Consider the following 138,112-nt stretch of genomic DNA (forward strand, 5'->3'; position numbering starts at 1 on the left):
ACATCAGTTTCGAGTGGTAACATTTGGCTGCCGTCCCTTCATAACCGTCTCCGATGTGGGTCAACATCAATTACATTCCGATTCGATTCGATCAACAAAAGCACCCAACCCGAAAGGATGCAACGTGTCGAAAAATGGTTTCCTTCCATAACAGTGGGTAGAGTGGAAAAAAATGGCGCCCTTTGGCGTCGCTTCCCTTGTCAGCCACTAAGCTCCAAGTCAGCGCCTCAAGGGGTCAGCATCGGTTCGTCGGAAAGAAATGAAAAGAAAAGTCTCGTCCCATCGCGCACAAATGTGACCGCTGCCACCGGCCGGCATTTTTTGGGGAAAAACTTTCAATTTATGATGCCCAAATCGATTCCCGTCCAACAGATGGTCCGATGATTGCCGAAATCGGAAAGTAAATTGTGTGGAAAATAATGTTGTTTCTTCTCGCAAGAGGAGCCTCGGGAGTTGGTGCGGTTTTTCCAGCTCTCGCGCGTGTGCGTGATCCAAACCACCCCGCCGGGGATATGCAACATTAAAGAAGAATAAAACGATCAAATGGCCAATGCAAACCTTAAGCATCCGACGAGCTAATCGCTGGATAGGCGCCAGGATGCCACGCTATTTAAGAAGAAGAAAGCCTGTTTGAAACTTCACTCCTTGCCGGGGAGAACTTATACTTTGCCCAATCGAAAAGTCACGTCGGTTGGACATTCAAGGCGCTACTCGGACCAAGCAAAGGAGCAAGCCGAAAAGCGCACCCATGCGTGAGAAATTAAAATTAAATAAAATTCAAACCATTTCCACTCGACGGACCAGCCAGAATCGGGGGATGGAGAGAAAGTGAAGCCGAGGAAAAACACGCCCCAAATTGTCGACAGGACGAAACGGCCAGCGGCCGCGATGCCGGTTCCGTTTGTTTCAAGCCGCACAAGCATGCAAATTTTAATCGCACTGCACGCCTCCCAGCCAGTTGGCATTATCTCTTGGCCATTATTTCGCCATCCTTCTTCTTCTAAACGATCGTGTGGGGCTGGGGTGCCCATTTTATGGCCACGTGTCTCACAATCCTCCGCGCCCGCGATCCCATCTATTTGGTGCATTTTAATTTCACTCACTATGGTTTTTTTTGTTATGCTTTGTTTGCAAAAGATGCCCAAACTTACGCGGGGAATTCATTTTTTCTTTCATTCCCGTTCCAGTCGCTCTACGCGGCCTGCCCCAAGCGCACCATGTTGACCCCGTGAAGATGTAACAAGCGCCAAGAACAACATCGTTGCACCACACGAAAGAACTTGCCGGGAAATGTGCACTCCCAAACGGTGCAGTGCGGAAAAAATCCTCCAACACAACCACGCGAAAGAAGAACGAGCGCCAGCGGAATGAAAATCGTTTTTAGCGGCTGCAACTCTTCGTTTCGCTGCCGTTCCCTTGGGGTGGATTAACATCGCAGCTCCAGGGAAGAAGAGAAAAGAACATTCGCTCAGGAAGCCATCGAAACGATCGAGAATGGTGGCCTTGGAGCCTTGGAGCTTGGGCAGCAAAGCAGAACACGCAAACACCGGATAAAAAACGTGCGAAAGTTAATGAACAGTAAATGGCATTGAAAACGAGAAAATGGTGAAGCTGCGTAACCGTTTTCTGGTACGCTTCTGTTACGAATGGAAAAGTAGTTTTATCAGTCTCTGCAGCACAATATTTCAAGGAAGAAAATGCATCGTTTAAAAAAACGATGACTTTCAAAAGAAATAGAATGCGCAATTTTTTGTTGTTTGTAGTGGGGTAGAAATGGACCGACCATATTACAGTTATCATACACGGCTCGTGGCGAAGCAGCAAGTGCGTTCATTACACAATCAATTTTCGCCTCGTTCACTCGCTTACCGGGTCGAGCCACGGAGTCACAAGGTTAGAAAAATAATAAAACCCCCCAAGAAAGGTGCGGTCTCCCTTCGGACGACCAGCCGGCTAACCGGCCAGAACAGACTCCGCAGGGTCCTTGGCGAGCACCGAGAGCTCCAGATTTTCCTTACAACTTTTCGCATCCCACCGCTCCACCCGCACGGGGTAAGTAAAACTTTTTAAATTAAGGTTACGACGCCGTAAAAATGGGCCTCTTTGATGGACGGTCCGGGACAAAGCGGGTAGCCATGAAACGCTGCGATGCTGCCCGAACGGCTGATAAGGAGTTCCGCGTGGAAAAAGAAAGAATTGCGATTACGAGATATCCAGCCTCCACGGTTCGAGCAAGCCCTTGGGTTGGTAAGAATCGACGGAGTAGGACATAGTTCCGTCCTTGCCGTGCGATGCAAAACGTCCAGGCACTCGCCGAGAAAAAGAAAAGCGCCTCGGCATGGGCTTGAATGCAAAGAATGGATTTAAGAAAATGACGCCGGAACGGAACGAAGAGATTTAGCCAACGAAGTGTAAAGTCGGCCGCGTACACGCCTTGCTTTCTTCATTCGTTTGTGTCCTTTTTTTTGCTTTTTTTGTTTTTCAATTATTTTTCTTCAACGCGCGAAGTGGAGTGCGTTATTCAAGTGATTAAAAGATTTCAACTCGCTACACGGCCGATGTTTATTCTTTCCTCGGCTAAGCTCTTACTTTTCCCTCCTCCGTGAGAGCTCTTAGCTGGGCGAATGTTTCCATGTTGCTTGCGCTTTGTTTCAAGAGACCTGCTCACAAAACAAACCGGATGAAAAACGCTGTGAAAATGGCAAATGACTAAGACGCGTTCCCCGCGCTCAGTCGCCCTTTCCGGGCACGTAGAGTGGAACTTTATTTTCCGTTTTACTTAGCAATGCAAGCGGCACGAGCCCATACGCTTGGCATAATTTCAAACACTGCCAAATCCGACACCATTCGTGTGATGATGAATTTATGAAAAATATGGCAAAAAAGTGGAGCGAGATCTTTCCGAAACGAAAAGGGAATGGTTGTAAACAATAACAGCTTTGACTACAACCTCTCTCGAGTTTCTTCATGCATTTATGCACTCTGATTGATTTCCTCTGAAATACGTAAAAAAAGCACATCAATCAACGGATTATAATTTAGTAGTAGATCGTAGAGAAACGAATTTTCCTCTTTACAATCACACCGTTGAACTGGTATTATGGAAATTTATATGAATGGATTTTTTGCTTCAAAGTTATACCAAAAACTCAAACAAAGCAACAATCAGAATTGGGTTCGCCGGTCATCAGTAATCGCGATCGATACCAAATCTGGCGACATAAACATGCGAAACGACCCATAAAGCATCATGGCACAGGCTTGTTTGTTTTGCAAAAAATACCCTCCATACAACATTCTGCTTCAAGCCGATTAAAACGCGAAATAATTCATTGTACGAGCATTTTGGCGCAAGAAATCCTCTCTGCCGTCGGTGCCTCATAAATATGAGCACACATAAATTCGCATTCGCGTGTGCCGTCACTTCCCAGCAAGAGGAAAGTGGTTGGAAAAATGGCGTAAAACAGAAATAGAGAGGAAGGAGCAGACATTTTGCCTCCCCATCATGCTTCGATCACTCATGCATGAATCATTACGGCTCATTCCAGCACCGGTGCGTTGCACCCGGTGACGGTCACTTCAGTCCCTAAATCACCGGAAAATTATGTTCCGCGCGGTTCGCTTCGTTCAATCACACGTGCAAATAGAGATTCCACCCTGGCCTGGTGCCCTGATGCCCGGAAAATCAAATTTCCATTCCTCCTTCGCGCAAAAGCGGCACGAACGAGGAAACTTTCACCAGATAAGAACTTTGTCATGTGTTTATGTTTGTCTGGCTTTGCACCAGAGTGCAGTGGTGGCTAGTGTCGCTGCAGACTGCAAGGACTCTCGCAAGTGGAAAAGACCCGAGGAGAAAGGTAAATAGCTTCAGATGTGCATGTTTTATTAGCTTTTCATTCACTGCCGTCGTACATGCGCTGGCTGTGACGTTCGTAGTGAAAGCCCTTTAAATATTGCTTCCCCGAGGGAACGTCTGGGTTGGATCGATTGAGTGGGCGCAAACGAGCCAACGAAAAGGAGGTGCAGAAAAACGGACACAAAACGGATATAAAATGACGACAGGCCAACTCTTAGTAGTCTGAAGACGAAGATTTCTAATGCGATTCAGCCAGTCACGAATAATTTAGAATGTCCTGAAACAATTGCAACAGTCAAATGCACAACTGACATAAAAATATTTCGACAAGTTTTTCCCTTTAAGTTTCGCTAGTGCAATGCTAGCGCCATCTATAGCACGATTCCGAAAGCAAGCGATATGATGATAATAATCACGGCATACTACGCAAGGATCGTTCGTGTTCAAGGGCAAAAGTAACATACAATAACATCCTACATTCGTGACAAAATCCAACCTCATTCAAGCCATTCACTTTTGTCCTTGGATAGCAAACTTTTGCCACTCAAAACTCATCACGCTTTCTCGTGCATATGGTCGGAAAACTAGCCATAAACGTCACCCGGATCGCTACCCCTTTCAACCCAACGATTGCCCATTACTTAAACGTTACGATAAATGTAACAATAGAAAATTATTTATTACTATTCTCCAGCAACTTCCCTCCACGCCAACGTCTGCTACCACTAGCGGTGTTTTCAAAGCGATTCATTACGAACGAATCGGCTCATTTGCATTCGCATCCAACGGAACCGGCCCTTTTCCAGAGGAAGTAGAAGGCCACAGCCCTTCCCAGGAAGGCACAATAAACGTGCCTGCGCCACAATTACTACTACTACTATTTTCAGGACCGAACTGCGTTCCGGCTCGTTTGGTCTCGGGAAATCGTTCGTAAAACTTCGCACCATGTCCTGCGGGGAAAATGGTTTAGTTTTTGATGATTTAAACTTTTCCCACCTTTTACCAACCCCTTGAACGATATCTTCCTCTCCCTCTTTTTGTCTTCTTGCTCCCTTTTGCATGGTGAGTTGCTGGGTCGATTCCGTTCAAGATGTCTTATCGCCTTCTGCTCCGAACGCGCCGCTTTCATGTCTGCCGAGGGTTCTGTTATCGTCTCCACGCCACTGCGGATTAGGTCCATCTCCGGGCGGAAACCACTCGAGTGTCGATCGCACTCGCACCGGCATCGGGATCGTAAGAGGACGATTTCTTGCTTCCCACAAGGGCTCCCGGGAAAATCCGCCGGTGGAAACCATGTTGAGACCGTCGGAAGTGAATCATTTCGAAAATCAACAAGACGGCAACGATATCGTTTAGCCATTCATTCAATTAGGCGCACATACACGCATGGGCGAGTGTGTTCATGTGTATGTGTGTGTTCGTCGAGGAGCGTTGGGCAGCAAGCGAAAAAAGGGACGGCGCCTTCTCACGATGGATGCCATTTGTCATTTCCTCGCAGCCGCTTCCGGCATGTGCTTGCTGCGTTCGCTCGTCGTCGTGGCAGGAAGAACGCAGGACGGCCATCCTGTCGCTGCAGCCGTACAAACGGAAGCAAATACAAGGGAACAGATTTGGTCTGTTTCCACATTGCGCCTGCCCTTGGGCTGAACCTCGAGCTTATGCCCCCCATGATTGAGAATTTGGACTTTTCAGTCCGGTAGGGAATTGAGACAAACAGATTGGAGGGGCGTGCGAGATTTGTGGCTGAAATATGATTCACATGAACCATCGGCTCACGGAGCTCAACCACCGTCCGGAGGCACTTTGTCAAAGCAGTTGCTATTGTTTCCATCCGTTTGCTTTGCGTTTGGAGAGCTTAGACTTGCTTGCCCCGGGATCTGGAACGCTCGACCAGGCGCCTCCATCGTCCGATCCGTCCGCTTGCCGTCGCTTCATCTTCTACCGACCCATCCGTAAGGGTTGTCCGCATTTCCGCTTCCGGAAACATGCTCTCTGCACAATCGCACTGTATGTTTGACGATTACAATGACTACATCACCCAGCGATGGTTCTGATGGACTCGTGGGGATTCATTCGTCTAAGGATGCGTGTTTATAGAATCCACTTCACTGAGTTAGGAAGGCAGCATGACAAACTAAACAGCACGATGTTGTGATTACGTGTACAGCACTCTCATCTGTCTCAGTGTTAATCCTTTTTTATACCTTTGAGTTTTAATATTTACCACATGTATGGCTTCTTGCTATAAGCGCCGGACTTCTTTGTATCATTCACATTATTCCAATGTAGTGCTCTAGGATTTTCTCGCCAATTAAAGTTCATTTAAAGCATGCCGAAAGACCGGCGTCAGTTCAATCCACTATCCTTCTGGCAAACAGCCCATCCTCGAATCGAAATTCAAAGGAAGACACTAGAAGAACGATCATCCTTCTAGCTTCCTATGTCTTACATGGCTGTTGCCTCCCGCCGTACAAACAATACGTGCTCCACCCGCGGGGAATGCAATCAAGCATTCTAGCTCGTTATTTATGAATCTGCCTCTCCGTGTGACTGAACCGTACGACTGCGTTTGACGAGAATTATGAACCGCATGAAGCCACACGATTTATCGCCACACTTAGAATTCATTATGATTGCCCCGAAAACACGGCTCCGACATGCTAATGTCTAATATTACCACATAAATAATTACACACGGATGGGGCGACCATTTCCCAAAATCGGAAATGCAGCCTGCGCCGAGCGCCCGAAGGTAGGCAATCTACAACCACTAGCTGGCTACGTGCTGCGGCTCATTCGTAATCCGACAAATTTCAATTTTCTCTCATGCTCATTTTTCAATTTAAACCCCCACTCCGACTGGTCAGAGCGTGGCTTTTGTTTTCTGCTTCCAAAGCGTTAAATGAGACTTTTCCAAAAAAGTATTGCACGATTTTTACACGATGTTTTTGTTTTCGGCAATGAGAGAAGAGAAGCCCCCTAGAATCTGGAAAGTGGTACAAGCAGGTGCGATAAACAGCTGGGAATGTGTTGAATTTTGACAGCCATCTTGTTCCTGGTGTACCCACCCTCGAAGCGAAGTGTGAAGAAATATTTGCTCTGGCAAAGAGAACGGTTGGCAGCAGGAATTAGTGAAGGAAAAGCTGGCGAGGACGTAAGAACCAGCAACGATGCCGCCATTTTTCACTACACACCGTGTCCACGGCTCCCTCTTCGCCCACTCCGAAACACAACGATTTATGCTTGCAAATAGTGACTGCGAAGTAGAACGAAATCGGTGCTACTTGCCAGAACGCAGCCACCGGATCCCAACTCGCTAGCTCGCACTATCGCCGAGCCATTATCCTCGGGAGTTGGTGTTATTTCGGGTAAACAATTCCGCGCTGGTATTTGCAGTTTGTTCGGGGTGACGGAGTTGGTTGCAAAGGGAGCGGACTCTGTCGTTAGCATTCGTCCTGCCGCCCTGTATGCACATGTACATGTGTGGGTGTGTGTGTTAAAAAGCGTTTTGTTTTATTCCTAGACACATAACTTATGATACGCTGCTGTCTAGCGTGCCGTAGTGCTTATGGATGAAATATTTTCCTCGTATTGCTTATCCGGCTTTGTAGGCCATTCGTTCTTTCGCCGCTTTCTATTTGTTCTGTGTAAGTATTTTGGCAATTTTGATTTTACATCCCCTGGAACGGGCGGCATTCTTTGGCTGTTTTGCAGTCGTTTTTATCCCACTCGCTTTTCCCTGCGGCAGCGCTCACGCGATTCAATGTGTTTGTCAGATTTTTTACACAATATGCATGTTGAATTCGTGCTATTCTTTTTTATATCACTTCTATCCAGTCTCTCTCTCTCTCCAGCGCTAGGCAAATAGGACACATCGGCACGGCATATGTTGACAAAGAATTTGATTTGTGAAAATAATTTAACTATGATAAATGGCTGACTGGAGCATCTGTATCAGCTGGAACAAAATATGCAGCCTCCATTACACAGCCTTATGAAGATATTTTAACACTCACAACAACTAGGCGTGAAATTGGGAGTGGCACTTTGTATAGATCCGTAGCTACAACTTTTATCTCACATTGTCCGTGATCAATCGTTCCATAATTCCTTCAACAATGTATACAGGAGGGAATCTAGAACCTTTGTAAATATCATTCAACAGCCAGCATATTTGCATATTTCTGGCCACGCTTCATTTTCCGCGTGTAGCATCGATCTCAATGCATCGAGCTGCCTGCTTTCGTCATTTGAGTCGCTCGGAGAGAAAATTAATTATGCAATAATTAACGCTCGTCAACAACCCTTCGGAGGCAACCGTGATTGAGAGGCTCGATGTCAGCCAGTCTGACGGTCGGAAGCTGCAAAAATCCGCCCATTGCAACGCTGGCGTAATTTAATTTCCATCTCACCGCTCCCCAAAGGTCGAGCCCTTTCCGGTTTCTTTGCCCGTTGCGAGACAATCTTCGAGCGATTGCCTTAATTAGTACGCTTCCGGGCTGTCCATTCAAGTCGCGCTCGCTTGGCCACGGAAGTAGCGAAGAAGCGCATACTCCGTACGTAACGGGAAGGTCCTGCCGAGAGGATGCGCTATCGTTGTGCAAAACCATCATTCATCGCGTCGCACACAAGGGAACAGGGAAAGTTCAGGAAACCCGTGAGGCGCCGGAACGAACGGAACTGCCGCTGACAGGCGTACACGGCAGGACATCGGGTTGACGACGCTGCACGGAACCCCGGGCCACGATAACGATCATGACTTTTTATGTAAATCGCCGTAGTAAATCTCTCTATTAGAGCTTGTAGTCGTTTGTAGTTCGCCAAGGAGACCACACGGAGGTCGAGCTGGGCCCAGCCGTCGGTGGAGATAACGCAAACAATCAGAGCGACCGGGAGGATGAGCTCGATTTGCATAGTTATGGTGATATTCACACCCGAAGGGCTTGCTTTCTCGACGTAGGGCTTTTTTCCCTCCCATTCGGTATCCCTCGCTAGGGGCTCGAAACGGGAACAATTTTCGGAACGAGAAAGCGACAGCGTTTAGGACAGGTCCCACGGCGCTAGGGCGCGCGAAAGGGGTTCTCGGACGCCTTCAAACGAGCCCGGCTTGTCGCTTCGTTACATGTAACGAGCAGCCGGATCTGCCCTTTCACGGCCTCGGATCGGCTCTTAAGTGTGTTAATCTGTGATTTTTACATGCAAATGTAGCCCGCCCCAAAAAGCGCCACCCGGTCACTCCTGGACGGGAGGAACATTTTTATCACCGCGCTCCCGTTCGTGCGCCGAATGCTTGCAGCACAGCTCTGCAGAATGTGTTTTATTACAAATTGCATGTCATAATTTATGGACGAACATCGAATCTCCACTGGGTGGGTGGGTGGGGGGGAGCAGGATGGAAAAGAATGGCCTGACGAGGGGGCGTTGATGCAGACATCGTCCGCTGGAAAGGATTAATCGGGTGTCGTTTATTTTTTGCTCCATTCATTCTTTTGATTTTCTTATCTCCAATTTGTATGCTGATTTTCTCCAAATCTCACACAAATCTCCAGCAAAATGTTAGAGTTTTTCCTCAGAAATAGCGCGCCATTTACATAAATAAGCGTGCTAGATATGCACAATTGCAAAGTTTGCTACTTTATTTGTTCAATCCAATAATCAACACATTTTGGCATAAGAACCCGTTTAGTGTTATAATGTTGTTCTCTTCGTTGCCTACTTGGAGTCGTATCGAAGGCTTCTTTGATAGCGATCAACAATAACACGCGTAGGAATAAATTTCAATTCGCAAAGGATTCAAAATTCCCAAATTGTACCTTTATCCATTTTTCACTCAACTGACTGTTTGCTTCACATCACGAGCCCCAAAATAGATCGAAGTGTATTGATGCATCGATAAATCCAGCATCTCCGGTTGCGAAATGAGAAACAATCTTGCCAACTCACGCGAACTCACCCGGCGCATCATTATTCACGACATGCGGTTAATAAGTCGGAAACAGCAATAATGACCACTGGGAAATACCAAAAAAAGAGCGCGAACTGAAGCCGTGCAACTGTTTAACGATTCATCAAGGCCAATCCTCCCAGCAGCACCGGTAGCGCAACTTTGCAACCGAAATCAACGCCAACCCGTATGGAAATGCCACCGAACGGACAACTTTCCAACCGTAGGCATTTCAGCTGGGGTTTCCCGTCCCATACTCCGAGCATTAAGGAGAGCATAAATATTTAGCATAATTAAACTACCCATTTGTATGTGCCGAACAGTCGCGTGCTACTTCAGTGGCCAACTTTCCTCGCCCATCATCCTTTCGACGGTCACGAAATTAAATTTCTGATTCCACATTTATGAGCCTCCCCACGCTTCCGCTCCGCTTGGCCGCGTGGCGTTTTATTTTATTGATTAACCAACTGACTGCTACCGGTGGGGCTCGTGTTGTGGTCGGAGTTGGGATTTAAATGGCCATTAATGCACAGGGCGTGCATCGGTACCTGCGGTCAACGGTACGCTGCAGTACAATAAAACCGATGTCCATCTGGTGGGGGTGTTACATTAAACTACATTTGAACTTTGCGGGGGAGCATGCTATAAGTAGGAGCACTTGTGTGAAATAATTTCTATTTTATAAATACGTGAACAATTCTCAAATATTAAAAGCGCGTGTTTTTGGGCACTCACTTTTTCTACTGAAGTTCAAGTATTTTTATATTTCGTTTTAGGTTCCAGTTCATGTGAACCTCCTCTTTTAAATTCCAGCTAACAAAGTAAATGTCACACCACAGCTGTTCTCTCACAAGGCCGTCGTTTTAGCTGCTTCCAAAACTATGTGTGCCGGGAAATGGCACAACCCGTGAGTACCAGGGGCGAAAGCAATCAAGGACCTTTCCGGAATCGATGCCGGTGCCTGTCAGGTCAGGATTACGGCTCGCCCGTACGCTGCGCTGTGGCACGAAATGCAAAACGTCATGCCCTTCAACTCCAACCAAACCACCCACCCCACCCACGACGGGGGAACAGTCTGCTGATGCGTTAACGCATAACGAGCCGAAATGTCAAGCGTGACTGGAGTGCCAAGTCCCGCAACGCAAGGCCTCTCATCCCGATGCGCCGGAGTGAATTTATTTGCGCTTTTTTTTATTAAGCACTGGACACAGGACACATTGGACGCGGTCCAACGTTTGTTTGCTTGTCGCCTGCTCGCTCTATCGGCAGCGGTAGGGTTGGGAGTAATTTCAATTTCCTAATTATTATTTAATATCACAATATGGATTAACGATAATCAGTTCGTGGCCTGATTTTTGGCGTCACGCCGACCGACAACCATATGGTGTATGATAAGCGCCCGACGGTGGAGCACGTGGTGTGGGTTTGAACACGTGGTTGTGAGGGTAACGGAACGAAATGAATTCACCGGGATTAGCATAGCCGTGGCGCCGGGTCTGGTGACTCGGATGGCTCCATTATCCCGATGCTGGGATTATTTGGCGCCAGTCCCACCAGGGTACCACCACGTAGGGTTCATTCGCATTGACCCTTCCGAGTGGCATGGATTGGCGAAATCGTGCAAACCTCGAGCACTACTAGGGCGTAGCTTAATTTTAATTGCTTTTTGTGAGTGCAACCATCGCGATCGCGCTTTACGCAGCCTTTCGTGCAAGTGGGACGCATTTTTCAAACAACCAAAATGTTCAGATGAGGTGTTTCCTCGAATTTCCACGATTTTCAATCGATCAGAATGATAGACAATCAAAAATAAATTCAATTTGAGCCAACCATTTCAAACAATGCACTTCGACATTTAAATTATTGCACTTGTTTCATTGTGGTTTTAAATGTAATTATAAAAACGCACCCATGTTCGCAAAAACCCACGAAAAACATTTGTCAAGGGCTTTTACTGCGAAAGCAAATTATTCAATTCCACGATGAAGCGTCGGTTTCATATGCTCTGGAGCGAAGGACGCTCTATAAATTTAGATAATGTACACGACTCCATTTTTACGCCATCACCAGCTAGTGAGAGCTCCTGACCACACAGTCTGTAGTTTCGCGGTAACCTCAAAAGCCACCCAATGTCCTTTGGAGGTTTCCGAGGGTTTGCACACACATACACACGTGAATGGGCCGACACCCGATGCTAGCGATTGGTTTTGTTTGCTATTCTGGTAGCGTTCACGTCGTTGCGGAACCACTGCTAACGAACTCCGGCTCGCGCGGGGTTTGTAAACGCTAAAACGGCCAGCAAAACCATCACACTCTACCGTGGCGCGGCCATTAATGCACGAGGTGGACACTTAATTTGTAGCGTAGCCCGCAAACGCCACGAACGTGACCGGTTTCGGGAAGTAGCAGAAAACGGCATACATACCACACGACTTGCCACTAGACAGCTCGTTTGGGCTTGCTACGTTTTAAGGCTCCGACGGCAAAGAACAATGCAAATACACCGGCTTCGGTAGGATGAGAACCAAAAGAAAAACTATTCATTCAAATCCCTGCAACGTATACGAAGCGTTTCAATCGTGTTCGTTTCACAGTAAGGTACCTGGAACCGTGATGCAGCAAGCACATCAATTGCTAATTCTATCGATACACCTATCGCTATAGAAATTCAAATTCTTCCCAATTATACAATTATCAGTGCAGTTGGCGCGGGATAAGTAAATGATAAAATTATTCGCATGCTCCCGATGGAAAATTCACACACCGTTACAATTTCCATCCGTGAATGAAGCACGCTAGACCAAGCTGTATGTCATAAATCAATAAACCGGCCAATCAAATAATTAATACCTGAGTCCTTCATTAGTGGCGCGTCCATTCACTAAATTGCACCACGTGCAATTCGAGCCCCAATGCAGCCACATAATCCACTCCAGCACTCGCACCGGTAAGTGAATGATAATAAGCCACCAGCTCGCAAGCAATTCCACAACAATCGCTCGACTGAACGGGCCTAATTCCGATAGCAAATAATCAAACTAAGCCCTCACGGTTGGGAGCGATGGGTGGGCATCGGTTTCGAGGGAGCCTGCAAAACTGCAACCACACGGCCAACATCGTAAACACGAGGTCGTGCACAAAAAGTAAGAAAAAAACACACGGCATTCAGAACGCAGCGTCATAAAATCCCCAACCAGCCTCTGGGGATAGCGGGGGCATATGAAATCGGTAGTCAGGATAGAGAGAAGTGAGAAAAAGGGAGCTCGTGAACGAGCAACAGCGCGTATAACACACCGAACTCAGCGACTCGTATGATTCGTGCTGTCAAATCTGACAGCAAATCGCTCGAAATCACGCCAACCCGGGCTACTGCGATCCCGTGCCGAGTTGTAATTTAAATAATGCCCGCGCAATGGTCGGGAAAACTGTTGAAGGGTGCAGAAAAAGTCAGCGCCAGCGATCAGGCAAAAACAACGAACAGGAATGCGAGAACGGGACTTTCCTTCTTTTTTTTTGTTAAATATCCTCTTGAATGTAAACGCACGAAATGCCCGCGAGCGAAACGCTGCAGTATGATTGTTTTTTTATTTTGTTTTCTCCGTCCAACCATGTACTGCTCCCTTCAAAGCTGCCGTAACATGCAGAAGCGGCAAACGTAGAAAATATCCACTGAAAAAGGCCTACCTCCCGGAAGCCGCCAGCAATGAAATGAGATCGAGCCCGAGACCTAACCCCGAGCAGCGTACAGCCGGAAATGCTGCCTGCCAGGCAAATGGCGTGTGAACATGGTTCAACATCGACGTTAAATCAATTTACTGAGTAAATATTTGCACTGGACGGCACAATGCTGATGTAAAGTTTTCCACGATATTTATTTATTTTTATCAACCATGTGAAAAAAACGAGCAATCGCTTGACACAGACGGCCAGGTCACGAGGCTTCCGGTGCTAGTTTTTCTTTCTGATTAATCTGATCAAGGGACATTCAGGCGTATAGTGTGCTTGTTTAAATTTAGCCCGACCAGGTTTGGAAAGAAATATACGATAGGAAGTTGCGCAGGAAGATTGTACTTCGAATATACCTTGTACTAACGCTCAGTTTAAATGGGTGCTACCAACGGATTTTCGGATCGTAATTCATCAAATCATTACTTAGACCGTTGGAAATAAAAGTAAAAGACAAAGAAAAAAACGCTCAGAAAACGAGTAAACACTAATTCCCCACCGCACGACCCTTTTCTCTTTTAACAGCACATTCACCAAACAATAACCCACCGATGGGGTGAGAAAATGGCTTCACCCTTCGCCACCATTTTCACCAACTCCTTCGGGGGAGAACTACCTTTTGGGGTCCGATCGCATGGGTAGGCCCAACCGTAGGCTTCCTACCAAGCGGTAAAATTCTCAATAAGCCGAAGTAGCTACCGTAAAAACCGGCAAGTGCGGGCCGAGATTTCGGTACAACACCCGAGCTTTCCCCCGAGGATACACCGGATGGAAGCCGGCACCTGAAATTATTCAAATGATACATCACTCCACCCGAACAAATCAACCCTCGTAGCAATTAGAGCAAAATTTGTGTTTTTAATTCCGACACTTTTGCCGGACCCACTGGTGCTTCAGAGCCTGGGAGTCCCTGCGAAGGTCGATAGCCTCGGCAACCTGATGCCTGTCATGGGACTGGGTGGCGGCCGCGTCCTTTTTGCTTCCTCTTCCTCACTCATTTTGGCTTTCGCTAGAGTTTCGAACTCCGAACGAGCTCACGGCACTTATGCAAATTGACAGTCGTCTCCGAGCGGACCGATGGGTCGAAGCTTTCGACAGGCCCCAACGGTAACCTTCGGACGCGATTCTGTTAGAGTGGGATTCTGGTGCTTGACTCAAGCTCGTCCCACACCAAGTTTTTAAAAAGCGAAAAACGGCAGAATCTGTGGCGACGGAGGCGCTGAATATTCTCAAAACCGCCGACTTGATCTGACAGAATTGACAGCGGATTGATGTGGTATAGGGGTTTGTTTGCTTGCGCTGGGGACATTCTAATACTAACAGAAATATTCCGAAACCTCCACCTTGACCATGATCCACGGCGCCCGGCGAAACAAAGCCTAGAAATTGTGCTTTAAGGCGCAATCAAGCGATTACGTTTCCATGGAAATTTTCCTGCACGGTTGTCTTGTAAATATTTCAAGCCTAATGAGTAAATATGTATCGAGCTAAATTTGTGGGAAAAATAAAAGCACACTTCGTTAGTACTCATAACTCTTTATAAATTAAGTAAGTTAGCTAGCTGATTGTGATTAAGTTTTTCAATTTAAAACATTGATTATTTTGTTTGAACAATCTATCGGATACCTCAGATATTTCACCAAAAGAGCTTAGACAACTCATCACGTATACTCTTTCAGCTTCATTTAGCAGCAAAATACACGTTAATGACACCCAGGGCATGAAAACAGACGCTCATCTGGTTGCTACGACGCTTACGTGTCTTATCCGCACCATTTCCGTACCACACATCACAAGCTTCTTACCGTAATGGATGGCCGCGTGTTTTTGCTCCAAAATATGCCACTTTTCTTTGTCCAAATACTAAACCTCGCAGAGCGCTCTGTTCCGGGTTAGCAGCACGATAGCATCTTGATCAAATCTCGGCCAGAAATCAAATCTACTTACTGACCACTCGGTCACCGGTGCAGCTACACACCAGCTGCTTCGGCGGTCGACTCCCATACACAGTGTAAGCTTTTGTTCCGAGCCCCAACCATTTTGACCAGCGCACCACAAAGTCCGCCGCTCTACTCGCCCGCTGAAGGGTGCCCTTTTCAGATCGAATCATTTCGTCAACCGTCTCGTTGGAGCGGTAAGCCTTCCCTTCCCGATGATCCACTCAAGCCAGGGTTCGAAAAGTTCTCCAGCGCCCCAGGCACCCTGTGTCAAAGCGGCCCGGGAAGTGTTTCCAAGAAAGTAAAGAAAATAAATTGAGTACGTGATACCATTCGGGTGCCATATATTATCCCGTGTGGAAGCTGCCGGCCTCCGGCAGGGTTCGAAGACTTGGCTGGATGTGACTGGCGATGCAAACCCTCGTGCTCGAGATTCGAAGTTGCCCAGAAAAAAAGCTATCCCGAGGAAAGGATCGGCTCGGTTGCGTGGTGTGAAAATGCACTGGATTTCCTGCGCCCAGCCACGGAAGCCCCGAGGACTCTCTCGAACAGAGCGTCGAATGCTAACAAAGCCCTCCGGCGATACAGCAACACGATCGGAATCTGTTTTCGATGGACCAAAGCCCTTTAGCTAATCCCGCTTGCTGCTCCACTTCCAGCACGGCGTGAAGGCGTCTCCGCCTGCCGAAAACATACATTATCCATATTCGATTATTCTACACTCGAAACCTTAGGCACGAACGATATTTATTTATCAGTGGAAGCGTTCCGGCGCAGCTAAATCCGGAGCCGCCGGGCGAATGCACGCCCCGAGCACGTCGGCTCAGTATCACCACGACCGGCAATCTCGATCTTCAGCAAACCCCGTCCTTTTCGCTGTACCAGCAGGAAAGGTGCAAATTCAAGCCATCGCACCAGGAACGGCCAACAATTCCCCGTAAAGGGCCACGAATCTGGTACGGTTTCTACTCAGCCATCGAACCGGTACCATTGGCGCACAGTAGAGGCACGTACTGATCGGAATGTGTGTGTGTGTGAGAGAGAGATAGAGAGAGAGAGAGAGAGAGAGAGAGAGAGACGTGGACTCGAGAGACTCACTGCTTACTCGTAATCGCAGGCGAGGAATCTTAAATCAATTTCGTGATTATTGACGAATGCCGCCGGAGCCTCACTGTGCTGATGCAGCGGTGGTACTCGAGCCTCAGATTCTCGAGCCCATCGCCCAACAAAAGGAAGCCAACGATTGCGTTCCGTGAAAGAATGCTCCAACGAGGATAGAAAAGCGATTTCCTCATGGAACGGATGTTGCCTTCGACAACGGTTCCAGCGTCACAACGGGTGACGCTGTAATTCTAGTGTGGAATGAATTTCAAATTCCCATTGTGCTCGTCCGTTCATCGAGAGCCCTTCGTTGGACCTTAAAATTACCTCCAATCGAGCTGGGTCCCACTTCCGGCCACCGGACGCACCGGAAAGCTGGAAGCTGATGGAATTAGCCCACCCCCGGACATGTAGCTTTCGAGCTAACCCCGGACGGTGTGCCAGTCGGCGAAAGCCATGGGTGCGGTTTTTGTCCTCACTAAACTGTCCTGCCAAGAGCGCATTCTTCCCTCTTTTTTGCATGCCAGATTGTGCCCTGGTGTTCCTCACGATTCCGATGGCAAGAGCTGCAGCAGTTTTCCCAATCTCAGTAGGACTTCGGATTTCATCCGGTCGATTCCACCGGATTTGAAGTTGTCCACCGTATGCAGGGAGGCTCGTGCTTCTTCGGAGGAAGCATGCCTGCAGACGGAAGGAAAAGGACCTCCCGGTGGAAAAGTTGGACCCGACCGGACCCGTTGTTTACGCCTGCCAGCGTTGAACGGCCCACATTACGTCTTACCCACGCATGCACACTGTTGACATTCATTAGCGAGTGCCCACTGATGGAGGGGCTGCATGCGCCCGGACGAACGAGACACGGTGCCATCTTTGCACAAATCCCATTAAGCATCCGATAATGACTTTTCAAACTTTCTAATTGTGTGGTAACGACGAAACCCTGTGGAAGCCTTCCTTCCTGCGATGGAGTGCCGAGGCTGAAACTTTATTTGACAATCGCGGGTGGGCCTCCGGGGAACTGCATCCTTTGGGACCGGGTTCGGGTGTGTGTGTAGTGGGCTCTGTTCGAAACCGGAAGGCTGTAACGCAAGCGGCCGAACGTCAGCATGAGTCCGCCGGAAAACGGTTCTCGGATAATCTGGCTTTGCAATGAATGCTACGAGCTTGAAAGACCAATCCAATAGATGAGTTCCATTTTTAAACTCTCTTCATCCAAAGCCTGTCACTTCCCGGTGTGGCATCATCAAACGGAGTGAATTTCGAGCACGTGGTGCACATGGAGGCGCCTGGTGTTTCACAACCTCGGGTCAGTGCTCTGGTTTTTCACTGCATTACATTCAACAAACTTTACCTATTTAAGGCTGACCCTTTGGAAGACTGCTCTGCATTTCGAAACGCACAGACTCTTGCTAATTTTTGCCGGGAAGAGAAAAATATTTCAACGCCATCAACCCAAAACCGGAACCCGTCATCTGGTCCAGACAAAGCGCCAAACGCCTCTGCTACCACACTAAACTAACCTAAAACAGAAAAAAAACAACAACTGATCCGTTTCTTTTTCCGGTGTTTTATTAATTAATCCCGTCTTTCGGATCATGAATGAACCCACCCTCATTAGCGCAGAACGAGCCGCCGAAAAAGCAATCCGGCTCGGTAAAAGGGAGTAAAAGCAAAATGGCGACTCGCGGACCAAATTATAAATTCATAGGACACCGCCGGTAGGCTGGAGGCTTATATTGAACCTTCATACCGATGAGATCCGAGAGACATTTCGGTGTCGCTGTTGTTCCGCTGTTGGTCGCCGCCATCAGAAAGGAGAAACACTTTTTTACACGCCTTTCCCAAACGTTCTGTTTGGTAAGCGATAAAAAATTCCATGCCTAAAATTCACCTAAAAAACTGTTATTCTTATGCCACCTCGACGTGCTCTTCATCCGCGTGAAAGTACACCGTTACGGGATGGTACGATGGCCACTAGCGGGCCGATTTCGGACGAAACCGAATGGCCCCTACGCGTTTGCCAACCGTTGATGCCCGTTGGCCGGTTTTGCTCGCGCCCAGGACACCCAGTTTTTTGCCCTAACGCGTGCGTTCATTATTAATCCGCACACCGCTCCGAAGTACGCGTAATTTTTCATGAATATTAAGCGACCACCGAAGCCCGGTGCCGGCCCCGTAAGTGGTCCCAATTTGTTCCATTCCCGAGAATATCATCCCCTTCACCGCAACGGGCCAGGATGCTTGCCGGCCGGAAATTCGAATCCGGATCCTTTCCCTTGCGGTCAACCCAAAGTGCGACACAGCTGGAGTGCGTTACGCAACGCAACCCTGCCGAATTCATGGCTCTGGCACCGAGGGAAACGAGGCGGCAATACGCCATTACGGGTCCTTCGCAGGCCCAGCCGAAGGAGCACCCGTACCGCCGCCCATTAGCACTAATGGCAATGATGGAACGGCAGGACTCAACCCGATGAGCTGCCCGAACACGGCACGCAGGTGAAGCGGAGTCACAAGGGGGCTCGCGGAGGATAATGGAAAATATGGCTCGGAAGGGATATGCATAAAAACGGATGCTCCATTTTCTAATCCATTCCGCTCCGCAGGATTCGCAGGATCAGGTGCCGGTCGAAAGATAGTTAATGCGTGCTTTTGTTTTTTTTTTCCTTTCCCATTTTTCGTTGCCTCGGGCTCGGCGTTATTATGCTTATGTTTCGATAAGCGAAAACGGCGCATCCTTCACCGGAACGGACCACCGGAGGCGTAATTATTCAATTACTATCTTTCACATGCGAGTGGACATTACTTTCCGCTAGTGGACGGGGCTTCGCTTTTGCAGCAAATGTACGAAATCGGGATCATAGCCACAATGTAAGCAGAGTGAGAAAGCAAACGAAGGCCAAGCAGCCGCGGCTTTGATACCAATTATTTGCAATCTGCTCCTCGCCTTTCATCCACTTCACAGAAAATCCCACCAAACGAAGCACCCTTGGTTGGCCCTCATTACTGAATCGCCAACCAGTTGCCGGTGATTGAAAAACTGACAAAGCTTACGTCGCCCAAACACGAACGATCTCAGGAACAGCTCCGTGCCCATGCCGCCATTGTGTTGAAAGAAAATTACAAACAAACACTATGTGCGCGGAAGGACGAAGAGCCTGGAATGTGCTTACTCACACACACACACACACACACACACATACACAAACCCAAAAACAAAGAAAACGAGTCCCAACAAACGTGCCGATGCTGCGGGCGAGGAAAATCTCCGCCATGTTTGCTGCGGTGCATGATTTCCCCGGCGACAAAACCGAATCAGCTCATTACGTCAGCCCGCCATCGATTACGGGGTAGCCTCGAAGGGATGTTGCAACAAAAGGGCAAGGAGTAAACAGACAGACACACCATGCACCAGGCCCTGGAATCGCAGGCGTCTCCTTCGAAGCGCGCTTCGGAAAACAACACACTTGTTTGTCCTTCGACTCTCGCGTTGCGGCGCGATTGAACACGTTCCAGTGGCGCACCACAATGCACCAGGATACGCGCTGCAAGAGCTGCCGCGGATCCAGGCATGATTTTACGGGACATCGTTTCCTTTTTTATTTTTTTGCTGCTATTTTTGCTATGCGCCATCGCCTTTTTCTTCGCGCCTTTGTTGACGAGGACATTCGTGGGATGGGGTTGGGAAATGCGCGGGGCAAAAGGATAATGATGCAAGGAACAAATCCCACAGTTAACGCGATGTGCATCGAATCAGCCGAGTACTGAGGACAAAGCAACAGCAACAGCAACAGCAGCAGCAGGTTGGATCGCGTTCGATGCGAGACTAGGCAGAAATAACCCATCGAAGCAGGCAGCGAGTTGATTGGCGCTTGGAATGGAACTCGCGCTCTCGGAATGTCACGTAGAAATAATGAAAACTGCTGTAGCGTTTTCGCCATTTGTCTTTTTGCAGGAGAAAAACAGATCTTTTGTTGCGTATCGTAGTTTTGCCCTATTCACATCAGTAATGTTCTTGCATTTCTTCAATCATGCAAAACACCAACATTGGCATTGTCTACTAATCAAAGTGGAATAAAAAATCAAGGAGAGATTAAAGGACAGAATAAACTTTTTACAATGAATGCTTTAAAGAAAACTTGCTCAATTTATGTCTATGTAAATAGCGATAGCAAATAGCAATTGAACTCAGTTTGTTGCTGCCATTTTACCTCTTTATTATATTCTGCGGTAAATGATAAAATTATTGAACACTAAAAAAACCACTTGAATTCAGCGAAATGTAACTTTTTGCCTCGCAACCGAACACCCCGTTCCAAACACTTTTCAATCACGCCGATACTAAGTAACTATATCAATTTTTATGACCCTGCGACAACCGAACCAAGGCCAGTTGCAGAGGAACCGGAACAGGAGCTAGATAACCCAAGGATCAGGATCGGACGAAAGCGGGGAAAACTTCAAAAACATGTCCCACAGGAACCGTGGACCTGATCCGGCGTTGTCCTTGGCCACCGCCAGGTAGCAACCGTGTGCAGCGGACTGCGGACAACGATAAGCTCGTACCATAAACGTTATTAGCTGTTTAATTCTTTAGCAGCAACATTTTCGCCAGCAGCTCGAGGCTTACGCTGCACGTGAACGTGCGGGTGGACGGAAAATCCCACCACAAAAAAAGGACTTCTCCCCACAGCCAAACCAACATGTCGCGCACGTGTTGTCGAAAGCTAGATGCGGCAAAAAAAACAAACAATTGCGCTCCACCATTCCGTTTCGGGCCCTATTCTAACGAATTTGCATCGGTATGGCGATCCGTACGCCACCGTGCAACGCACCAAGCACGGAACACGGACGGGGATTGTGGTTTCCCTTTTTTGGGCGTGTTAAAATTTTATTGGCAGATTTATTGAAAACAAGCACCGGCAGAGCAAAAAGCGCTCGAGCGACGGGACCAGGCATTTGTTGGCAGTTCCATTTAATTTAAACTACCCACCCGGTAAGCGCACTAATCACTTCAGCGAGGGAACGAACTTTTTCCATCGTATGTTCGCTCCCGACCGGTGGCTAATTGAAACCGGCACTCACTTAAAAGTGGCGATAGTGTCGTCTAACGGACACCACATATACTTATTCTACTCGTTCGGTGCACTGGTTTTCGTTTTTTTTTTCAGCAAATGACAAAGAATTTCAGTTCCGCGCTACAAACGTTTCGTTGCAAGCACGCCTCCCATTTGTCCCCGATGCAGCGCTTTTCTGCTCTGGTGCTTTTGCCTGCGCATAAAACGCAACCCCTGCCGGGTCGCTGCCATTGCAACCGTCGTGGTCGTGCACAATATTGTCCGGCTGCTGGCAACTGCACACTCACACGACCACAGGGCTCTTGGAACCCTGGAACCCTGAAAACCCTTGCAACGCTCGCACCCACCGGACCGTCGGCCAGTTCCGGCAGGTCGGGTGGCAGGGTTCTGGCGGTGATAATAAATTTGGTACAAATTTCCATCCAAGATGTAACCTTGTTTTGTTCCCCGGGAATGATTTCATGCCCGGCGTAGCGTGTTAGATTAACAACTTCTAACTTCTTGCTTCCCGTGTCGCCGGGTTTCCGTTTTTCGGCGTACCGAAGGGCTGGCAAAAGTTCGTCCTTGCCCCACCACGGGCGCGTTTCGTTCGACATTTCGTGTGCCACCGAGCTTGCTTCCGCTTCTTTCGGTAGGAGCTTGCGGGCGTGCCGGAGCCCCGAAGTTGTTCGAGAGTTTTCCCTTTGTCGGGGTGGACTCACCGGGCTAAACCGAGCTTCCATAATTTGGCCCATAATCCGCCAGTCCGACCGACCGAACCGAAGCGAATGGTGAATGTTTCGCTTCGCGGCCGACATTCACCGCACGGATGGCCGCCGAAATGCAAATCACTTCATTGCGAGGTGGGGTCACGATGTCAAATTTGTGATATCGCGGGGTGCCAGCGGGTGCCCGAAACTTGCCCCAATTTGTACGTGCTTGTGCGTGTGTGTATGCGCGCAAGCCCTTCTAAGAACCTCCGGACACTCGAGTCGAATAGTCCACCACCGAGTGGCACCATCATCTCTTGTGGCCGGATCGCATCGGCCGCTGAAGTTATCTTCCAAATAATTAAACCTTCACGGGGATGCTGCCGCATGGCGTTGGGCTTCGGCCTTTTTTAGCATCAGCGACTTCTACCAACAGTGATGGCTCCGTGTTACGCTCCGTGCTAACAAAGTCTCGGTTCCGCAACGTCGCCCGGGAAGCCACGAGCCGAGACAATCTAATCTGATCCGGTTTCGGCAAAAACACTCGACCACATAATGAGTGGTGCGATTAGAATGTAGTCGCACTATAAATCTCACGCTCGTTTTTGCCTACATTCAGAGTGACTAACGCGTAAGTCCTACATTTCGTCGGTAACGTTGTGTCCTTCCTCGCGAGTGAACTGAGAAACCCTGGATGCCCGATGCGCTGATACGTAATTACAGTGCCATGTTATCGTTGGGATTCCAAAACCGAAAACGTCGTAAGCCTTAGTAAATACTCATAATTAAATACCGACCGACGAACAAAACGTACGGATTCGCTCGACTCGTAGAGAAATTCAACAGGCTGGTTGCAATTATTTTCATACTGCAACATAAGCATCGGTGATGAAATATGTCGATGAAATTGAAAAAAATCAACGCACGCCATCGCAAAGGATAAACTCTGCTGCAGCCCGGATACGGCAGACTCATCGTCCCCAGTGGCATTCGCGCACGACGTTCCGTAGCTGGAAGCTGGAAATTAACATTTCAGCAAAAATATTTACCCTTAATTCGAAAATTCCATCCCCTCCCACGACGCGCACTACTTGTACCATGCGTGACGTCACATGCATCTGGTGCGAGTATGAGCATGGAAAGTGCTGCTCCATCTCGTCCTTTGAAAATATGTCAAAATTAAGGCTCTCCACCTGTCAAACAATGTGCACACAAAACACACCACGCTTTCGCACGTGGCTGCTTTGATGCTTCATGCTGCGAAGTAGCAATCGGAACAGTTGAACAGTCAATTGGAATCAATTGTGTGGTGGTAAAAATTATGATTTTTACTAGCAAAATGAACGAAAATGGGCTAGTGCCATTGATGGTAGATTTTTGTTTTCTAAAGCCCAGATGATATAGTTTTAGTAAACCTCCGCTCGGCTTATCATGCTTTCATTATCAGCTTATCTTCCAATTTGAAACCCACCAAAAACTGCCACCCCAAAATTTGATCGCTTTACCACGGACACACTTCCGACAGGACGAGCCTATTTGTAGCGCACTCGGTGGCCCTGCGATCGGAGGTTGTTTAACTAACGGCAGCAAACAGTTCGGTGGTGCAGGTGTGCCTGAGAATACTTCTCTCCAACCATTATTCCAAAAATGTACACCACCATCGGCATATGCGTCGCAGTTTGCCTAACGTTTCGTGCAATTTTTGTTTTCCTTTCGCACGGCAAAGAAAACATTCCGCTATTAAATACCGCGGATGGGATTAGCGGGGATTGGACGCTTGCATGGCCGTGCCGTTTCACGCGTTGGATGATAAATAATCAACCGCGAACGGGCGAAGCTAATCCCCATCAACAAAATGGCTAAACATCATCAGCATCGTACCCTCCACATTCGCATTCGTGTCCCCACGAACCACCATCGGGAGCCCGGCCTCATGTGGCGGGCGAGTGGGGAATGAATTTCATAATTTCCACTCCGAGGATAATCCCACAGGGACGAGGCCCCCTAAAACAAAGCAACCCCCTTTGCCGGGACTGCGTTTGCACAGCCGTGTACGGGATGCATTGTTAAACATAATCAATTATTCCATCACTTGTACCATCAGCGAACGAGCGGCTCTCGGTGGAGGGACCGAAAAGGGTTTAACCCGGTGTTGGAAAAGTTTTGCCAAAACAACTCAAAGCTAGTCACAAACCACACGTTCAACCACAGTAGTAGATGATAAATTCGCCGACAAATGCTCGAAACGCTATGGCAAGCATTCCTGATGAGTTTAGCCGCGCAAGTGACTAAGTGAATGGTACACAATGATTATTTCAGCCCTAAACTAATCGGAGATAAATTAAATATATAAACATTTTTTGAGCTTAAACAAAAACCACCACATATAAATTCTGCACTGTCATCCATCGTTTTCCCTCGAAAATACGTACTTTCCAGGAATTTGATGCATCTCGAGTGAGCATGTTATGACGAGCAGCTCGACGGGTGGCACCTGAAAAATGCTCCAAAAATGCAACTGCACAGCGTCGTGCAATCCAAAGGACTACTACACGGGCCTTGCGCAAATGCGTGCATAATTCCAGCACCCCAAATTGCAGTCGTATTGTTTTTGCCCCGTGTGGCATAATATTTGCAAAGCCTTCTTCACGTGCGTCACTATATGGCGCATACTAGCTGAGTGGCTTGTGTTGGGATTTTTCCATTAAATGCCACCCTTGAGCGGGCCTTTGTTTGGGGCCACAAACCCCCTTCACCCGCAGCGGAAACGATAAAACGGTATCGCGAGTCGGGCTGCACTAAGACCGGTCGGTATTTACGCTCAATAGCATTATTTTCACGATCACAATAAATACGCGAATAAAAACGCCATTACGGTGACTGCAAATCTGCCCACCATCGAGCTACGCCATGGTTCGCGGAAAACGCCCGAACTGGCCGAGGTTTGTAATAATTACAACCGTTTCGCTCGGCTCGAGCAAAACACAGCCAATAACTGTTCCGACGCGCCGTACCATAATTTTACATTAAACCACAACCGCACACCGCCGCGGAAAGTCTTCATTTTTTCCCTCATTCCATTTCGGACAAACTCGAAAGCGCTGGCTCGTAGGCCTAGAAAATGGCGTGGCCACGGGAAAACCTACGGCCGCTGCTTCTTGGAGGTTTTGTTTAATAGACTCATTAAAAACTAAAGCCTGGCCGCGGGAAAACTTCGCTCGTCCGGTGGCTGCTCGGGTTGCAAAACTTTGCCCAACCTCGACTGGACGGGTTGGCAGGGTCACGAAGGTCCTGCCGGGTTGGGGCGGGCACGTGGTTGTTATTATAATTTACGTCGAAACCAAGGGAAAGCGGCTCGAAAGTTGGGATCTCCCATGGACAGCCGGCGACAGTTTGGCACCGTATCGGAGGAACCGTCTCCTGAGGGCGCGCGGAGCCGTTGTTGGGTGAAACCCAAACAAAAAATATACAACCCTCCATAGGGATGCGCTTACCAACGTGCACCGACCAACCAAATTGACCCGAGACATCCACGAACCCAAAGGATGTCCTCTTGTACACTGCGCTTCCTTTTGGGCTGCTTTTTTCTTTTGCCTCCACAAACCACATAACGACCGCAAGACCGATTATGACGATGGTGATGCTGATGCTGATGATGATGATGATGATGATGTTGGGAAGCGCGCTAATGAATATAAACCTCCGAAAAGTACCGACGATCGTCCGAAAGGAAGCTGGTTTTGTTTTGAGAAATTCCCCCACCCATGTGCACCGAATGTCGGTCCGTTTGCTAATTATAATTTATGAATCTGATTTTTGGGACCAACAATCCCGCCCGGCGATTAACCTTTCGGCGGTTCCGGCGTACAGTTTGCGCGTTCTTTCTGCGCGTGTGTACGCACGGACAGTGCTCGTTCGCAAACTTGTCCTCGCAAAGGAAATCCGTTGTCCGGTGGCGAAACATGACCATGGAGGCGTCCTATCCCGAGAGATCTAATAAATGGGAGATCCCATCGGTTTGCGAAACTTTGCGTCGTTACACACCGGGTGAACAATATCCTATTAGCTGGGAGCATGTTGTACTCGAGCGTACGATTGCTTTTCCTTCGCGAAGTAAGCCGACCGTTTGCGATGGCAACCAGCCCCTGGATTGGTATCGGGAAACTGTTTGCTTTCTGGTTTTTTCTCTCACCCCCCTGCTTTGTAACTTTCAACACGACAACGGGTCGGTCACGTCCCGTGATAACCCCCAATGGCCGATGAGCGAGGCCCCTAGATACGACGGGATTACGCTTTTCTTTTGTGCCGCAGGAAAGTGGTCCCTTCCGATGACCGCGCGCGACTGCTCCGAAAGGGGGTAAGGTCTCTAAAACAGGATGTTTCCCGCTCGTGGGCGGGAAAGTCTCTCTGTATTATCGGCAAGCGGAAGTTTGCAACTTTTCCATGCACCGGCGGCCACTGGATGGCAATTAGGAGATTAGAAACCTGATGCTGTCTCGGAGCTAGAGGGACTTTATTTCTTTTTTTTGGCTCGCATTTTTTTTAATGTGTCTACTTCCGATCCAGTTTGTTTGTTCAAATGTCCTAAATTCCTGTTTCGCTTGCGACAAAATGTACTCGTCTTGTATGCTAGACAGGCTATTAGAATAAACAATGAAATAGTTTTCACTAAAATGGTATTTAAAGTCACAGTGTGAAATAGTTATGTAAGCGAAAATTACTGATCCCTAATATAGCTATTCGAATACACATCTCATCAAAATAAACCCCCTTTAGTCATTGCGATGAATTTGTACTTACGGTTTATTTTACTTTCAAAACGTTTGGATACAAATAAAACACTTATGAACTTTTAAAGCCGTTTTTTCTACTGTATTAACAGAAAGAACACATCGCCACTTACAATTTTAAAGTTCTTTCTTTCCATGAAATCAGAGAATTGCCCGTTGGAAATGGTTTGCATACATTTACCCCATCAAAGCGTGTAACTCAATTTCAAACCAGTCAAAGACCCAAAAGCTCCCCACGTAGCTCACCAGCGCCAGTACGCATTTTATGCCGCGATAAATGTTTATCACCTAAAACTTCAACTTGCAGATGTGCCACTCCGAAAAACGACGAAATGAAAGCTACCGGCAACCAATAAATGATGCTGCAATTAATGCACGCGAATAAAAATCAAACTCGAAGATTCTGTTAGATTTCCAGGCAACCCCACCAAGATAGCAGCACTTGCGGCCAGGCGTACTAAAGCTAGCAGAAGAAAACACCAGCGACAAAAAAATGCGCTCCAAAATGAAGGAGATAAATGTTTTACATGTTTGGTATGCTGTTGCAAATGAAGTTTATGGCTCTTTCGTCCCATTTCAGCTCACTGTGAGATCGTCTCCAGTGCGATCGATCAAACTGTGCACCACACACGTGCCATTTTTCGTCCGTAATCCCACAATGCAAAAGAATTAATGTGTGGCGATAATAAAAAAACAGCTGGAACACCAAACTACACACCAACAAGAGGGAATAAAACGCAAGCACGCGTTTCGTGTCGGTCGGTCAAACAGTTTTATTGCATTTTTGCATTTTTATTTAAAAATTCCTTACCTCATGATCAACACCGGTCGTTTCCTGCCCGTTGCTGATGATTCTCTTCCCTCTTTCGGTTCATAACGATTGCGCCAACAGAAGCTTAATGAAAACGAACAAAAAAATGCCACATTTGGCCCCATGACGTGCGCGCACACATGCACACTCGAGCGGGCATTTTGGGTATGCTTTAAAAATGCAGCAAGGATAATTTAACCTGCATGCTGCAGGCACCGGCACAGACACGGCGCGGCTGACAGAAATCGGGAAATAAAATAGAACTACTGAAAAAAGCAAACAAACAAGATAAACACAAAGCAACAGCAAGATGTTTTTTATTCGTTTCATTAAGTCGTCACGTTCGTACCCGAAATGAAATAGGACGAAAGAGAACAAGAATCCCGACTCGGCCTTAAAAAATTAGAGGAACTGTTAGTAAAGACTATATATCCCGGATGCTGATGTGTCGGGTTTGAAAGCCTAGTTCGTTTCTTTTTCAAATATTCGCTCTTTTTAGTACTCTTAAAGCACACTTGCGAAAGGAAACAAACAACCAGCCGTCTCCAGCCAAAGAGGCCAAGATGATGTGGGGATGAAAGTTGCTCCACAGTCTAGTGTCCCAGCTGGTTCTCGTGTCTGTCAAAACAGTCGCCAGCAAAAGTTTGGCATAATTTATTCACAGTATTGTTCCGTGGTTTCTTTTCTCTCATACTCACTTCCAACGTGGCCTGTGCGAGTGTTGGAGCTGGTATAGCTGCACATGAATGCAATGCTTTGGTAGGAAATGTGACGCCATTCTACCGTTCAGTAGGTTCTAGCGTTTAGTGGATACTAGATTTAAAAAACGAAGGCTTTTGTATTAACGAATTTCTTCTTAACTTCTGTAGCCTATGTAATGCATGTCCCCGACAATCACTCGAAAACTATGTGGCTATTTTACATACATAGTATTTTTAGTATTCTTCCATTACCATACCCCCTTTCATCTTTTCCTCTTTTTACAGCCTCACCCCTTCCCTTCCAACACGTTTCCCTCCGCAAACACAGTTATATTTTGTATTTTATTTATTACAATTTTTTAATTCGTTTACATTCATGACATTTCCGTAGCTAAAGAATGCAATATACATCTATGAACGAACGCATGCGAACACATCCCTACAATGCTTCTTATTCGCAAATTTTTGCAATCACATCTACCATGGCGCGCCTCAAATACACCACCGGCAGCATAAATAAGCTTACGATTATTCGCTCCCAGCTCTCGCATCTTCCACCATACGGGCCGGCTTCGAGAAGTGCCTGCAGCGTTAGGATCGTCTACCGACTCAACATGAGACGTCAAAGCTAGCCTTCTTCCACAACGCGCAATATTGCGGGTTGCCTGCCCAAACGCCCAAACGAAGTTTTAATCCACGTTTTATCTCGTGATGTTACCTTCAAAGCTCATCGTGGTAGGGAATATATACTATGGATTCGCATGCTCCACAGCGCCAACGACGTACTCATAACGGCACACCGAAGAAAGAGAAAGTCAATAATGACCGTTTTCATATTGCATTTCTCTAAATGAATTTGACTAAAGAAGAATGACTATATCAATCATCATCGGTCGACGGTATGCATCATAGCTCATTCATTCCTCGGCGAAAAAGATGCTCGTAGAAACCAGCAATTATATGGTGGCACGGGTTCGATAACATTGAATACAGTAATGATAATAAATGAGTAACGTATCTACTATACGTGTGCTGTACGCAAATAGTCTATCCCCAGGGTATTTGTTCGACGTCTGCCTTAAATGCCCTTTCCAAACTAGTAGTATGCTCGTCGAGGATTGTTCTAAAAATAATCACATCAAAGAAAGATGCATTGTGAGGCTCTATAGTATAATCGAGCTGGGTGAATTTTCACCGCTTTATACTCACCAGCGGATTCGGTCGAAAACGGTACGCCAACATCATGCGCTTCCGGTACGCATCGTACTCGTTATCGTTAACCTCCGGATTGTCCGGAGCTATAATGCCCAGCCCCTGATTATTGTCTCGTTGTGTTGCCCTGCAAAAACGAAACAAATCCATGTATTCAGCGTGCATGTGGTATAAATGCAAAGTACGATCGCTTACTTATTGATCGGATCGACGATTCCGCTGCCATCCGCACCGAGGCCCTGACCCTGCTTCCAGCCAAGCTTCTGCAGCATCTGAAACCCGACGTTGTCTTCGCGCAGCTTGTAGTCCTTGTAGTCGCTCAGGTTCGGTTGGCGGTTGTTCTTCTGGGCCTCATACTTCTCCATGAACTTGCGCAGCTCTTCTGGTGGCAGGAAATCACCGATGTGATGCTTGCCCTCCGACTGACGCGTAAGCTCGTTCGCCCACTTCTGTGTCGCCTCCATCTCCTGCATGCGCAGTTTGTGCTCCCAGGTGCCACCCGTCGTGTCCTCGTCCGAATCGTACTCGTACTTGAACCGACCGTTGTTAGCTAGCCGATCGATCTCCTGCCGTTTGCGCAGCATGTCCTGGTACAGCAGGTTGATCTTGTAGTGATCTTCGGCCTTTTTCCAATCGTCCTCCGACAGGTTGGTGCTGCCAAAGTTTTGCCTCGCGTACGCCAGCAGGGCCGGATCAGTGCGACTCACCATAGACAGCTTCGGTGCTCCACCCACCATCGGGAGTGGCAAAACAGGTGGAGGTCCTGGTGGGTGAGCCAGCGGTATCTGCTGGTTCCGGGAGCTAGTGGGCTGGTTCGTCGGGCCAGTAGCAAACTGTGGCCCACATTCTACTTGGCCGCCCCAGCGGCTCTTGCGTCGTTTTGCTGCCAACTGTTGTTGCTGCCGCTGCTCCACGCTTACCTCGACTGCCCGTTTTTCGCCACCCACCGAAGATGCCGGTTCCATCCGTTGTGTCTCCGATCGACCAGATCCCGTCTGTGCTCCGCTTTGTTGCTGCTGCGACTGCTGTGCGGGTGCCTGCGATTGGTGCTGCTCCCGATAAGAAATGAAATCCGAATCAGTCGAACTGTAGTCAGGCCGGCCTACTCCGGTGTTCCGCTGTGACGAGCCGGATCCGGCTTGGGCGAGCGTGCCGTTTGCTTCCCGCAGCCGAAACTCTTTGTAATCTTCAAAATTCGGCTGCCGATCCGAGGTTCGTCGGAACTGCTCCACAAAGCGCTCGTAATCATCGCGCATAAGAAAATCGCTCAAATGACCCGGTCGAACGCGTTCGTACAGGTGCGTGATTTCACTGATCCAACACATAATCGCCTCCAGCTTGGCCGTGTTCAACCGGCGCTCCTCGTCCGAATCAAGGCGAGCGTCACGATTATCACCCTCCGCTTCTAGGATACCGCGTACGAATTGGTCGTGCTTTTTCACCTTCATCGTCAGGTCGTCGTACAGCAGTTGCAAGCGGTAGTGTTCTTCCGCCTTGCTCCAACATTCTGGCGTAACGTCGGCCACTGTTCCGTAATGTCGGAACACGTACTGCAACAATCCCGAGTTGTTACGATCCATAGACCCTGAAGCTTGCGCTGGTACGGGTGGCGGCGGAGGCGGTGGGGCCACATTCATCTGTCCCGCAGTTGTGCTCCACGGAGCCACCACTCCAGCCTGCTGCCCTTGCGATGTTGTTCCCGTCGCGTCTTGACTACCAGCTGTTCCAGTGCCGTCATTGTTTTCACCCCAGCGAGATTTCTTACGAAATTTTAATCGATGACTACGCGATCCTCCTCCAGCGCCACCGCCGCCACCTCCACTACCTCCGGTAGCACTTCCACCCGCACCGGAACTGGCTCCATTCTTTTCATTCATTGACTCGTTTGCGCTGTCACCCAAGCCAGCGTGGTAGTCGTCGTCCGAATCGGTGGAACTACCGTCCTCTCGTCGGTTACCGGCATCGAACGTTTTTCGCTTGAGATTTTTCAAATTGCGTTCGCGCGCCTCCCGCACGTACTCGGTGTCCGAATCAGTCTCCGTTGTCGATTTGTCGTCGTAAAAGTGACGCTCGTCGCCATAGAAGTTCGGCATCATGTGAATGGGAATCTCGTTCGCTCCGGCCACTTGGGACGTGCGCTGTTTCTCGTCGTCCTCAGCCGCCTCGTCTATGATGGAATCGTCTAGCACATCGGCCGGATCATATTTGGCGTCCTCATCTTCATCTTCGCCTTCCTTCGTTTGTTCTTCGGGACCTGCTCCGTCCATGCTTTGGGCAGATGCCACACCTCCCGGACTGTCCACATGGGCAGATCGGCGGGCCATAATCATCCGCCGGAATCCGCTATACGCCTCAGATTGCTTCTCGAAGATGAACCTAGAGAGCAAATAAAAACACAAATATGCCACGACAAGGACCAGCCATGGTGGTGTGGAAAACCCAGAATAGGAAAGCGGAAAGGAGGAAAGAACAAAAATAGGGTAAACACAGGGGAACAGGAGCAAGGACAGAAACGTACAGAGAAAGAGAGAAGGAAAAAGAAAGAAAGAAAAACGAAACAAAAATCGCACGTAAAACATTGTCAGAAAATTGCAAACAGCGACCCAGACCTGGTCTCGGCGATCAGTAGGGATCATTATTGATAACCTATTCGAATTTACCCCACGACGAGCGGCTAACGGATGCGTGACAAACATGGATAAATATTGTGTTCATTAAGAAGATCGTTCTATAGCTCTGCTAAATATTGCTGCAACATTGGATCCTTGCAACCTTTCATTTTCTGCATATTGTATTTTTTCACCCTGTACCTTCGATTAGATTCAGTAATGTAAAGACTGAATGCATATCATCTCTCTTTGAAGCGGGAGTAACGACCCCGATTTGCATTGCACAGAAGTAAATATGAAATTATTATTTTTCTTGGGCCCATTATCCAGTACTACACCTCCTGAAGCGCTACTATAACCAGTATAAGCAGTTCCATGCCCTATTGTTAATTCTAATTCATCTCTGATATCTAAGAATGATACATCTGTGGTATCATTCGTTGCTTTTGAAGAGATGTCTCACATGGCTTATCCCGCAACCTCTTGTCTTGCCGTAAGGTAGCAGAACACATATGATATTTCACCCAATAAGGTGGACATATCATTCGTTTTTTAGCCAAAGATTCCATCCTTCCAAGGATTGCTGTCACTCGCATACCCAATTACAGATTTGCTCAAATTACAAAAGCCTAAAACAATGCAATGAGACAAGTTTTTTTGTATATCTTCCAAATCAGATTGACCATTGATCTCTTCGATAACCTTATGAAATGCCTGTTCAACGCTCAGCAAATTTTGCTCCACTAAATTCTACCTTTACCAGCAGATTTCTTAATCACGAGATCCTTAACGCATGTAGGAATATACGGGTTGTGCATATATAGATAATCGTATATGTTAAGTGTTATTATAATGTGTAGTTAAAAAGGAAAACAATTACCAAAGCGATGGATGTAAATCATTTTTACGTGAACATAATTTATCTTCATAAACATCACCGATATCGGCAACCAATTGAATTAATTCTTCAACAGTGGTTGGTAATTTATCATGTTCTGAAAATACTATACAAAAATTATAACTAAAAGACCAAACAAACGCAACCGGCAACCGGCACTCGAACCCACTCGGCATGCCGATGGAAACCCACCGTCCGCAGACCGTTCATGACGGTTTCCATCGCGAAGCCTTACGAATCGAGAGCCGGCTGTGGGAAGAACGGTACCAACCTTGGAAGCTCGGCTCTACCTCGTTAACGACGTCGTCTACAGTTCCGCCGTCATTAGGACCGGTGGCTCCTACCACCGGTGGTAAATCGTAGAATGGTTCGAAATGCACATCGTCCGCCATGGCCGGAAGTTGGGGTGGCGGTGGTGGTGGCGGCGGAGGAAGCGTGGGCAACAAAGATGGCGGTGGGATGTCAAATTTGAACATCTGTTCCCCGCTGGTGCTGCTTTGCAGAACAAAAATACATTGGCCAACATTGAATGAAACGTTGTGTCCGTACCATTTACCTATTAGCAACACTCGGGGTCGTTCCCGGTACGCTATCGACAGTCGCGTCCGGTTCCGGCTTCACCAAGTCCTCGGTCTGTTTCACAATCTTCTCACTCAACTGCTTGAATCGCTCCAGAAACGAGCCGTCGTTGCTGAACGGTAGTACAACCTTACCCGACGAGTCCGTAGTCTCCGGCGTTTCCGTGGCACTGCCGTATACAAGTGAAGAAATACCAAACATTACAAGACATTACATAAGACGAAAACAACTCCGCCCGACGGACAACACGGCATATGCTATGGCAGTGCTGCTGTCGTTCAACATTCAAATGCGATCGTGATTACCTCGTCGGTGTGTCCTTGGTCGCTTCGGCGGCGATCTGTTTGGCCAGTTCTAATGTGCGCTGCTTTTCCAGGATTTGCTGTCGTTTCTGGGCGATCAGTTGCTCCTGCTTCGACATCTGAGCGAATCGCTCAGTACGGCTGAAGTTGATACGAGGCATACCGACACAACGCCCTGTAAACACACCACCCAGGGGCCCGAGCAGGGGAGCGATGGAACTGGAAGGGTCCAACTGATGTTTCGCCCTTCCCGTTAACTAATCACGGTAGTACGAGCAGACAAGATTATCCTTGCAGACGATTCTGCTTTCCGCACACCCAACACGGACCGACGCTTCGCAAATTTATTGCAACACCTCGAAAATCGATAAAATTTTACCTCTTTTCGACCATTGTTTTCTTCTGCCTTTTTTGACAGCTGCACAACGGCAACGTCATGTTGTGTTCTATCCAAGTTGACACCACACGGGAATTCGTAAGATGGCTTGTACAACATTTGTAAAATAGTTCGTCAATCGATTTGGTTTACGAAACTCAGTTATCGCCGAGTATTTAGCTCTCTCTTCGGGAAGTTTTTCCATGACATGCAATAAACAAGAAGTGAAGAAAGATAAGGCCCATTCCCATATGGTACATTCAATAAGAAAATACATTCTATAAATAAGTTTAAAAATCTATTTTAGTTAAAAAATCGAAAATCAACTACAAGTTAGGCTTAACAAAAAATTAATCTTCATAATAACCAATTGCCACCTTTTATTATCAGTCGTGATTTGTAAATGCGTTCGTTTCGTTTGCTTGCATAGTCAGAGTGTACTTGTTCCGCAAGGCAATAGTCACACAGTTGACCGGTTCAACACAGGTCTCTTGATAACTGAAATTACTTACTTATCAGACGCTACAACCGCTTAGCGGTCTTGGCCTGCTTAAAGAGAAACCGGAACCGCTCGCGGTCGAGCGCCGTCGTCTACCAATCGTTAATCCCGGCCTTTTTGACGGACGCATCCACGCCATCATTCAATCTTAGTTTGGGCCTACCATGTTTCGTCTGTCTATGTGGACACCCTAAAAAGACTACGGGCTGAGTCGGCCGATGCCATTTTAATGACGTGACCAGTCCACCGGAGCCTGATGAGGCTATTGTCCTTCCACACACCATAGTATGGGGAATTCATATCTGGCTACGATATGTCTCATACCTAGTGTGAAGATTTTTGCTACATTTGAATTTGAATGCTACATTATTATTTTATTATGGTTCTTGATTTTCGTCAAGGGCACAAACAAGTTTTGGTAAAATAATTTTTTCTTGAGCTGGATAGTTACGTTTCTGAAATTAAAAATTGTCATGAATATACTAACTATCTACCATGTGAGATAATGGCCGGTTTGCCAAATTTGATACATTTCAACTTTTCACAGTTACATTATTACTTACATATTCTAAGCGTGTGGGGTAATTGCATCAAATATATTTTATTGGATAGAAATTTATTCAAATCGATATAATCCTTGATTTCCCATCGTATGAAATGAATTAATCCAATTTTCATTCAAAACTTTTTTTTTAAATAACATCCGGTCGATTTCTCGTTACCTGTAATTTACTTTTAATTAGTAGTATTTAAAATCATCGGTTTTAAATAATGTTTCTTAAATTCTAGAATCGTTGTTCAATTGGTCAGCAAGCTTTGGCGTTTTTTGAATCAAACAACTGGCTTCACGCGTATCAGATACGGTGAGATAATTATCTGATTCGTCACACGTCAATAGGTCGATATGAGGAAAAAATGAAATCAAAATCAACAAAATTGAAGCTTAGTCGCTAACATTTGAAACCTCGTTCGTCATGGCCACAATTCGGACGATACTTTTGAGGACCCCATTTCTCTCGACATCTGGTGTTATTGCTCGTTCAAAATCTACGCTTCCAGTTGTGGAAACAGACAAACCGGTAAAACGCGGATACTCGCCATTTGGTGTAAAACAAGCTGGCACAGCCGAATGGACGGTCGCACGCCTGGACGACTTACTGAATTGGGGCCGCAAAGGATCCATGTGGCCGACAATGTTTGGGTTGGCCTGTTGCGCCGTGGAAATGATGCAAGTCGCCGCACCCCGATATGACGTGGATCGATTTGGAGTACTTTTTCGGGCGTCCCCAAGACAAACGGATTTCATCATTGTGGCCGGTACAGTGACGAATAAAATGGCTCCAGCGTTACGAAAAATATACGACCAAATGCCAGAACCTAGATGGGTCATCTCAATGGGCAGCTGCGCAAACGGCGGTGGATACTACCACTATTCATACTCTGTAGTACGTGGTTGCGATCGAATTATACCGGTGGATATCTATGTGCCTGGATGTCCACCGACTGCTGAAGCCCTAATTTATGGTATTTTACAACTGCAAAAGAAGGTCAAACGTATGAAAACGGTGCAGATGTGGTATCGTAAATGAACAAGTGCTTTTCGTTCTTTATTCGTCGATCGTTGTTGATCAAACGCATTTTAAACGTCTAACGTGCTTTAATTAGTTGTAAGCATACGGATATTAACTTGGTGGTAAACGGGTATAAAAGTGAACGGTATTAAACAAATAATATATTTTTATTATTAGTAATACGCTATAGAACAGTATTTCAAAGTTGGATTCCTTCTAAATTTCCCTTACGTGACTTCGTTGCTATAAATAGATTTCGAAAATCCATAAAGAAGCTTCAAAATCAGCGCCAGGGTTTGTTTACTCAGCTATTGCTTTTCATAAAATTCGTTCCATGTGGGGTGTATGACGCGGTTTGCGTATCAAAGAAAGAAATAAACGTTTATTTGGAATTTTCTGCAATCATTTGTACGTCTCTTTGAGATTGCGTTAATACCATAAATTATTATGTTCATGTGTGCGAATGGATAAGATAATATATAGCTATAAAAATAGTCGCCCTACCTCAAAACATTCTTCAAATGGGAAGAACACGAACATAGCATAACATATCTCGACATGTGATGGTAGCTGAAATATTTGTTATTTTTCGTTTTTATAGCTTTCTGTTGATGATTTAAGTCTCATTTATGGTAACAAGTTGGTACTAATGAACGATTGTCCTAGAAACAAGATTGTAATATCATGCGGCTTCATGGCGCATTACGAGATGCATTACAAACGCTGAATATTGGATGCGGAACTATTATATTTGAATGGTTGCTCTATTTCTTCTTAGGACCAACAATTGATGGCAACCAAGAGGTACAGCCAGCCAAGGTAAGATATTGACATGCATTAAACTGCAATCATATACTAAATTCTGGAGCCTTCATGGAAAAAGCGAATTCTGAACGCAAAACATAGTTAATATTACAACGCAACAAATCCAATCATGTATGGATAAAAGAGAAGAAAACTGTCGATCTCTACCGGTCTACTAACACTTCAACCGTCAATTAGTACTTATACTTGAAATTCATTTTGAACAGATACTGGCAGTGCACCTGACTCACATCGTATACGATAAATTCGTTGTAGAGCAACGAACTTTTCACTTTGTCATCGGCAATGCCTTTACCTAACGGAATCTCAACGCCATCCGCGCGGACGTGTGAGCCACTTGGATCCGGCTGGGTACGTCCGACGCCCTTCACGCTGTGCTTTCCGGACGGTAGCTTCTTAACGTAATGAGCCTGCGAATACTCCTGCATGTCGCCCAGCGCCACCTCACACAGTAGCATCAGACCGGTTGAATCGATCGAGTTTGTGCAACAATAGTTGGCCGACTTCGTGACCATGTCAGCAAAGTAAATACCCTTGCCGAACATGTAACCAGTAACCGGGGCTTCCGGTGGGGCGATCTTCAAACCGTGGGTTAGAATACCCACGAAATTGGTTAGACGCGATCCGTGCCACAACAGCTTGCGGTTATGCAGTTTCCGGAACGGATGGTACCGACGATCTTCGCCATTTCGCTTAATGCGGAATATTTCCGAAACCTCCAGATCGTAAGTCGTGTGTGTCTCACCATGCGTATTGCGGACGTACTCCTCGAGCAGCGCGAACTCCTCCGAATCGTGAGCCATTGGTTCAATAACCGTCTTAAGCTGATCGTAGTGCATATCGAGCGGGTTTTTATCACCGTCTTGCGATGAATCGGCATTCAGCAGCGAGTACGCAAACTCAATCTCCATCAAACTCTCGATCATTGCTTGCTTTTCCTTCATTTGCTCGACAGTATCGAGGACCTCAACGGGCTTGATCCCAAAGTTGTGTGGGATGTACGAATAGAATCGGTTGGAAGCGTCGATAAATTGTGCGTTCGAGCCACCATTGCCGATTAGGTCGGAAATTTCCGACAGCACCTTCATCGCCGACTGAAGCTGGCGCTTGGACAGCTTGCCCAGCGGCATCTTTTCCATGTCGAGCTCAAACTCAACCATCACGCGATTCATCGCCTCCACGTCGAACAGCATGCGCACAAGGTCCTGCACAGCCGGCTGAAGTTTAGATTTTACAGCGTTGTTCTCTTGAAGCCTCTTCGTCTTCGTCTCGCTGTAATCAATCTCGATCGGATAACTCATGCCCGGAAGCTTTTGGTATTTAGAATCGTGGCGGTCCCAATCGTTGCCTGTTTTTTCCAGAAAAATGTCTTCAAATGCACTCATGGCGTCATCTGCGTTGCTAAAGCTTTCAACCTTATTTCCACCAATTGTAGTGCCAATGCGTCCCCATGCTCGGAACAGCCAGTACCTGTAGAAGATATTCATAATTTTTTTTATTATCTGTATGTTTGCTGCACATGAGTGCACATACTTCTTTTGCTTGTCCCCTTCAAGCACCTGCATTTTATAGTACGAATTTTTATCCGACTGAATATCAACTTTATTCAGCACGCAATTATAGATGATATTTTTGTTCTTGTACACGTGCGCTCTATCATCAAGGTTAGAGTCTGGATCCACAACCAGGCCACTCTTCATCTTCAGTTTCATTTTAGCTGGAACAGACTTTTCGTAGATGCTCTTTTTCGAACGTGATCTGGCCTCTTCATCGGTTGGGATTCGCGTTTGAGGATCCGAGCCCCAGTCACAGATGGCTCGGCTCGTTATAAACGACAGGGCTCCTCCGGTTTTAACGTCCTCGAGGAACTCTTCAGGTACCACCTGGATCTGCAACTCTTTCGCTTCCTGCATGCGACTGTTCATCCGTTCGACCTCCTCCAGAGTGGAAATAATGGCAGCCGTGTGACTGGCGATTTTCGTAACTACCTTACCACCCATTTTCTGGATTTTAAGCTTCAGCTGATCCTTCGGTGTGGTCATCTTACCAAGAATGACAAATTCCATATTGTACAGGGGCGGTTTTTCACGCTGGACCCGTGGTTCGCTCGGAAGTTCCTCTTCCTTCTTCACCTTCTTCGCTACAGTGGTGGCACTTGGTGGTACATATCGTATCACTCGATCACTCACTACTGATTTATACTGTTTTAGGAACGAGTATGCTGTCTTCAAATTTGACGGAATTTTAGTTTTCATACGCGCCGGGGCCTTCTCCGCATTTAGGCACTTAACCCAGTTGGTCAAGTTGCCCTGGCAAACATAGGCCGACTTTTGAAGGACATACTGCCCACCGCATTTCGTGCACCGTTTCAGCGCACCGAATAGAAGAATATCACACAAGCGATCCAGAACCAAATCGTTGCCTTCCGGGATTTCCTGCTTGTTGTATTCGAGTATTTCTGACTGTTCGACCTTCTTCATTCCCAATTCCTTCAACTTATCGCGTATTTTGTAGAACGCTTTTAACTGCTCGGCCAGTTTCTTCTCCTCCACGGTATCCTGTGCCTTGTCGACTTCGTCCTTAATTTCCTCCTTAACCTTCTTTGTTGGTACATCCTCTGCTTTGATGGCACTATAAAACGGAGAGATTAATGATTCTAAGATCACTTTCCCAACTCTTAGTTAGCTACTTACGGCAACCATTCTTTCAACTGTGCCTGATCCTCATGCTTCATCGAACGGAAACCAGGGAGCGATTCTGCTTTGTCGAAGTAACCGAGATCGGATCGCACTTTTGCAAAGCATTCCGCATGGTGCCACAACGGTTGCCCACCGTACTTCATGCCCACCTCTGTATCATACACGATTTTTTTTATACGCATTTCGTCCTTGAGGATCTTTTGCTCACACCCACGGCACATGGCTCGCCCCGAAGCAGCGTACTCCACCCCGAAATCTTTCAACGACAGCGCATCTGATGCTGAACGTTTCTTACCTTTTCCCTTCCCACCGCCAGAAACCGGTATGACGCCCTGCGCCAATTTCGCTGAAAAAAAAGAAATTGCTACAGAAAAGCGCCCATAGATAATGTTTCGCTTAATTTGATCAACTTACCGATTGCATCGCGAACCTTTTTCTGGTCCTCGTATCGCAAAGCCTCGAAGTGCGCTATATCACCCTCTGTCTTCGGACGTTGTTTCTTGAAGAAGCAATCATCGTGGTACCACTGAGCAACTTTACCGTCGAACATCGCCGACTGCACCATGGCAGCAATCCGGAGCACATCCTTGTCGATTTTTTGCTTACAGAACCGACAGGATGCTCTGCTGCTCTTGGAATACTCCGCCAAAAAGGGTAACTGTTCGACGTCCATGGCTTTCGCTAAGGATCGATCAACTATTAGGATGCTGTTTAGTCGTCCACTGTACTGTAAGAACGAACAAAATTGAGTACAGACCCGATAGTACTACCAAAAAAGTTTTATAGAGAAAAACGACACACGAAACGACAAGTACCAACGAAATACACACGAATTTACCGGAAAATACGCTCATGACAGTAGATAAACAATATTGGCGCGAAAATGTCAGCGCGAATAATGTGAAATGTCATGAAGAAATTTAATCTCAAAACAAAGGAATAAATACAGTTGAAATAAACGAAACACAGATGATACATGGTTTTAAAACAAAGTATAAGAGAAGTCATAAATTAGTAACATATATTTAACTTAAATTATAATACAAAAAATTGCACCAAATGTGACATTAGTTGACCAAACCTCACCAAATGCTACCAAGACGATCTTGCATCGTACGGGATTGCAGTCTGTCAAAACCGTCACTCTCATTAAAAACGTCAACTATAAACAATATATAAAAGCCACCAAGTTGTAATTTTCCCTATTTCTCTACAAAAATTGTATTGACTTGAACTCTCGTTACTGAATAGAGAGCTGTATAAAAAAAGTTTTTGCTTCAAAAAAGTCTTCTCGCTGCGCGCCGACCACTATCACCATGGATACGATGAGTGATAGCGATATTTCTAAGATGAAGGTAACACGGGGGACGCCGCCATAGCCCGATAGCTATCCGGCATTTGAAGATGGTGAACGTTGTTAACCTATGGAGGATTATTGTGATGGTTCAATTCCTCAGGTGGCCGATCTGAAGAAGGAACTCAAAGCACGGGGCTTGAGTGTGATGGGCAACAAAAATGAACTCGTCGATCGTCTGCAGTCGGCGTTGTTAGGTAGGTTAAGAGTGACGATTGTTTGATTGATCGGTAGTGTGGTGGAAGTATTTGTTTACTCTCCTTTTTCATTTGAGATGGTGGTGATGTTCTCGAAGACACTGCCAATTCAGAAGACCTGCTGGAAGACGATGAGCTGAACGATGATCTGCTGGACGAGGATAAAGATCTCACTGAAGACCCGGTTGCCGAGGAAGAGCAAATACTCAAATCACCGACTCCGAGTGAGAAATCCAAATCGATTTCACCCGAGCAACCCCGAAAACCAGAGGATGAACCGAAAAGTTTGGATTCCAAACCAAACTTACCGACGGCGGTTCAACGAAAGATTGCTCTAAAGCGAAACATTTCCATCACGAAACCCACCATTGGGACAGAATTGTCTGAAGCACCAAAAGCACAGAGACAACCGTTCTCGACACAGACGAGCGGTACCGGCAGTGTTCACAGTGGCAGTGACGGTGAACCGGAAAAGAAGGTCGTCAAACTGGGTCAAATGAGCGCGTTGGAGCGGCTAGAATTGCGGGTGAAGAAGTTCGGAGCCCAGACTGCCCCGGCACCATCTGTCACTAAACCGGTCGGTAATAGTGGTTCGGATAAGATGCAAGCACGTGCGGCCCGATTTGGTCTTTCCGGTGCAAGCGGTGTATCCTCTACCGACAATAGCACTCCGGCTTCGCTGGATGCGTTGAAAAAGCGTGCAGAAAGATTCGGCGGCTCGGTCTCGTCGAAAATGAGTAAACTAGAGCAGGAGGAAAAGCTGGCCAAACGCCAGGCTCGCTTCGGACAAACAGCCGTCAGCGCTACTTCAAATGGATCCGGCAAAGTTTCGACTGGATCTGCAGACTACGCAGAGAAAGCACGGTTAAGGTTGGAACGGTTCAAAACAGCAGCTTAAAAAGGAACTATTTTCTGATCTGAACTTTCATGATAATATTGTGACTAAATGCTTGTCCCTCCGCAAAACGGGCACCCTTCAAGTGCGTGTGTTTGTTTGTGTGTATCAATAAACACCGCAGCAAGGCAGAGGATCATTCGCGCAAAACGCGAGTGGGAGGAACCATTAGTACTGATAACAGGCTCGAAGACACGGGCTAGATTTTTGTAGCATAAGTATGTAATTGAAAATCGTATCAGTAGTAGCGATATGATGTTGCCGTGTTTTTTTTTTCGACTAACTGATTGAATAAATATAATCTAAAGATATTAGCAATCGATTTTTATGACAAAATACCAGCATATCAATGCAAAAGTATAAGTACTTATGTATCGTGCATCGCTAAGCGGTTTTAGCCTGCTACAAGTGAATCCTGAAGCATTTACAAATAACCGTGGTCGTCTGTAAACGGGGAACATCTCCGCTTAGATGAAACATTCCACTTGAACATCTTTCTCCCGTACGAGATTAAGCTAGTTTGGACTACAACGGAACGAGTTTATGTCTCTGAGTCGTACATGAGTACTGTACTATTGCGAATGATTTGAATTGCTCTGCAAGATAAGTAACTTCAATACGAACACGATGTACAAATGCCCGAATTTATTCAGTGCAACACATGTTTCATGCCGCGCGGGAGGTTCGCCTAGTTAAATGTTTGTGAAGCGTGCCTTTATTTAAAACTTGCTGATACAGATAGCACTCTCAGCGTTGAAGTTAATGGGGGGGGGGGGGGAGGAATGAAAGTAATCGTGTAGCGTGTCTGCGCTGTTTAAATTGAAGAATAACATAATTCTCGTCCGAAACAAACGACATTCGATGGTGTCCGGAAACAATTACCATTTAATCACACGCTAGTTATGCATTGAGACGTTAAAAAATCATGAACAAAAAATTACTAAACGCACTTCTTACGAACCACCGCCTTCAATTTCACTCGCTGGAATATCCGGTTCCTCGTCGTTGTACATGTTCTCCGCCATCTGCCACACTTGCATGATGTTGTCCTCCGACACCGAACAGATGACCCACGGCTCGTTCGGATTCCAGGAGAAGTCGGAAATCTTGGCCGTGTGGCCACCATGAATGAACAGTAGCTCCGGTGGGCCGTCTTCGGCGTCCTCCGCACTCTGTTCCTCGCCGATCTTCGACAGATCCCACACATGCAGCCGCCGGTCGGTGCCTGACGAGGCAAGGATTGTTTCGTTATGCGGCGACCATTGCACCTGGAATATTTCGTCTTTGTGCGACTCGAACGAGTGTAACTTCAGCTTGAGATTGCGCAGATCCCAAAGGGCGACCGTCTTGTCCGCTGATCCAGTCGCCAGGATGAATTCGGAGTACGGGTTGAAGCTGAGACAGTTCACCTCGGCCGTGTGAGCATCAACCGTGTGCGAGGGCTTCGAGGTGTTGTTGCACCGCGTGTCCCAAATCATCAGCTTCTGATCGTCGGCGACCGAGCCGAACAGCGACTCGTGCAGCAGATGCCATGCCACGTCCTCCACCACGGCCGTGTGCCCGGTGAAGATGTTCTTCGCGTCGATGAGCCGGTGCTCCTTCGGAGTGGCGTTGATGTCCCACAGGCAGATCGTGTGGTCATCGCTGGCCGATAGCAGATACCCGTTCAAATTAGGATTCCACGACAACCCGTATCCCTCCTTCTGATGGCCACGCAGCCGTAAGTCCGGCGTACACTCGCCGCTCGGTTCTGGTTTGCTCGGGTGCTTCGTATAGTCGAACACGAGGACGTCGCTCGACGGGGTCTTCGTGGCGATGACGCACGGATTCTGTGGCATGTAGCGGGCCCGGTTCACCTCGCCCTCGTGGTTGATTTTGATCTCGATTTCGATCTTACCTGAAACCGAGCCGAATCCCCCAAATTCGCCCTTCTCGTTGTCGAAGTGACCCGCGTCGAACTGCGCGTCCTCGTTCGGGAGCTGCACGCTCGCAATCAGCAGGTGGTTCTGCTCGTCCGATGTGTGCGTGCCAAGGATGAGCCGGTGTACCGAGTAGTCCTTGCCCTCCGGTTTGGTCACGTCTGGCAACCACTGCGCGGTAAGCGACGGCCATTCGAGCGCGTGTGTCATGACCAAATCGTACAAGAACGGCGTGTTTTTCTTCCATATTTTGTACTCCTCGTTGATGACGCGCTCCTCGACCGCATCATCGAATGCTTCCGCTGAGGGGAGAAAAATAATGTGCGATTCACGCCGTCAGACTCATGCTTCGGCCGTAACAGGAACTGTACCGTGCAGGCAAGAATGCAAACACGGTACAGCCAGCACAACACTTACCACCATCGCCTCTATCACCCATTTTGATTACCACGATCCAGTTAAATTACAGTGCACTGAGTATTAAATCGTTTGACGTTCGATTCTCTCCCGCCAAATCGTCGTTTGGACTTGAACGATACGACGGCGGCGGAGACGACACAAACGATGACGGCCGTTTTCGCCTCTGCTAAAGGAAAAGGTGCTCTTTTCCAACGACTATCTGACTGCTTACGTGCGTGTATGAGCGCGCGCGAGCGCGTGCGTGTGTGTGTGCCTGTAGCAAAGCGGCGTTCTCTAGCCAAAATTTATACCGGCCGGGTCGATTCTCTTATACAAAAATGATTTCCGTTTTTCTTGTTTAGTTTACACGACAGTCGAAACGTTTTCTTACAGTATTCTAAACCGCACGTATCGCGAAAAAATTTGCTTTTTCGTACAGCTCAACGAGAAGAGAGCACGAAACACAAAATGCCGCACTTTTGTTGAACTCGCCACCGGTGGAGTGAGGGAGACCTTTAAGGAGAAAAGCCGCGAAGCCAGAAAGCGTTGACAGCAATAGAGCCGCGGTTACACAATCGGACGGTCTACTCAACGTCAAACCATGCAAATCTTAATAAGCAATATTTGATTATATTAATGCTGCGCTATTCCTCAACATACTAGTTTCGATGCAATTTTCTAATTATTCGCAAAGCACCTATATCTTTTTTTATTGCAATGTTAAAAACAATATAAAACACATCGGTGAGAAATTACAAAATTCATGTTGCTCATCAGCTCGCTTCACGTACAAGAAAACAAATTTCTTTTAACAATACATAACCCATCTGCTGTTCGAAATAGACAAATTTAATCTATGATTTATGATTTTAAATTTGCCGTAAACGATGATAGCAAAAATTCGAAAAATAGCAGATAGTACCTCGATGAACCTGCCTGGCAACATAAGCAATACTTGTTCCCCGCGTAACCCTTGACAACATATCACGAGCCTCATGAACATAGTAAACAAACAGAAACAAACGGTCGCTATTCTTTGCAGAGTGGCTTGTATTCAACCGATCGCTGGTTCCAAAGCAAGATTGGTACCATTTCATAATAATGGTAAGTTATAGATCACTGAGCACATGGAATAGATCTTAAACCTTCGCGATAACCAGGATTCAGCAAAGTGACATTCAAATATTTATGGAGCTCCTATCTTGTTTTATAACGGCTATTTTAGCCACTTTTGAGCAAAAAAAAATGCAAGGTATTAATGTTTTGTTTTAGAATTCAATCAGCAACGTATATTTAGCCGAATGGTACCAGAAAGAAGCAGATCTGAATCGTCAACTGATGGTGAGCTTTTTTCCCAGCGACAAGTCCGTTGAACTAATCGATTTGAAAACCAGAAAAACGTTCCTGCGTCGTACCAAAATCGAGGAGCTTAACGAGAACGATTTTTTCATCGGTGCAAAATTGCTTATATTTGGCAAACAGATTCATATAATCGACTACGGTGATGCAAAAACGAGGAATAAAAAAGCCGATCAACAACTGTACGTTCAAAATCGTTCCCTCAAAACACATGTGAGCGAATTCCTAAATATGCAAATCTTAAGTGCCTTCTCGTCTCTGGTCGTAGTTCTTTTGGAATGATAAAAGCAGATGCGTTGCTGCATATTGGGGAGATACTATCTAAAATCTACAAGACAGGCTTAGGTGTCCGTCGACTGGCGATGTTGAAAATAGATGAAAATTATTCCTCGATATTAAAATCAGTTCGCTCGGAGGCTTCTAATTTGAACTATCTGATGGATTGCATGCCCAGTCAGTCATTCATAGCAATGGAGATCATTGGCAATAACGCGTACAATCAATATCGAGAACTATGTGGCCCCGAATCCGCATCCGAAGCAAAAGAATGTGCCCCGAGCAGCTTCCGTGGATTGTATGGAAGTGATATTTACTGTTCACGTTCTGCCGAAGATGCTGCTAATGTGGGTATGAATATAGAAATTGTTTTTATGATAATGTTGAGTAATGATTCTTTTTAGGAATCCCGATTCATCTTTCAAAATAACGACATCAAACTTGTGCTCCGCTCATCAGCACTATTCACGAATAGCACGCTGTGTATTATCAAGCCACACGCGGTGCGCGAGGGTAAAACAGGAGAAATTATCACCGAAATATTGTTGAAAAAATATACCATAACCGCCATGAAAATGCTTCGCTTCGAACGTCCTAACTGCGAAGAATTCCTCGAAGTGTACAAAGGAGTCGTGCCTGAGTACGAGGTATTATCGAGTCCGCCGTCCACATTCACATTCGTGAGCAGTGATTAATTTGTACTTATTTTGTCCCAGTCCATGGTAATGCAGATGATCAGCGGAGACTGTGTAGTATTGGAAATTACCAACAAATACGATGATAATCGCAGCACCTACCAGAGTTTCCGAGACTTTTGTGGACCCATTTGTCCCGTAAGCGCAATATTACTACTAACGATAGATGACATCTTTTATTTTCCACACTTTAACTCTCTTAGGAAGTCGCCAAACTCACCAGACCTCAAACCTTACGGGCCATGTTTGGGAAAAACAAGGTGATGAATGCCATTCACTGCACCGATCTGGAAGAAGACACCACGCTCGAGTTGGAATATGTTTTTAAATTTTTAAACTGAAATTTCAAACTTTATCGATAACTTCGACAAGTCTGCTAGATGGCAACTGATCCGTGCCTAATCCATTTTCTGAATCATTATAATCGAATCTTTTTAAAATTTATAATGTAATGATCATTGTATGGATGGTATTGATATGTGTATGATGTGCATTGATTTTTTAATAAAACAAATAAATTAATATTTTTGTATTTTTTTACGGTACATACATCATCAAGTATGTCTGAGATATATGATCTACTGCTACACTTCCTGTACGATTTTGGTAACCAGACGACTGTGTATGCATACGGTAATATTTAGTTACCATAACAACTGTGTACGCCGGTTAAACATGGTCACCTGAGCTCGTCAACTTGTTCGCATTGCCAGATTCAATTTCCATTCAATTCCAGATTCAATTGCCAGATCATCCTTGTTTGAAAATGAGCAAGCAATTCGGAGCCAAGAAACTAAAATCGGCTTTAACGAAGCCGAAAACGGTTTTTACGTTTGCCTCTAGCGAGTAAGTGCTTGTGATACAGGTAATATTGTTCGCCAATAATGGCCACATATCACTATTTCTATTACAGGGAGCGAAAGAAACGAATTGCAGCACGAACGCGTCAGATGAACATCCCGGTACCCATAGATTTGGAGAAGCTGATAGACGAAAGGATTAAGCTACTAAAGGATAACAGTTTCGTTTTTCTTACTTATGCATACTCGAAAAACAGCGAGCTTTTTACGCCCTACAGTTTTTTGTAAGTTGTAATCCGTTTTCCAGCAGCGCAGTACGAGCTTACTGTAATTGAAAAGGATTTTCTTTCCATCAGGGAGGTTCCATTTAGCAAAGCAGATAAGCACGAATATTTTACTGTGAGTCGTCATGGGGTAACCTATTGGAGCGATGCTGAAAACCACTTTACTGAGCTCGGCGCCTGGCTATCGGATTATCGAAAGTATCGTAAACTCACAGATCTAGGCTTTTTCAAACACTATCGTAGCGGAAAAGCATTTCGCATATGGCTACGCAACATTCAGTGGTACAAATACGAGAATGCCCGCCAAAAAATCGCATCTACTGCCTTCATCGCGCTTCCTCGTCTGGCTAGGGCGCTGCTGACGATGCAAGAAGAGTTTGTGCAGTTGGTGGGGTTTCGATTTTTCGACGTATCGGTATCAGAGAATTGGCATCTGCCTTACTTCATTGAAACTCAAATGACTACCTTCGAGCAGGTGCGGGATTTCCTTCACCAGTTGCGTGAAAAAATGCGAAATGTGCTATGTAAGTAAGACTGGCAATTCATGACCATAGTGAAGAAGTTTTGTTTATGCTTGTTTCGTTCGTTACAGTTGACGCATGTTGTAACACATTGATCGATCGTGGTTTCTCACCTCAAGATGAAACGATTAACGTGTCTAATAAAAAGAAGTTGAAAGACATGATGAGCTTTACGGAACGAGCGAATAAGCGCAAATTGTGCGCCTTGTTGGCCAGATTTCTTGCCTGCGCCGACCAGATAATGATTACACTTCTCCATCAAATTTTGCGAGAGTCCTTCAAAAATTTGGCAAGTGTTTTCTCAAACTTCATGGAAGCCTTTTTGTCGAATGAGTGCTCTCAGAGCTTAAGAGCACCGTTCATGAATGTAGAATTAGTTCTCAAACCTTCGCGTATCGATCTTGATCCTTCACGTGAAGTCACCACACGAATGTTAGAGGATCTTAGCAATCTAGTCATGCGGACTGTCTACAAAATCGATCGTTTTCAAAACGATACTTTCTTCGACGTCTATACGGAGTAAGTATCTATGGCTGCAATATATTCACAGTTTTTACAATTATTTGTTGGTAAACTACAACCTTTATCAGACCGACAATAATGGGACGAAAGGAAGACCGTCTGTGTGGAAACCCTCCAAGTCTGGATTTTATTATCCGAAACGATATACAGCTATCAAATAACATGTGAGTACAAGAATTGTGCATAATAAGTTTACTCTTTTTATTTTTGGAGCCGACATATGGGTATGGTCGTCTCCTCGTAAGTCGACAATGTATCGGAGGGTATGTCCTCATTCTTTTGCCTTATCCCGGGCATATTCAGTTAAAATTTGTATTTACAATATTCAATAGTATTACCGTTGCTTTATTGCAGCAAATTAATATTTGATGGAATTATCGAAGCGTACAACAATGTCGATCAATATGTTGTGCAATTCGAACGTATTCGCTTGTCGTACCAGGAAAATATGGCAGTTGATCATGGCATTATCCGGGGGGAAACCAATCTGGAGGTACTGAAAATGTACTGTGAGCGATTCAGCAACCAGATGGCAGAGTTAGAGCAAATCCAAGAGTCTCATCCATTAGGATTGCTCCAAGTAAAGCAGATCGCCTTCCGGGACGAAATCACTCCCATTTGTCAACAACTGCTGGCAGTGTTAGATGAAACTATCCCTCGGTTAGCAATGGAGAAAATCAATTATGTCGAACAAAAGGGAGAGGAATTACAGACAAAGCTTTTAATTGTTCCAGAAGAAACAAATCACTATATCTACTATTTCAATCATCTGGAAGTATGCCAAGAGTACGTGGCTAGCTTGAAAAAGGAGCTGAACTACGCCTATGATGCGTTAAAAATCATGAAAAATTATAGTATTGCATTGTCGAATGAAGATAAAGATAAATATTTAGGTAGGTAATATATGACTCTCAATGTTGTTCAAATCTAGATATTATCTCTTGGTTGTTGCAGACATGGAGGAATTTTTAGATGAAATCAGTACAACGTTAGAAAGCAAACGATCCCAAAAACAGGATTTGATCAACAAATTCGATCTATGCCTACAGGCCGATATAACAAAAATATTCTCCGAAGTCGAAGATATTCAAGAAAAAGTTTTAAAGGAATGGCTACTTGATCTAGGGTCAGATCCAGCGCAGGTACGCGATTGTTTGATTGATCAATCCGAACGATTGACAATGTGCCAACGGAAAGCACAGGAGTACAAAAAGTACCAAAAAGAATTCCGCTTGGAAGTGACAAGGTTCGTAAAGCTTGATCAGGTTATTAACGAGGTAAAATTGCGCCAAATCCTATGGGATAGTGTGCAACAGTGGAAAGAATCGGTGGAAATATGGAACGAAATACACTTCCACGAGCTAAGTATGGACGAGGTGGAAGCACTCAATACAAAAATATTGAAAAATTGTGCTATGCTTGATAAGAATCTTCCCAAAAATGATATTATTCCAAAACTGAAGGCAGAAGCCGAAGAATTCAAAGATAAAATACCAGTGCTTGGGTTTTTACGTAACCCAGCTCTCAAAACACGACACTGGATTAAGATTGAACAGATACTAAACCGCCATCTGACCGAGGAGACAGAAATCTATTTACACACCTTCGAAGATGCAAATGCATTTGAGGAAGAAGTGGCGGCCGAGCTGATGGAAGTATCAAATATGGCTAGTGCTGAGGCAGGCTTGGAAACGCTGTTAAACAAGGTCGAGAACGCTTGGAAAGAGTTAGAACTGACCGTAATTAATCATCGCGATCATCGGGATGTGTTTGTGTTGGCAGGAATCGATGAGATACAAACGATTCTGGATGAGTCTAGTATAAACGTTAGCACCGTGGCAGCTTCGAGACACGTTGGACCCATTAAACCAAAGGTGGACGATTGGGTAAATCAGTTAGATCTTTTCTCGCGAACACTTGATGAATGGATGCAATGCCAGCAGTCCTGGATTTACTTGGAGGCCATATTTTCTGCTCCAGATATTCAACGCCAACTTCCACACGAAACGCAGATGTTTTTGCAGGTGGATAAAGCATGGAAGGATCTGATGCGACGCACTCAGAAAGCTCCATTAGCTCTTGGGGCGATGACGGCAGAGGGCGTATTAGAACAACTTCAAATAAATAACGTACTATTAGAAAAAGTTACACGGTGCTTGGAAGCATACTTAGAAGTGAAACGGATGGCTTTTCCGCGATTCTATTTTTTGTCTAATGATGAGTTGTTGGAAATATTGGCACAAACAAAAAATCCATATGCCGTACAACCTCACTTGTCCAAATGCTTTGATGCTATTGCGAAGATCGAATTTGGTAAGAAAAAAACCGAGACAGGAGAATCGATCATGACCAACGACATTATTGCGATGATATCACCAGAAGGTGAGCGATTAACCTTCGGCGTTGGCCTTAAGGCACGTGGAGCGGTGGAAGATTGGCTTTCGAAAGTGGAAGAAGCAATGTTTTTGGCAGTTAAGCGATATATGCGCCATGGCTTTCGTTTATACGGACTCAAAGATCGTTCGTTCTGGATGCAGGAGCATCCGAATCAGGTAGTATTAACCATCTCCCAGCAGCAATGGGCCACCGACGTTCACAACATCCTTGACGGCGGAGGCAACGTTGACAAAGGGTTGGAAGAATTTCATGATAAATTGACGAAAAATTTAACCGAGCTAGCTGCGATTGCTCGAACCAAAATTTCCAAACTAGTGCGTAAGGTGTTATGCGCTTTGATCACGATAGATGTACATGCTCGTGACATGATAGCAGGGATGGTTGCAAAAAGAATTCAAAAATCGTGAGTACCATCAGATAGGTATACATTTGAAAAAACACATAATTTAATCATCTCCATTTATCACAGGACCGATTTTGAATGGCTTAAAATGCTACGATATTACTGGATGCCAGAAACGGAGGTAGTTGAAACGAAAATGGCCTCTGCAAATTTGCCTTACTTCTACGAGTATCTCGGTGCGGGAGGAGTACTTGTAATAACACCACTTACCGATCGGTGCTATCTCTGTTTGATGGGTGCGCTGCAAATGGATTTAGGAGGCGCTCCAGCAGGACCTGCCGGAACAGGGAAAACTGAAACGACAAAAGACCTTGCAAAGGCTCTTGCTATACAATGTGTGGTCTTCAACTGCTCCGATGGATTGGACTACAAAATGATGGGTCGTTTTTTTACCGGTCTTGCCCAGTCTGGTGCATGGTGCTGCTTTGACGAATTTAATCGCATTGATATTGAGGTGCTTTCCGTTATCGCTCAACAACTTATAACCATTCGTAATGCAAAAGCCTCGAAAATGAAACGATTTCTCTTCGAGGGCCGCGAAATTCGATTGAAACCATCGTGTGCCGCATTCATCACTATGAATCCGGGATATGCCGGCAGAACGGAGCTACCGGATAACCTGAAAGCTCTATTTCGGCCGATATCTATGATGGTTCCTGATTATGCTCTTATCGCTGAGGTAATCCTATACTCCGAAGGATTCGAGGGATCTAAGATATTGGCCAAAAAGATGGTACAAATGTACAAGTTGTGCAGTGAACAGCTTAGTCAGCAAGATCATTATGACTTTGGTATGCGGGCCGTAAAGAGCGTGCTCGTAATGGCCGGTGCGCTGAAACGCGCCTCACCTGATCAACCAGAAAATGTGACACTTATCTCAGCCTTGCGTGATTCAAACTTACCTAAATTTTTGGCCAACGACGCGGATCTTTTTAATGGCATATTAGGTGATTTATTTCCGGGCGTGGAACTGCCAGAACCCGAACGTGGAGATCTACAAAACGCGATTGAGCAATGTATGAGAGACCGTAACCTGCAACCAGTACCAGAATTAGTGCTAAAAACGCTACAGCTCTTCGAAACGATGGTGGTTCGCTGGGGTGTAATGCTAGTTGGGCCTACCGGTAGTGGCAAAACAACGGTACTACATATTTTGGCCAATGCATTTGAAAAACTCTACTCCGACGAAATTCCCGGACCATTATATCGTCCAGTACGCACTCAAACACTTAATCCAAAAGCCATCTCTATGGACGAACTGTATGGCTGCGTAAACTTAGCCACAATGGAGTGGCGTGATGGATTGCTTGGATTAGCAATTCGATCAGCAGTGGGTGTAACAGGTATTAACTTTTGTTCATTCGTATATCAGTGAACTATGACTCATTGCTAACACACCTTTCCGTGTTTTTTCTTAGACGAAATTCATCAGTGGGTTGTATGCGACGGTCCCGTCGACGCAGTTTGGATTGAAAATCTTAACACGGTACTCGATGACAACAAAATGCTATGCTTGGCAAACTCCGAACGTATCAAGCTCACCAGCTGGGTGCATATGGTTTTCGAGGTGCAGGATCTAGCACAGGCTTCCCCAGCAACGGTTTCAAGATGTGGAATGGTATACATGGATCCCGTACACCTTGGATGGTCGTCGATAGTAAAATCCTGGCTTAACACAGTTCAACACCTGCACTTGGATGGTGATCTGAATGCTTACATACTATCGCTGTATGAGCGACACTATGAGGCCATTACTAAATTCCTACAACGAAACTGTAAGTGGAGTATACATCAGGTCAACATCAGTAAACTGATGATGATGTGTAAGCTGCTCTATTTGCTGCTGCAAGAAACACAAGGACTGCACTTAATGGAACGGGGAGAAGCTAAGCATTATGTCTTTAAAATGTTTACATGGAGCATGCTGTGGTCTTTTGCTGGTAATTTATTGGACGATTCCAAAGCGCAGTTTGAGCAATATTACCGAACTCTGCAGAATCAAGAGGAACTGGGGCTGTAAGTATTTTGATTATTATTTTGAAATTGAATTATGCAAGTTTTTTAATAATTTGTTACTATATATATATTGTTTTGGATAGTTTACCCAAAGATACGTTGTGGGATTTCCGAATTAACACAAAAACTCGCACTTGGGAAAGCTGGAACGCAATTCACCCTAAGTTTTTCTACAACTCTTCTGTACCTTATTTCGATCTGTTGGTACCAACTCTTGACACTACCAAGTATGGCTTCGTTGCAGAAATGCTACTTCAGCATCAATGTCCAATAATGTTCACCGGCGATACAGGAGTTGGAAAATCAGTACTTGCGCGAGAAATTCTCAACAGACTAATGCAGCGCGATGTGATACCAATGTTTGTCAATTTTTCCGCACAAAGTGAAAGCGCCCGAACACAAGAGATCATAGAATCGCGCCTCGAACGACGCAAAAAGACGTTGCTTGGAGCTCCCATCAACAAGAAAATTGTGGTATTTATAGATGATGTTAATATGCCCAAATTGGATAGATATGGAAGCCAACCACCGATAGAGCTTCTACGCCAGTTTGCCGACTTCCGAGGAGTTTACGATCGCGAGAAAATGTATTGGAAGGATATCGTGGACGTTACGCTGGGAGCTGCATGTGCTCCGCCAGGAGGAGGTCGCAACGTATTAACAGCAAGATTCATTAGGCATTTCGCGCTTTTCTCTTTGCCCTCACCAAACAGTGCAACATTGAAAACTATCTTTAAAGCTATTATGACAGGTTTTTTGAACGATTTCAACATGTCCATTCGACCACTGGCCGAATCTATCGTCGAAACAGCCGTCGCTGTATATGAGCGTATATCAGCCGAGCTGCTGCCAACACCGAAGAAGTCACACTATGTCTTCAATCTTCGTGATCTCTCCAAATGCGTCCAGGGAGTGCTGCAAGCGGATTCATCGAGCTACACTAATCCGATGCAGTTGATGCGATTGTTTTATCACGAGTCGTCCCGCATATTCTATGACCGGCTTATCAACGAGGAGGACAAGACATATTTCAAGCAATTGCTTCAGGATTGCTGCGAGAAGTATTTCGAAACCACTGTTGTACAGCCTGAAGAAACGGTTATGTTCGGAGACTTTATGGTTTTTGGCCAGGCAGCGGAAGATCGCGTTTACGAAGAAATTAAGGAGACCAAAAAATTGAAATCGATCCTGGTAGACTATCTGGAAGATTACAATGGAACGGTGGGAACAGAGATGAATTTGGTATTTTTTGCCGATGCCATTGAACATATAGTTCGTTTGGCGCGATTGCTACGTTCAGAACGAGGGAACGGTTTGCTTGTAGGCGTATCCGGTATGGGAAAACAGAGTCTTGCAAAACTAGCCGCTCATATCAACGGATACCAGTGTCATCAGATTGCTCTCCGAAGAGGTTACGACCACAGTTGCTTCCATGAAGATCTGCGCCGCATCTATTGGATTGCCGGAGTGTTAAATAAGGCAACAGTCTTCCTGATCACCGACACGCAAATTGTACAGGAAGCATTCATGGAGGACATAAACAACATACTGAACTCGGGCGAGGTACCAAACCTCTTTGAGGGTGATGAATACGAGAAAATAATTTTGAATACAAGGCAACCATGCATTGAGAGTGGGTATCCAAATCAAACTCGGGACGGCATATATGAGTTCTTCGTTAAACGTGTAAGGGCTAACTTACATGTTATTATGTGCATGAGTCCAGTCGGTGACACTTTCCGGAGTCGATGTCGTATGTTTCCTTCGCTGGTAAATTGTTGCACAATTGATTGGTTTGTAAAGTGGCCAGATGAAGCATTACGCAGCGTGGCGGTCGGTTCATTGAAAGATGTCTCAGATAATGAAGTACAGTGCAAACACTTGGCTCAGATCTGCGTTATGATACACGAAAGTGTTGAAAGCATATCAGAACGGTTCTATCGCGAAATGAGGCGCCATTACTATACCACTCCTAGCAGCTATCTACAGCTTCTAAACCAATATCGTGTACTTGTACAGAAACGAGTGGACTCGATCGTTCAGAAAAAAGATCGTATCGCAAATGGATTAAGCAAAATTCTCGAAACCAATCAGGTGGTGGCAGAAATGGGAGAAGAGTTGAAAAAGTTTGTGCCTATTCTAGAAGAAAAATCGAAAAACATGAAAGAACTCTTGGCCAAGCTTGACAAAGATAATGCCATGGCGGAAAGTGTAAAGAAAAGCGTAGCGAAAGATGAGGCCGAAGCCAAAGTAAAGGCAGCCGAAACACAGGAGATCGCCGATGAAGCAGCAAAAGACTTGGAGATTGTTCTACCGACACTACAAGCTGCGCAAGATGCACTGAAATCGCTAAATAAAAACGATATAAATGAGCTTCGAGTGTTTCAGAAGCCTCCAAAATTGGTGCAGTTTGTAATGGAAGCAGTGTGCATTCTACTCGGTGCCAAGTAAGTATATCTCTTTTCTTACTTTCGTACGCTTAACAAAAAACAATACTGTACTACATTTCCTCATTATTTAGGACTGACTGGAATACCGCAAAGGTAGTAATGTCTGATGTGAACTTTTTGAAGAAGCTAGAAGACTACGATAAGGAACACATACCTGAGGCAACTATTAAGAAAATAAAAACATACGTTGATCACAAGGACTTTCAACCAGCGGTAAGCTATCGCTCAAGTATGTACAAATACGCTGCTTTAGTTAATGCTCGATGTATTCAATTTCCCAGACTATTGAAAAAGTGTCTAAGGTAGCGAAATCGATGTGTTTGTGGGTGATTGCGATAGAAAAATACGCCAAAATTTACAAGGTAGTCGAACCAAAAATCAAACGGCAAAAGGCCGCCGAACAGGAGCTGGGTGAGGTGATGCAATTGCTCAAATCAAAACAGAGTGAGCTGGCCGAAATAGAAGCAAAAATAACCATGCTTATGGCAAATCTGGAGGAGAAAAAGCGCGAAATGAAACTGTTGCAGGATCACAATGATCTTACAAGCGCTCGATTGAATCGTGCCGGTAGACTCACGTCAGCACTTGCTGACGAAGAAGTCCGTTGGCGCGAAACGGTAAAGCAACTGACGGCTGAACACTTCGCAGTTCCTGGTGATGTCCTGGTGGCATCCGCGTACGTTGCTTATTTGGGGGCTTTTCCAATTGACTACCGACGCACATTATCCGATATTTGGGTTTCGGAATGTAAGCGGTTGAACATTCCAAGTAGCCCTACCTTTAATTTGGTTCAGATCCTCGGAGATTCTTACCAGATACGTCAGTGGAACATGTTCGGGTTACCAAGGGATGAAATATCGGTTGAAAACGGCATCATCGCAACGGAAGGCGGTCGCTGGCCGCTGATGATAGATCCGCAGGAACAAGCAAACCGATGGATAAGAAATATGGAGTCGCGTAACGAATTACGAATCATCAAGCTTACCGATGGAAATATGATGAGAATTTTGGAAATTTGGTAAGAACTTATACCTGCAATTGCTTATGTGTCCATAATTTACAATTTCAACTACATCATTGTTTACTTCTACAAGCATTCGTCAAGGATTTCCAATGCTGATTGAGGATGTACAAGAAACATTAGATCCAGTCTTGGGACCAGTTTTAATGAAACAAGTCTTTCTCCAAAACGGTCGACTTATGATTAAGCTTGGTGATGTGGATGTGGATTACGATAGCAGCTTTCGACTTTATATGACAACGAAACTTCCTAATCCCCACTTTTTGCCTGAAATTTGTATCCAAGTTAGTTTGGTGAATTTTCTTGTTTCTAGAAGTGGACTCGAGGACCAGTTGCTGGCGTAAGAAACTACTTTATATTATTAATCATACATACATAAAGCAGTGATTATTTTTTCAACATAACCATTTTAGAGAAATCATTAAGATTGAACTACCAGAAATGGAGAAACAACGCAACGATTTGATTACCACCATAAACGCGGATAAGCAGCAGTTATTGTTGCTTGAAGACAAGATATTGAAAGTCCTGTACAGCTCCCAAGGAAACATTTTAGACGACGAAGAGCTTGTGGAATCTTTAAACGAATCGAAAGAAATGTCAACTATCATTGCTGATCGTTTGATAGAAACTGAACGTACGGAACTGAATATTGCGGCCACTCGCGAAAAATATCGCATTCTTGCTGCTCGTGGTGCGATTCTATACTTCGTGGTTGCATCACTATCAGAAATTGATCCAATGTACCAGTTCAGTCTCCGATACTTTACACAAGTTTACTGTTCAGTGATCGAACAGCCGCACACCAGGATGGAGCTTCCAGAACGTTTGGCAACTTTGCTAGAGGACATCACTTTTACAACATTTGCCAACATCTGTAGAGGGTTGTTCGAGAAACATAAGTTGATCTGTGGATTTTTGGTAGCTTTCGCTATTTGCAAGGAAACCCAACAATTTTCCGACGAAGAGTTTAGTTTTATCGTGCGTGGACCATCGCAGAGAAAATTTTCCCTGGAAGGAAAACCTCACTTTCTGAGCGACAATCAGTGGATAGCTTGCTGTTTCCTCGAGATGCATGACCGAACTAAATTTTACGAGCTCACCAAACAGCTGCACCGGTCTTTAATAATTGCAATCGAAGATTTCCAAGAGGATCTTTGCCTCGCACCTAGTCCGCAGCCGGGAACTGTTGATTGGAATGCACGATTATCAATGTCAGAAAAACTCATGCTTGTTGCCGCATTGAAGGACGAGTTCTTGGTGATTGCTGTAACTGAATTTATTCGCCATTCACTTGGTAAACGGTATACAGAGCCAGCAAAAAATACGAGCCTAGCGTCGTTGTATGCCGACATTTCACCAACCATTCCGCTAGTGTTTGTTCTATCGGCGGGATCCGATCCTATGACGGCCTTGATTAAGTTCGCCCAGGAAAGAGATTGTGTTGAGAAACTTCATTCGATTTCACTCGGACAAGGACAAGGACCAGCTGCTGAAGCTCTAATTGAAGCAGGAACAAAGTCAGGGCACTGGGTATTTCTGCAAAACTGTCATCTTGCAACTTCCTGGATGGAAGCGATGGAAAAGATCGTCAACCGCATCGCGATGGGATTGCAAACGGTTGATACTAATTTTCGTTTATTCTTGTCTTCGATGCCCGTTCGTACTTTCCCAATTAGTGTGTTGCAAAACTCAGTCAAAGTGACAAACGAGCCTCCAAAAGGATTGCGGTCGAACCTTGTGAGATCACTTACTGAACTGGATCACAATTGGTTCGAATTTCATGTACTAGGAGCTCAATGGCGGGCGCTCGTTTTCGGGCTGTGCATGTTCCACGGTGTCATTCTTGAACGACGAAAGTTCGGTCCGCTCGGTTGGAACATAACCTACGAGTTTAGCGAAAGTGATCGTGAATGCGCTCTCCGTACCTTGGACATCTACTGTGATCGAGAGCTACAAGCAGCTATACCATGGGATGCGCTCGAGTATATAAACGGTGAAATAACGTACGGAGGACGCGTAACAGACGTATGGGATCAAAGATGCTTGCGATCGGTACTAAAGCGATTCTCATCTTCAGCAATTTTGGCAGACAAGTACACGTATAGTGCGAGTGGTCTCTATCGCTGCCCGGATGGAGATGACACACGCAAGATCCACGAGTACTTGCAATACGTAGGGCAGCTTCCGATCCACGATCCTCCTGATATTTTTGGAATGCACGAGAACGCTAATATCATATTCAATCGCAATGAAACACGATTCTTTCTTGATACGCTGCTGGAAAGCCAATCGGGTGGAGATGCCCTAGGTGAAGAAGCGATGGCGGCCATGGACAAAATGTGTCTGGATAAGATATATTCCATCAGAAAGGCGGTTGCGCCTGTTATTGGCTATGATGAACTGCACCCCACTTTGCTGCAACGAGATGCAAAAAAACGCATTCCTTCTCTAACGACGGTTCTGTTGCAGGAAGTGGATAGGTTCGATAGGCTCTTGTCTGTGTTACATAGAAGCCTACAGGATCTGGAAAAAGCGATTCAAGGTTTTGTAGTTATGTCGGAAAGCTTGGAAACTATCTATCGCGCGTTTGATAACAATCAAGTACCTCTAGCCTGGCACTCGAAAGGATATCTTTCAACCAAGTCGCTTGCTAGCTGGGTAACTGATTTGCAGCACCGGATCGAGTACGTGAGGAATTGGTGCATAGAAGGACTACCACAATCTTCGTGGATATGTGGATTGTTTTTTCCACAGTCTTTCCTTACAGGCACTCTGCAGACGTACGCTCGGAAACATAATGTTCCTATTGATACACTAAGGTTCGATTTCGAGGTCATGAATGTAACGTTGCATCAGTCCGTAATTTACGAAGAGCGATCCAAAAAGGTATTTTGTTTAAATGTGGTCTAATGTAATCCTCAACAGAAGCATATTGAGCATACAAATGATCATTTTTATCGTTTTAGACATGTGAAGAGCTTTTCCTGAATCTTAGCCCTCCGCAAGATGGAATATTCATCCACGGTCTCTTCATTGAAGCTGGCCGATGGGATCCAATAGAAGGAGGGCTCTGCGATGCAAGACATCGTGAACTAATCGCTCATTTACCTGTTGTCTGGTTGAAGCCGTCCACCGAGCTTGTTATTGGTCGCAGATACGAGGCTCCGTTGTACAAAACCAGTATTCGAGCTGGTGTGTTATCAACTACAGGCCAGTCCACGAATTTCGTTCTATCGGTTTTACTAGACTCGGACCAATCTTCCGATTACTGGATATTACGTGGAACCGCACTAGTAACATTAATAACAGATTGAAAGGATCATGAATTCGGTTGCTGCTTATTATTTTTTCTACAACTAAATTGATTTATTGATATAAACGTATTGAAGTGGGCTTAATCACTATTACCTAACAATGAATTAATGTTTGTCTTAACGTCCTTAATTGCCTTGACAGTATGCGAAGTGCAGCTAAGGATTTCGTTCGTTGACAACTTCTGTAGCAACCTGTTCGGATAAAAACGTGTTAGTGATGTTGAAAATAACTCCGATCGCTTTACGCATGGCTACTTACTCAGATTTCGTTTGTAAGTATCGAGCCTCAACATGTTTCAAATCGACGTTGTTTCGTTGGTATGGTCCAGTACGAATTTCTGCACATGCTTTCATAAGCTGAAGTTTGCGAACTTTCAACAGGGCAAGATTCTTCAAAAGTTGTTGTCGTTCTACATCATTGTGTAGGTTATCATACTGTTTCTGATATTGTGAAGCAGCTAGTTGCTCCAAATTGCCTCCAGTAAATCGCTTTGCTTTCTCTACAAACGGTCGCACTTGTTCCAGAATCCTAGATTCGACATACTTACTAATCGCTAGACGCTCGTGATAATTTGTATCAATGTTCCGAATATGATCTAGTCCTGTAAGGTGTTAAATGGCAGCATTTTCTGTAACAGCAGTACAATGAAGAATAAATGCTCACCTAAAGGTATGTCACCATCGTACTTATATATTGCAAGTAATGCTCGGTTTTCAATCGATATTGGAGCATCCGGTTGCTTGAGCAAGCCAATAATAAGCGACGTTTTATAATACTTTAGCAGTTCAAGCTTCACCTCATCCTGATGTATTTCCATTTCGGCTTTGTTTAGATTATTACGCATGTCTTCCATTTTCACCATCAATCGCTGTTTTTCAATGCAAACTTTCCGTTGTGTCGATTAAGAACGTTTGTTGTTCTTTCAAACTTCAAACCATTTTATATTGACATTTACTTGGTACAATTGTCAGAGCTCGAAAGGAATAGACGCAAAACAAACTGCAACGATAACAAAACAAACGATGGAGACATTCAACTTTTACCTTTACCTACATTTGTTGGTTTATGAAGTTAAATAACACTATTCTTCATATGAATTAAAGCTGAAGATTATAGGTTTGACCTATTTAAAAGTGCGGTAAATATTCAGAGTGCTTAGTTTTTTCGAGCCAACCATGGCGCAAGATATAATGCTGTCTACGGCTTGTCGCTGTTGCTTGATGGAGGATAATGATATGGTGTATGTTTTTGATATACTGGACGAATTCAATATGAAAATAAACGAACTAATAGTTCGTAACGGTGCTATTACGGTACGTACGCTAAAAATGGAGATAATTTGATCTGCGCATCAAACTAAATTTAGCTTTCTTATTTCAAAGATATTGGAAGACGATGCCTTCTCCAAACATATCTGCGGAAATTGTTTAAATGATTTGGCGATAGCAGAACGGTTTGTCCTGCGATGTCGAAAAACGAACGATTTGTTAATGAATCTCATAGTGGATAATCCACAAGAGAGCAATGCAAGCATGATAGAAGATAACGAACACGTTGCCGATCCAAGCGAGGAAGATGTATCATATGTCCTAGTTTCAACAGGATCCGATTGCGGAATGCTTGTAGAACATTCGATGGTCGAGGACCAATCTATAGGGGAAATAAGACATTTTGCAGAAGACGTTCATACAACATCATTCATGGCAGCAGATCCCACAAGTATAGACAATGATGTATTGTTGCTTAACCGCAAAAACAAACTCCTTACGGCCAAACATGTTTGTTTCGATGTAGCTCAAGAAGACACGTTAGAATACGAAAGTAATACATTAGATAATGAAGATGCATCCAGCATAAAGGAGATGACTGAAATCAGCGTCAACAATGAACTGTATGCAGAAATTTTCAATCAAAACCATACCAAAGCTCAGACACCAACCGATTCGTTGGGGGATTACAACAACTTGGACTTCTTGGGCAGTGATGACGAAAGAAATTCAAAGGTTATTAGTGGAAAATTATACGATTTTAAGCACAACTGTGACCAATGTGGCGCTAGTTTTGTAAAGGCTAAAAACTATGCTCGCCATCTACAATCACATAATATTTTAGCATGCCAGGAATGTTTAAAAATTTTCAACAGGTAAATATTGCAATTGGTTATGAGATTGTCTGTGGTTTAATACGATTTCTCTACAATACAATCATTTGTGTCCCGCAGTGAACAGATTTTGTTGAAACATCAAACAATGTGCCAACGTGGCTCTGAACATCGTGTTGTAAAGTCATCTTTCGATCAGGAACCACAGGATTCAAACTTTTTTCAGCGGAGAAAATCTTTCATTTGTCCATACTGTAATAAACCGTTTGTTTCTCAATCTGCGCTAGCAACTCATGAACGCACGCACACCGGCGAGAGACCATTTGCCTGTAACTATTGTGCCAAGCGCTTTAAAACATTAGCAGGAGTAGATTTACACGAGCGGAGGCACTCTGGAAACAAGCCATATGCTTGTCAGATATGCAATAAGCGGTTCGCTGAGAGCAGCAATCTAAAGGTACATATGTTACAGCATACGAAGGAAAAACCCCACGTCTGCACAATCTGTAGTCGAGCGTTTGCTCGAGTTTTTCTTCTTCAGCTCCACATGAGAACACATACGGGAGAAAAACCATATGCTTGTGTAGTATGCGAACAACGGTTTTCACAGCAGGGCGATCTAGCGTCGCATCATCGAATTCACAGTGGTGAAAAACCGTATGCCTGTGATATTTGCGGAAAAAAATTCACCAAGAGCAGTGCTGCCACACAGCATCGGAAAAGTCACAAGAATCAATTGATTGTGGAAAACATAGAAAACACTACGGGATTGGATATTGAACTTTCCTGATCATGTTGTTCAAAATGCCATCCAAAACTACTACACAAACTTTCTATGATTACTCGATTCTCTCTTTATTAGAAACTGTAACGAAAGGCAAACGTTGTGAAGAAGCTGAATGTTCCTCGCTTCTGGAAGATCTGGTAGTTAAAGACACTTCAGTCACGATGCGAGCCAGTTCATAAAACATTATCACCAAAATCGTGGTACATTCCAGGATCACGAAGTGTGAAATGGACGAGCCAATATCCATCCATGAGCCTTGGTTTCGCACGAGGAAGAAATAATTTAAACACATCCAATCACATACAATCAACGTGAGATTGAAAAGTTTCGTCTTGTGCACCTAGGAATAGAAAGTAGTAAACGAATACATTTTCAATTCAATTTGAATTTAATCTGATTTTTTTAAAGCGCTTACCGAGCATACTATAACCATTGCTCTCAACACGCATACCAGAAGTATCACAGGTATTAGCAGCTTGAGAAGGATCAACGCCATCATGGTAAACGGAGAGAAAGTGGCCACAAAGCAACGAACCCAATTAGGGTCAAATGAACTGACCGTCGCCAAATTACCCGTACCAAAAAATGAGGTCAGGAGAAAAAGCATCTGTAAATATTACGGCTTTTAGGTAGGTGTAGTTCAATTAGTTGATCCCCATTTGCAGTCGGTACTTACGAATCCAAACGTACGACGTGTATTATCGAAACCGATAGTTCCTTCTGTATGTAATGACGTCGAAAAATAAAAAGCATTTAGCTGCAGTAAAACGTCGAAAAAAATTGTTGGTTAAAATTTACTTAAAATACATTGATTTGGGTTATTTTGGGATTAGCTGAATAAATTCGTACTCACCTTAATTGTTTTATTAGATGCGATGTTTTCCAACTGCAACCATACGTACAATGTGTAACAAAAACATAACAAAAAAAGTGGTTCATAAGATAGCGAAAGCATCATGTAGGGGGCGCTTAGGCCATTAAATAATGCCCACACTCGATCCTGAATGCATGTTGATGTGAAAAATGGTAGTAATAATCCAAAAGCTGTTAAAAAAAACAAAATGTAGCTAGAGAATATTTAACATCAGGATGCTTTTAACATTACCTGAGAACATCCAGCATAAAGATCTGCATATCATTGGAATATGTTTCGATCCTTCGATGAAATTTATCAAAACAAGTAAATTTATCGGCTGTAATAAGTGTATCAAAAGCATGGTACTTTTGAAGACGAACCCATGTTTAGTTTTATAAATAGAAGTTATATTGATTACAGTCCAAACGATCACTGAAAAGCTCCTAAAACAAAGTTATTCACAGTTGTTGGTTAGTGTTTTAAAAAGTAATGAACATTGCAACATACTTACAGTAGTAAAAAGCTTGAATTATCACGTCCTATAGTTGGGATCAGAAAAAACCCAGACAATAGGCCATTGCAGATTATCCATCGCAGTATCATCAATTTGTTTTTGTTATTGAATAACGGTTTAACCACAAGGAAACAATGAATCCAAAGCAAAAGTGCCAATAAGCGACGATCCATGAACGCTAACACCTATGATTAAAACGGTTCTATTGGTTTGAAATAAAAGTGAAAGTTGTTGCATGTTAAACCTACCAAAAACTCAACAGCCACCACGAAACCTGCAAAGTACATCCCCGACTTGCCTCGCACTAATAGCACGTATTTTCTCCAGCGTGTTCCTATGAAACCCCAAAGTGCTATAGGGATCACAAAATATAAAACTACTATCACGGGCGTGTTTTGTACTGTAAAAAAATTAAATTAATTACGCATCCATATTAGACATCAACAAAAGCTTTCTGTATCAAAAAGATCTCACCGATGTTGAAAGCCACAACTAATACTGCGATTAACATTGCTATTGTTGCAACCGAACGACTGTTACGAAGATGATAAGCTGAAAGGTGAGTACCAGCATTAACAGAAAACGTTTCTTTGGCAAGCAGCAGTAACCAACCTAACATTGTCAGAGTAAGTGCAACAAACAGATGTGGCTTGTAGTAGCTTTGAAAGTATTCGATGGCACTTAAAGTTGTATCCATTAGCATTTTACATAAAGTTTGCTGAAAAAATTCCAATAATCTGATCATTGAATCGCCAGTTTATACATAAGACTAAGCAAATTAATTTGTCTTACCACATCACTGTATTGTTTGCGCAATGTTGCACTGGATATCTCTGATTGTAGAGCTTCAATCAAAATCTTGAAACTGGTTTGCTTTGTGCTTGTAAGCCATTGCAACATTTTTCCTTCCGATTCCCGTTGCCAACGGTTGTATTGAGCTAATAGTTGATCTGCATTATTTTTCATGGCCCAGGCAGCATACTCCTGAGTTAATATGTTTGAAAATATTTAGTTTGTTCACCAGAGCATCAGACCAGAGTTTAACTCACCTCCGAAACACTTAGCAGCGATCGAGGTAATTTTCCTAAGTTATTCTTTGGCACACTAATACCGAGTACAGCCGAAATGAGAGGAGCCACATCTGCTTGATTCAAGTAATGTATCGGAATTTTCTTATCACCTAACGCCAAAACGTCCCTTTTGATGGAAAACAAATCTTAGTACTCCAATAGAACAAATCAAGCCACATAATGAATTAAAGGCAAATTTCCATACTCTACAACTGGAAAACCATTGGCAGCATGGTTGAATCCTGCTCCCCAAGCAAGAAAAGGAGTTTCCGTTTCTAGCGGATGGCCTGAACCATGAGATCCTTGATCAGTCATTCCGTGATCCGATGTGAAAATAAATGCAGTACGCCTATCGTTCTGGGACACTTGTTCTACAAGTTGGACGATTGATTTAATGCCTTCATCCACGATAATTAAATTTTCTGTAAAGAGTCTTCAAAAATGCGAAAAGCGAATACTTTATGCAGATAAATACTCGCACATGACCTTCTCCTTGGTACTCACGTCGAATGAGGTTTGTGTACGTGTCCGGCGGTATCTAAACCCAATAGATGAAGAAATAAAATTACTTTTTTACGCGAAAAAACATCACGTATGGTATCCTCTTTGGATAGAAACTGTCGAACCCGGTCAAACACCCAGATGTCCAGCAAAGAGGTGTTGGCGGACTGAGCAAAACTTTCATCGTTACTATCGTAAGCTGCCACATGGACACGTCCTTGCGTAGCGCCTCGGGAGAACATATTGACGATATCCGGGCTGCCCCAACTATAGCTCGTGCTAGAACGATTCAGCACTGAATCAAATTCTACCGGATTTTCTTTCCATCCTCGAAAAACGGCGCTCGGGTCTTCGTATACACCTTGCAAGTAATGTGAATAAGAAAACAATTTAACCTAATTTAAGATAATACTGGCGTTTGTGTCTACCCACATGTCTTACCTCCAAGCAATGCTGCATGACCTGGCCGCGATTCGGTAGGAACACGAGTACTAGAAATTCCAAACACACCTTCTGTAAGAAGGATGTTTCGGAGAAAACTAGTACGATTTAAATCGTATTTCAGAAAGGACTCGGCTCTCAAGCCATCACCGATGAAGAGAACTAATCTACAAAACGTAGAAACAATTAATTCTAGCCATATTCCAGAATAGTTATACTCACCTATCAGCGGGTGGTTGATCGTGCTCTCCACCAACCGGCAAATCTTTAAGAATAGGAGATTGAAAATGTATGTAGAAAATGGATAACAAAAACAGCACATGAATCACAACGGCCACTATAAGCAATCTCATGTTTCTACTTTAACGCGAGTGTTGGATAAAGTACAAGAGACTACATTCGTAGATAAGGAAATCGTCTGCGACATAGATTCAAACTGTTCTAACAAACAAATAAACCAAATGTCATTAACCACGTCAAGAATGTGGCATATGTCAGGAAACGCGGGCGATATTTTCTTATTCAATTTGAGCACAACGGAAAAGTCATAGAGCTTTTAAGTAGAACACAACAGCAATTTCAACGCTGCATTGGATACAATTTTGAAGCGCATATTGAATCTAATGATATTACATTAGTATCTTTATTTCGGAATATATTTCATCTTCGTCATCAAAGCTACAATACCAAAAATGTCTGTATAACCACCCTTAAACTTCGTTTATTTATAAGATGATAGCATCTCTAAAGGTCAAGTATTATTAATAATATTAAGAGTAAACTTAAAATAATGAAAATCTGAGACACGTTGCAAAAGCATTCAAAATACCACATTGAATATCTTAAACAATCTCAATCGTACCCTCCACAATTTGATTAACTCAGTGATGCATGATTTGTTTCATTTCACTTTTATACAGTGTCGTTTAAAAATGGCAGTAGTAAAGCACATGTGTTTTCTTGCGAATAAACGACTTTACGGAAGTTGTTCTTTGAATAGTGCACTAATTATTCCTGTACTTCTTTGCCAAAACGCCACGGATTTGGCATGCCTTTCATAAGATGTCGATTGGGGTCCATTCGTCCATAAGTATCCGCTGCAATGCGTTTGAGAAATTCCGATTCGGATGTTCCAGTTGCTTCCACCATTTCCCTCAAAATGCTTCCTTCCTGCTGTAGTAGCGCATGCGGCGTTTCGAACTCTCGAGCCATGCCGGCATCCATCACTAGAATTCGATCGGAATCCATCACTGTGTGCAGACGATGAGCAACCGTTAGCACAGTGCAGTGTTTGAATTTCTCTCGGATAGTTTTCTGAATCAATGCATCAGTCCTAAGCAAATAGTAAAAAAAAAACAAATAAATTTGCAACGTTCTTGAGACTCACTAAAATGCTGTGTTGATTCTTACTGTGGATCTACGTTGGCAGTTGCTTCATCCAGCACTAAGATCTTATTGTTTCGCAATATAGCTCGAGCTAGGCAGATTAACTGTCGCTGCCCGACGCTAAAGTTAGTACCTCCTTCAGTCACCATAAAATCAAGACCGCTAATGGCCGAACGCAGTTCTACCTCACCAATTGCCCGCCATAGCATGTCATCGTCGTACAAACTGAACGGATCTAAGTTGTACCGAATGGTTGCACTGAACAGTACAGGATCCTGGGGAATGATCGATATTTTCGAGCGCAATGCTTCAAGCGAAATAACGCCCGTGTCGATACCATCGACCATAATGCGCCCATCGATCCGTGCCAATCGAAAGAGCGCCCCAATTAGGGACGATTTCCCAGCCCCAGTACGGCCAACGATTCCAACTTTCCACGTGGGCTCTATGACGAGCTCCAGATTCTTCAATACTGGCGGAGCATCTGGTTCATAGCAGAGAGACATGTTGTGGAACTGAATTTGTCCTTTCCATGGCCAGTCGCCAGGAGGCACTTTCGGTGGGTCAGTTTCACAGGGGATTTCCGTGTACTGTACGACGCGTTCGACCGCCGTCATCTGCTGAATTGATTCTGTAGTCTGTCGAATTCCATACTGCACCATACCGGTTAGAATGAGGGCCTGAGATATGGCCAAGCCAACATTGGCACTAAAAGTGTCTGCAAACAAGGAGATCTGTTAGATAAGAAATATCTGACTTTTCATTTATACATTACCTTGATGCAGCACAATGAAGCTAAACGTTACACATCCTACAAATGCTGTGCTGATACAATCAAGCCATAGCCCTAGAGCTGCATTACTTGCCATGGTAAGCTGCCAAACTGCTGAGTGGACATTCTGTAGATCGTCGAATTCTTCTCGAATTTTTTCCTGTATACTGCTCGCGCGTATGGTCGATAAGCCAGTCAGGGTCGCGGAAAGATGCGAAAAGACCGGACTACGAGCTAAAAGATCGATAGAAAAAATATCTCAATAGAGTTTAAATGCATATCTGAATTTACTTACTGATGCCTTCTAATCGTTTTAAATCCTGAATTGGTCTCAAATATAGCTTGAGGGCAATTGCGTATAGCAACACTGCTCCTAGCAAGGGCAACAGCAACAGCGGATTCACAATGGTGATCATCGTCAAGATCCCGCTCATAACTAGCAAAATTTGAATTGCTTCAATCATTGCTTTGGGCAGGAGCTCATCGATCGCACCCATGTCCTTTGAAAAGCGATTCAAAATTCGTCCGGAAGGGTTCGTGTCGAAGAACCGCATTGGGGCGGTCAAGATGCGTGCAAACATACGATCATGTAGATTACGGGACGCCTTCATGCAGATGTTGAAAAACAAATAACCTCGGAAAATAGTGAATAACACCACTCCAATAATGATCACTCCATATGAGTACAGAAAATCAACCGTAGACGTGCTTACGGATTGCTCATCTACCAGTCGTAGCTCCTCTTGGCGTGTCCAGTACGTTACAAAATAATCCGATCCGCTAACTATCGCTTGCGAGAAAACTAGCATGAAAAATGTGAACAGCAACATCAGAATGTTGCCTCCGGATAAGAAATATGTCGCCCAAATGCGCCAAGAAATGCTTCCCTCAGCCTGGTCTTCGCCCACTTGACGACCAAGATTTTCCGCCACACTGGACTGTGAATGCGAAGATTGATAAACGTGTATTAATTGCTGTTATATGTTACTTGTGCTTTCTCCTACTAACCGCACACGAGCTTGGTGTCACGCCGCGTAGTGAAACTGAGCTTCCTTTCAATAGCTTGTACCCATCCAGTGTCACCCCATCGATGAACGGAATCTCATCTTCCGGTATTTCTGAATTAAGTACGCTTTCTTCCGTTGAACCCGCTTCCGAAGCACCGGAGTTGAGCAGCTTTCCGAAGTCGACCTTACCGTTGGCTAGCTCAGTGTACGTGCCCTGTGTAACAATTTTTCCTCCTTCTATGATCACAATCCAATCGGCCTCCTTTAGGAAATGCACTTGATGTGTTACTAGGACACGTGTTGCCTTCTGTTTTTGAGCCAAGAAACCCCTTGGACCCATCACCTCATCGAACAGATGCTTCCCAACGTGAGCGTCGACGGCACTGAGCGGATCGTCCAGCAAATATATGGATGCATTGTTATACACAGCTCGCGCCAAGCTTACTCGAGCTCGCTGTCCCCCAGATAGTGAGGTGCCACGCTCGCCAACCACAGTTCTGTCTCCATCCGGAAGTTGCTGGAAATCGGTTGCCAGGGCACAGTGCCGTACTACCGCCTGATACCGGTGACGATCGTAAGGCAAACCGAACAGAATGTTGTTCCGCACAGTACCGGTGAACAGCCACGGTTCCTGAGAGCCATACGACACGTCTCCGTTGATTATCGCCGTGCCATTCTGAATAGGAAGCTCGCCTAGCAGCATCTGTAGCAAGGAGCTCTTACCCGCTCCAACTGGTCCGATTACCGCCAGTAGCTTCCCAGTGTCGATTTTTACACTTATATCCTTCAACGTTTTAGCTGCCGTCTCCTCCCAGCTGGCCGTTACGTTTTTCAGCTCAAGCGCAGGTTCTTTCGGATCCTCCGTGAGGTGCAGATCGTTAAGGTTTCGCTGCAGCCCATGCGTGGTGGACTGCGGGGAAGGATCGTGTTCCTGTAGCGCCAGAAACTCTTCTATGCGTTCTATCGACACGAGAGCTTCGGCACCAAGCGACACTGCGAGCGGATAGAAGATGGCAGCCGTCAGCTGAAGTATGTTGAAAAACTGAGCCATCGGAAAGACGATATCGGCCGTAATGGAACGACCCTCGATCACACAGCACGCTATCGCAAGAAACAGTGTCGAGCGTTCGGTGAACACCATCGTGCTAAGGTAGATACCGCGAATGTACGATGCCCATCGAATTTGGCGTACTTCTTTTTTGCGCGCGATGGAAACGACCTTATGAAACGGTTTCTCCCACGCGTACATCTTGATTACTTGAATGCCCTGGATCAGTTCATTCATGATACCGACACGTTGATCCGTCTTCTTAGCCACACGCATCCGAATGATCGAGCTCAACCGGCTCAGTCCAGTCTGTACGGGGATAGTTTTGACGAGTAGTCCAACTACACCGACCACTGCTGCCCATTGCACTCGGCGCCAGATGAGGTAACAAGTAAAACATGCCTGAAATCACATTGCAGTCATCCGTACATACGTGCTCGCCTGAACGCTTCAATTGCTCACCTGAAACGGCAGTACCCAAACGTAGTGCATGTATATGAACCCGTAGTCCAACCGGCTCACATCATTGGACAGCAGGTTGATCATGTAGCCAGCAGGTGTCTGTCCAGCCGCCTTCTTCGACATGCGCAGTGTCTTTCGATAGATCAATGAACAACTTGCGATACGCATGCGAGCTCCCACCAATCGCTGTCGCAGATCCGAATGGTGACAGCAGAAGCAACCCAACAGCGTCAGCAATACCAGCAACCCAGAAAGCCAAAAGGCATCATTCCAGGCATGATGTAGGAAGTCGGACAAATCATCGATAAGTGTTTGATTCGGGGCAACTATTGTCGTGTCGGCATCGAGTGATACGCCTTCGTAGGCTAGATCCGTCGCTAGGAGCGTATCATCTAAAACACATCGGAAGGCAAAATATGATTCAAATGCAAATCAGCTGTAATTTGTTAGTTTTTTTACATCATACTGTTGATAAGATGCCATAAACATAGACAAGAATTGTGGGGAAAATATCAATGAATGGAACATTCCTCAAGCATTATGTCTCATTTTTTTCGACATGCCCATACATTTGCATTATTGATAACACGTGTATTCAATGGCCGCTGTCTCTCGGTTGAAATGTTTACTATTTACAGGACGAGATCCGAAAGAACGTATGAATGATGGTTATATAACTATATAATATTTCATAACGGTCCAATGCGCTATCATTTCATTCTCTGGTATCATACCAAAAGAAAAGGAAGTATACTAACATCTTTTACGATCACTCTTTCTCCAAAAAAAACCCGCATTGTAGTTACTTTTCTTAAATCATCATTATCCTGGCCCTTTTATCACTCCCGATAGAAGATTTTTTAACGTTGCTCAGTGCGTATCACAAAATGTTCGTTGTTGTTTTAAACTGGAATTGATTAGTTCGAAAGACTACACATTTTTAGTACACCATCAACCTACCTGCCAGACCAACATTTGGCTTACGGCCACCGATGCTATTGCCCGGTGCCGGAGGACTGTCGTCCGTGCTAATCTTGCGCTTACGGCGTCGTTTGTTAATCATGGCCGTCTCGTCGAATATGAGGTTCTCGAGATGCGATTGCGTTGTTTTTGGAAGCATCATCAGTGGCATCGCAAGCGGCGGTAACGTGCTGATTTCCGCATTATGCAAATCCACCACTGCAAGGTGGGTGGAATTCGTTGGTTCCTGAAATTGCACAAGTAACTGCGCCAGCACTACCGGTAGAATGGTTCTATCGGTAGGAACCCGAATAAGAGGTCTTAACTTAATTGTAAAACAACAGAATTCTAAATACCTACTTTATGAGGACGAAAAGAAAAATAAGAAACCCATCGAACAGACATTGTTTGTAAAACGTTCGAAACAGGGCATTGCGCAGCTTCGGTTCGCGGGATGCGATACGAGCCTGGGACACTTCCTTTTCCCATTGTCTGAGGATGGCATCGAGCGTTTGTGACGGAAACATGAAAAGAAAATACGAAAAGAAATAAAATAAAACAACGTATGCATCCGTGAGATAACACAAGCCGTATAATCTGCAGAGTGCTTTAAACTCTCGGTATCAACGAAGTGAATTATGATTTCCGCGTTGCGTTCCAATGCATCTGATGCAACCAATGTCGGAACTCTTTTTGTGTGACATCATCAAACGATACGTGTTGATTGGTTTCCTTGCTAGATTGTTTTTTTTTTCCTGTTGAGATCAAACATTGCTTACACAATCTGTAAACGCACCATAATCATCGGCATAGCATCGATCTAGTTCGATGTTGCCAGCATCGTTACGTTCTACTTCCAGATCAGGTTGCGTTGCCGCCGGTTGAAATATCATTCTTGCAGCCAAAATGATCAACGTTTTCTGATCACATAGAAACGATACGATCGAGAGCAGAACAATTGCTACGTGGGTTTTGATTGATGGTCTCGCCATGGGAAAAGGTCGACCAAGGTTGATTTCATTTCCTTTTGTCGAATACTGCAACCCTCCTAGCGATCCTTACAACGAAATTGGCTTACACACTACAAAGATTGCTAACATCAATTTAACGGCGGCGTAAAACCTTATGAATGATAATAAATTTATGAAGTTCAGCTAGACTAAATACTTTTCCTTCTCTACTTATGGAACGTTAGTACTAATACGAACTACTAGTACTAATAGAAGAGATACAAAAACGTGTTGATATATTTCGTGTGAACAGTCAAAAACAGGTTTCATCAACGCCGAACAGTTAAAATTCTCATCCTCCATTGGACTGGTGGTGAGACGAATACAGGTTCTATTAATTTAATACGCTTGCCAAATGCGTTATGTTGATCATGGACTCACAAGCAGGAGATCTGCACTGCGGTAGTTCTTTTGCTGGTTTTTTTTCAATATAACTTTTATTTGTAAAATGTTACTCCATACTACTTCCTCCATACTAGTCTAGAACCAAAGTCATATAATAAGGCTAAACATGTTATCCCAGGTTAGTGATGACGATGAAAAGCAGAGATTATTGTTAGCCTTCCGGAACAGCACTAGCTAGACGCAGCTTATCGTAGACATGACTAAGGTCAGCGACGCGATGGTATAAATTTCGTTGATAAAACCTTGATTATTCTGGCCTACCCTTGCATCTGCAGATAAAAGTCTCGTAAAATAGTCGTTTGGAAGAGACAAGCACAATACACTAGCCAAAATATTGTGATGTACCCTGGTAATTTATTTAGCTCCACATTCTTTTAATCTCATTTTTCTCATTTGAATAACCAAAGATAATTGATTACAATTGATATTTACGTTTCGTATATTGGTACAACGCGATTAGGGTTTCCAATACGTTATATGTAGAGTTAGAGTGAACAGTGTTATCTAATATGTAAGTAATGAAAGGACAAGGCTTTTAAATATTACATGGTAATCTCCCTTTCACTTTTCTCACAGTTTATTTAATGAAATTCAAAACAAAAGCCAAAGCACGACTAGAAAAACGGTAGTAACATAGTAAACCCCAAAAGAAAGCGAAATGAACAGCTCATTTATTGAATGATCGTAAAATAGCGCATAAATGAACGTGTCTGGACGAATAAATATCGTCCGTTTGTTTGATCGCGCACAGTAGGTCACTAGTACAGCGTAGACACATATGATTACATGGTGCTTGATTCGAGCGAGTTGAATAACCTTGACACAAAACAAAACCGGGTACTTACTCTTCCAGCTCATCGCCGAGATCCTCGGATCGGTCCGCTTTCAGGCACTTTGTCAAATCGTCCTTACCGAGGCCGCGTCGCGAACCACGATAGAACAGCGGAAGTAACCAGCCGAAGAACAGTTGTGACAGGCAGAAGGCCCCTTTGCGCGGGTTTTTCTTCACTGGTTTGGAGGAGCTGTCCATCGTCGCTGCGGCGCGTGAACACGTGGAAAACGATAGAACACTAACTCGATCAACCTCCTCGTGGGGTTATGCTGCTGGCCCGGAGAACCACTAAAACACTGATGCACCAGACACAGCAGCACCGTGGTAAGGCACATTCACCGCACACTTGTAACTGACGCTTTCGTCCATTAGTGACACGCTTTGGCACAGTACACCAAACTGGTAGGGTGTCACCGATGCATATGCCCTCTGAAATTGTACTCTATCTCCAACCCGTGCAAGACACGCACTGAAAACGCACGATATTGTGCTCTGCTCGTAAGCCCCCAGTATCGGGAAGTCAAAACTGATAGTTGTAACCTGCGAAATCAACGCCACAGAGCAGCTCGTAAATGCGCAATATTCAACATCCGGCAGTTTGTGTGACCGCAAAGTGAACTAATGCTATTAAAAACGGAAGTAATCGGAAACTCATCAATGCCACACTGTCCCTGCTCAAGCTGATAAAATGGATGCTTCCATAATTCGCTAATTTTTGAAGAAGCGTCCTTGGCGCTATTTCCGCAGAAAAAATAGAAAGTTTTGATTTCTGTTTTGCGAGTACACATAAATGCGATAGTTGTAAAAAGAAACCCTCATTCCGGACACCTGCCACACCTATCTTTGCTGCCACTTAGCGTTGTCCCTGACAAAGGTCAATTAAAGGTGGTAAGTAATTCTTCATCAGTATCTATTGCACTACATTGGACGAACTACTAGTGGACACTGAACATCTTTACGTTAGCAGCGCGAAGTTATGACTAAAGATGGCAAAGAATTCTCCCATCTCACATCTCAAGCTCAGCTATGTTTAGCAATTGGACGGTCAACTGATAAGCTGAACTCGATCCAGATGACTAAATGCCGCCCTATCAACGAGTCGGTTAAGCCTCAAGAACTCATCCTCTCTGAAATGTCTTCTGCTGGTCTACGACGATTTCACCCTCATTGCAATTTACTTTGAATAATGTTGATTTTTTATACTGTCGCTATCAAGCGATGAAGATAACGCAGGTTTATGAATTTAATGTTGTCGAAAGACAAAGAAACTTACAACAATGAATAAGAAACGGTAATTTTTCATATAAGGTTCAGAGAATCACAAATATTGCAAGGCGTGAATTTTGACCCAAACAATGGCAGGCAAAACACACAGAAAGTGCGAGAATTGCAACAGATTAGGTCCAATGTTGCAGCAGATTAGGTTCCATATAATAAAGAAATAATTTAACCTCTTCGTTGAACTATTGCAATCGACTAAACACACAACACTGTGGCATTCTATAAATCCTATACGATTCTACCAATAGCTCATGCGAATCTTACCATGTTGAAATGATGCAATGGGCTTCCTATGCTATCAATAGCCACTTCCAATCGAGTCACAAAAGTTGATAATCCAATAAGAACACAAGCTTGAGCAGTGAACTGTGTCTATCATTAACAAGTAAAACTGACCGTTTATTCGAAATGGAATGGAATAAGAAACGGTTTTGCAGGAATCACAGCACAGAATCGTTATATTTACGAAATAGCTACTTAAAGAGTGAAGTAGACACGATTGATACTGCTTGATTATTATAACTGGGATGCCAAACGGTAGTTTTTTGTCTCCTTTCAGTTAAATCAATAGCCAGCATGGCGAGCACGTGGAGTAGGGTCAGCGCGAAATTTAAGCCTTGTCGCTAAACAAGATTAAAGGTTTCTTGTTTTGCTCAAACGTCCTATTCCCGAAACGAACAAAAAATCCATCACGCATAATGGATAGATTTCGTCAATTTGCTATGCAGCATGTTATTTTGTAACGTTATCATTCTATTGATTTACACTATCAATTAGCCACCGAATTTAAAGGGATCATGCTGATCGTTTCACGTGCCACTAGCAGTGTCTGTCCGATCGCCGAAGAACGTGAAGCATAGAAATCATAAAAGTTCTTTCTGTCTTACGCAACGAACGCACGTAGGTGCTGTGCTTGTGCCTGTTAATCCGAACACGCCTCAAGGCGAGAGGTCATGAACATCGCTAGATGGAGGAGCATGCATTCCAAATATATTCTATTCACACTCAATAGTGTCGCACTAGTAGCTTTCTGTGCATTAATCATTTCTCTGAATGATAAACCGGAAGAACGCTGCTTTCGAAGAAGATTAGAACAATTGTGTGATGATTTGTTTAATGAGATTTTCTTTATAGTTTAAATAAATTGCTATGATTATGCTGGCTTTGGAAGAGAAATATTTGTCATCTCTCTATTGAAAATTATAAGCCAAAGGTTGTATTTTTCTTCGATTGCCCACGATGACTTTATATGTCGGTCGTTAATTTCATCCGTCACCCAATTGATTGCACGAAGCGACAGGCGATCGTGGATTTTGCAGGTCAGCGGCATCGATCACTTATCACATTAACTATCCAACTTGTTTGCTTCTCGTAAAGAGAATGGTTTTACGTAAAGAGAACATATTTTATGCGATTGGATCCGTCGCAACACAGCACAAACTAACAGCACAAAACTTACGCGTATCGATTCAAGGGCCACTGTATCACCACGCCAAAAAGCAACCAACTATCGATCGTAGATCGAATGTTGTGAATCCGCACGGGAGCGAACAAATCACGGTTGATTCTACAGGGGAGCCGAATCACAACCCAAATGTGAATCGCGAGAAAACATACGCAACATAGAACCGGCAAATGCTCGCTCCCTCCGAGTTGGGAGCGAGATTTGTGTTTTTCCGTTCATACGTACGGATTGAGATTGAGCAGGGATCGAAGCGGGTCTCATCGTGCACGCAACAGGCTGCCATGTGTCAAAGACGTTGACGGGTAGCATGACGCATACATAACATAGATTTATGCTGGCCTATTTTACACCCTTTTGTCAAGGTACGATTTTCACACTTGCTTTGGTTATTTACTGAACGAAGCATACAAATCGAACGTTAGAAGCTCGATTGTATTCGACCGATGCAGCTATATCAATCACGATAGGCTAACTGGCACGTTATTATGCGAAGTGCCTTAGAATATTCACAATAGTGTTATAAATGCGGATAAATGTATGTGTAGGGAAAGTGCAAATGAATTCATTTAATCTTGCTCATGCTACGCAAATTTCGGAAGCATGCCGCTATGCTCCTTAAACATAAATAGTGCGCGTGCTCACCTACACACCGCCAATATAACGATTTTTTTACGCCCGGTGAAGCATACGTGGTAAAACCGGCATGCATTTTTTTTTTCATCTTAAGTTACGACAGCTACAGTGTTCGTGACATCTGATTCCACGGGCATATTTTTTTATATCCTACTTTTCAGCTCTAGCTATCGTGCGCCTCCATCATCTCTTATCTTCCACAGTGCATGTGAGTTGGCAACATTAAATTGTTCAATTCTGATCCAATGATTGGCAGAACTTCAAATTACTGCTGATGCGTCTCACATTGTGATAGCTTACGGTTGGTAGATGTGAAGCAGTCGCTACTCGAATCCATACATCACGCTTTAGTAATTGATCAATTGTAGTCTGGACTCAGCAACGGCCACACTTCATAGAAACCCATTTGTAACAGTTCCGATAAGGGGCGATAACGCTGCAAATCACTTCACACGCATCGTGACTCGTTGTGTGCCTTATTACTGTAGGAAACCGACGCCTAACGATAGGTGGCGCAGAGTTTTATCCATCTCCGCTACATAGAATCTCGGAAAGGAATCATGGAAAATCCGAAACCATCGTCAAAACTGAGCGACATTTCAGCCAAATTTACTGAAGCTACGCTCGATGAGATCATTCAGAATGCGGGCGGTAAGCGGTGTATAAGCTGGAAGTTTCCGGAAACTAATTTCGCGAAAGGCGACGCCTATCTCAGCGAATTGTATCGAATTCAACTGACCGGTGAACCGAACGAACCAGGACAGGAGCCGTTCATAGTGAATGTTGTTGTAAAAACCATCCCAAAGAACGTTGGGCGTCGCAAAACGTTTCGGTCGGCGGACTTCTTTCGCAACGAGGCCAACTTCTACAATGTCGTGCTGAAGGAGCTGTATCGTTTTCAGGATTCGCGTAAACCGAAAAATCCGTTTAAAGATGTCAACGGGTAATTAATCTTTGCAAAATCTGAGAGCTTTTCCATGAACTTTTCCATTTTGGATATTCTAGGTGCTTTGTGGCGTACACGGATGGTGTGAACGATTTCATCGCAATGGACGATCTCGGTCAATATGGCTACCGCACGGCTTCGAGGTAAGTTTTGATATTGCGTAGCTTCGATGAGGATATGTCCCATAAATATGTGTCTACGCTCGTCATTTATGTGTAGGATCACAGGAGTAGGATTGGAGGACTGTCAACGCTGCATGCGAACCCTCGGTCGCTTCCATGCGCTGTCGCTAGCCATGAAAGAGCAGGAACCGGAGCGTTTCCATGAGATCGCTCACCAGCATGTAGAAGAAACGTACTATGCCGCTCGGCTCAAATCGTGGTATAACAACTTCATGAAGGTGCAAATCGACATCTCCCGGGACGCCATTGCTAAAGAATTTCCGGGAACGGACCTTGAGCGCAGGGTAAACAAATTTTTCGATTGCGATCTGTACGACCACATGGTCTACTTAACGCAAACGCGCAACCAGAACTCGGTTATCAATCATGGCGACTGCTGGATGCCAAATTTCATGTTTCACGATAGCACGCCCGCCATGCGCGTGATCGACTTTCAGTTGGCCCGGTACAGCTCCCCAGTTCTAGACATATCATTTTTCATTTACTCCTGCACCAGCCAGGAGTTACGCGAGGCTCACTATCAAGATCTACTGGATGCATACTATGGTGGAATGGCAGAGATGTTGCGAGACCTCGGCTCCGATCCCGATGTGGTATTTCCGTACTCGGAGCTATTGAAAGAATTGCAACAATACGCACGGTTCGGTTGTGGAATGGGCATCGAGTCGATACCCTTCTCGCTGCTGGAAGAGTCCGAAGTTCCCGATTTGGATAAAATTACTGGCGATGAGGAGATACCAATTGAAGTGATTTGGATTCTACGTCCCATCGCCACTCAAGCTGGACGGCGGCGTCTAACCGACATGTTTCGCCATGCCATTGACATGGGCTATTTGGATTAAGCGTTTATCGCAAAAAACCTATGTCTATAAATTTTAAATCAATAAAAGTGAACTCCTGAACAATTGAAAGCCCACAATGCATAAAAAGAACTTTTAAACATTGGAAATTGAAAGAACCATCAAAGGAGAATGTAAGCAAAAAAACCAGAACAGCGAATAATCAAATTTTAATGTTCTCAAGACATTTAGCAATATTCTAGCCCGTCGAAGATCAAAACATTCGTGTAACATGGAACAATCAGATTTGAAACTACGCACAAAAGAAAAATCAAAGTCTGTTCATTCATTTATTTTTTCTAATTACTTTATTGATGTTTTGTCAATTTCTTGTCAATTCTCAGAGGTTCTTTTGTTACCAGTACTAATCAGCTTTGAATAGTGATCGTATTTAGGATTGTTATTTAGTCTTTGTTTTCTTTTTGTTGTTTGTTTTGTTTTCTTTTTGTAGCAATACACAATACTTATTTTAAAGAGTGCTACTAACAGTATTTCAATTCATTTTTACATCTTCCACAAATGCTTTTTATGATTCCTTCTCTCGTGTTACTAGTATTATGTAGTTTTTCTTCATTTTCGTTACATTTTTCACTTTTTTCGATTCTTTTTAGTACTTTCTTATAATAGCTTTTTTGAAACTGTTTATGCATTTCATTTGTTATACTTTGTTTGATTACAAGTTTACATGATTCACATGCAATTAAAACCTACGAAGCTAGTAATTTTAATTGATTCATTGGCCTAGTTTAACTGATCGGAACATGTAAGGTGAGTTAAATCAGGATGATACGGTAAATCTGTATTCAAAATTCTAGACCCTTTAAATGTTTACGAAAATACTTATGATTAGCATACAGGATTGCTAATGTGTTGGAATTCCTAATTAACTTATTTATTATTCAATTAGAACATTAGACAACCATCAATGAGCAATTGAAGAATACAGAGACTTGAGATGTTTAAGTTCCTAAAGTTCCCTGTGTCGCTGTTACATGTTGAGAGTTACAAGCTTCAAGGTACATTTACTGCAGAAAAAAGCTTACCTTATCCAAACATACTTCAATGTCCACACTTTCGGCTGGTATTTTTTGTATTATTTTTTACCAGGTTTCTTTATTTTCCAGAAAAAATGGTACATCATACGAATACAACCTAGACATTGCGTAGACAATGTCATACAAAATGAAAGTCAAACAAATAAAAAAAAATTAAAATACAGTTGTAATGAAAACGAAAGGAAAAATAATAACTCTCAAATAACTCAACACAACGAACGCAACATTCAACGTCGTTATGCTGTTATCGACGCCTATTTAAACATTTGGAATTATTTTTAATAGACGAAGCGACGGTTTTCCTTAGATTGCTTCTGCGTGGTGCTGAGATTTTGCTCCTTATTTGTTTGTCGTCATTGCATTTTGTTTTCGCTCTGGTTCGTCTTATCTTTCACTTTGCGCGTTTCTCTTTTGCTGGTTTATCTCTTCAGACGTAGTTCAATGTTCAATCATTTATGTTGCTGTCTAAAGAGAATTAATTGTTCCGTGCATATGAAAACAAGTAGCCTGATTTTAAAATCCTGAAGTATGCCAACTACTAGGCTATAAAAGTAGCTTCTCTAAACATGAGTGAGCAACAGCAACGCAAAGCACAACAATTTGCTCTTGTTAGTCAACGTAAATCTAATTCAAAACATCCTAGTTTGTTATGAAGAAAGAGGTCCGCAACAATCAAACTATTAGCTTTGTTTTACTGCAGCTGTGTCTCTTACTTTAAAATATGGGTTGTATGCACGATATTTTTTTATAATTACATAAGTCCAGTGTTTTTTTTTCATTCAATGTGAACAGTCAACTAATGATCTTGTGTTTTACTGCTTTCGGTTTCATATTTTGCTTTCCTTTTGTTTTATTATGTTTTTTTTTGATACCCAAGGGCCGAATGCACCTCGCGAGCTGTACTATTAATTCATTACCTTTAGCGTATTACATAGTTATATTAATGTTATTATCTTTATTATTTGTATTTTTTCACTTTGTCTCTCCATTAGATGCTGTTATTATTTGTAGAAAAAAGCTTACAAATAAAAGAATATAAATTATCTTTAACTATCTGTAATAGCATCCCCTGACTTTTGCTGCGCTATCGATGCAACTGTGAGCGTGAAAGTGGTGTAACTGTTTCATTTCCTGGATTATGGTATGTTTTGTTGCCTTAGGTTATGCACTCGTTTTTTCTGTTATCGATGCATTTACGATGATTTAGTCATAGCATTTCGAATGTCTAATGCTTGTTTTCCTATTGCTTTCAACATAAGCCTAATACATGACCATGCTTGAGCATGGCTGTCAAGAATATTTGTGACCGTGCTACAATTTCTTGCATCCGTTATCGTTAATTCTGCTCAGCACGTCAGCAGCCATCATTACATTAGTCAGTTGTTCAGTTCGATCGATTAGTACGAGCTTCGACCAACAATACCTATGAAATAATGCATTTCTTCTTCCATACCTTTTGCGGTTAATCAAGTCACGTGAGTATTACTATATTAACATTTCTTTGCTGTTGAACTGTCATTTATTGGAATTCGCACATAGTAATCTGCAATTATTTGGATTTCGACGACGGCAACTGTGCACGGGGCAATCAAGATAGGTGTAGAACCCACCGGGGTGATCAAGATAAGTCGTAATAGCTTGTTGTCTTAGATAGTGTATTATTTTTCTAAGAAAGATGATGAACTTGTGACGAGAGAAATAGGCATTACAAAATATTAACCTCTTCCTTCTTGCTGTGCTATACATTTGAAGGAAGCGAAAATAGAACGAATCACAAATGGAATTTTAATACAGCTTTCGCTTACTTTTACGCAAGCCAGTTTCATAAGCGCTTTGGGAAAACCATATGATGTTCCTGATCGCAGCTAACCAAGTATCCTGCGATTATACTGTGTTAATGATACATTTTATACATACACAACTATCAGGAAGTGTACAAACTGAAACGGTACCTATATAGTTGAAACAAACAATAAGAACGGAAAACGCACACAGTTTTCAACTCGGAAAAAGGAAAAAATAGCACGCATGGACACAGAAATTGAAAACTCCGGATAAGACCAGTGCTTGCGCTTACCAGAGCGAAGAAAATGCGAACTTAAACAATAGGAGCCGCCATCTTATCATATTCCTACCGGCCTAATCAGCATCTCATCATTAAAGTGCGCGTATGTGTGTGTGTGTTTTTTTTTACTGTTCCATGAATTACTCTTAATTATCGACGGCCGCACTAGACGAAGCACTACCTCCACCGCCGTCACCACCGCTGCTGCCCTCACTGCCAACACTGTTGGCATGCTTCCGCGCAAGGTCTGGGCCGATCTTTTCCTCGCGCGGTCGTGCGTTGCCAAAGATGGCCGCGGCCTGCTTCGTTTCCGCTAGCGAATTTAGCGGGGCGTTCACTGAGCGCGGGGCCAGTTTGAGCCGGGGCCGTTCTTCCATGTTCAGATTTGGATTGGAAGGTGGTGGATAGTGTTGCGAGGATGAGTCTTTTCTCCGATCGTTGTCGCGATATTGATTACTACTGCGACCGTAGTTCCCATATCGATTCCCATCATCACCACCGCGCCCATAGCCGCCGTCACGATCGTTATAGCGACCGCCACCGCCACGTCCATCACGGTCAGGACCGTCACGGCCCCATTCGTCTCGGCCACCTCCGTCGCGATCGTCACCAAAGTTTCCGTACCTCCCTCGGTTAGGTGCCCGATCTACTCGAAGTTTGGCATCCCCATCGATGAGCGATGATTCCGGAAAATGAAATATCAAATATTACAAATGGCGCACTTGTCCAATAGCCAGGCGAAACGAAATAATAATAGAAATCAGTTGTGCACAAGAGTGATGCATCGGTTTACGAAAGTAATAGTTTTTGGTGCCATGAAGCAAAAGGAATTTACGATAAGCTTTACTGTCTATACCAGATTGGCTAGGTTGAGGCGATGTAACAAATTTACGATAAGTGCAACACTACTACCATGCGGGGTTCACTATTTCTACAACACATTCCAAGGAGCAAAAAAGAATGTTTTGAAAAGATCGTAATTTTGTAAACTTTTTCTGATCAACTTTACCGTTATAATTATTGGAACGTCCACCGCGGTTTCTATCGTAATCGTTTCTGCCGTAGTTATCATTACCGTAGTTCCTGTCCAGACCTCCACTGCTAATTGGGCGATTGTTCATTTGATTAGGACCGCCACGATTGTAGCCACCGCCGCCACCTCCACCGCTTGGTCCACCGGGACCACCGCGATTTTGCTGGCCACCTCGTTTGTTAAATCCGCCCCTGTTTGGAAAGATAAATTTAATTAATGCATTTGAACTACATGTTGATGGTATGACAGAGTATTTTAATAGAATACTGCACATGTTAAGTATGCTATGTAGTCATAAAAGATTGTAAGAAATTGCATGCCACGAAAAAAAGGCAGCAGTGTGTTATCAGTTGTTGGATTAAAATGATATCGAGATATGTGGGATAGATTAACCCAGAGCAATAAAAATAATTTTAGCAAATTGAAAATATTTCCATGACATGATAAATCATTTTGAATGATAAAAACTAGATCCAAAAATATTCCTAAGAATCCAATTTTATACATTATCAATGGCAATACATACCTATCATTTTTCTTCTGCTCGGCAACGTCAATCCGCAGCGGTTCCGGTCGTTCATTTAACACAATCATGCCATCTAGCAGCAGCACCTTCTCCAGGTCATCCAGGGTGTCAAATTCGACATAGCAAAAGCCTTTAAATACGTCCGTTTCCTTATCCTTCACCAAACGAACGCTCTTCACCGCATAGTCCTTAAAAATGGCATTGATGTCACCCTGTACTATTCCATGGGGTAAGTTGCCAACGTACGCAAGGTACGGAGGCTCCGTCGGTAGCGGTTTACGGGGCCGCTCTCCTCCATATCTGTTGGATAGAAAATATACTTTGCCATAAGTATGTGATGAAACAATAAAACAAGAACATAAGAAGAAGAAGAAGAGTAATCAGAACTCGTTAGTATACGGTCTTTTTCGATTGTTCCACTAGAATCGCTTTGGTCCATAGTATCATAGGGCGTTAAACCGGTCTTTTGAATAAACTGAGCTCTATTTGCGATAGTACTCGCTTCTAAACATCGAATACCACTTCTCGAAAGCGTTTCCTGCAAACATCCTTCACAAGACCGGTCCCGGCTAATGGTGTTGGTTCTTTTGCTGCCCGGTATGATGACCGTGGTCTGCTATTTTTAGTCAATTGTATTTTTTGTTTTCAGACCTCTTGGTGCCGCTTTTGACTTCCTGTCTAATCCACAAGCAGCACACAGTTTAGTCAACTGTTGTCCGTTCCGATATGATGCATTCTTTGCCGGCGTAGATATTGACGTCGTTCTATTGTAACAATTCCGACACTGTACCTTTGGACAAGTTCGATGGAAGCACCACTTCTGGCGAGGCCCACTATGGACTAACGAGTTTGACAGATAACCAGAACTTTTCTCGCAATTCTTTTGTTGAATGTTCAAATAGTTCCTTCGAAAATGGGCTTAGATGAGATATACTACCTACTAGCGGAAACCCAAGTTACCACCATGGACCACCCATCCACCCACCCCCATCATCATCACCGTGGCGATTTGGCTTTACAACACTCAGCATAATCGGAAGACACCACCACGAGTGTCGCTGTAGGAAGCGGTGTTCCGACCAACGCACTTTTACGCTGACTGCGCCCGATCTTGGAGCACAATTCGATCACACAGCATTGCCATGGCAGCCAGCCGGCAGTAGGAATCATTCCACACAAAAATCTATGCTGTTTTTATTATTTAAAAGACTTCGTTTAATTTACCTATTATTATCATGTGTACCTCTTCCTGCCATTATTAAAGCAACGTGGTGGTGTCGCGAGTGCAGAAAATACCTTTTCGGCACGGTGTTTGGCTTTTGACGTTTCAAGCCGGTCCTGGTAGAACTGCAAGCGTAGCACGTGCACTAGAAATTATTTCACGGAATTGCAAAGAAAATATTGTAGCAATGAATCGGCTTTGTATGCAAAAAGTATTTAGAAATATTACAGCTTATCTCTAATATACAAAAGCTTTTGAAATAAGAAGAAAAGATAGATCTAATGATAAAACATATTATGAAATAATTTGAAGTTTGCCTAGACGAATTGAGCTATTAAAACATAATTTGCTATTTATTATTAATTTAAATATAATTAAATTCCTTTAGTTTACTGAATGTTGCATACGTTTTGGCAAGCATTTAGCAAATATCCCTTGGGGAAGCGCAGTTTAAAATATCCCTTATAGTTGGCAGCTGTCATATGGGACGTTCTTATCACAATGGTCGAAGAGCCATTAGCAGTATCACAACTTTTATGTACTCATGTGTTAATAAATTTCTTAAATAATAATGTTACTGTGAATAATATACCATGAGTCATCAACATGTGATAATGTGAATTTATCCAAAAAAATGTATCCATCAAAATGTATTCAGTATATTGGCCTAGGAATGGCTGTCAAGGATCTTAAATGAATTCTTCAATTCAACAATCAATTCTTTCTTCAACATCAATTAAAAGAACTTGTAAACCTGTAAATATTGAATTAAATTTTGGTATTTCAGAATCTTCATCTGATCACGTTGTTTATTGGCAAAAGCGTTAGTTTTAATAGATTTTCGGTCAAATGGAAAAATGATCGGTTTGTTCAAAGATGTTGAAGACCCTGTCAAGCAATGAATGGTTTGACAATTGAAGAGCTAATGTCAAAACTAATCACTGGTCGCAAGCATGGTTTTTATTGTCATATGAATTCGAACCCGGTTTCTCCGATTAATATAAATTTCTTGATTATTTTTCGTATTTTTATACTGTGTTTACTATCTCTTGTTGTCCTGAGTGCCTAGTATACTAGTTTAGAGAGGGAAGCGTGACGAAATTTGTTTCCGAAGTTCAACGTACTCAACATGAAGGAGCAGCCCAGCCGTAAGGCTGGCACGCTAATAGACAAAAACGTGTTTGGATTTTTCAAGCATTTTATCAACGAAGATGATAAAGTGCGAGTCCAGGGTGCCTGCAGTCTGATCGAATTTCTATGCAAAGATTCGCATCGCAAACCTAACGTCACCAATGGTGCAGATGAGAAACCCAATCCGGTAGGTACCGCTTAGTGTTCCGTTGCTTAAGCTAGGATAACTACTGCAATAATTCCATTTTTTCTACAGAAAACTGCCGAAACGGCGTATGCTCTTAAACGTCTAGTTCGTGGTGTGGGGTCGTCACAAAATGCGTCTCGAATAGGTTTTTTTACTGGGCTTGTCGGTCTGTTGGGGCAGCTAAAGAACAAGAAAGACTGTCCCACTGTTACGGACCTGCTGACACTCGTAGGATCAGAGCTAAATGATTCAGAATGTGGAATCGGTAGGACAAAAGCTAAAAAAAATAATGCTCGCTTTGAGCTGCGCGCCGGCAACGTTCTGGTTTGTGGAGCGATAATCAAATCTGGCCTGATCGAAAATGCATCTGAGATGGAGTTGCAAAAGGTTCTCGATGCGCTGAAAAACGACATGTACAAATCACTTAAACCACTAGCGTACACGTTTTTGAGTGATCTCGCGTCACGGCTCGACTCGTCCAAGTTCTCCAAAGTGTTCTGGCCGGTGTTTGAACCGTTTCTGAATGTTTCGAAGGAAATGCACTCGCTAGATTCTCTGTTCTTCTTGTTGCAGCTTTCTACTGGCACCCACAAGAAGCTGGTAAATCATAAGTACTTTGAACGGAATTTCGGCGTTTCCAAATTGCTCCACGAAGGCAACTTTCCGTATCTGTCGAGTTTACTGTTCGGCATCGATTCCGCAATGGCGATTAATCATCCTTTTCTCAATTGTTTGCTCGAGTTTCTGAACAAAGAAGACATGATGGTAGTATTTTGGCGAGATGCAATTGTCCCCGTGTTGGAAAAGGAGGGGGAACACAGACCAAAATTTACCGACACCATCGCGCTACGGCTGATGATCTCAATTCTTGGTCAACTAAAGAACCTGGCGGACGTACCGGAAGTGCTGCAACCAGCAGTAATGAAATTTTTCTTGTCCAAGCTGAAAAACCGAACTAAGTACAGTGAAGACTCACAGAACCTGTACCAAGAAGTATGCGTAGCCTTAGCCGAATGTTATCCGAAGATGGAGGACGAGAATGTCCGACTGGCTACGATTCGCCGACTGATGCAAGCACCTAGTAGCGTGTTGATCGATAAATACGCTCCATGCAAATTGCTGCTCAACCTGATCGTAACATTGTCAGCTGAAAGCCTTCGTGAATTAGGCGACGAATTGAAGTTACTAATATTGGACGAATCAACTGGCACGAACGCGGAGCGTACGTACGCGGCACAAATTCTGCAACGGATACTATCTCTTCGTCAATTGACGGCAGAAGCGAACGGTAAAGGGCAGATTGATAGATGGCATCTACAAATGGTGCAATTTTTGCTCAATCTCGGTGTGTTCTATTCTGCGGATGGAGTGAGTGTGTTGAAATCCTCCAAACAGGAGAAGGCCATATCAGAAGAACTGGCAGGAACGCTACGCGGTTTGTTCATCTCAACTTTAGAACATCGCCATGCAAAGCTGTCCAACGAACAGGAGTTTTTGCTGTCGATCGTGCGCCACGTAGACGAAACGATGCGAATGCATGGAGGCGTGAAGTCGCTACGGAATTCTCTCACCGAAGAGCAGATTGCCTGCTGGCATAAAATGTTTGCCACAGTTTCCGGTGGGACCGGTAAGAAACAATTCAAGAAACGATCACTCACGGGCAAAGGTGCAGAACGAGACACAAAGCAAAGCAACATCGTGTTTCACATCTTGTTGATGCAGATGGGTTTGCATCTATTTATCGATCCCGAGCTGGCCTGCAGCTCGTTAATAGAGCTAGAATGCGTCATGAAGAAGATTGAAGAAAAAGCAAAGCATCGTCAAAAAAGCAATGGAGTACCGAGCAGCATCAAGTATGTTCATAAAAAACAACAAAAAGATGAATATCTGCTCGACGAGGAGGAAAGCGAACCAGAGTGGATTGAGGTTGTGGTGGATTTATTCCTGAATCTTTTGTCGCAAAATTCGCATCTGTTGCGAAAGGTGATCGGGCACGTGTTTCCGCATCTGTCGAGCGAGATTACCTTGCCGGCGTTGAATCAAATTTTGTCGGTGATTAACCTGAAGGACAAATCAAATCCGCTGGCGGTGCAAGGTGAAGAAGAAAATGAAAGCGAAATAGAAGAAGAAGATAAGGATAGCGACGAGGAAATAATGGAAAACGACAGTGTCGAAGACGTACTAGATGAAGAAACAAACGATAACGACAACGAAGAGGAAGAAGACGAGGACGACGAAATCATGGGCGACGAGGAGGAGGAAGAGAATATCACCGATAACATGCGACTGGCCGTACAGACAGCCCTGGGAGGTGCTAATCCAGAAACAGACACTGAATCAATCGATCTGGATGAAATGGATGAAGAACAGGGACGTCAGTTGGATGAGGCACTGGCGGCAGCCTTCCGAGCATTTCGGAAGAAGTCTTCGCATAAGCGAAAAGGACCTACTAAGGCCGAACAACAGATGGATGTGGTTCTAACTCACTTCCGGATGCGCGTTCTGGATCTGATTGATGCGTACCTAAAGCACGAACCGGACATGATACTTTGTCTCGAGCTGATGCAGTACATCTTTGAAATGCTTCCGGTGGCGATACGCGAGGAGGCAAAGTACGGTGTCATTCTGAACCGGTACAAGCAGATTTTCAACAATCTTGTCCGAATCAAGAAGTTCAAGAGCGACACCCAGTCTGTCCAGATGGAGCAGCTCAGCAAGATATTACGCGATCTAATCGAAAAGGTCGCAAAAGGTGCTGCGTTCCCGGAGCGTAACCTGTACCTGATGAAGGCGTGTCAGTTCATAGTCATTTGCAGCCAGATGCTAAACAAACAACAAGCGAACGTAGAAGAGTCCAATGTTGTGGAGAACACCTTTAATGAACTACTGGGCGAATTTCTAATCAATCGTAATCCACCAATTACGTTATCCGTGTTTCAAAATATCTTCCGGATGCATTGGAACGGGAACTGGTGTCTATTGGTCACATTGGTGAAAGCTGGTTTAAAGGTAGCCTCAGTACGTGCTATTCGTCGAATTCAGACGCTCCAACTAATGCGCGAGCTGCTGCGGAATCGAAGACTTATAAATTCCGACCAGCCAAGGTCTGCCCGTTTAATGCGTGAAATTTGTGCCAACTCTCTTACACCATACATTACGGACTTGGAAGCGGCCATCATTGCGGGAGACCGTACGATCGGGCAGAATGAGGTATATGAATTGATGGAAGTATTGGTAGAAATTTATGGCTTATCCTCCGTATTGTGTAAATCGGAGAACGAGGATAAGAAGAAAGGTAAAAAGCAACCACAGCAGTTTCTTCGCTGGGAAAAGATTGGCTTACAAGTACAGGCAATGCGCCGATTTGTATTAACTTCACAAACAATGACCTGTTATCGTAAGCTCTGTCAACGGTTGAATTTAGAACCTATTGGCAATGAAGGACTTCCGGTGGTTGAAAAAAATGTATCTACTACAAATGTAGAATCAGCAGACAGAGCCAAGAATGGCGATAGCAAGAAGGTCAAATCAAAGAATCAGAAAAAAATCAATGGAACAGTCGATTTGGAAGAGGATGTCGGAAACAACGATGAAACAGTGGTCACGATGATAAATGGGCATGGCAATAGTGCTTCTGCTGACGAAGATTATAATGATGATGAAGAGCTCATGGAAGATGGTAAAGCACAGAATCAAGAACACGGTACACCCAACGGCGTTAATCGGAAGCGCAAGAAAGAGAAGAAAAATGGAGAAGTAAAAGGATTATCTAAGAGAGACAAGCGCCGTCGAAAAGAAGTACTACTACAAGCGGCTTCGGTGGGTATGGAAGAAATTTCGTTTGTTAATATTGATAGGGAGGCATGAAGAGCTGTACACGTACGAGAGAAATTAAGATAAGCGAACTTCGAGAAGTGTCGATTCAAGGAAAATATAAATTTAGACTTCTCTATATTTTGTATGTTTTTTTTTCTACTTTCAATTAATCCGAATTTATCAGTATTAGCAAATAGTAGATTAAATGGTATAATCCACCGTTCTGGAGCTTTCTTTCGAGAGGACAAAAAATTTCAAGCAGGATTAATCTTATACAATTGAATTATGTTACTAAACAACAGAAGCAGAGTTGGTACACATTTTTCATGCTTCATTTTTGGAAAGGATAGTAATCCAATCCAGTATTGTACTTGAACGTTTTCTTTGCTTTACTTCGCTCGGCTGTGGCTATCATCTTTTGCACATCCTTACGATACGCGGGAGGTTGTAGCTCCTCATGAAGTGTGCAGGTAATCTCTTCCTGTTGTGAAAAATCTGCTCTATATATACGCTTTCGAACGATGTCTACGTCCCTGCCATATTCCTCTTCCAGGTCGTCAATAGTGGCCGGTGGTGTGTCGAACTTGAACACGAAATATGAGCCCGTCCGATGCACGACACCATGTGCGCTGGTTTTGAATGGCAGTGGTTTAGTGCCAAGATTATCTAGTTTGCGAATGATGCCACCTTTGTCAAAGATAGCAGTTGCCGTCCGTTTTAGAGTTGCGACCATGTCAGACTGAAACAAAAATGATTATTTATGAAATGCTGGTGTTCCCTATGATATAAATTCAACGGATGAAACCTTACCCTAGACATTTGTCGCAATATTAATGATAATTCGTATGTAGGCATTGTAGAGAAACAACACGGTCCCGGTGTTATTCAATCTAGCTTTCAAAACATGTGTATTTGACAGCTTAGAGCCAGATTGCTGAATTTAATTGCTTTGTGTTTTGAAACAACTACCTTTCTAGAGATGATTGTGGAATCAATTCCAAAAAATAACAACAAACGAAAAAATAAAACAAAACCTTGTAAAAAATATTGAGGAAATGTTTAACGAAAAATTCGAAAAAATATTACAACCCGAACCAATGGAATAATAAAACCTCACGAGCAAATGACAACAGCCTTCATGTAATATTTTGACATAGCGAATACAACGCTAAGTTTAAACAAGCTTGATCAAATTTCAATTGGTAAATTTAACAATTGGTATAGCCTCAAAATGTATTTTCATCGATTTTGAATTAGTACATGTGATTTAAAATACTGCTAAATACTATTTTGATTCTTAAGATTGTAAATTTGACGAATCTAAACGATAGAGTTCATTTCAAACTGGATTAAATTAATAGAACAAGGAACTGGCATGAATAAGACAATTCGCTTTTGAATTGTCATTGTAGATTACTGGACTGTTTTGTTCATGTTCATCGCGAAGAATTAATTGTTAGTCGACTGAAATAGTGAGCAGATCTTCCAAGATGGGGCAAAACCAATCCGCAGGCAGTGGCGGTGATAAGAAGGATGACAAGGATAAAAAGAAAAAATACGAGCCTCCGATCCCGACCAGGGTGGGAAAAAAGAAGCGCAAGGCAAAGGGACCTGATGCGGCTCTTAAACTGCCCCAGGTCACCCCACATACCCGATGCCGATTGAAGCTGTTGAAGCTGGAACGCATCAAGGATTACCTGCTGATGGAGGAAGAATTCATCCGCAACCAGGAAAGACTGAAACCCCAGGAGGAGAAAATCGAGGAGGAGCGATCCAAAGTGGACGATCTGCGAGGATCTCCCATGTCGGTAGGCACTCTGGAAGAGATTATCGACGATAACCACGCAATCGTGTCGACGTCCGTTGGTAGCGAACACTACGTCAGCATCCTTTCCTTTGTGGACAAGGATCAATTAGAGCCGGGCTGCTCGGTACTGCTGAACCACAAGGTACATGCAGTGGTTGGGGTGCTTGGTGACGATACGGACCCGATGGTGACGGTGATGAAACTGGAGAAAGCACCACAAGAAACGTACGCGGACATCGGCGGGCTCGACACACAGATCCAAGAGATCAAGGAATCGGTCGAGCTTCCACTTACGCACCCGGAGTATTACGAGGAGATGGGCATCAAACCTCCCAAGGGTGTGATCCTATACGGACCCCCAGGAACGGGCAAAACGCTTCTCGCGAAGGCAGTCGCCAACCAGACTTCTGCAACGTTCCTTCGCGTCGTAGGGTCTGAGCTAATTCAGAAATATCTCGGCGATGGACCGAAGCTGGTGAGAGAGCTCTTCCGTGTGGCGGAAGAGCACGCTCCGTCGATTGTGTTTATCGATGAAATTGACGCCGTGGGAACGAAACGATACGACTCGAACTCGGGTGGAGAGCGTGAAATTCAGCGTACCATGCTGGAGCTCCTTAATCAGCTGGACGGGTTCGATTCACGTGGGGATGTGAAAGTGATCATGGCCACGAACCGAATCGAAACACTCGATCCTGCGCTGATTCGTCCTGGGCGTATCGATAGAAAGATTGAATTTCCGTTGCCAGACGAGAAGACAAAAAGGCGAATCTTCAACATCCATACTGCTCGCATGACGCTGGCCGAGGATGTGAATCTGTCGGAGCTGATTATGGCGAAGGATGATCTTTCGGGCGCAGATATCAAAGCCATCTGCACGGAGGCTGGCTTGATGGCACTTAGGGAGCGTCGCATGAAGGTGACCAACGAGGACTTCAAGAAATCGAAGGAGAGCGTACTCTATCGCAAAAAGGAAGGCACGCCCGAGGGATTGTATATGTAAATTTTGCAATCAAAACTAAATCGAAATAAACAAAGATTACGCTTGTCGAGTTGATGTCAAAAATTTAATTTCGCACCATGTATCACAGTACGGCTGCTGGGAAATATTCAACCTTTTTTATCTACTGTAACTTAGTGAGGTTACTATTTATCTGTTTAATGCATTGTTCGTATCAAGGAAAAATTCTATACCAAAAATTAAAACATCGTTTTTCCGGTATATTGTAAAGTATATTAGCAATGCCACACAAACGACGTGAATGTTAGAGACAGTAAAAATCAATAAAAGAACATAATTATAAAATAATTAGATATTCGAGAAGAGAAATAAATAACGCACACATTTCCTACTGTTTAATGTCTCACAATTTATTAGAATGCCTTAGAAAATACGGTTTCTTCACATAACTCCCGATGATTCACATATACAATCCCTCGGGCGTGCCTTCCTTTTTGCGATAGAGTACGCTCTCCTTCGATTTCTTGAAGTCCTCGTTGGTCACCTTCATGCGACGCTCCCTAAGTGCCATCAAGCCAGCCTCCGTGCAGATGGCTTTGATATCTGCGCCCGAAAGATCATCCTTCGCCATAATCAGCTCCGACAGATTCACATCCTCGGCCAGCGTCATGCGAGCAGTATGGATGTTGAAGATTCGCCTTTTTGTCTTCTCGTCTGGCAACGGAAATTCAATCTTTCTATCGATACGCCCAGGACGAATCAGCGCAGGATCGAGTGTTTCGATTCGGTTCGTGGCCATGATCACTTTCACATCCCCACGTGAATCGAACCCGTCCAGCTGATTAAGGAGCTCCAGCATGGTACGCTGGATTTCACGCTCTCCACCCGAGTTCGAGTCGTATCGTTTCGTTCCCACAGCGTCAATTTCATCGATAAACACAATCGACGGAGCGTGCTCTTCCGCCACACGGAAGAGCTCTCTCACCAGCTTCGGTCCATCGCCGAGATATTTCTGAATTAGCTCTGACCCGACGACGCGAAGGAACGTTGCAGAAGTCTGGTTGGCGACTGCCTTCGCGAGAAGCGTTTTGCCCGTTCCTGGGGGTCCGTATAGGATCACACCCTTGGGAGGTTTGATGCCCATCTCCTCGTAATACTCCGGGTGCGTAAGTGGAAGCTCGACCGATTCCTTGATCTCTTGGATCTGTGTGTCGAGCCCGCCGATGTCCGCGTACGTTTCTTGTGGTGCTTTCTCCAGTTTCATCACCGTCACCATCGGGTCCGTATCGTCACCAAGCACCCCAACCACTGCATGTACCTTGTGGTTCAGCAGTACCGAGCAGCCCGGCTCTAATTGATCCTTGTCCACAAAGGAAAGGATGCTGACGTAGTGTTCGCTACCAACGGACGTCGACACGATTGCGTGGTTATCGTCGATAATCTCTTCCAGAGTGCCTACCGACATGGGAGATCCTCGCAGGTCGTCCACTTTGGATCGCTCCTCCTCGATTTTCTCCTCCTGGGGTTTCAGTCTTTCCTGGTTGCGGATGAATTCTTCCTCCATCAGCAGGTAATCCTTGATGCGTTCCAGCTTCAACAGCTTCAATCGGCATCGGGTATGTGGGGTGACCTGGGGCAGTTTAAGAGCCGCATCAGGTCCCTTTGCCTTGCGCTTCTTTTTTCCCACCCTGGTCGGGATCGGAGGCTCGTATTTTTTCTTTTTATCCTTGTCATCCTTCTTATCACCGCCACTGCCTGCGGATTGGTTTTGTCCCATTTTACAAGGATACACAAAAGGCTCTCTTTCCTATTCAACGCTTCGAAAACAACACCGATCGCGATGACCAGACAAAAATATTACTGGCATATGTCAATTTTGTACTTCTGGAGCAAGACTGTCATCTCAAAAGTTTGTTGACAAATAGATGACAGAACACGTGCAGATACCAAGCTGTGAAACGTATCACAGAAATCGAGATTTAATTTGATAATTCATATCGTCTTAGCCTTAAGCCGGTAGAATGGCGCTATGGAATCAAAGAGATATAATTCCTCCGGTAGTGCTTAACGCTCCGTGTAAATCCAAACACATAAAGCAACGTAGGTCAACCAAGTTTATCCTGCGCAAATTTAACTAACTCCACGTCGGAGTATTTTTCACAAATCGTATTTTTTTTCCAGAAATAATGGCCTTAACGACAACATGTTGCAATATGTTGAATTATTATTCGGCGTTGAGCACATTTGAAAAATCTGCTGCATTTCTGACGCGCTTTTGCAATCGTTGGAAAAATCGCCTGCGCAACATGCATGGATTTCAAATTATGCGTCGGATCAATCAAACACTGGTTCGAGTTAAAAATCTAGATTTGGTACGTGCTCTCATGGACTTTCATAGTTTTCTACCTGAATCAAGCTACATTGAGAAGGAGGTCAACTTGCCTGTTCGTTCCAATCTGGAATACGTGCTCTTGCGAATGCAAACTTTATCCAAGTTGTTACTACGCATAGTCTGCCTTTGTAAACAAGCTGCCAGATATCACCTGAAGCAAGTTGCGAACAAATTTCTTTTTAACTTATATTCCATGTTCCTTGGGCTAATGGGTGAACTATGGTTATTTGCTCGATCAGTTAGTAGACGTACAGATCATTTTTACAGCGAGCTATACACAGCGCTTGCTATCCTTCCCGTCACCAAAGAGACTTGGTTGCCAGAGAGTTACCAGTTTCCAACCAGTTTGTCGTCCTGGCACGGTGATGAATTTGTGAGGGAAATATTGCATTGTGCAGATATGAACAGTGTTTTTGATCTAGGCGCAGACTCGAGTATTTTTTCTCTTCTACAACATCGTGGAATGGACGAGGACGAAAATTTGCTATCCCGATCGGAAAAAGCTGTCGAGAAGGGGGAAGAAACTGGACATGCTTCATTTAGCTCAGTACCCAAAACGATGCTGTCACAATCGTTTCGCTCCGACACCGGTGAAGTGATTTCGAGAACCGATAACCCACCTGGAAAAGGCCCACGGAAGAAGAATTTGTATTTCGATCCAGCAAAGTTGGACCACATACGATCAAAGTTTCATGTTCAGCAATTCATTTCTCAAGAGCGATCTAAGCGAACGGATACACCAAATGATGCGATTACGAGCGGCATTTCAGAGGCACGTTTCGGAGATTTGAATGTGCGATTAATGAAACAATACAACCGATTGTCGTCTGCAGAATTTGTGATTTTTTTCAAAGAACAATTTCTGGATCTAATAAAAATTGAGCATTGAAGCATCAAGCATATTTTTCCATTAATAAAAGCATTACTTAAGTAATATAATCAAACAAGCAACATATAATATAAAAAGCATAATCATTTCTGTTTTAAATTGTATTTAATATCCAACTGGAAGAAAGCATTAGATAGGATATTAGATCCGTTGCCAATCATTAATCGCGGCCACTGCCAATTTTAAGCCAATCAGTTAGGGCCTACCACGTTTTCTCTGTCCACGTGGACAGACTAAAAGGACTTAACGGGCTGGGTCGTCCGGTATCATTCTAATGACATCATCAGAGACTGGCGATTCTAATTCGCAGCACGAAAGAGAGACTATACTGGTATTCGAAGAGCTCGTCACTGTAGTGATTTCTCCATTGTCATTCCGCACATCATAGTATGGGGAATTCATATCTGGCTACGATATGTCTCATGTCTAGTGTATAGATTTTTGCTACATTTGAATAGTTCGTGCAATATTACTTTATTATTGTTCTTGATTTTCGTCAAGGACACGAACAAATTTTGTCAATATAATTTTTTTTTGAACTGGATAGTTACGCTTCTGAAATTAAAAATAATCATGAATGTATTAACTATCTACCATGTAAGATAATGCATTACCTTCACAAACGCCTTGAAATTGTTTTCTCCGTTCACAGTGCGACAAGATAATTCATCTCCGTTTTGATCAGTTGGCTTACGTGATACTATCTGCATGCTTATATCTTGCACCTGACACCAATTAATAGCACTTTCTAACCATTTTTTGTTGTCCTCGTATGCGCCATCAATTTCATCCAATGGCTCAGATTTGATTTTCGTAACGACGGGCTCTTTATTTTCATTGAAATTAAGACCACACAAAGATGACGAAAGCCAATGATACACAGAAGATTGAATCGGTTTTATAAACTCTCGATATTCAGACATAGAAGAGTTTTTGATGGCACATCGGTTTTGTGAGTTATTTTTGCTGGAAACCCCATCTGAACATTGATAGCTTCTGTTGGTGGCATTGCTGTTATCGACAGGAGGAGGTATAAGACCAACACCTTTGCTAACTTGCCGTTTATTTGTAGCACCACGTGGCTGTGTCGTGGGAAGCTTTTCTTGAAAGCAAAATAAATTATCTTCTTTTTCGGTTGCGTGCCGTTGACGACGAATTTGGCTTAACATATGTTGAGAATTAGTTTTACCTAATTCAATTGTGTCATTCGATGATTGCTTATTGCACGTGGATGTATCTAATTTAGGTTTTTTGGCCGGCGCAATATCGTCGAAATTGAACAAGCCTTCATCTTCTAGCTCAAGCATAAGGATTGCATTACGGCGAGTTTTGTTTTGATTGAGATTGTTTGTTTTTGTCTTCAATCTATTAACTGCTAGAAAGCCAAAATTTTGCAAAGCATGCGAAGGAACAGCTTGTGGAGTTGGTTGTGACTCAGAAATATGTACTTCATTAGCCACCGGTTCTTCGCTTTGTTCGGAGTTTCTAATATTTTCAAACGTAGTATTTTTTCGGGGACGCTTTATAATATTGTCTTCTTTTTGGACGTTTGATGAGTCTGATGTTTCAACAACACGTTTTAATGGTCTTCTTTCTTCGATTCGGTGGACAGATGATATAGTTTCAGGAATTGCAAAAGATGACATCGAACGAGTCGACCTTCTCGACGTCGTAGGACTGTTACCATCAATACTGATCTCCAAAGATTCACAATTTTTGCGTTCGGTAAGGGGTTCAGTTTCCGGAATAGTATCAATAACTTCCGTTTTTACAAGATAGCCGGTTTGTGGTTGTTGTTCAGTACTTCTAGCGAATGTTTCACCACTTTTGGCCGATGGTTTATATTCTTCAATATTAAAGGCAAAGCTGTACTCAGGATTGCAATATTTTTCTGTGGAGGAAAATATTATTGCGAGACCAATTTCTGTATCCGGTATCATACGACGGCCGAGTGCAGTTACACTTTGATGCAGCCAATCGAATGACTGCGACTGTGACTGCGATGACCCGGGATCTGAAAACTTAACAATCACCACGTTTGGCTTAAATAAGCGCGTTTTGGCAATTTTTTCTCGTTGGGCACATAAGCAGACTCCACCCGCGAGCTTGATGATATCTTCGTACTGTTGTCGTTGGACATTATTAAGGAAAACGAATTCTTTTCCCTTGAAGAGATCTCGTCGGGACGGGTTAGGATTGTATGATGGCTGGTCGTTTCTGATATAGGATTCGTTGCATGTTGGAATAAAATTATCCAACAATGGTATTGGCTTATGCTGTTCGATACAACTTTCAACTGCAGTGAAGAATTCTGGCTTCACTATTGGTACTTGGGCAACTAAACATTGCAAAAACTTGGTAGTCACAGTGATCGTCGGCATAATTAGGTGTGTTATTTCGGGAGCATATTCAGCCAGAAGCTCGACTCCTAATTTTTCCATCGTTAACTTGAGTTGATTTGTCATGATTAGTGTAGACGTGAGGCATCGAAAGAATACCCTTTTGACCATCCAGATGCTTCCGCATCGCCCAAACTGAACAATGTCACCTTCCTTCAGCCCTGTTGGTTGATCTTTTGATATGGGCACAATTTTGCTAATGTTTTCGTTGACGTAGGATCCATAGCGGGAGCCAGGGTCGGTGAGCAATAGTCTATCTTTACTGTGTAATAACACAGCATGATTGCGGCTGATGGAATCGTCGCCAGTTATCACGAGATCTGTGTTTGATCGGCCAACTGTGTGACTACTGCCTTGCGGAACAAGGTAGTACACTCTCTCTATGCATGCAAACGAACGAACGCATTTACAAATCACAACTGATAATGGAAGGTTACTTGTTGTACTTACTTGTTTTTTCATTGGTTAGAAACCACATCTTGTCACACCTAGTAAACCAGCTATTTCGGTGAAGACTTGATGGTTTCACAATAATAAAACGTTTGTTTATTAAATTATACAAAATGTACTTGAACCGGCAGGCTTACATCATCAACAACAAAATATTGCGCCAAGTTTGTTTGACGTTTGTGCTGCTAAATGTCAAACGGCTGCATGGGATTCCTCTCTTCGTCAGCATTTATTATCGACAACAATTTTCCACACTGAAATTCAAGGGTAAACTGCGAATTATGGTATGCTAGATAAGAGCATATCGTTGTCGCGAGGCTGGTTAGTTAAAGTGTTAACCTGAGTGCTCGCAGCATCCTAAGGTGTGGTAGCTCGACGATCGACAACACGGAACTGCACTACTACACCGCTCACCTCGAAGGCAATTGTATCCGATACAAACGACGGTGAAAAATCATGTTCCGACTAGCGGTTACATCACGCTTCTGGCAGCAAATCATCCGGAGGGAATTGTCTCATCAAAGCAATGGACTCACGCAGTTGCCCAACGTACTCGCATTTGCTAGCGCTAGACGGGCGACACATACGCATGGAATAAGCGCAGCGAGATCGTTGTCGACATCGCAGCCAAAATTGCAAAGTGAAGAGTAAGTATTCATATCCATTGGGATGCGTATTAAAATTATACAAGATGTGTGTGGGTACGGATAGTATAAAAGCCAATCTAATTTGACTTTAGCATTGATTGCATTCTTTGGAGTTATTTCCTTATTGTCGATGTACGCTCAAATGCAACAGTGCATTTTCTATTTGCGTGAACAAGTGAAAGTTTGGATGAATGTGTTTGGCTTAGCAGCTACGTCATCGACAATCGAACAATCAGCAACGAACTGCCTTGTGCGCATGGTTATCAAGTTTGCCAATTTGTTCTATTAAAGCTAATATTGCTAAGGTCGATTTATTTTTCATATCGCTTGCCTTCGTTTTGTCCTGGTATACAATACAACTATCTAATAATGTTCTTTGCAAAATCATGAAGCTCCATTGATATCTATTACTTTTTTTTAGCCTTATCTACTATTTGTTTGAATATAACATCTGATAAGGGAGAGACGATGTATGTGAATGATCGAGAGCAGAATATATTTTAAACGTTTGTTTCAATGTTCTTTTTTAGAGTCGAAGTTACATTCGTTCGTGCAAATGGGGAGCGAATAAAAGCCAAGGGCAAAGTGGGCGAATCACTGCTGGACTTGGTGGTCAACAACAATGTCGATTTCGATGGGTTTGGAGCCTGCGAAGGTACCTTAACCTGCTCAACTTGCCATCTAATCTTCTCAAAACCAGACTACGATCGGCTACCAGAGAAACCCAGTGATGAAGAGCTAGATATGCTGGATCTGGCGTATGAACTAACGGACACCTCGCGGCTCGGTTGCCAAATCACGTTATCAAAAGATTTGCATGGACTTGAAGTGCGCGTACCAGCCACGATCAATGATGCCAGAAGTTAATCGACAGTGTAGTATATCCAGTCGCGCATTCCGACCATCCTCGTGCAGCAGCTTCCTCATCGAACAAACTCAGGACACGCTTGATACTGTCAGCTTTTCATTCTAAAGACGCATCAAGATGGCTTTGTGCCTCGTTACTGTTATTCCTTGTTTATGTGTTCTTTCCAGTTGTAAATATATCACGAATTGCATCAACTTGACGATATCTTCGGATTAGGTTAGAGCGAGCACATCACAGACGGATGCATAATCGATGAAGAGTTGCCAAAGGCTTAGTGGGAGATGGTGCATGGTTTATTCATTTCAATCTTTCCTGTGTTTATTAGAGATGCGTCTCGAAGCGTAGAGGCCGTTAAGTATTTCAGTATTGGAATGCTGAGCCAGTCAGTGTCAAGGGAAATTAAATCGCTTATCATTATCTTTTGAAAAAAAAGTACAGATTCATTCGTATCAATTTGTTAGCTATTAAAACACAACAAATGCAGAAACACAGTTTCCTTCGCTTAACCGCTTTACATCGGGGTTTTTGTTACTTTCCGGGATTATTTCTTTTATAACACGAGACAATGAGTAAAATAAAATTGACGTGTAAATAAATTGAAACAAAAAATTACTAATATGTTTTTCATTATGATTCTACATGAATCAATTAAACATCCTCCGGAATTTTCGGCACAACGCAGTTGTAAAAAAATTAATTAAATTATAGAACAAATTCAACTCTCGTTTACGGTTATTAGATCCTTAAAACAATTTCTTTTTTGTCCAAATTTGCATCTTGCTGTACTAATTACTATTTCGCCTTCCCAGATAAAGATTGCGATATAGAAGTGAATATTTTTTTGTGCTTTTTAGATAAAACTATTAAGAGAGCATCGTTGTCAGATTACCATTCAACAGACCATGGGGCGTTTGCGTGCCGTAAGGAATGCTCATCGTTACTTTTTTGTTTTTCGTTTTTGACGAGGCAAGTTAGCATGGTATGCTGGGAGGCTTAGAGCATTCCCCATTGTATGCCAATTGGATGAGCTGAGAAATGTTGCACCTTTTCATTCCGTACGGGAAATGATTTTGAAAGATCATCTCGCTGCTTGTCTCATTCCCTGTTGTTAATGCGCGTCCGTTGCAAGAAACTATGAAATATAGCTTCTCACTTTTCTTCGGAGGAAAGGGGATATGGTCAGGATGACGCTGATTAGTCGTATCTTCTTTCATCTTATTATTTTACATTAACGCAAAAGCGCGATAGCAGCTAATGGGCGTTAATAATTCGGTAAATTTTCATCTAAGTCACACTTTCTCTCGTGCCAGTGTGATTTTCCTCGACTCTTTCAGCATCCAGCCACAATATGGGGAATATATATTTGTTCTTTGGTTTCCTCTGGCCGCTGTTACGGATTCGAATTCTTAGGATTTATCAATTTTGATTTATCATCGTGTGTTTTCCAGCGCAGGTGAAAGACCATCTCTTAAATGAGGGCAATATCAGGGGTGCATGTTGCAGAGAGTAAGGTCGTACTCGGTACATACCCGTTTCGACTTGACACCAAACTTCCTTTCACTTTCGTCCAAAGATTTCCATACCGTCGTCCTCTAATGCCTCTAAATAAAGCTCTAACTGGTAGGAAACACGAAACAAAACGTAGCATGCTACGGGCAAATCTTTTACCCTGATATGATCTGCGTGCTCGCGCGGTCGGGAACATAAAACTCGTTAACCTCTGAAAGCGGTGGGTACATTTCAGGTTCATATCCTGAGGCGCCAATTGACCAAACTGGTCAACCGCACGCCCGACCACACCAGCGGAAGCCAGTGTTGTACGGCTTTCGTCCGGTTTCGCAGCAGTTCGCGGCTCGAATCGTATCGCGCTCGAAATTTAGAGAGTACATCTGGTTGCTGCAGTCAACAAACAAAATACTACCCACTAACAAGCCCATTCCGAGTTTTCTAGCCCGGAATGGCCACATGAACTCGTGCTGGCTAGCTGAAGGAAACGAATTTTGAAATACTCTTCGACCGAGCTCGTCACCTCGGGCAACTGGAGCGAGTTTAAACCGGGATCAGTCTAAACCACGAACCCTTCAGTCCGGTAACGCAGCGTCCGGTTTTCCGGGTTAGGTGACAAAAGTCACAAGGCAACCAGAGGGAGACCACTCTTAGGTGCTCTGACAAGGATTTCTTAGCTGGCGTGTGGCAACGAAGACAGAAATTAGGCATCCAGCAAGCAGGGAGATTCGTTTCTCGAGCATGAAACGATCAGTTCGCCTGTAACGACTGATATCGCGCAGAGGTTCGAGTGCAGGAAGGAAATTAACATGGTCAAATGACAAAATCGCACCTGATCTTTACTTATCATCCTAAACCGGACTAACGCGTTCGAGATCTGGAATATAGCTGGAAGCCTTTTATGCTGAGACCAGTGCACCATTCGGCATGAAAACAGTAAAACAAATCCAACGTAGGATTTTTACGAGCTCTCCAAGGTACTCCAAGGCCAAAGTGACGCAAATTTCATTTCAAAACTTCAGTGGGAGTGGAAATTGTGGTGAGCTTATGGTTGACACACAATTTTAAATCGGGAAGTGATGCATTAACATTACAAAACCCGCAGACGCACGCCGAAAAGCAAAACTAAATGCTCGCTGAACTGACAGCAAGTAACTTTCTCTGGCCTTCCACTCTCACCCGGGCGGTTCCGACGAAGGCATGACGAAGATCGTGATGAGGAGGTGTCTGATCTTACCATCCTGTCTGCTCACTAGACTAGCCACTTTTTAACCGGCCGTTGACAGGTTCAACCGAAAGTGGGTAAACTTGAAGTATCATAGATATGATGAAGTATCGCAACGGGTAGGCTAAAGGTGGTTTTCGGGAAAAGAAGACTTTTATTGGCATAGCTGGTTTCAAAAACTGGTGGTCAAGGCCGGCCCAATGACCTACCCACATACCATAGTTTTGGAGCTTCTCAGTTGACGTGTCCGCACACGAGCTAGACAAAAATACCAACATTTTTCCATACCAGATGATTTATTAACTGTTTTATTAATCACCAACTGATACGAACGCACAAAAACTCATTGCAATTAAAAACAGTATGAAAGGTTTGGCTTGCTTACATGCCTAGGCTCATACAAGCAGAAAAGACCAAATTCGTTGGGTTTCTCTCGATATGCTCTCCGAAACAACATGGTACATTGTCATGATTACCATTTGCATTTCATGATTACCATTGGTTTTATTAACAATCCCCATCAGACGAGTACTGGAAGGAGACATCGAGTTCTTCCAAATTCGCCGCCAGTCGATCACACACGCAGACTGCGGGCCGGAGCCAGCCAGTACCCCCGGAGGAAAATTGGACAATTTAACATGAAAACAATGCTGACCATAATGATCCTCGTTATGCCCCAGGGCTCGGAGCCGCCGACGGACAGATGGGAAGTTCCGCCTGCAGACAAAATTTGCACGGCCCCTCGTGGAAAGTGATCGCTTTCGGTGATAATGCGCTGCCACCCCGCGTGGGGCCAGGTTGGATGGTGAAAACAAAGCGATTTAATTTTACGACCCCTGATAACAAGGCAAAACTGTACCGTGCGCCGGCCAGCGTATGATGGTTTTCCCTTCAATTGTGTGGCTTTGAGGGAGCACAGGAGTTCGGGATCGACCGACCGGTTAACGGGTAATTTAATTTAATTTGAATTCTTTCACTTTTCCGACCCAACTGCCGTTCGCGGTGCGGCAGATATCATTTGAATCTATGGGTTCTCTTCCTTCCAATGTACGAGGTGACGGGAAAGATCCATGTGTGCTGATAAACGTGTGGGGATTGAAACAAAAGCCAAAACTCGATGTTCTAGTGGAAAATGAAGCTGATTCGCCTAGATGGCTCCATCGTGCGTATGTGTCTGCAATCGTGGGATCGATAATTACTTCTACAATTACCGTTCTCGTCGTCTTATTTGAATACGGCGACGAATTTAGCATGTGACAACCCAGACACGTCGCGTATGAAAGCGATTGATGGTCTGTTTCCTTTCTTCGTAAAGCATCCGTTGATTGGTTATCGCATCTGGCATGACATCAGCACTCGTTGGAGGACTGAAGCAGTCCGAATACGGGTCGTGGTATCGACAGCAGCAAACGAAACTGAAAAAATCGGTCAACGAAAGGAAGAGTCGGTTCTACCGGGGCACTTCCGTGAAGGTGTCACGGTGACCTCGTGACGATCCGCTGGCTTTATCGTCTTCAACCGCACCTTCCAGTCTCGAAAATGGTTTCGTTACGACAGTTGGTGTGTGTCATAACGTCAGCGAGCGCGGTCACGAGGAACAGTTCGGATGGTAGATGGATTTTTTCAGCTCTGGGCTTCCCAACATGTAAACGGCCTCAGTGAAGTGAAATCGAGCCTCCCAGACGTACAGCCGGATGCGCGATGATGTCGATGATGTTGAATTTCGGCGTGATCGAGCAGCTGCTTCCAAAGGATCCGTTTGCTAGCGGAAACGCACGCGAACCGAACAAGAGAATCTAATCGAGCTGGAACGTGATCGTGCGGAAGCAACTATACACGATCCAACGTTCGCCGTCTATTAGGGCTTTCATTTGTTTTATTACGCACAGACCCCGGAGGCTGTTGAACGCGGACCGGTGTGATCGTTCAATTTTATGGCGTGCAATAAATCGCCGAGGGGCTGGAACAAGGGTGGCGGAACAAAACCTTTTGTTAGATTTTTAATTTAAATTGCACGATGAAAGTAAATTGATTTGTTACAACTACAGATTGTGTTTCTTCACTAAATAGGCTAGTGCGAAAGGGGAAGAAGATCGATGGGGAGCATGATGGATTGGTTTTACAAAAAAAAAAATGACCTGAATGAATGTGATCTGCAAAAAAAAAATAGAAAACTTATTCGATCGATGGCTTCTTTACAATTGTACGGTACTGTTGGAGGAACTATAATTTGAATTTTCTCTCTACGTGTTTTGATTTACGATTAAAACATCCCTTTTTGACTTAAAAATACAACTCAACAAGATCCGCATACAGTATCATAATTCGCGTGATCAATCTGACTAACCGGAAGGGTCATTCGCAAACGTTAACATACAGAAAAATGGAAGGGAATTGTTTGCTTCTGTCGTAAGCAAGCTTTCGTTCCTTACCGCTAGACAAGAGATTCGGATCATTTTCCTCTGTGACACAGAGCTAGTGCTTTCGCCGAGATCGAAATCACCCATTGCGCCCCGTCAGGAACCATTAAGAGGAAGCGGATACCGAAGGAAGGCAGTTGTTGGGTAATCAAATGCCATTGTTATATTGTGCGTTGATACACGGCACAGGAAAACCGACAATATCATTGCATCTGTCCACTTACATCGACGTTACAGCGGTTAACATACGGCGTTATCATCACCACGATCTATGCCCATTCTGTCGGGCAATGTTTATTTATGGCGAAGCTGAGCATTTTACCGATATTTGTTCAACTTGGTCGATTTTCTGCGACAGTTTTAGCTATTTGTCTTCGATTGCAACAGCTCTACCTCCACCATCATTTGGTTCACAATTGTGTTTGCACTTTTCCGGAACGGTAGAGAGAACTTTCGCTGGAGGCAGAAAGGGCCCTGAAAAAGCGCTTCTTTAGAGTTTCGTTGACAATCGTGGTAAAACCGAGCGAACGTTCAAACCACCGTACAAAGCAGCATTGTTCGGTGCACCCGACCTGGTGGAAGTAATTTTGGTTTCGTTTTAGCGTCGTGAAAACCAACCAACAGTTCGCTTTTCCATCCCTCGCAGGGATGCATTTAGCTAAAGCTTGATGACGCAGTTTATTACGAAACCGGTAAAACACAAAAAAAAACCATGAGGAAGCATTCCGAGAAGCAGTGTACGAATGAAACATGCGCCTGGTGGTAGGATCCGATGCTGTAACGGATTCGATTCACGCCGGCAAATTGGGCGGCATTGTGCTCCAGCTGCCCATCATTAGGATGGACGATCGTCGGCAATTGAGCGATTTGATTGGGCGCAATTCGGGCACCAAGCAACGAGATATCAATTATTAAATTTAATGATTATATACCCGCATCTCGTTTGGCTTCGTTTGTAGACGTAGACGTCTACTCGCATGCTTTCTTAACGTTCACATTGGGTGATAGGAAAGAAAAATACTACAACGTGTAATGATGTCTGTTACGATTGGTAAAGGCGTGATTATGCACGCGCCACCATGCATATATGATTGCCGAAGTCATTCAAATAATAAAGTACCCCGAGGTTGAAGATAAACGCGTGTTGCCTTACAAAAGGATATTTGCGCTACTTTTGTCACCATTTCACTTACATCCTGTTGCATTCCATACAAACGGATCATGTGCCCTCGCTTAACTGGTCGCTTCAAATTAGTTGAGCAAATTTAAACACTCAACAGTTGTTCAAATAGTTGTCACTCGTTAACTTTAGATTTCTTCTGTAAATATACGCCTGGTGGGTTCGTTTGAACGGCTCGGATGACAAACGGCTAGCTTGCGTTGTTGGTGCCGTATGGAAGCTCCTCGAAAGCGGCAGCATACTGACCTTGATCGAACACCTGAAACACCGCAGCAGCAGCAGCAGCAGCATGCTCCTAGAAACATGCTGCTAGCTACCGGCTCGCGGCAAGGAGAACACTCACTCGTGCAGCATAACTGCACGGAATGCATCGGCATGGTTCGTGTCGCCCAGCTACGGTTCGGTTGGCAATTGGTGCCGACGCGCGGGCTAATCGATTGTTTGATTAACACAGTACCCCCTTTAGGCAGGCAAGTGTGCGATGGTTAGCCATCGCTGACACCCTCATCCCTAAAGCTTTCTTCCCCGGAACGGGAAGATTTGCAGCCGCGCTGTGGACGCCCCCACCACAATTCGGTCTGTCGGTTTATGCTGCGGCATACGAATTGGTTGTTGCTGCTTTGGCAAAATAATTACTCACACCGGGCGGCTGCTTGCCGGATGGGCCAAAAATTTAAATGCATCTCCAGCCAGCTGCATGCATCTGGGGCGCATGCATTGGCGCATTGTTGTCGAACGATGCAGCCGGTCGTCGAACACTTGTGACCATGGTCCCGTTTTTTTCCGCGGTTCGATCAGCTTTGCGGAGGGTGCATACGAAACGAGCGAAAGTTCATTCGATGCACAATGGTGCCATGGCATGATTGGGTGCATGTTTGCAATTGGGTTGGTTGAAATAGCGCATTGCAGAAAAAAGGCATCTGCAAACGAATACTAATCGTGTGTTAATTGACATATCTGACTGTCAAAATATTGTTTGCGTTTGCAAAAAGAAGTTTGTTATAGCATGCTTTACTCGTGCAATAGATAAACAGCAAACGAACTCTATGCAAAGCCCAAGCCTTTTGGGATTTTCATCCTTTATATAGGTCAAAGGAAACCATAAAAAAATAATGAGATACTCTTAATCTTCCAAACGATGCTTAAATGGGCTAAAATTGCCTTCATCACTTCATGCGCTTTGTCTACACGCAACAAGCTCATTCTGAATAGTTTCAAACGCTAGCTTTGCGATCTCAGCAGTTTTAACCTCGAACTCCTATTGCATTTCGTCTAGGTACTAGTTGTGGGGTTGTGTGGGAAGTTATTAATAAAATGCATTTTCTTAATGCATCCCCAAACATCGTGACGGTGTGTGAAAAGCTTTTCACCAGGCACGCACGGAACGCACTGGGGCTCTCTTTTGGATCGACTTTCATAATTGGGTTTATGTGTTTTGTTTCGTATGGCACACCGCCGCAACCGGATGCATTCACACGGTATGTTGGCATTATGTGGGGCGACATTATGATTGAGTTTGGCGCCCCTGAAAGCTCCTTTTTCCGACACTATTTTATGGTACTAAATTCTAGAATTGATAAAACTCCTTAAGCTGGCGCTTGGTAATGTATCAAAATGATGCGTTCAAATGAATTCGTAAGATATAAAAGAGCAGGACGCATGGATTTCCTTGAGTTAAGGAGAGTTGTTTGTTATTCTACGAAACCGACGACGAAAGACTTCAACGCCCAAACAAGTGATGAAACCAACACGTGGTTCAAAATTATACGCCTTGCAGTCTTAATTGTACAATAATTGATTGAAGCAAAATTTAATCGATTACGCCTCCAAAGTAACCCCTTTTCGATCACCAGCACGGACAACGGTCGTAATACATGCGTAACGTGGCAACACTATTTACGGACGCATAAATAGCCCCCTTACGCATCACGCTGACGTACATCTTCTGTGGCCGCGTGAACAATGTGTGATTGTGCGGTAAACATCCTTCTTGGTAAGCCAGATCTCTAGCAACATGGGGCTGGATCAGAGTTGTACTTTCGATGGCTTATTATGTGGCTACGGCGCCATAGCAATGTTCACCCGCTTCAAACGTCATCAATCTCCTTTCGATGCATTAGCGGTTTGCTGTGGGAGGTGCTCGGTCACTCGGTGACCTCAAATCGACCTGGCGGTCTTACATTTGAATACCAAAGGCGACGCACCGGTGGCCTGTCGACAGAGTATGTAACTTGTTCGAGCTTGTGTTGCCTTTTACCTCACTTGGCCAGTAACCTGGTCCGTCCTTCTCTTCTTCTTTCTTTGACCCGACGGATGACGAATGCATCGCAACGGTCATTAATCATCGTGGCGTCCGAATTTGTCCGCTCACCCGAACAGGACGATACCGGTCGGCTGGGTGGGATTATAATTGGTTTCTCAAGCTGCTAGCCCACTACCTAACAGGGAAATCCGTGCTGCAGCATTCAAAATGCCCCTTCGAAAACAAATCCCCGTTCGACAATGCATTCCGGGCGGTATGCGTGTGCATTCCGTACACGTGGCCTTCCGCTTCCGTTTCGATGGTCGAGCGAAAGCAGACCCACGGGAACGCCCAAACCGCCCTCGGAGGCGAGTTGACACGCGAGAGATAGCTGGTTCGCTTGCCGCAGGGGAGACGGAACTGACGTTAGCTTGCTTTCGGTTTCACTGCTCGTTAGCCGCGTTAGCTGCGGCAAGCTGGTCGGGACTGATTGGGGGTAGAAGGAGTACACAAAATTGTGACACGATACGGCTCACACATGCGTGCACAAAGATCGTTATCGTGCGTGGCCCCTGGGGAGGGAAGGTAAACGGGAACACGCTCCCGGCATGCCAGGCCGGGCTATGCCCCCGGGAAACGAAAGGAAAGCTCGATCTCAGACCGTCGACCGAGAAACAATTGGCCCAGGCGTTTGGGCGGGTTTGGTGTCGTGTTTGGCGCTGGGAAACGGGCTGATGATTAGCTCGAGCGCGACTCCAGTCTCTCAATTATTTTATCAACATTGTTGTGGGGCTGGTGTGGCTCGGGAAAATATTTCCAAATGCGTCTCCAAACGCGTATACCTTCGGTACGGCTAACGAAGGACTGAACTAATTCTCCAACGTCGATGGATTTGCGTCAAACGATCGTTTCACTTTCGTTTGAGAAACCCATTCGTCTCACGTGTTCGAAGGGTTTTACTTGTAATCGAATCCTCTGGTGATAAGCCGTATCACGTGGATCACCGGAATGGCGATCAGACATCTTGCTGGTCAGTGTTACATTCGGGGGGTTTGCTTCCATTTCTCCTTGCGCAAGCCACGCCGCGGTTGAGTTTTACACGCGCGCTTTTGGGGGGTTTTCATTTCGTTTTTATTTCGGGGAAAGTGCTCGATCTCGCGTTTTCGTTGTTTGGGTAATTAGAAATGCCGTACGCCGTCACGGCGTCTGGCTGGGACTCGCACTTTTCCCCTTGTCAGCTTGTCTCGTTTCACTTCACCATGGGTGGGGGTTGTTTTCATCGGGTGGCCAAATTTTCCACCACAATCGAACCCGCACCCGCATCCGATCAGGCCCGATTAATTTGTCAGACTCAATCGAGACGCCTTTTTCACCGTCTGGATGGGGTGTGCGAATGGAAAACGAAAGAAAATGCGATCGCATACGGAGGAAAAACAGGCTCTTCTCGTTCGATCCCACAGCCGTTCCGCTGTGAGGCGCGGGTTCGTCGCCTAATTCCGCGAAGTCTTTCGCGAGAGTTAATTAGAGTGCAAGAAAGTGATGCCACCCGTGAGTGTGCGTGAACCGGAGGTTGGAGCCGCAAATGGTGCCGATGATGTGTCAATGTTCACCCCTTCCAAGGTGCACACACACACAAACTTCTCTTCCACAAAGTAAGCTCACCTTATTACGCTGATAAGCTGTCTCGGATGAGCGGAAGAAGGATAGCTCGCGGTCGACGACAAGTGCCGTTGGGCAGCTTATCATTGATGTTTCACTTTCCCGGCGTGCTGGTGATGAGGGAGATCGTTGGACTGGGCCAGCTTCTGCTACGGTGCTATCACTTTCAACCTGCACGAAAAACCGCAACACCGCGGGACAGCCACGCTGGAAGGTCGCGTTTCGCTGCACGCGCGCACGCGAGCATAAAATATTTTCATGAAAAGCTCGTCGCCATTGGGTCCTCTTCCATTCGCTCGCTCTCTCAGGCATCGTCGAAAGCAAATCGAGTGATTTCGCCCTCGACACCGGTTTCGAAAGGTTCGGTGATGGAAATCAGCGCGTTTATTATGTTGTGAAAAATGGAATTAATATTTAAGCCAGGGTTTATGGGGCTATTCGTAAAGGAGTTGGGAAAATAACATAAATAAACAACGTATTAGTACGATAGTCGTTTCGTGGACCTCTGGTTGTTGGCCAAACGAATGCTTCTACTTTAGGTCGGAATTCGATCGCATGCCGAGCGTGCTGTTCAGCACAATCCGGATTCCAAGCAAACAGCTCCCGGCGGCGTGCAATTCATCGGAAAAGCTATCGACACTCTGCGACAGTGGGACACAAGGTCTCACCGAATGGAAGCAGTAAAATGGTGTGTTATCACCACCACTTAATGATGGGGTAGTAGCAAACACCCACAGGCACACGCGAATGTGCGTGCTTTTCCTGCCATCCCGAAAGCGACGACATTGCAAAGCCTTGAACAGGCGGCCAACTCGACCAGTCTCAGTTGGTTATGTCGCGGGAAAAAAAGCACTGAGTAATGGTCGTTCATTTTTTACTATCCACCTTTGATTTACGGTCTTACGAGCTGTGGATGCGGGAGCCTATCGTCTTGCTGACAGTTTCATCGCACGCCGTAAACGATCCTCATCTACTGGTTGATTTGTCCCGCGAGATCGTCACGGAGTGGGATGAAGGAGAAGGCGAACACGCAAAAACTTTACTTGTCATACACATTTCTTGACATTACCAGCGTTTTGTCGCTGAGCTCGAGAACGCGCCTGATGATGGGGTTTTCTGTCCCTCCGGCTCCGGCTAGTGGAGTAATAAAAGCATTTATCTTTCTCCAGCCAACCGTAAAATCATAAACGGAACTCGCTGATTTGCATAACGCAGCCCCCAGGGTAGCAAAACAAACGGCCACTTCCGCTGGGCGAGGGGTGAGATAAAATTTAGTACGGCTTTCGGATGGCGTTTCCGAAAACGCCCGACCAGCGATGTGAAAGCCGTGGTTTGATAATTGAATTTCGATCAATTTCCGCACAGACGGCCACACCGCACCTGTCTGCTCCTGGTTTATTTCGTTTCCACCTCCGGATTAGTCAACGTTAGTGTCGGTGACGGCGTCCTTCAGCCCTCGTGGTCTAAGCAAGCGTGGCGGCGCCCGAAGCGCTTGAGTGGAAAATGGAAAAGAAATTACATTTCTACCGTTGGCGGAAACGTTTCCAAGGCCACGGCGGGTGTGAGAAGGGAATGAAAACCAAGACGAGGGACACAAAACAGGCAGCGAGAACGAGAGGCTTGGAAGATTTTCCACCGACTAGCGGTGGGGTGAGGTGCTCGCGATCGCTCGATAACGTGCATTGTGTGATGAAACTAATTTCACTTTCTATCGCCCGTTCGCTCGGGGGGAAAATTCAAATTCGAAAATGTTTCGGGGCGCGATTCGGTAGCCGCCGGGTGGAGCGTTTCCGTGCGCTCGCTGGACACGAAGCAAATGGAAGCTGGAAATTGTGTTCTGTGAGCTGGGGGCGATAATGTGTGTGGAGCTGGGGAGAAACGAGTCATCCGAACCAGGGGGCTTGGTCACCACCCTACGCCAGGAGCATGACATGGCTTGAAAAGTGAAATTTTAATAAAATTTTCGTCACCTGGTGAGTTCGAGAGCCGCACGGGTTGTTTCGAATCGATTTGCGCAGTTTGTGAATATAATGAAGCACGAAATGACTCACATTCGGGTTGGGTGGGTTGTTTTCTTCCACACGCAAATGGCAGCTGGAAAGCTTTTTAAATAGTATTGAATTTATTCATAATTTAGGCGGTTGACAATTTTACCCGCCTCGAATGTCGTCATTCGCGTGATGAAAATGGCGTGAAAGTGATATTTTTAAACCCATGCCCAACTCAAAGTAGGCCGAGCAGAGCGGAATTGAAATCCTTCTTTTTCTTTCAATCGAAAATGCATAAAATTTTCTTGCGAAAAAGGTATTAGAGGAACTTACTGCTTTTCTTACTGATCAATATCTTCGGGGAGGCTTCGCGGAAAGCGTTAGCAAAATGCAATTTCCCTTTCTTTCAGGGCATTGGTTTCGCTCTTCGGCTAATGCGACGTACTAACGAACGGGGTTGTAAATCAGCCGCATTCGGACATCCGCGCCGACGAGCCAGACAACATTTATCACTGTTTCCATCACCTTTCTCGGCGCGCAGTGCATCAGTTACATCCATTCATCTTTCGCCAAAACACTCGATGCTCCAGCACCCCAGCGGTCTTATCAAGACGATCTATAAAGCCGGAGCCGGAGATGACGCACGATCCCTCGGGTCCACCCGCGACGGGCTTACGAAATGGCAGCGGAAAATAAGCATCAATAAATCTCTCCGTCGCGTCAAGCGACGAACCCGCGCTACGGATGGGGCATACATTTTGAATTATTTTCCTAAGCTGTGAAATTAGACGGGCACTCGGGATGACGTAGGACACTCAAATTGCATTAGCGGCCCTTCCCGTTGAGGAAGTGCGTCTTGTGGACGATTTAAAAGGCACGAAAAGCAGTTTTCCGATCAAGTTTTCTTTCTCTCACTCTCTTTCTCTCTCTCTCTCTCTCTCTCTCTCTCTTTCTCCTTATCCTTTCTATGTTTTCTCGACACCAATCTTTTGGGGTAGCGTGTTAGGGCGAAAAATCGAAGCCAATGCCAACGTCTCGTACATTCACACGTCAGGTGGCATTTTATGATGCGACACGTTTCGTGGTCATTGGCTCGGTTCGGTCGACCGACGCAGACATGCACTGGTTTTCCTTCCTTCCCTTCCGTGCGGTTGGTCTTCCACCGGCCGGCGAAATTGGAATTGAATGAACGGCCACGCTTCATCGATGGAAAAGCAAATAGAGAGAGAAAGAGAGAGAGAGAGAGGGTGGGGGGGGGGGAATGCAGAGAAAAATATCTGTGCCAATGAACTGCACCGTAGTCCGAGTGCATGTGCAGTGCCTGCATCGTACCTTCCACCATCTACCACCCATTTCGTTTCGTTTTCGTGCGAGCGTTTTTTTAGCGGTCGCTTGTGATTCCGGGCCGAAACGAATCCGGCCAGTGTCCGTCCATCGCACTGTGGTTTCCTCGAGCCACTTTGATGGGAAGCGAATGCACCCTGGAGGCCGGGAATCTGGAGGAACAAATGCGAGGAGTTATTTTTCTGCTGGATGCCGGCTTGCATTGGCCAACAACGTCTGGCCGGTACGAACTGGTGCATCACTAACAAACCCCGTGCCTGCTCCGAAGGCCTCGTTTTCGCAACGATCCAACCGGTCAGTTTGCGAATCGGGGATTTGAAAAATAATAACCGTTTGAGACACTTTCTCCGTTTTCGCGTCGGTGGTTTTATTGATACAGCTGCTGCCGGTCGTCGCCGCAGCTCCATGTGGCTTCTGTTTGTTCCACCGCGAGGACTACTGGCTTTTCTTGATCCTAGATTGTACAAAAAACCACAATATACTTGTTTTTCCAGAGTGGGGGAGTCACGATTGATGGAACGACACTATGCTCGTGTTCGATATGAGAGCACCTGTTTTGGAAATGTCTATTCTAAAGTAATTTCAACGCAGCATTGGTAAACGTGGTTTACAGCCGACTACTATCTGTAAAGATCTGTGTGTCTAAGCATAAAATGTTTAGCTATATGATAATGCAGCAATTAATATTGTTGAAATTTGCATTGCTGTTATAGAACAGTATTTTAATATATTTCGAATCCAACGTAGCTAACGATATAAAGTTTAAATATAGAAATATACAGATAATAACTCACATGCGTAGTCCATTTGATTTACCATGGGCAAACGGGCAGAAACTCGTTTGCGTAATCAGGCGATAACAAGTGATCACATTTCTTTTGCGACATCTTTTGAAATTCCATCGCCTCCAGCATTCCATGGTATCGATATCGAGACACCCATTAGCCAGTCGGACGGTATGAATGCTGCAAATAAAAAGCAAAACCAGCCACTTAATAAGTAACAAACCCGTCATAATCTACGTACGGGAAGCGAAACTTTCCATAATGTTTCTAGTGCGATTTGCGCGGTTCGCGTCCACCGAACCTATCTTCCTGAGTTGCTTCCGTAGAGTGGAGGATTCAATGCTACACATTCAATAACCACAGTCGCGGCAAGTGGTAGTGTCTCGGAAAAACCGGTCACTAGTTCATTAACATTCGCTATCGGCCATCGACCACGAGCAATTGCGAAGGGATTGGATCGGTTGCAACGAACCAATTCACTTGCGCATATGGCGGACATTTTTGGGTCTAAGACCTATCTATAGTAAGCAAGGGTGGACAGTTGTGGATGTGGTTTGTGCGTCTATTGGGGATGCAATATCTGCCGCAAGCCCATAAGCTACTCCTGGTTTCATCGAAGAGTTTTCTCTGTCCGATTTGGGCTTTAGCACAGCATTGAAATGTCGTTAGTGAACGTTACATTTTCATACCATGAACCATGAACTTGAGCTTCTCTTCATTATCCTCCGTTTCAGCAGGAATTTTCAGATGGCGGAAACGGAAAACAGATTGTTTTTGAGTACAATTTAGATAACAACGAAGAGAAAACTTGTTCAAAGTCTTTCCACATCAAATAACCACAAATGGAACAGCATTAGTTGGAAAATTAGTTTTCTTATTTCTTTCAAATACACCAACCTATCAAATACATATCAAAATGTTTTAATTTTTGTAGGTAAACTACATGATCGCATATTTTCAACGTGGGAATGTAGTTTATAGAGGTTTATACGAATTTCACCCCAAAAGCCTGAATCAATGGCTGCTTCCGTAACGAGATTGGATCAATTCATCTCGCAAGGACGTGCGAAGGGAAACCTACCACCGGTTCCGTGTAATTGGTCTGCCTTGGGGAAAAACAAGCAAAACGTAAAACTCGACCACACCGGTCGTTGATATGAGCTTGCGGCAAAACACAATGAACAAAAACAAACATATGCAAATGCGTTCTACTCCCGGCGTGTTGTCGTTTTCTTTCTGTTCGATCGGTGCCGGAACTGGGCGTTAAAAGGAAAACCAGAATTGGGTCAACGCTTTCATTTTGCTCACCGCTACAAGTCTTGTGGCTGGTAGAAATTGAAACTTTTCACACGAGAATTCAATTATTCGATATCAAAGGGTACGTGCTGAAAAGTACGGCCAGTTATGAACAGAAAGTACTCAAACTTCTCATACGACACGTGTTGACATACAGTTGATGGAACAAATGTGGCGTCAGTTATTGAAAATGAAGTAAAGAAATGTGATGTTTTGTGATGCAATTTTAGCAAACTCAAAGCGAAGGTTGAATCGTGTTGTGTGAGAGTATGTTTTCGTGCAAACCTATAGTTGACAAATTGAGGACGACTCACAAAATGGTTTAAATAAATTATTGTGCTCTACTGATTTTAGATTGGAATCGCCCACTGGGCAGTCGTATTAGTGGTGAAGTGCAATTTCAAAACTGTTGACATTTATGATGTTGCCTATTTCATCTTCTTCTTTTTGCGAAACTCGTCGCGATCAGGCAGTCCGATAGAGAAACTGGGAAAAGACTCCGATAACTTGTGATATAACGATACCGCGGCACGTTTCAGTGATTCGAGAGTACGTTTTCCGTGTCTTGGCCAGCGCGGCGTGACGGGAGCAAACGCCAAACGTTACATATGTATGTAACGGCCACCGTCCCGGAGCTGATTAATTGTTGTTTCAATCAAAAATACTAAAATCGAGGGCGAGAAATTGAATTGAAATCACTGATAACGCGGTTTGCTTTAATTGTATTATCGCTGGGCTTGAGTCGTTATCGCTTTCGCGAGTAATAAGTCCCTTCTTACGGTGTCCTTGTCGATGCACACACGGAAAAGCGCCTTACTCAGCCCTGCTCTTGCGAAATAATGGATAACCCGCCGTGTCTGCGCTGAGTCACCTATTTGGCATCGGTGGTTGAATATACAAACGCTCGCTGGCGCTGACGCACCCCCACCGAGGGTATGGACCGTTGCATAACCCGGATTTGCGCACAAAATCCGTGTCCAATTCTACCCTCGCTCAAACCGACACGAAAGGGCAACGTGCGAATGTGTGGTGGGACGGAAATTAAACAAAAACCCAAACGTAACGCGCATCGACCAATTTCACTAGCCTGCGATGACGATGTACCCGTAGGTATGGCGAGCGTGAGCAAAAGAAAATCCATCCGGACGTGCCCACCTCCAAGGACGTCGCGTCGGTGGGCTTGATTCATCAGCGATCGACGCCATAATCCGTTTTGTCCTCATTTGTAGCAGGATTCCACTGCTTTGAGTAAGAGCCAGCTCCTGCTCTGACGTCATTTGTGCATAAACTCTTCGTCAGATCAAAAAGAAAAGAGAACAAACTCCCACTGGAGCGCCGGAGTGGTGGAAAACAAAAGCGGACGTTGGCATGAAAGCGAAAGCTGCTCACGAGCTACCGTTGGTTGGCCGGGGGTTCAGTGTGTCAGTTGGTGGCCGTGTGACGCACACGTACACACGCACATACACACATGCACATCAATCTCCTGGCACCTAAACAAATGAGGAAGCGCACCACCACCGACACGCACCGCGGATCGCAACGGAGTGGGCTGCGCAACGACGATGGCTCGAATTGCGTAGCGTATCGTTCGATGGCCCACCGCTAGGGGGCGCCCACTATCGGGTAAGGCAAAGGAAAGAGGGGGCACAACTTTCACGTCATATAAAATCGCCGGCCTGGGCGCCTGCCGGCGTTATTGCCATACCAAGCGTCTATGCGAGTGTACACACGGCTCCCCACGAAACGGAGCACCTTTCTTTCCATGCCGACGAAGTGACAGAGTGAACGAAACAGCATCAGAAGAAGAAAAAGTGCATTAGACTGCACCCCAGTTGCAGGCGACATTGATATTGGATCGAGGTGCCGAAGTTTGCGAGTGTGCCGAGTGTGAAGCGAGTGATTTCGCCGCATGCGCCGTGTTGTGCTGAGAACGAATCGAGTGCGGCTGTACCCGTGGAAAAGTGTGAATTTTCACGAGTGCTTTCGAGTGGGCCGCTAAGCGAGAACCCTGCTAGGATACGTGACGCGTGAGCCTCTAGGTGACAGAATCAAAAGTGTTTTGTAGCAGACAAGTGCCAGTTAGCAGCAAACGACAGGTAAGCAAAAAGCTGCGACAATTCAACGATCGCGATCACTTAGTGATCGAGAAATCAAAACACCTCGATCTGCTTTCCGCGTCGACGCCACTGAGATTGGGTGGACTTGCATGCAGAGGAGTCGTGCATGTGGGTATGTCTTTTGTGTGATTGTGCGTGGCTGGGTGTGTGCTCCAATTATCATTGGGTTGCGCGAAGATCGGAACCTGTGGGAGACTGTGGGGGAAGCGAATACTTTCGTCAGTTTCCTGTTCATTGCCATTGCGGTTCTTCGCCCTACTCCTGACGTCTTTGCGGCTGCAATCCCACAAGGTAGATAGAGTAATTCCACCCAGCTCTTGGATGCAGATCACGCACTGCCATTGTGCCGGAATACACTCGTTGTGTTGATGTGGGACTGGATGGAAACGAAACAATGACAGAGAGAGAGAGAGAGAGAGAGAGAGAAATGTCTTTGTTTTCACTTCCATCTTACGAACCATTCACTCCCACCCATTCAACGCCGCGAATGATTGACTTTTGTTTCAAGGGATTTGGATGGATGCGGGATGCAAGCGACGAACCCCTCAATAATCAGCTCGACGATGAAATCACGGGATGAAGAAAGAGATAGAAAGAGAGAGAGAGCGTCTGTGGATAAGGCTGTGTGCATGTGTGTTGGTAATCCACTTACCACCCACCGGGTGGTGATTGAAGCGGATTAAATTGCCAACACACAGCCCTATCCTTATGTGCTGCTTTCTTTGCAACTGCATCAACCGAGCAACGCGGACCCTTTGTACGCTCGGCGCTCACTTTCCGTTTCTCTTGATGGAGCAAGATCCACACTACCGCATTCCCTCACACGGCAATTTAAACGTTTTGCTTTCATCGAGCAAAAAAAGGCGAAGGGAAAATAAAGGGAACCGCCGGCTTCGTGCAAACGACGAGTACGTGGTACAAGATGGCATTGTTGAATTCGCGGGACCCGTTTCAACCCTGGTCGGTGTGTGACAAAATTGCGTGCACCTTGCACCTCGACCCGCGGTCGATTGATTAAGCCACGCTTCAACAGGCAAGCGGAAAACGTGGAAAGCGTCCGGGCTGCAAGCCGGTGCAACAAAGTGCAACAGGAACAGGTCCCAGTGACACCAAAGTAGGACGAAATTACAATAACATAATTTAGCACAGTTTATGATTCCGGCTTTGGGCCGCCGTCACCTCCGTCACTACTTGCCGTGCCGGTGTCGAGGGGATGTCGTGTCGCTTACGATAAACGGCAAGCCATGGAGGGAAACGTTTAATTAACCAAAAGGCGCTTTTGTGGGACTGGCACTTTTTTACGAGTTATTCTTTATTACCTTATCACAAGAAAGGTGTCACTTTTTTGGGCACTGAGTGATGAGATTAAATATGAAAACGGTACCATACCAATCAGCTGATTTGGGGGCTTGTTTTCGCGACTTTATTCGCTGATGAAGCGACTCTTGGTGCAAAAGAGTGACCGAGGCGCAAAGTGAGGTCCCAATCGCGTACGAGCGTATAGAGGAGTGACTGTAAGAAGAAAATGAAAGCTGCTGGATGCAACACGAACTGCAAATAAGATAAATACCCTGTCTAAAAAGAGGCAGCAAGTGGCGCTAATTAAAGCCACTGACGGGGTTGAGTTTTTGGCTGTTTTTTTGTTATTTCGCTTGCGTTCGGTTCTTTTTGAGCTTTGCTTTACGAGAAGCTAGTTTGGCCCGCTGCCACTATTTGTTGTCATAATTTGCTGTCCCTGTTTTTTTCGCATCTCATCCGGGAGGTATTTAGTGAAACTTGTGATTGAGGGAAAATACGCTGTGCCCCTTTTTTCATGTTTGGTGGCCTCGTTACGTTGGCCGGTTCATTTATTCACATCCTGGTTTCAAAGGCAGCTAGCAAGTCCAGCAACACAAACTATGGAAACAATTTGACCGATGGAGAAATGAGGAGAAGGAAAATGGTTAAGGCGTGATTTGATTTTCTCGCTCTCCTACCCTCGACTGGCCGTTGATGATTAATAGTGCCCCAAACTGCATTTATCAGCCGACCGAACGACCCCCAAACGCGGTCGGAATGCGCTAGCGGTGTTACAAATTAAGAAAACTGCGTTCGCTAAACATAAATCCGAACGCCGGTACTCGTGGCGTCAGTGACAGGTACCAAAGGCCCACTGATAAAGGTCGCGGGAGAAAGGAGCCGCCAAATAAATATGCGACGGAAGCAGGAAAGGAAAACGACCTCTCCGATGCTAGTGGAGGATGGTCTTTGCAGGGCTCAACCATTCCCTCTCTCTCACGATGGGAGTGTCAATTTCATCAAAAATCGATACGCAACATGACCAAAGGAGAAAGAGACTGAATTTTGGACGATCATTTGTCTCGTGCAGCAGCGTTGCGAGGTTCGTCGCTTAATCTATGCTTAGGGAGCGTTGAAGTCTTTCGTCGACTAAAAAATAAAAGCATTTTTGGTCGTTTGCTGAATCGTGCGACACGGTGCGGTGTATGATTAGCAAAAAGGGACGTTAAATGGAGAAAAGAAGGTATCCAGTGCGTCTGAAATGCTGAAATAACGGACATCCCGTTGGGTGTGGGAGTCGGTAATGAATGATGATCTTTCGTAGATGGAGTTTTGTACATTTTTTCGCCCCTGTCTGGCCATGAGTGGTAGTTCCTGATTCGGTTCGGCGAACGAATCGTGATGGATGATAAACGCTGAGCTTTGTTTTCCTCTGCCAGAGCTTTTCTGGAGCATCGGTGAAACTAAAGAGAAATTTTACTCACAACGAGCCTAAAGAAGACAGCGAATTTGCTAGCGTGGCGACCAACAGCTATATCTTTTTCTCGAAGCGTTTACCAAGACAATTAGTGCTGTGCGGGTTGGGTTAAGTGTGTAGTTTTAATTGATTCCCGCATAGACCACATTGGGAGTTCATTCCCAATCGGCATCTGAACGCTGTTCTGCTGCTCGCCGGAAGACCGGTGCTGTCTGACTGACCTTCATCTTGAAGTGAGCGCATTCGAGTTTCGACCGACCCATAATCGTTCCATTTTCCGCTGCTCACGATGCAATGGCATCGTCATTATTTTATCTCGAACGGTTTGCTCATAAAAGTTAATGAATCGAATGATCATAACGATGAACACGGCGTTGGCTGCTGCAAACGAATGGGCGCTTTGGGATGAGTTATGTTTTTCGATCGCCGAGAGTTTCAGTTTGTAAATGTGTTTCGAAACCGAATTTACGCTTATGGCTTTGTTTGCCTACCACCATGTGGTGTAATTGAGTTGGTTGTTATTTTTACGAGCCACCAATTTCATTTTCAAAGGCGCTTGTCTGAAATCTGTTCCGTTTATTTATTCCAATAAGGGTTTCTTATATGCAATTTTTTCTTTTCGCAAGTTTCATTTACGTTTAATGCTGATTACATTGAGCAGTTTCAGTTTGCTTCAAATCGGTCACGATCGACCATTACACTATTCACCATTTATTTCTCGTGAGCTGATCAGAATGAAATGTGTGAAAAGTTTCTGAAAAGTGCGGTCAAGCTCACACACTTTGGGCTAATTTCCACACCTACGTGTTAATAGGAAATGCGCTCGTCCAGGGAATCCGTTCACCCGAGATCGGTGAATTTTTCCATCTACTTGGGATCGATTTTTCCCGCCCGAAAGTGTCGGTTTGTTTTGCCCCCAGGCTGCAACGGTATCCGACTTTCCCTTACGACGTGCTAACTGTGCCCGGTGGCCTGCTGCACTCTAATAAATTCTTGCCTTCCGTTCCGTTTCAAATGATTGGACGCTCAACGGTCTGGTGGTCTCTACGAGCGAGGCTTCTAATGTATGTAATTGATTCAGGTCACATATTTTCTCTGAACCCATCAAAATTTTTCCAAGCTGAAACAGTTTATCAGAAGAGAAGAATATTTAATGTAATGATTTGAGCACAATGTGAGTATTCGGAAGAAAACGTCAAGATGCATCTCGAAATTCCACGTCCAACAGTACAATTTCCCATCGAGCTAGCCACGTTTCGGACGACTTATTCTTGCCTGCGGTTCGCTGGGGCTAGCATGAGCACCTTCCAACAAGAAACTTTCACTTTTGCGTATCTTCCCTGAAGACTTCTTTTGCACTTCATTGTCATGTCAGTTCTCAGATTCCCAGCTTTCTTGTTACGAATCGTGCTCGAACAATCAGCAACCAAGGCGGAGGCGTTGCGGGGGCACAAGAAAGAGAAATAGTGAGTGGCATGATAGGAAGAAGTACATCAATACCAAATGTTACATCGTTCCCGGACCTTCTTCACGCGAAGGCACTCAGTTTCAGGGCCAGGAATATCGGACGCTTCATGCAAACGGTGTGCATCGATGCGAGACGTTCGTCCATCCAAGAGTGCAAAGTAGGGATAGGAGGTTGCTCGAAGTTCCGAAACCGTCCGCTTGAAGAAAGTGAAACTGAATTCTAGTTGCGACGCTGAAGGGGAGCAAACGAACAAAAAAAATAACATGGCGCTCGTTCATTATCTACCATTGCTCTTCGAGCTCCAACTTCACGTTCTTGCTTTCTGGCTGTTGCACCCGATGTTCAATAGACCTCCACGTTCGTGAGCATCCGGTTTAAGGGCGTACTTGTGCGGTTACTTTCGCTTTCGAGAGAAGCCAGCCCTCAAGCGGCGGATTATGGATTCGGTTGCAAGGGAAACGTACAACCAGGCGAAATGGGATGTAATAAAATTGCAAAACAGTTGCCTGAAAGGTCGCGTCTGCTGTAGGGTAGTGAAGTGTCACGGCGCCTAGCTGTTCTTCGTGCCCAATGGCGTGGATATCACGGGTAAAGGACCGTACCGTCTGTGTCGGATCATAATTCTCGTCCCGGATGGCGGTCGACATGCAGTGGTACTACTGACGCCAGGACCCTACACCTGGATCGAGTCATACGACGGGAGAAAGTGTAATACTTAGCACCCACAAGCGGTCGATGGCCGTGTTTGCCGTCGCGTTCGACAACGACTCGCCTCGGAAACTAAGTAGCGACATTCGTAGGCACCTTCACCTCGAGTGACGCCATCGCGATGTGTGCCCAAATCATTCGTGATCGTTTAATAAGCAATCGCGCGATGTTTTATTGTTATTAGGGAATGTTTTTTTCCGGTTCGACCATAACTCGCCAGTTCCGGTTCGAGTGTCTTTCCCTCCGCATACTAATAACTGGCGAGTGCTCGCAGGGAAGCTGTGTGTTGGTGGAAGCTGTGTACCTCGCGGAAGCGGGGAATGCAAAATAACTTTCACTTTACGCCTCGATCGCCACGGCACACCCGCCTGCGATCGAGCGATGTACTAGCGGGCGGTATTTGTAAGGCGCTTTGCAAGCAGAGCAGATCGCACACCGAATAGGGCCGTTACAATGCCACTGATGGGAGCGATGTATCTGACCGGGGAACGAGGAAATAAACACTTCGGAATCATTCAGAGTGCGAAATGGAGAAGGAAAAATGCAAGCATGCAGGAAACATGCGCTGAGTTGAAGGATGCATGCGTTACGTCCTCAACTCAACTGATCATGGGCAAGGGAGCAATAAATATTGCAAAATAAATAACAAATCACGGTCTTGCAATGCTTAGAAGTGGGAAATTGTATCGGGATCTGTTCAAACAACCGGAAAAGCAACCGACCGCCGTTGCCATGGTTTCCGATGATCTAGTCCGCGAGTGAGAGAGCGCATACAAGAGAAAATCGTATAAGCATTAGGCGCTCCGGTGCCCACTGCCGCTGCTAAAGTGCTTGGTCGGAGATGGAGCATTGATGATCGGTCAAATGGAAACGGCTGTTGCTTCAGTCGTGGGTGGAAAGAGGCTTTTAAAACCTCCGCTTTTCCAGCCAAACACGCTAAAGACGACCGACTGAAAGCTGTAAGCCCAAACGGCACCGGAAATGGGTCAGCGGCGTTTCCCGACACCTAGCCTGGACCATTTAACGACTCGCCCCAGTACCGGTGAGGCGTGCAAAGGCCGCGTGTGGTGTTATTCTATTTATTGAACTTAATTAGAGACGCGGCGTGGCCTGCACGGTGGATGCACAGATTAGTGGCCGCATCGGATCGATTCTGTCCAAGCCGAGACTAGGGTGCTTTTATATAATCGAAGGCGGCGATGCAGCCGGCGGAACTAACGCGAATTCATCGAATCAGCAATTACCGATGGGAAGAGTGCAGGAGCAATGGTTGCTAGAAAAAAAGTACATCGATCTCCTGATAACGAGAAAGTGCCCTGAATAGAGGGTGGAACACGAGATGGAAGAACTGACTAGACTCGGTGGTAGATCTTTGTCGCCGATATGCTGCACCAGTGGGAGGCGATGCTTTATTTGCGCGGAGTGATGAATCTTAAAACTGCTGTTAGAAAAGCTATTATTTAAGATATTATCGTTCAATCGAAAAAAAAGAGAATTATCAAGCCATTCAGACACCGATCCCCTAAAAGGGTCAAAACATTAATCTTCGTTACATTTCAATTCATATTCGATTGCTCATAATTGCTCACTTCCCAAACGAGTGTACAACCAACGGTAGCGGCAGCACTTTTAAAACACTTCATTTACCATAAGATGATAGAAGTACTGGGGAAAACAACAGGAAATAGTTAGCTTTAGAAACCGATAGAAGGAGTAACGCAATCAATCGATCACTAGGGTTTGGTTTGTTTTGATGAAAAGAACTGGAAACCTTAGAATAAATGCATTGTGGAAGGATGGTGATGCGTCGTCACCTATACTTAATAGATCGTGTGGTAGAAGCGTTAATGGGTTAAAAAAATTGCTTCCGGCGATTCAACTCCAAAATTTGCTTTCAATATGGGAATAGTAATAGAGATCCTTAAAATCAGTAAAAAAGTACGCCCACAAAACGTTTAAAGATTTCTAATTTTTCAAGCACCAACACGCTGGAGCGTGTTGTCGATAAATCATTATCGGCTTTCACAAAACGACGTTAATAGCCCTGTTAAGTGGCACGCATAATAATACGCATTTTGCATCCAAAAATTACCAACGCGTTATGATCTCAGCGCTTAACCATTTTCTACATCAACGCCCCTTCACGAGGTCTGCCGCATTGGGGGATGCGATGACCCCCGGTATCTCCCCCGCGATCAAACGTATCCATGTCCCATCAAAACCGGTCATTAGGCGGAAAATCTGCTCGATTCCATCGCCTCGGTGCCTTGAGATGCCGTTGGGGTTCGTCGCTTGCGTTGAAGTCTTTCGAATGCGCGTCAAGATTTGGACGCATGCTTCAGTACGGGGTGGGTAATTGGGTGACAAGCAGGCAAAGAAATATGTGTGTGAGCACATCTCCATCTAACGGTCATGTGGTTCCCGAAAAGAGACCGCAATAGAATGCTATTATGATGTCACCTCTTGGATGTTTTGTTCGTGGCATCACATGCTCAGGAAGGAGGACACAGTTTGAAGAGGTTTACGCGCACGATCGCACTCGGTGTGAGGTTCGTTTCGGATGGCTTGGGGCATGTGCAATTGTTTGGGGCTCGAGCTTCCAGAACGTCATTCGGAGAAAGCGAACGCACGAAAAATCGCAGCCTCATCGCGTGACAGGCGTTTGAAGCGTGTTCCGAGACGCCGAGTGCCGTCCATCATGGCCCGTGACGGGTACCATTAGGCCAAGCGTCAACTGCGATCCTCACTGGTTATTGATATAATTTTCCGCTCCATCAGCTGGTGAGGAACGATGATCCAGTTTGCTTGCTTCGGCGATCTGAAACAATCGAGCTGGAAGGATGGCTCTCACCTGTGGCTGGCAGTGAAAGTAGGAGCCTACCATGTGCTTGAGTGGTATCCTTAAAACTGGTGGTGTGTGAGAACGGAGAACGTCTTGGGGATACATAGCCATTTCAAACATGCCCCTTTTATTTTCATTCAATAAGTGTTTTCCATCTCATGCACGAGGGATCGCTCGAGATCATTACTCACCGGGCGCGTCGGATTGTCGATTGATTGGCAAGACTAATGGACGGTTGGGGAAGGAGAAAAAAGCCCCATTAGCTGTTGGGGGTGAGAGCGAAATTTACGTTCGGAAACAAATCGGTTGACTATTCATCGTACTGAAATCGAAAGTTAATCCGCCGCGGAAGGAGATGCAATGAGTTACACGTTTCAATTAATAGCGCAACATTCGAGGGCACGGCGAGTTGGTCACTAGAACCAGCTCCAATTAATGTTGCGTTGTAAAACATCCAGCTGGGAGAATACTGCCGAAGTCAAAATGGTCCCATAAAGTGAAATCACGAGCCACACGGGATCGAAACGCTGATTCGTGCTTTGCCAATGGAACGCACCCGTCGGGCATGGAAGCAGCGAGTGGTTTTATTGCACGCCACAAAACGAGCGACATGGTTTGATTTCACGATCGAGCATAATATTTACCCTCGGAAGTACGTCGTCCTCTGTCTATGAGAGACGTAAAATCGGGTTTGATCGTAAATTAGGCTTTCGAACTCGGTGTTGATGCGTTATCAGCCCAACCTCAACCGTCCATCTCGTGCTCGAATGAAAACGAAAGCGAAAGACTTTCCATTTCTCATGTGTACATTTTCTTTTTCTTGTTCTCGATCGTTCTAGGTAATAAACTGAGAGGAGGAACCATTTCCCCCGCTGTCGAAGGTCACTCGAGTGCGCTGTTTGCTTGTGCAGGTAATTTGTGGGAGCCTTTTGGGATCCATAAATCTCTCCACGGCAAGGAATCTCGTCTGCGTAGCACCAGGTGAAGACCAGTGTGGGGGATTCTATTTCATAGCCAAATTCAAAGGGCCACGTCCACGCTGCGCTCTGCCAGTTGTATTCCACATCAGCTACATTTAGGGTTCGAGCTTTTACTGGCGTGGGCTTCTAGTTTTCCTTGTCGAGTTTCTTGCCATCCAGCAGCTAGAAAGAACGTACGGAGGCAATGATTTCAAGCGTCAATTTCGAGGCCAATGACTCCGGGGAATGAGAACGGAACACGGCAATAAATCAATCGATCGAAAGGTGCCGGGAGATTCGATATCATGCACGCACACCTACTCGAACGGTGAAAGGGAAAACGCAACAAATTAAAACAAACATAAAATAGCCCCCGTTTCCCCACCAACCGGGTGAGGCTCCGGTTTTCTCGACTTGATCGCGACGAGTTGGATCAGCGCTGGTTACTTCTTCACTTATTTAGCACCGGCTGTTGGAGGGAACCGACAGGAGTAGAAATCGAAAGTTGTTTGCTTTTCCTGCTGGGTGAACATTTTTCACTGGCCCTGGGAAGCAATTCTAAGCAATGTGTTCGCTTCAAAGGCCGGAGATCACTGTCTCTGAAGTAGTGGATGATAAATTGAACGAACAAAACCATGTTGGCGCCTTATACTAGAAGTTGCTCATCTGCTCGCGCCTAATCAGTCTCATTTACACATACCTATCTGCCCAGGGGGCATTTAAGGGAACATAATTACCAATCAATACCGTTCATCACGTCATTGACGTCATCCGTTCGAGCTTGGTTTCATAGCTCATATTGCATTAGTTCATTTGCACCACGATCTGAAGCGTGATGGGTGCATTGGGCTCATTTTGAGGGAAATTTAAATCATTTTTTGATGATGATACGAAGGCGCTATGATCACAGCGGAATACAACAAAAGGTATATAATAAAATCGAATCACATCCCGAGTCAGTCATTCCTGTGGGTTCAAGGTTAACTGTGTGATTACAGCGCATTACTTCTGATCATGCCCTTCAATCTACGCATTTACTCACTGACCCTGGCCCTCCACCTGATCCCAAGCTTGATTGCTTTCGCTTTTCTCTCCCTTGGTCAGGGAAATTCAACGCGCCTATAGAACGATGAAAAGCAACCAGAAGACAGCAAATGAGCGCGCGCAATAGAGCAATTGAAGTTCAGGGAATCGCTTCCCATTTCTCATTCGATGTACTTCATTTCATCCGCTGGACCCTTCAGGTTTTTAGGTCCCTGGAGTTACTAGGTCGTTTTTTTCGGTTTTTGTGTATATGTGAGGAAGGTCAGTTACACCGGACACCAGAAACGATTCGATCTGTCCAGTGCAACGACCGGCTGATGGGGAAGTAAAAATAGGAGCCCCATTCACCCGAGCGCCATTCCAAATGCCGCCGTAATTGCACAAATTTCGACGCACGAAACACGTTGACGGCGAATGGGCCACGAATGATCAGCACGATAATCCTCCCGGTGGACTGGTGGCGAGTTTACAAATGCCGCTGACAAATTATTGACCATTCCTGAAGGATAGAAGCGTCCCATTCTCCGATGGGACGGCGAAAGCCCCAGCCGGACTCGAAGGGGCGGCTTGTCGGATGTTTATTTTCATCTCTCATTCGGTGGTTTTATTCCGAACGTAAATAAGGGATCCGGCTGGTGGTTGTCGTTCGGAATGTCCATTTACCTTCGTCTACGTCTGCATCTGCTCCCGGTTTGAGCCTCGCGCTGGAATGCGGCGCGATGGAATCGTAAAGTGGAATTAGGAAAAACACGAATCGGCAGGAAAATATCTTAATTAGAATGCCACCGTATCAATTTCACACTCGATTAATCCGGCCATTATTTTATAGACTCTCACTTTCCGAACGCCGCATCAACGTCGTTCTGACGATGTCGTGGGCGAGTTTCCCGAGATCGCGTTCATTGCCCAAATGGGCTTTCTTTTGGCTTCATCGTTTGAGAGATTGCGCTCGGTCGAGTATGAACCTCGTTCTGGCTATCGGAGTTTCATCGATTGCTTTGATCCCAAGGTGCCAAGTGAGTATCTTGACAGCGTTGAAGGGTTCAAAAGATCAACACTTGAAGCACATGAACAATGGACATTTCGACAACTTCACCAACATCGAACCGAGTTCGAGATAACAGAGTTCAAAGCCCTCGCACGTATGGAAGTTGCATGACCTTCAAAGGGCTACCCTTCATCTAAATGCCAATACTCCGTGGGCTCTCTGTCGTACCTCAGAATGCGCTTGCATCCGTGCAACATTCCGTGTTCCAAATGACGATAAATTCCGCGGCTGCCAGTTGGACTGAAGCCGGTCCGTGTCACGTTCTCTTTCGCAGTTCATTGAACTGAGCCGTGAGGCTGTAGTTTTCTCTTTTGCGCATCTCGCAAAGGCGTCCCAAACAGGTCCACGTACGAGCATGCCAGTATGCCAACAGGTTGCCGAGTCGCTGAGGGACGATGCACCCAACTACTGCACCTACTCCAGCTGTTAGAAGTGACAGAACGAGGACACGAGGGCTGCAGGCCATCGGTTTGGCGGCCAGGCCGGTTTTGCCGACTCACGCTGTCCATTCGCTTCGAGGTCCGAGGACTAGCGTAAGGTACTTAGCTGTTAATCGTCCTCGTCGTCATCATCGTCGTCGAAGGAAAGTGAGCGTGAAGCGCGTCCATTCCTTCGAAGGAACTAGCGTACTATCTTAAACGATGTCCGACGATATTCAAACGACGACGAAGGTGCCGATGATGACGTTCAGGCGTTTGGTGAATGAGTCCGTGTATGTCCCGCGCTAATGGGCGATTGTAATCCAATGTGTCAAAAAGATTTCCCCAGCGCAGGCCAGTCGGTCCGAGCGAACGCCTGTACGGGAACACTTGTCAGTTTGGATCGATTTCCTCGAGTCACCTCTATTATCGATCCGTGGAATGTTTGAAGGGGTGGCTTGATGCCCTCTTCTCTACGCTCTCTACTCCTTTCTCTAACATCGTGCAGGTTGACTTCTTGCGGATCACCGTGTATGATCGATATATTTCTGCATTGCAGAGGGCGTCTCAAGTCGACATTGGGTGTGTTCATCGGTGGCTTTTTTTTCGATTCCCGTCATCATCATCATCATCATTAGAGGCCGTGATGATGGAGTCTTCCACATGGCATTGAAATTCAATCACCAAAACCGAACCCTGAAGCACGTACATCTCGTTCTCCACCAACGATCGCGCTGCTCCTGCACGCGTGAAGCGCCCTCTATCGTAAATCGTTCGAACTAGCAAACGAACACGCCGCGCACTAATTGCGCACCGGTTTATCGACGCTTTCTTCCCAACTTTCTCGCATCACAGGCGCAATCTCGACGAACGCGATAGATATCGGCAATTTCTGCGTCTTCTCGGCTCTGCGTCTCCTTCTTGCGCAGCCACACCCGGGTGGCCGGCTTTTCGGAGCGCATCAATAATATATGTGAAACTTTTCACGGGACCTAATTAAATTAGCGCACACTCCGCCAGCCGGTCCGCACCCAATTACCAACTGAAAACGAACGGCTCGGGCGGGCACTGTTCGTGTTTGGAACGGGAAAAACGGTCCTGCCTGGCTTGGAGTGAAAATTTCCGTCTACCGCCCGTGGAGGTGGAGATATGGGAATGAAGTGAGAGTTGAAGGTTATTCAAACAAAGCGAATCTCAAGATCAAGAAGTGGAATGGGTTCATTTGCTGCCACCCGTTGAGGTCTAGTGAAAAATCACCGACAAAGGCATACGCGTGTGTAAATTTGTGAGCAACAACGATCTCTCGATGGATTGGAAAACGCTTGCATTTGGAAGAAGGAAGCCAGATAGGATCGGCAATCATTTGCAATGGAAAGATTTAAATCTCGTACGCAATTTTCCGCCATCCTCGGACAGTCCTAAGTGGGGCATATGCAGGCAAACGAACGGGCGTTCATTTGTACTTTCCTTTGAAGATAGCCGGAAGCCAAAGACAACGACGCTCTGTTCGATCAGCTACAATCAGTAACAACCGTCTCGTTACCTATTGCGTGCCGCTCGATCCTGTCGCAAAGTGCAATATTTTATGCCTTTCAGCTGCACGTTTCCGCACGCTTTGGTGAGCGAACACATCACATACCGCTAGCAGCGATCGAACATGCACACCGGTCTGGTCGTATTAGTATCCATTAATAAATAAAAAACAAGCAGTGTTCCTCCTTCTACGGCCGTTTTCAATCCACACGTTTCGCCACGCGGCAGGAAAGGAAAAACGAAAAAGGTTTCCCGTCCCGTCCGATCGATGCACGCGTCCAACGACGGACAGGGACCCGGTTTTGTAAGCCTAGATCGTTCATGCGAGGAAACTAGGTGAACCAGATAGGATGCTTCGGAAGTCGCTAGCGAAACGCATCACTACCACTGGTGTAAAGGGTTTTTCTCGCTAGCATTATCGCAGCTGTGCTGGTCTTTCGCAACACGATAAATCATGGATGGTCAAGAGAAAAGACTGGAAGAAATATCGATTGCCGAAGCCGGAATGATGATGGATTTTTAATCATTTTTATTGATACGGCTTAAGTGTGGCATTTCTTTGCTGTGCGAAACGACTGTTGTCCTGGGATGTCGCTCGGTAGAGGGCAGAAAACTCTAATTGCATTGGCCATTGCACTTTTATGATGCCACTGTTAATCGCTCGTGACAGAAAAGTTGACGGTGGCTATCTGAGCAATCATTGTGTAACGAAAAAGGAGTGACTGGTCTTTTATGAGTTAAATTAGTGATCATTTGATAAGGGGTTTTTCAAACAATATGATATCAATTTAACCGCACGAAATGTTGTGGATACATGAAAGTATCCATTTTTCAGTTAAGTGCAGTGTTTTATTACCCTCACAACTCAATGACAACCGCAAGTTGTGAAAAGTGATGAACCATGTACGGACAGGTACACAAAGCACCTAATATTTCCACGGTTCCACCAACTTTCTCAACTATCAGAATGACTTATCGTAGAACGAAAGTGAAACTTCGCGGCCAGGTCCGGGCGTGAACCACTTTCGCTAAACCGCGACCATGCGGGCCTTTCATATGCAAATTAGCGGGAAATGAACTCGCAAGCCAGGAGGGTCGACACGACACACCATAAACGGTAGTGTGCCCGTCTGTCACCGACTTGGGGTTTTGAATTTATTCGGAAAACGTGGCGCTTTATCGCTGCGACCGTACGGTCTCCTCACATTTATGCAATCTATTTTGGAGCGAGGAACGACAACACCAATTGATCGTACCACCCGTGGAGCGATAAATGGGTAGACGACCCGGTAGCGTACGGTGACAGAAACACATTGTTTGGTGTCATCGTACCGTATCCGTTGAGGCCGTTGTGGTTGCGTATTGGATTGCGGTGACGAGGAACACTACGGCACCCTTAAGCTATTGTTTTCTGCCACTTTCCATCGGGTGATTATGCTTGTGCAAATATGGGCCCGTATCGGACGTGAACAGGTTCGCTTTTTGGTTGCAATAATCGTGATTCAAGGTGCGTTTTTGAATGTGTTTTTGCTCGAGAGCGCTCGGCTTTCAAGGGTTATGTCACGCCCACCCGACCGTACTAGGATTACAAATTTTCTAACGATTCGCAACAAGCTATCATAAGTCACGTGTGATTATTCATCTGTGTGGTTTTGCGAAACAGTCCGTGGGTTCAGCTCATTGTGAAGAAAAGGTTCACTGGTGATGGGTGCATGATCGCAATCAAATTGGTACACAGTCGGTTTGGTGGACGAATTTTCCCACCGTCCCATATTGTTTGCCCTGCTCGGAAGCGATCCCTGCGGAAGCGAGAAATGGTGGTTTTTATGTTTTAGAAAGTTACCATTTTCACAGCACGACGCGATCGTGGCTATCTCCCGCAGCGTCCTACCGTGTCCTGCTCCAGTTTCGATCGATGGGGCGCCACGAAGCGTCACGAAATTCAACAAAAAAAAACTCCTCACAAACGGCCTGCGGCGAGTGCGGTGAAAATTAACCGAATTAAGCGGCATTAGCCGCGGTCGCCAGTATCGCTGGAACCTTGAAACCGAGGACCCCTAGAGATGCCCACCTGGCAATGACGAACATTCCATGCCCGGTGGCCTGCCCGTGAAGCGGAATACCAAGCGTACCGTGCTCGTACTGGCTGGATAAAACCAGTTCGGTTCGAAAAAGTTTCACTCCCAACCGAGGAGTTACTATCACTTTTTTCCCGCGTGCCCACTGTCGCCTGGTGGGTCGGTTCAGCGATTGATCAATCAAACGTACAATCATGACCAACAGAACCGACCCAACATCGTTCAAACGGAAGTCCCGCACATGTTCGAGGCTAATGAACGTGCGAGCGAATCCTTCCAGTTCGTAGCACGCTATTTGGCGAAATTTATGCGGGTGGGTTTGATCTCTATGATTGCATTGCGCTCGTTGGGATTGCGTTTAATTTTCATGCCCCAGCGCTGACACGATTGGGCCACGAGCCAGCCTCTGAGTGGCCGGGAATAAGCGCATGCATAATGGATCTAGCCTTTGGAAGAGAATGGCGGAAAATGAATATACATCACGCGTGTCTGTCAATTTATGCGTCTAGTGCGTAGCTGATGGCGCAGTTGGTTTAAAATTTAGTTCTGCTCCCAAAGAAAGCCAGCTCGAGCGGATCTAACGAGACGCCCAACGTTGGCAAAAGTGCAGCTGCAAACGATCATTATCGAGCGGGGCAACGTGGAGCACGTGAGCGTTTTATGGGATTTAAATTGCTTCCCCGGTTGGTTCCGTCCGTTATCGCCGGTTTTCGTTTTCCCGAAAATTTCACTGATAATGACGATGGTGAGCAGAAAAGTTTCACCACACAGCGGCACGGGCCAAAAAAGAAAAGTTAATTTTATATCGGTACCGATCGGGCTACCCCAATGAACCGGCTCGGGAAGTCAATGAACGAAAGACTTGAACGCGCGCGTACCGGCAAGTAGCAAGCGAGGAACCCTCCCGAAATAATGGCAACTTAAAGCGTTCGGCGCCGCTATTGAAAACACATACGGACACGCCGTGCGCATAAAGGCAAGACAACACTCAGCCACCCCCCGGCCCAAACAAGGCACATTAACTTTCATCTTCTTTTTTCCTAATCACCTCGGCGCGCCACAGCATCAGCGGCGGTGGCTCGCGAAACGAAAGTGAAATCTCGCCAACGAGCGGTGGAAAAGCTTACGCACCGTGTTTTGAAAACGACGGGGCGGTTGAACTCTAATTTCCTTTTTTTTACGAGCAATTGCCTACCGAAAAGCCGAAACGCCTAATTTGGGTGCACGAAGTGTGCGGCGAGAGCAAAAATCTCTTTTCATCGAATGGGGGATGAAAACTCATAAAACATCATGCTCATGCACGGCGTCTCAACGAAGCGATTCGATTTATTTTTTGTGGATTTGGGCGTAAGCGGATTTAGCAAACTAAAACGGAAATAATCGTACCGCCACGAGCCGCTTCCGTTTACCAGCTGTTGAGCGCCACTCATGAACCCGAAGGCCTCGAAGGTTAGCCTGTTTTGCGGGCGGAATCACGAACATGAAAAGCTTTCTTTGCCAAACACTTGTTTTTGCATTCTCGGGAGCGAAACTGTTGAATATCATGTAGTGGTTCGAATGAATTTGTTATCACACGACGAGCCATGACGAGCTAGAGAAATATCACTATTTTTTTGCCTCTTTCGCCGAGCATTCTGCATTTATATAAATTCAATTCGTATTACAACATCTTTTTTGTCACAATTAGACAAACAGAAAGTTTCCGTATTGATTATGTGAATGATTTGAAATGCAAATGGTGTTTGTTTGGAAGGGGAATTTAATAAATAATTCATTTGACTGAATGTGTTTATGCTTTGGAGTGGACTTATGTAAGAACAACTAATTATCGCAGCAACATCGACAGCTCACGATCGCACAACTGATGGTTTTTGTTGAAGTAGATTTTGGTTGCAATATGTTCCATGTTTGATTGGGAACAAGAAAACAAGAAGAGGTTTTAATGCTATAATTTCACGTTTCGTATGATTACTCCATAAATATTGGTATCGGCTGCAGATAAAAGCCTCTCTACCTAGTTGTTTCGCGTCGCAAGCGCCTTTTAATTTTACGACCACGCGGCTCGCTGCCAGTTTACGTCTGGTGTGCATCGATTCACTTTTCACGCCTCCAAACCAGCGCGCAGATGAATCGCAGATGAACTAATGCATTCGAACGAAAACCTAGGAAGTGTCAATCATGCAATATCTGGAACACCGGCTCCGGAAGGGCAAGGCTTTTATCCCAAATTTTCAAATGACCACAGGATCGAGCTGAAGTGGCTAGCGAGCCCGAACCCAGCGTTTGGGCAAACAAAATTAGAAATAATTGATTGCATCCACTCGTCTTCCTTTACACGCGAACGCACGAAGAATGTTCTGTCGATTGCCCTGCAACGTCCATTTTCGTTTCCTACCTGGCTCGTGCACCGGACACCTAGGACCTGCAGGTTTCCTCGTTTAAGTGCGTTGTGATCGGTTGCCTGGAAAATCGATTTCGAATTCCGTTTCGTCTGGATCCCGACGAGCAGTGGCCGAGAGACGGTGACATGTGTAGAAGCGCCTTTATACGTCCTGACGATCAGACAATGGTGCTTTACGTCTGGCACCAGTTGAATGCGACCGGCGTACGACACTACGAGCCGTTGGATGCCTTCCTGGAAACGCCCCCTTGGAGGCTTGAAGATGCGAGCAGCAACTCTTTCACTCGATTACGATGATAATTACGCGATCTTTAAATAGAATAGTGTTGTTAACTGCTCGTACTTTTCTCTTTCGTTACAGGTGAGACAAGAGCGAAACCGCGTGGAAGATTAGCTGCAGCGTAAGGACGCAAAGGCGCTTTTGAGAGGTATTTCAAATGTGTTTCACACTCATCACGCGATGACTGTCGTAATTCGAGCTAAAATGTAGTTCCTGTGCAAGACGGGCCCTAAGTTTCCCAGGCGAAGAAAGCCATTAAAAAACATTCATGCGTCTCGCGATTGAAAACTAAAGCGCTGTTGAATGAAGCAATTAGGCGTCCGTGGGTCAACGATGCTACCGTTTTCGAGCATAATTTGCGGTTTTCCTAGGCTGTTTGGCGAAACGCCCGTAGCTTATTTTCGCTCCCGCGATCCGGTTCCACGACACGAGCAGGTGGAAAATTTTCCGACTCACAACCGACTAACGGTAGACAGCAGCTGGGTCGAGCAAACAAACGGCAAACGAGCAAAAGGTGCCCACTTTCTAATGGCTGCTGGACTAGCGTACCTTAGCAGAATCCAACCGCCTTGCGATCGATCGTGCGGAGTCGTAAGCGTGCGCGGAAAAACCGCCCCTGATCGTGATCGTGCACCGGCAGTGCAAAGGGCGGAGTTTGCTCTTAATGTGCACACATTCGCATACTGCCCTTTGCGTTGGGGCGAAACCTGAAGCCGAAAAATGCCGCACAAAAAAGGTGTATTGCTCGATAAGATACCGCGTATGCGATTTCCCTTTTGATCGGTGTCGGAAATCGATCGCAATACGATCGATATCGTTTGGTTTTTTTGCTCGTCCCTCTCACGC

The 138,112-nt window shown here is 45.0% G+C and overlaps 20 protein-coding genes across 21 annotated transcripts; 10 read left to right on the plus strand and 10 right to left on the minus strand.

Moving 5' to 3' along the window:
* Positions 1–28,968: 28,968 nt before the first annotated feature.
* LOC128730317 (uncharacterized) lies at positions 28,969–34,391 on the minus strand. The gene is made up of 7 exons (XM_053823358.1): positions 34,234–34,391; positions 33,906–34,097; positions 33,621–33,844; positions 33,332–33,455; positions 30,038–32,218; positions 29,840–29,969; positions 28,969–29,753 (listed from the first exon to the last, which is right to left on the minus strand). Exons 1-7 carry the CDS (start codon positions 34,389–34,391, stop codon positions 29,727–29,729), a joined length of 3,036 nt encoding a protein of 1,011 aa, XP_053679333.1. The 3' UTR covers positions 28,969–29,726.
* A 1,688-nt stretch (positions 34,392–36,079) lies between these two features.
* On the plus strand, positions 36,080–37,014 carry LOC128721377 (NADH-quinone oxidoreductase subunit B-like). The gene has a single exon (XM_053815124.1). It carries the CDS (start codon positions 36,080–36,082, stop codon positions 36,692–36,694), a length of 615 nt encoding a protein of 204 aa, XP_053671099.1. The 3' UTR covers positions 36,695–37,014.
* A 660-nt stretch (positions 37,015–37,674) lies between these two features.
* On the minus strand, positions 37,675–40,873 carry LOC128732199 (poly [ADP-ribose] polymerase). The gene is made up of 4 exons (XM_053825370.1): positions 40,615–40,873; positions 40,195–40,546; positions 39,035–40,132; positions 37,675–38,971 (listed from the first exon to the last, which is right to left on the minus strand). Exons 1-4 carry the CDS (start codon positions 40,871–40,873, stop codon positions 37,675–37,677), a joined length of 3,006 nt encoding a protein of 1,001 aa, XP_053681345.1.
* A 652-nt stretch (positions 40,874–41,525) lies between these two features.
* On the plus strand, positions 41,526–42,805 carry LOC128720229 (SAP domain-containing ribonucleoprotein). The gene is made up of 3 exons (XM_053813888.1): positions 41,526–41,555; positions 41,658–41,751; positions 41,829–42,805. Exons 1-3 carry the CDS (start codon positions 41,526–41,528, stop codon positions 42,647–42,649), a joined length of 945 nt encoding a protein of 314 aa, XP_053669863.1. The 3' UTR covers positions 42,650–42,805.
* A 622-nt stretch (positions 42,806–43,427) lies between these two features.
* LOC128730545 (chromatin assembly factor 1 p55 subunit) lies at positions 43,428–45,068 on the minus strand. Of its 2 annotated transcripts, none has more exons than XM_053823598.1 (2): positions 44,983–45,068; positions 43,428–44,867 (listed from the first exon to the last, which is right to left on the minus strand). In XM_053823598.1, the coding sequence occupies exons 1-2, from the start codon at positions 45,002–45,004 to the stop codon at positions 43,600–43,602; spliced, it is 1,290 nt and encodes a 429-aa protein (XP_053679573.1). In that variant the 5' UTR covers positions 45,005–45,068; the 3' UTR covers positions 43,428–43,599. The 2 variants fall into 2 exon arrangements, with proteins under 2 accessions (XP_053679573.1, XP_053679574.1); XM_053823599.1 differs by having other exon boundaries at positions 44,986–45,007.
* An 891-nt stretch (positions 45,069–45,959) lies between these two features.
* On the plus strand, positions 45,960–47,635 carry LOC128721378 (nucleoside diphosphate kinase 7). The gene is made up of 6 exons (XM_053815125.1): positions 45,960–45,968; positions 46,237–46,505; positions 46,592–46,946; positions 47,004–47,246; positions 47,316–47,432; positions 47,498–47,635. The coding sequence occupies exons 1-6, from the start codon at positions 45,960–45,962 to the stop codon at positions 47,633–47,635; spliced, it is 1,131 nt and encodes a 376-aa protein (XP_053671100.1).
* Positions 47,636–47,854: 219 nt separating this feature from the next.
* On the plus strand, positions 47,855–61,025 carry LOC128721384 (dynein axonemal heavy chain 6). The gene is made up of 16 exons (XM_053815133.1): positions 47,855–47,927; positions 48,008–48,140; positions 48,208–48,378; positions 48,451–48,902; positions 49,019–49,418; positions 49,490–49,585; positions 49,776–50,314; positions 50,376–52,221; positions 52,288–53,564; positions 53,640–54,237; positions 54,321–56,684; positions 56,759–56,900; positions 56,969–57,705; positions 57,782–58,048; positions 58,122–60,612; positions 60,690–61,025. The coding sequence occupies exons 1-16, from the start codon at positions 47,855–47,857 to the stop codon at positions 61,023–61,025; spliced, it is 11,922 nt and encodes a 3,973-aa protein (XP_053671108.1).
* Positions 61,026–61,105: 80 nt separating this feature from the next.
* LOC128721388 (augmin complex subunit dgt2) lies at positions 61,106–61,879 on the minus strand. The gene is made up of 3 exons (XM_053815138.1): positions 61,690–61,879; positions 61,285–61,627; positions 61,106–61,217 (listed from the first exon to the last, which is right to left on the minus strand). The coding sequence occupies exons 1-3, from the start codon at positions 61,877–61,879 to the stop codon at positions 61,106–61,108; spliced, it is 645 nt and encodes a 214-aa protein (XP_053671113.1).
* Positions 61,880–62,201: 322 nt separating this feature from the next.
* LOC128721392 (zinc finger protein 436-like) lies at positions 62,202–63,917 on the plus strand. The gene is made up of 3 exons (XM_053815143.1): positions 62,202–62,339; positions 62,409–63,169; positions 63,248–63,917. Exons 1-3 carry the CDS (start codon positions 62,202–62,204, stop codon positions 63,915–63,917), a joined length of 1,569 nt encoding a protein of 522 aa, XP_053671118.1.
* Positions 63,918–63,966: 49 nt separating this feature from the next.
* On the minus strand, positions 63,967–67,649 carry LOC128730432 (GPI ethanolamine phosphate transferase 1). Its single transcript, XM_053823477.1, has 14 exons — positions 67,519–67,649; positions 67,297–67,463; positions 66,859–67,216; positions 66,560–66,787; positions 66,334–66,481; positions 66,077–66,268; positions 65,759–66,002; positions 65,533–65,684; positions 65,282–65,469; positions 65,020–65,213; positions 64,768–64,958; positions 64,591–64,671; positions 64,330–64,521; positions 63,967–64,254 (listed from the first exon to the last, which is right to left on the minus strand). The coding sequence occupies exons 1-14, from the start codon at positions 67,647–67,649 to the stop codon at positions 63,967–63,969; spliced, it is 2,754 nt and encodes a 917-aa protein (XP_053679452.1).
* Positions 67,650–68,236: 587 nt separating this feature from the next.
* LOC128721398 (ATP-binding cassette sub-family C member 4-like) lies at positions 68,237–75,376 on the minus strand. Its single transcript, XM_053815150.1, has 9 exons — positions 75,192–75,376; positions 73,292–73,423; positions 72,932–73,224; positions 71,972–72,363; positions 70,484–71,911; positions 69,750–70,392; positions 69,458–69,688; positions 68,707–69,400; positions 68,237–68,629 (listed from the first exon to the last, which is right to left on the minus strand). Exons 1-9 carry the CDS (start codon positions 75,374–75,376, stop codon positions 68,305–68,307), a joined length of 4,323 nt encoding a protein of 1,440 aa, XP_053671125.1. The 3' UTR covers positions 68,237–68,304.
* A 3,613-nt stretch (positions 75,377–78,989) lies between these two features.
* LOC128730941 (uncharacterized) lies at positions 78,990–80,590 on the plus strand. The gene is made up of 3 exons (XM_053824032.1): positions 78,990–79,500; positions 79,563–79,646; positions 79,723–80,590. The coding sequence occupies exons 1-3, from the start codon at positions 79,118–79,120 to the stop codon at positions 80,525–80,527; spliced, it is 1,272 nt and encodes a 423-aa protein (XP_053680007.1). The 5' UTR covers positions 78,990–79,117; the 3' UTR covers positions 80,528–80,590.
* Positions 80,591–80,867: 277 nt separating this feature from the next.
* Positions 80,868–86,459, minus strand: LOC128720670 (eukaryotic translation initiation factor 4H-like). Its single transcript, XM_053814355.1, has 4 exons — positions 86,428–86,459; positions 85,204–85,503; positions 84,720–84,868; positions 80,868–84,290 (listed from the first exon to the last, which is right to left on the minus strand). Exons 1-4 carry the CDS (start codon positions 86,457–86,459, stop codon positions 83,791–83,793), a joined length of 981 nt encoding a protein of 326 aa, XP_053670330.1. The 3' UTR covers positions 80,868–83,790.
* Positions 86,460–87,554: 1,095 nt separating this feature from the next.
* On the plus strand, positions 87,555–91,651 carry LOC128730959 (myb-binding protein 1A). The gene is made up of 2 exons (XM_053824052.1): positions 87,555–87,743; positions 87,813–91,651. The coding sequence occupies exons 1-2, from the start codon at positions 87,555–87,557 to the stop codon at positions 91,608–91,610; spliced, it is 3,987 nt and encodes a 1,328-aa protein (XP_053680027.1). The 3' UTR covers positions 91,611–91,651.
* Positions 91,652–91,890: 239 nt separating this feature from the next.
* LOC128720108 (probable 28S ribosomal protein S6, mitochondrial) lies at positions 91,891–92,438 on the minus strand. The gene is made up of 2 exons (XM_053813754.1): positions 92,370–92,438; positions 91,891–92,298 (listed from the first exon to the last, which is right to left on the minus strand). The coding sequence occupies exons 1-2, from the start codon at positions 92,412–92,414 to the stop codon at positions 91,891–91,893; spliced, it is 453 nt and encodes a 150-aa protein (XP_053669729.1). The 5' UTR covers positions 92,415–92,438.
* Positions 92,439–93,009: 571 nt separating this feature from the next.
* On the plus strand, positions 93,010–94,409 carry LOC128720973 (26S proteasome regulatory subunit 4). Its single transcript, XM_053814675.1, has one exon. The coding sequence runs from the start codon at positions 93,050–93,052 to the stop codon at positions 94,364–94,366; it is 1,317 nt and encodes a 438-aa protein (XP_053670650.1). The 5' UTR covers positions 93,010–93,049; the 3' UTR covers positions 94,367–94,409.
* Positions 94,410–94,734: 325 nt separating this feature from the next.
* On the minus strand, positions 94,735–96,101 carry LOC128721283 (26S proteasome regulatory subunit 4). The gene has a single exon (XM_053815058.1). It carries the CDS (start codon positions 96,099–96,101, stop codon positions 94,785–94,787), a length of 1,317 nt encoding a protein of 438 aa, XP_053671033.1. The 3' UTR covers positions 94,735–94,784.
* Positions 96,102–96,345: 244 nt separating this feature from the next.
* Positions 96,346–97,605, plus strand: LOC128721405 (uncharacterized). Its single transcript, XM_053815156.1, has 2 exons — positions 96,346–96,424; positions 96,506–97,605. Exons 1-2 carry the CDS (start codon positions 96,346–96,348, stop codon positions 97,603–97,605), a joined length of 1,179 nt encoding a protein of 392 aa, XP_053671131.1.
* Positions 97,606–97,860: 255 nt separating this feature from the next.
* LOC128721407 (nibrin) lies at positions 97,861–100,482 on the minus strand. The gene is made up of 3 exons (XM_053815159.1): positions 100,455–100,482; positions 98,220–100,384; positions 97,861–98,160 (listed from the first exon to the last, which is right to left on the minus strand). The coding sequence occupies exons 1-3, from the start codon at positions 100,480–100,482 to the stop codon at positions 98,083–98,085; spliced, it is 2,271 nt and encodes a 756-aa protein (XP_053671134.1). The 3' UTR covers positions 97,861–98,082.
* A 218-nt stretch (positions 100,483–100,700) lies between these two features.
* On the plus strand, positions 100,701–102,575 carry LOC128730761 (adrenodoxin-like protein 2, mitochondrial). The gene is made up of 2 exons (XM_053823839.1): positions 100,701–101,101; positions 101,632–102,575. The coding sequence occupies exons 1-2, from the start codon at positions 100,911–100,913 to the stop codon at positions 101,966–101,968; spliced, it is 528 nt and encodes a 175-aa protein (XP_053679814.1). The 5' UTR covers positions 100,701–100,910; the 3' UTR covers positions 101,969–102,575.
* The last annotated feature ends 35,537 nt before the right edge of the window (positions 102,576–138,112 follow it).

The sequence above is a fragment of the Anopheles nili genome, chromosome 2 (genome assembly GCF_943737925.1).
Source record: "Anopheles nili chromosome 2, idAnoNiliSN_F5_01, whole genome shotgun sequence".
NCBI classification, from domain to species: domain Eukaryota; kingdom Metazoa; phylum Arthropoda; class Insecta; order Diptera; family Culicidae; genus Anopheles; species Anopheles nili.

Excerpts from the sequence above, each read along its gene's own strand:
- LOC128730545 (XM_053823598.1), bottom strand. The coding sequence starts at position 45,004 with ATGGGTGATAGAGGCGATGGTG. Across the intron at positions 44,868-44,982 it reads GGGTGATAGAGGCGATGGTG|CGGAAGCATTCGATGATGCG; the intron begins GTAAGTGTTGTG and ends TTCTCCCCTCAG.
- LOC128721405 (XM_053815156.1), top strand. The coding sequence starts at position 96,346 with ATGGCGCTATGGAATCAAAGAGATATAATTCCTCCGGTAGTGCTTAAC. Across the intron at positions 96,425-96,505 it reads ATCCAAACACATAAAGCAAC|AAATAATGGCCTTAACGACA; the intron begins GTAGGTCAACCA and ends TTTTTTTTCCAG.
- LOC128721398 (XM_053815150.1), bottom strand. The coding sequence starts at position 75,376 with ATGGACAGCTCCTCCAAACCAGTGAAGAAAAACCCGCGCAAAGGGGCC. Across the intron at positions 71,912-71,971 it reads TTTGGGTACTGCCGTTTCAG|GCATGTTTTACTTGTTACCT; the intron begins GTGAGCAATTGA and ends ATGTGATTTCAG. Across the intron at positions 69,689-69,749 it reads AAAACGATTAGAAGGCATCA|CTCGTAGTCCGGTCTTTTCG; the intron begins GTAAGTAAATTC and ends TCGATCTTTTAG.
- LOC128721377 (XM_053815124.1), top strand. The coding sequence starts at position 36,080 with ATGGCCACAATTCGGACGATACTTTTGAGGACCCCATTTCTCTCGACA.
- LOC128721407 (XM_053815159.1), bottom strand. The coding sequence starts at position 100,482 with ATGTGGTTTCTAACCAATGAAAAAACAA. Across the intron at positions 100,385-100,454 it reads TCTAACCAATGAAAAAACAA|AGAGAGTGTACTACCTTGTT; the intron begins GTAAGTACAACA and ends TTGCATGCATAG. Across the intron at positions 98,161-98,219 it reads ATTTCAAGGCGTTTGTGAAG|AAGCGTAACTATCCAGTTCA; the intron begins GTAATGCATTAT and ends TTTTAATTTCAG.
- LOC128720973 (XM_053814675.1), top strand. The coding sequence starts at position 93,050 with ATGGGGCAAAACCAATCCGCAGGCAGTGGCGGTGATAAGAAGGATGAC.
- LOC128732199 (XM_053825370.1), bottom strand. The coding sequence starts at position 40,873 with ATGGACGTCGAACAGTTACCCTTTTTGGCGGAGTATTCCAAGAGCAGC. Across the intron at positions 40,547-40,614 it reads AAAGGTTCGCGATGCAATCG|CGAAATTGGCGCAGGGCGTC; the intron begins GTAAGTTGATCA and ends CTTTTTTTTCAG. Across the intron at positions 40,133-40,194 it reads CAGTTGAAAGAATGGTTGCC|TGCCATCAAAGCAGAGGATG; the intron begins GTAAGTAGCTAA and ends TCCGTTTTATAG.
- LOC128720229 (XM_053813888.1), top strand. The coding sequence starts at position 41,526 with ATGAGTGATAGCGATATTTCTAAGATGAAG. Across the intron at positions 41,556-41,657 it reads GCGATATTTCTAAGATGAAG|GTGGCCGATCTGAAGAAGGA; the intron begins GTAACACGGGGG and ends TCAATTCCTCAG. Across the intron at positions 41,752-41,828 it reads TCTGCAGTCGGCGTTGTTAG|ATGGTGGTGATGTTCTCGAA; the intron begins GTAGGTTAAGAG and ends TTTTCATTTGAG.
- LOC128721283 (XM_053815058.1), bottom strand. The coding sequence starts at position 96,101 with ATGGGACAAAACCAATCCGCAGGCAGTGGCGGTGATAAGAAGGATGAC.
- LOC128730761 (XM_053823839.1), top strand. The coding sequence starts at position 100,911 with ATGTTCCGACTAGCGGTTACATCACGCTTCTGGCAGCAAATCATCCGG. Across the intron at positions 101,102-101,631 it reads CCAAAATTGCAAAGTGAAGA|AGTCGAAGTTACATTCGTTC; the intron begins GTAAGTATTCAT and ends GTTCTTTTTTAG.
- LOC128720108 (XM_053813754.1), bottom strand. The coding sequence starts at position 92,414 with ATGCCTACATACGAATTATCATTAATATTGCGACAAATGTCTAGG. Across the intron at positions 92,299-92,369 it reads TATTGCGACAAATGTCTAGG|TCTGACATGGTCGCAACTCT; the intron begins GTAAGGTTTCAT and ends TTTTTGTTTCAG.
- LOC128730941 (XM_053824032.1), top strand. The coding sequence starts at position 79,118 with ATGGAAAATCCGAAACCATCGTCAAAACTGAGCGACATTTCAGCCAAA. Across the intron at positions 79,501-79,562 it reads CCGTTTAAAGATGTCAACGG|GTGCTTTGTGGCGTACACGG; the intron begins GTAATTAATCTT and ends TGGATATTCTAG. Across the intron at positions 79,647-79,722 it reads GGCTACCGCACGGCTTCGAG|GATCACAGGAGTAGGATTGG; the intron begins GTAAGTTTTGAT and ends ATTTATGTGTAG.
- LOC128721378 (XM_053815125.1), top strand. Across the intron at positions 47,247-47,315 it reads GAGTCGTGCCTGAGTACGAG|TCCATGGTAATGCAGATGAT; the intron begins GTATTATCGAGT and ends ATTTTGTCCCAG. Across the intron at positions 47,433-47,497 it reads TTTGTGGACCCATTTGTCCC|GAAGTCGCCAAACTCACCAG; the intron begins GTAAGCGCAATA and ends TAACTCTCTTAG.
- LOC128721384 (XM_053815133.1), top strand. The coding sequence starts at position 47,855 with ATGTCTGAGATATATGATCTACTGCTACACTTCCTGTACGATTTTGGT. Across the intron at positions 50,315-50,375 it reads AGATAAAGATAAATATTTAG|ACATGGAGGAATTTTTAGAT; the intron begins GTAGGTAATATA and ends TGGTTGTTGCAG. Across the intron at positions 53,565-53,639 it reads ATCAGCAGTGGGTGTAACAG|ACGAAATTCATCAGTGGGTT; the intron begins GTATTAACTTTT and ends GTTTTTTCTTAG.
- LOC128721392 (XM_053815143.1), top strand. The coding sequence starts at position 62,202 with ATGGCGCAAGATATAATGCTGTCTACGGCTTGTCGCTGTTGCTTGATG. Across the intron at positions 62,340-62,408 it reads TTCGTAACGGTGCTATTACG|ATATTGGAAGACGATGCCTT; the intron begins GTACGTACGCTA and ends CTTATTTCAAAG. Across the intron at positions 63,170-63,247 it reads TGTTTAAAAATTTTCAACAG|TGAACAGATTTTGTTGAAAC; the intron begins GTAAATATTGCA and ends TGTGTCCCGCAG.
- LOC128730317 (XM_053823358.1), bottom strand. The coding sequence starts at position 34,391 with ATGCCTCGTATCAACTTCAGCCGTACTGAGCGATTCGCTCAGATGTCG. Across the intron at positions 33,845-33,905 it reads ACCCCGAGTGTTGCTAATAG|CAGCACCAGCGGGGAACAGA; the intron begins GTAAATGGTACG and ends TGTTCTGCAAAG. Across the intron at positions 33,456-33,620 it reads GGTAGAGCCGAGCTTCCAAG|TATTTTCAGAACATGATAAA; the intron begins GTTGGTACCGTT and ends ATTTTTGTATAG.
- LOC128730959 (XM_053824052.1), top strand. The coding sequence starts at position 87,555 with ATGAAGGAGCAGCCCAGCCGTAAGGCTGGCACGCTAATAGACAAAAAC. Across the intron at positions 87,744-87,812 it reads CAGATGAGAAACCCAATCCG|AAAACTGCCGAAACGGCGTA; the intron begins GTAGGTACCGCT and ends TTTTTTCTACAG.
- LOC128730432 (XM_053823477.1), bottom strand. The coding sequence starts at position 67,649 with ATGAGATTGCTTATAGTGGCCGTTGTGATTCATGTGCTGTTTTTGTTA. Across the intron at positions 65,470-65,532 it reads TGGTGGCTGTTGAGTTTTTG|GTGTTAGCGTTCATGGATCG; the intron begins GTAGGTTTAACA and ends TTTTAATCATAG. Across the intron at positions 64,959-65,019 it reads TTTATGCTGGATGTTCTCAG|CTTTTGGATTATTACTACCA; the intron begins GTAATGTTAAAA and ends TTTTTTTAACAG.
- LOC128721388 (XM_053815138.1), bottom strand. The coding sequence starts at position 61,879 with ATGGAAGACATGCGTAATAATCTAAACAAAGCCGAAATGGAAATACAT. Across the intron at positions 61,628-61,689 it reads CGATGGTGACATACCTTTAG|GACTAGATCATATTCGGAAC; the intron begins GTGAGCATTTAT and ends AACACCTTACAG. Across the intron at positions 61,218-61,284 it reads TACTTACAAACGAAATCTGA|GTTGCTACAGAAGTTGTCAA; the intron begins GTAAGTAGCCAT and ends TTATCCGAACAG.
- LOC128720670 (XM_053814355.1), bottom strand. The coding sequence starts at position 86,459 with ATGGCAGGAAGAGGTACACATGATAATAATAG. Across the intron at positions 85,504-86,427 it reads GGTACACATGATAATAATAG|ATATGGAGGAGAGCGGCCCC; the intron begins GTAAATTAAACG and ends TCTATCCAACAG. Across the intron at positions 84,291-84,719 it reads AGGTCTGGACAGGAACTACG|ATCGGGCACCTAACCGAGGG; the intron begins GTAATGATAACT and ends AACTTCGAGTAG.